Source organism: Dicentrarchus labrax, unplaced genomic scaffold (assembly GCF_905237075.1).
Source record: "Dicentrarchus labrax unplaced genomic scaffold, dlabrax2021, whole genome shotgun sequence".
Classification (NCBI taxonomy): domain Eukaryota; kingdom Metazoa; phylum Chordata; class Actinopteri; family Moronidae; genus Dicentrarchus; species Dicentrarchus labrax.
In genome coordinates, this window is record NW_026136710.1 from 16,520,267 (window position 1) to 16,664,445 (window position 144,179).

The 144,179-nt window shown below is 39.0% G+C and overlaps 6 protein-coding genes across 9 annotated transcripts; 4 read left to right on the top strand and 2 right to left on the bottom strand.

The window, feature by feature from the left end:
• The first annotated feature begins 18,802 nt into the window (after window positions 1-18,802).
• skor2 (SKI family transcriptional corepressor 2) lies at window positions 18,803-31,211 on the top strand. 2 transcript variants are annotated; one of them, XM_051413071.1, is made up of 9 exons: window positions 18,803-19,016; window positions 21,005-23,022; window positions 23,640-23,703; window positions 24,489-24,566; window positions 26,912-26,977; window positions 27,158-27,256; window positions 27,519-27,586; window positions 28,870-28,933; window positions 29,290-31,211. In XM_051413071.1, the coding sequence occupies exons 2-8, from the start codon at window positions 21,034-21,036 to the stop codon at window positions 28,924-28,926; spliced, it is 2,421 nt and encodes an 806-aa protein (XP_051269031.1). In that variant the 5' UTR covers window positions 18,803-19,016; window positions 21,005-21,033; the 3' UTR covers window positions 28,927-28,933; window positions 29,290-31,211. The 2 variants fall into 2 exon arrangements, with proteins under 2 accessions (XP_051269031.1, XP_051269032.1); XM_051413072.1 differs by lacking the exon at window positions 24,489-24,566.
• Window positions 31,212-35,572: 4,361 nt separating this feature from the next.
• Window positions 35,573-37,493, top strand: ier3ip1 (immediate early response 3 interacting protein 1). The gene is made up of 3 exons (XM_051413091.1): window positions 35,573-35,741; window positions 36,141-36,242; window positions 36,720-37,493. Exons 1-3 carry the CDS (start codon window positions 35,651-35,653, stop codon window positions 36,773-36,775), a joined length of 249 nt encoding a protein of 82 aa, XP_051269051.1. The 5' UTR covers window positions 35,573-35,650; the 3' UTR covers window positions 36,776-37,493.
• Window positions 37,494-39,028: 1,535 nt separating this feature from the next.
• On the top strand, window positions 39,029-43,611 carry hdhd2 (haloacid dehalogenase-like hydrolase domain containing 2). Of its 2 annotated transcripts, none has more exons than XM_051413086.1 (9): window positions 39,029-39,108; window positions 40,363-40,472; window positions 40,696-40,819; window positions 41,078-41,183; window positions 41,812-41,896; window positions 42,083-42,248; window positions 42,507-42,557; window positions 42,789-42,852; window positions 43,100-43,611. In XM_051413086.1, exons 2-9 carry the CDS (start codon window positions 40,372-40,374, stop codon window positions 43,201-43,203), a joined length of 801 nt encoding a protein of 266 aa, XP_051269046.1. In that variant the 5' UTR covers window positions 39,029-39,108; window positions 40,363-40,371; the 3' UTR covers window positions 43,204-43,611. The 2 variants fall into 2 exon arrangements, with proteins under 2 accessions (XP_051269046.1, XP_051269047.1); XM_051413087.1 differs by having other exon boundaries at window positions 39,035-39,108; window positions 40,717-40,819.
• katnal2 (katanin p60 subunit A-like 2) lies at window positions 43,525-51,572 on the bottom strand. Of its 2 annotated transcripts, none has more exons than XM_051413074.1 (16): window positions 51,391-51,572; window positions 50,597-50,667; window positions 49,817-49,983; window positions 49,642-49,678; window positions 49,382-49,484; window positions 49,191-49,289; window positions 48,690-48,755; window positions 48,407-48,484; window positions 47,892-47,990; window positions 46,996-47,059; window positions 46,725-46,843; window positions 46,495-46,586; window positions 46,074-46,184; window positions 44,609-44,771; window positions 44,332-44,434; window positions 43,525-44,218 (listed from the first exon to the last, which is right to left on the bottom strand). In XM_051413074.1, exons 1-16 carry the CDS (start codon window positions 51,442-51,444, stop codon window positions 44,079-44,081), a joined length of 1,566 nt encoding a protein of 521 aa, XP_051269034.1. In that variant the 5' UTR covers window positions 51,445-51,572; the 3' UTR covers window positions 43,525-44,078. The 2 variants fall into 2 exon arrangements, with proteins under 2 accessions (XP_051269034.1, XP_051269033.1); XM_051413073.1 differs by having other exon boundaries at window positions 49,382-49,487; window positions 51,391-51,571.
• Window positions 51,573-53,471: 1,899 nt separating this feature from the next.
• On the bottom strand, window positions 53,472-56,912 carry sigmar1 (sigma non-opioid intracellular receptor 1). Its single transcript, XM_051413089.1, has 5 exons — window positions 56,635-56,912; window positions 56,427-56,478; window positions 55,952-56,100; window positions 55,603-55,695; window positions 53,472-55,474 (listed from the first exon to the last, which is right to left on the bottom strand). Exons 1-5 carry the CDS (start codon window positions 56,777-56,779, stop codon window positions 55,245-55,247), a joined length of 669 nt encoding a protein of 222 aa, XP_051269049.1. The 5' UTR covers window positions 56,780-56,912; the 3' UTR covers window positions 53,472-55,244.
• A 101-nt stretch (window positions 56,913-57,013) lies between these two features.
• galt (galactose-1-phosphate uridylyltransferase) lies at window positions 57,014-85,787 on the top strand. The gene is made up of 11 exons (XM_051413081.1): window positions 57,014-57,328; window positions 58,977-59,146; window positions 59,397-59,472; window positions 59,824-59,872; window positions 64,750-64,879; window positions 65,984-66,040; window positions 71,527-71,649; window positions 77,276-77,408; window positions 79,143-79,226; window positions 84,486-84,640; window positions 85,138-85,787. The coding sequence occupies exons 1-11, from the start codon at window positions 57,292-57,294 to the stop codon at window positions 85,225-85,227; spliced, it is 1,104 nt and encodes a 367-aa protein (XP_051269041.1). The 5' UTR covers window positions 57,014-57,291; the 3' UTR covers window positions 85,228-85,787.
• Window positions 85,788-144,179: the final 58,392 nt, after the last annotated feature.

Genomic DNA, 144,179 nt, shown 5'->3' on the forward strand with positions numbered 1-144,179 from the left:
AAGCTGTTCACACACATAATAATGGATACATTTGTGTATCCTTGCATGTATGTATGAGTGGTACATCTCTTGTACTTGCCGGAGTCCATAGTAGATCAGCTATGATAATAATGAATTAAAAAGATTGCCAGATGGCATTCAGTCAAAGGAATAATAACATCTCATAATTTCTTCTTTTTTCCATCCAGGCAACAGACTACCAACCATACGCTGTACTGTCATAACTATTTGCTCTTAACCTGTTTCTAGTACTAGTTTCTAGTAAATTACATTTATGAAATATTTAAGATTTTAATAGCAAAATAAGGTGTTTGCTGAAAATCTCTTTGATAGATTAGTTACATCTCAGAGAGTCAAGGAATCCTTGACCTTAACCCTATGCATGGAAATCCGCTGTTGGCCTAACCTCTGATCCTATTATAACTCTCGATTACTTCAATATACAGATGTCACGCTATGAGTTAAAGCTGCTGTAAATACCAGAAAGTGTTAATGTACAGAGTCAGAAAGAGAGTGGATTTGATATTCTTGGTAAATATGCAGCGATCACAGATTACCGAGTACAGCAGCTAAGTGACTTGATGCCTATTTGACCTATATGAACGATATTACTGTAAAACACCATGTGTCTCCATTTACCTCTTCTCCCTTTTTGAAAACCTCATAACTCCAACATTGACATTTTTCATACTTAAACATTTTAATTATAGACTTGAATTACACATGTCCCTTTTAAGTGTAAAGCACTTCTGAGGGACTTAGGGCTCATGTAGAACACGTTATTCACTTCCACTAGTCACTGATAAACTGTCTTTATCCAACTACGAGGTTTGATGGTGACAACGTACCTATATTTATAACCATATGTCATGTTAGTGTATGTGTATGTCTGTTGGCTGTTTACAATGTTGGGCAAGTTATATGAACTGCCCACAGCTCTCTGACCTCAGCTGCACGGTTCACACACCCTCCATCTCTAATCAAAGGTGCCTCCTGAATGTAGGCGTACCTGTGGCTAACATTAGGAAGCCAGCTAAAAAAGCACAACATTCAGAGATAGAGGCTCAGTATGTGGGCATGTGCAAAGACGAGCCTGTGTGTGTGTTTCGGAACTGGTATTTGTAATTGGGGGCAAAGCATTGAGGGAAACACACACATATCTGTTAATGAGGCAATATTTCACTCTCAGATATATTAATCAACTAAGAAATAATCAGGAATGAAATCTTTGTCATTTAATTAACAGGGTTTTGATTAATGTAGCGATCATCACAATCCAGGAGCAACACATTAACTTGATTCAAGATTTAAGAAGATATTGTGTGATAATACTACATGTCATTTTGCATTTACACACCACACACATATAGTATAGAGTGCATGATGCACAGTATGTCCACCCAGACATATGCAAATGTGAAATAAAGCTTAGCTATTCCTGGAATATGTTTGGCCTTTGGCCGAGAATGAACTTTATGTTTCAAATACATCTCAGAGGCTTATAAAACTGTGACCTGCATCAGCTGGAGAGACAGCAACCATATGTACTAATCCCACATCTATGGAATGTTGAATTTACAGCCTGGCACCCTCTGACATAAGAGTTTGTGTCCTCTACATATCTGATTGGGTGACTTCGCCTTCTTTTTGTTTACAGTGTCCACAATGGAATCTTCATTTGCTGATCAGAGCTAAAGAGTGCTTGTGCTGTAAATGGGCTTTTCAGCCATAACAAGCAGATAATGTTGCTTTCTCAAAAGTTCTGTCCAGATGTTTAGAACTGACTTATGCATTGATTCATCCTTAATTCACTGTAGTAAAGCCAGTAACACACCAGCAGATGTGTCTGCTTGTCTCGTCTGTTACCAGTAATATTTTATTTTCTGTAGGCTGTTAATTGATCTCCTGTACCAACGTCTGCTGAACCAAACCACATCTTTTTCTGTACTTCCTTAGTCAGAACAGCACTACAATAAAATACTCTATCTGCATCCTTAATTGTATAAAAAAAGTTAAGAGCACTTTGTATTTTAAATACAACTCAGTGGTTTGTCACGATTCCACTGTGGTTCAAATGCAAGGATGAGACTAAGTTTAATCCTTGTGCTTCATGTTTTTATATTAAGAACGGCAATGTTCTATGATTCTTATTGGAAATGTTTGATAAAATGTTTTTTAATATATAATAAGAAATCTTTTTAGCTTCCCAGCAACATGTTCTTTTTTATCAATGGATGAGATTTGTTGAAACAACCTGCCATGCTATTGGCAGTGCTTACATAGTCTACATGTCTTGAGTAAGAACATCAGAGAAATGGACAAAGACAGGTATTAAAATTATCTTTGTCTGCTGCTTCCCTTTGCAGCTTCAAATCTATTGGTGTGCATGTTTAAAGATCTACTTTCTCTTAAATATCTTGTTTGTGGCCTCTGGATTTCAAATAAAACTCAGAGGTTTACAAGCAGGTTGGGATCAGAGAGAGTGAGGCAAGAGGGGAGGGAGAGAGGGAGAGAGAGAGAGAGAGAGAGAGAGAGAGAGAGAGAGAGAGAGGAGAGAGGGATTTAAACGTTGGCGTTCATTTAGAGATCAGACACTCCATTTTAAATCGCCTTAAGAATTTTTGCACCACATGACCTTGCATTTCTCTCCTGTACTCATGCTTGTGTGTGTGGCATGTACATGTACGATGTGCAGTCAAGCATCTATAGTGTATAAAAAAACAAATGCTACATGGCCAAAAGTATGTGACTATCCGAACACTGCACCCTTGTGCTATTGAGTGGGGGTATTCTCGATGTGACAAAATAAAACTCAATAATAATCTTCATGTCATGTACAGGCACAGTGGGCCTTAGTTTCACAATGTTCCTCTACAGAAAAACACATGAATCAACCAAACACTTCATGTTTGGTCCATAGTGACTCCTAGAATTCAAAAGATCTGGTTTGACAGGAAAGGAAAGACTTTTCCTCACCTTAGGGACAAGGTCAACTTAAAGTTATAGTCTAGCTCCACCTTCAAATGTGGCTGTTCGGAACATCTATAAACACATTTTACTTCAAACATAGTCGGACAACATGTTTTACAGACTAGTTCTAAACGAGTATGCCCTGGCCTTTAGGCAGGCGAACTTCTGTTTTGTCAGCTATGAGCTATAAGAATTGATCTGCCATCGAGGGTTTTATAGAGAACATGCTGTTATGTATAATGGTCAAGACATTTTGAGGTTTAAACAAGACAATGAATATTATCTACATAATAGTGATAGAACGTATCTTTAAAATGGCTTACTATCTGCCAAAGGGGAAGCATCTACAAGACAAACAGAATAGGACCCAGGACAGAACTTTGGAGGACACCACAATAGTGTCAGATGAGGAGGCATAGTTATCAACAGCAACTGAAAAGAAAAGATGAGAGAATCTCTCCAGGGCTTGGGCCAGAGATACCCTTGTCCGACGTCACCATGCATTGAGATATTTGGAGATTCTAAGAATATCACTTTCAGTGGGGTGCAACCAATGAACGGCAGACTGAAACTTTTTCTTCTTCAAGAATAATGTGCTCATGGAAGGCTTCTAGGCAACTGCTTTTTCTAAGATTTTAGCTATTAGAGTATACAACTTTGGTAATATACCAATATACCATTATTTTGGGGCATAGAAGGACACAACAGCTTGTTTTAAAGCAAGGACATGACCATGCTGTTCATTATAGAGAGCACAAAAGGAGCAATACATACTATGACATTTTTAAATGTAACTGGAATTAAGAGGCCTGGCCCCAACCATGAAAAGAGCCCCAAACCAAACATAAACAAAAATATACTACAGCCCACATACTTTTGGTCATCTCCTGTGTCAACCTCTGACACTTTTTATGGTAATCTGTTTGTTTTTAGTATAGTTTTTGTTTTTTTAACATCTGTATTTGCGTGTCACTTCCTGTTCCCAGCTCACAGAGCACTTTCATTGTTTCTAATGCTCTGCATTAATGTTCTCATGATTAAACTTCTGGGCCAATCAGAATGGCAGAACGCCTGGGATTACTGCCACAACATCTGGGGACTATGCTAATGGCCCGCATATGTTTTTAATGTTTAGATTTAGAAGTCAACATGTTGCTCTTAATTTCATCTCAGAGAGAAAGAGAGGGTGAGTGAGGGTGGCAAGGGGGTGGAGAGGATTTACTCTTAAAATAAGTAAATCACGACTGACGACAAGAGACCCACCCAAAGTGTGTGAGTGTCCCTGAGCACTTAAGGAAACCCAAATAGCCCCATCTGTCAATTTTACACTCTATGGTTCTTACTTAGCGCACAGAGCCCCTGTAAGTGTAATATGCTGTGGGGATTTGATAAAAACCAAATACACACGCCAAAGATACAAACATATTTATGCTCTCAGCTATGATTTTTAATCCATGTTTTAAAGTGAAAGCTGGTGAAGGAAGTGTATTTTAAGAGTCAAATGCGGGGCAGCAGGGCCAGTTGAGGACATCTGGAACTAAAATTAATGTCTTACTGTTTTTCACTCTGTTTCACTGTGTTGTTTGTTGGACAGAAATACCTAGTTCTTCCTTACAATCCACTCAGGTGTGGTTCTGAAGAAATCATCCTTTGGTTTGAATGGTTTGAGCATTCAAACCTTCCTGTTCTGATTTCTTCGGTCTGAGTCTGAGGATTTTTCAATTTGAAAGATGAGGATGAGATATGTTTAAATATAGTTATGAATAGTTCTTTCTTCATCCACCAGGTAAAGTTCACTCGGACTGAACTTTGACCTTCAAAACAGAGATATATCTCTCAGACAAACATACTGTGGGTATCAAAACTAAGAGTCTACAACCATGCGACTGGCTCCTTGACGCTGTGCTTAGGCACAAAAGTGCTTTGAGCTAAATGCTAACATGAGCATGCTAACTTGCTCACAGAGACAGTGGCTGTGTCTCATTCCACATACTTCCGTCAGTACACTGCTAATGTGCACTGACCACTTACTGCCGTTGTGCCCACTTTGGTTAGTATTGTCCCAAAAGGAACACTTATGTTAAAACACTTACCGGAAATGACGAGCGGGATGAGCGATTTTCCAGCCCGCCAAAAATATATGCCGGCTGTTGTTTGCAAACATTTTTCTGAACGTTCATTTACCACTCAGTTCACAGCATGTGGAAACTACGTCGCCTCCGAAGCCAACGCTAATTAACTCGCCAAATAATTATGTCAGCTTCAGTCAGTGAGGAGTCAGTCATGAGTGCATTAGACAACAGTACAATGTCTCGTATTACCACCATTACTTACATTTATATGCTTGAGGTGTCAAACTTGTCGTCGCACCTCCGGCTGCCTCGCCATTATTTCAAATTTTTAAAAACTTGCCGACGTCCATGGTCCCTCCCCTTCCGCTTTGTAGTCAAAATGGCGTCCATTCAGTGCGAGTAGGGCCCATCATTCCACACTGAATTTTTTGACCATTTTTAGGGGGTCATCCAGGTACTTTCAGTGCACTGACTTTTTGTGTTATCTACACTATATACTTAAAACTAAGTGTTTGAAGTGTGCAAGTAGGCGGAATGAGACACAGACTGTGTTAACATGCTGACGTTTAGCAGATTAACCACATTCACGTTAGTTAGGCCCATTAACAACACGGAGTTCAGCTGAGGCTAATGGGAATGTCATTAGTTAGCAGGTATGGTATACCAAAATATATAACAAATTGAAATTAAAAATTAGACCAGATGATTGTGCTAGATCAAAAGTAAAGAGATCCCTAAAATCATTAGAATTTGGCCTCTAGGGACCTTCAATCCAATAGTTGTTGTTGTTCACCTGGAACCAAAAATGCCAAGCTGGTGGCATTAGAGGAAAAGTCAAGGGATCACTAACGTCATCAGGTTACACTGCCATGAATGCCTAATTTGGTCAAAGTTTTCACTTATTATCTCTATAGATAGAGATAATAAGTGAAAACTTTGACCTGCTGGTGACAGTCACAAGGATTTATCCTCTGGGAAACATGAAGGTACACAATTTCATAACAAGACATTAGACAGTTGTTTAGGTATTTCAGTCCGGACCAAAGTGGTGGACCAACCGTCCCTAGGGCCACACCTCTAGATGTTGTACATTTTGTTATAATCTAATAATATATATATATATATATATAATATAATTTTGACTGAATAAATACAACTGACACATTAGGTCAGAGACAGAGTGTCAGTATATTGTGATTCTATGTGTCAACTTGCCAAGTTGACAAGATGTTTTACTGTAGGCCATTGTTAAGGCATTCATAAAAATGTTAATGAAATGCAACACCAATATGCAACACAGGTTTAAAAAAAAAAAATCCTTTTAAAGTTACTGTATAGAAGATATTGAACTGCCCTAATTATTATTCTAAAATGTAATCAAACTTAAAAAAAAAAGTCTTATAATTATATAAGGATAATATACAGTATATGAATGAACCTCAGTAGGTATTAAAAATGTTTTTCTTCTCTACTTTATTCATAACATCTGTCATTAGGTTGTGGAAAAATGGATTACATTAATGTTGACTTAATCCGTCAAAAAAAGACAGAAAAATATCTTGTAGCATCTACTTTTTGTGTATGTATTAAAAAGGCATATTGTGTTTGTGTATGTACTTATGTCAGTGAGCATGCGTTGTATGTGCGTTTGTCAGACTCAAGCTTGTTGTGATATCACCATCAAAACCAGTAACTCACATCTTTGTCATCAGTAGTGCCGTCAGATCAGTGTCACATGTCTCTTTCAACTCTGTTGTTAATCCTTCAGTTCACACACTGTTGTAGAAGGGTATTTATGCATCAGCGGATCAGCAGTAATTCAGTGAGAGATCAGGCAGAATAATAACAACAACAATAATGATAAATAATAATGATAAAAGCTGTTTTGACACAGAGTTTTAATGTGGGGGGGATTAGCACATCAAAAACAATACTGATGTAAAATCCACCCATATGTGCTGTGTATGATCCTGTTTGGAGGGGCAAAAGTTGTTGTTTCAAAGAAACATGTTTTATATGTGAAAAGTCATGACATTTACATTTGGAGAATTGCTTCAGTGGAAAGAATGAAAGGACATTTAATCTGTGTAAATTGTTCTAAAATTGTCAATTGTTTCATAATCAAATCTTTTCCAAACTTTGCCAAGTTTTTCCAATATGTACAAGCACTTTTATACAATAAAATATGACAAACTAATCAGAAAGTAACGAAGAGTAACTAAAATACTCCGTTAAGGATTCATTTGGTCATAAAAATGAATAAATACTTGCTGTATATGTTATTTGTTATCTGCAAAACCTGCTTTGTGGTTTAATCCAGCTGCCTGTGAGTGAGTGAGTGAGTGAGTGAGTGTGTGTGTGTGTGTGTGTGTGTGTGTGTGTGTGTGTGTGTGTGTGTGTGTGTGTGTGTGTGTGTGTGTGTGTGTGTGTGTGTCATTGTGCTTGCCTCTTGTGTGCGCCTATCTGTGTCCTGCATATGTGATCCAATTTAAGCCACCTCATCCTCTCTCTCTCTCTCTCTCTCTCTCTCTCTCTCTCTCTCTCTCTCTCTCTCTCTCTCTCTCTCTCTCTCTCTCTCTCTCACACACACACAGACACATGCACACATACATACACACTGTTGTCTTACAGAAGAAAAAAGAGAGCTAATACTTGTTGTTATTTAAACAGAGCAGATAGGCAGCTGAACAATAATTATTTTCTGGGACAATAATTATTACCATTTAATTCTGTTGTTTACCATTTTGCCCAGTGGCCCCTCTTTAAAAGCCAGCCTCTATCTATAATGGCGAGCCCTTGAGCAGAACTGCATTTAAGACAAATATCAAATAATTAAAAATCAAATAATTGAAAAATAAAAGTGCTGCTTTTTTGTGTTTGAACATTAATTGCCAGTGAAACGTGTGAGCTGGTTCTTCCCAGAAGATTGTTCTTGGTCGGGTTTGGTATCAGATTTCATACTTTTCCATATTTTGTTTTTAAATTCATGTTTTACAATGACAAGGAGTGATTATTGGAGTTCAAACAGAAGCACATTTCTGTTTCCTTCATGATTATTTTTGCCTGTTTGGAGTTATTCCAATTTTGCTCATCATAGCTAAATGAAAAATACAACCATTTGGAACAACCTAATGCAGTGTCATGCATTTTGTTATTTGCTATATTTTCTTTATCAGTGAACTGTTGTTGATCAGTGATATCAGCATATAAACAACCAAGATCAACTCTACACTGTATAATCTGGCAGAGATCTCTGATAGTGTACTGTATGTTTGAGGAGGGATTACAAGCCAGATCACAGGATTACACAATTAATGCTTGTCTGGGGGTGCTGGGAGCCACGCCGCCGTGACACTGACGACACAAACACCAGGTACACACACAGAGACACACACACACACACACACACACACACACACACACACACCCACACACACCCACACACACGCTGGGACTCAAGTCTGTATCCCCTGACCTAGTGAAAAAAACATGCTGATGCAGGATATCACTATTGTTTATACTGAATAATCCCTTACTTGTTATGTTAGAATGATGAATGTTACCTCTAAGGCAGTAGATCATATACTTGGGTCTATATTTGCTTGTTGTCTCTGGCAGTATGGTGGGTTTACAGCCAGAAACGAATCCCACATTGGACTTCAGTGGCCACAGTGTGCACAGGCCTCTGGCCACAGTGTGCACAGGCCTCTAGCCACAACATCTCAAAATCTTTGCCCATCTTCCCCTTCCCTATGGGAAAGGGAATATGTTCTTTCCACTCCATAACTTATACTAAATGATAGTTTCCAGGTTTCATTTACTAACATGAAACTTCCTGTATGAACCTGGGGCACTTTAAACGGGAGAAAACCCATGCACAGATGATATGGGATGATAATGTCATGTTTCAACTAATTGTCACAGGGACGATAACAGAGGTTTCTACACATCCACATTATTGTAGGAACACCCTCTGACTGATATCATCGTTGATAAGGTCTTCCTCATCTCCACTCTCACATTCTCTGTTTGATTTCTGTGGGAAACCAAACTCTTTCCACTCTCTCCTTTGTATTCACCCCCTTCATTCTTGTGTCTCTGCATCACTCTCTATGTAGCCTGGTGATTAAGCGGTAGATTAACCTCCAGTCCTCATTAATAATAGATGAACAGAAAAAGCCCTGGTTGTTCCGCTTCCTGTCTACAGCACTAATAGAGCCCTTAACGTTCACATTAACATAGCTCTTGTTTACTCGGGCAGATGGACAGACAAGTCAGAAACATGGAAAAGTGGAAAGACGAGACACATAGATGCATCACCTGTATAGTGTAATGCATAACATGCATATTAGCTACATGGCCCATATGTGATTGTTGACTTCTCTGTAAAGTCTTACCATAAGATTTTGGTGCCTGGCTGCAAGGGTTTGCTCACATTCAGCCGTAAGAGTGTTGTTGGGCGATAAGGCCCAAATGGCTCGACATTTGAATTTAATGTTGTAGGTGTTGGATGACTTTGAGGTCATAGCTGTGTGCACGCTAGTCAAATTATTTCACACCAAACTGTCATGTTGCACCTTCCCAAAGCTAGAAGTGCAATAAAATGATATTAGATGTTGTAGCTATAAGATAAGATTTTCGGGGGTATATACATATTTTTGGCAATATATAGGTCAGATTCAAGCTGCTGCTCTTGTTGCTTGATTTGCTGACACTGAAACCGAGGCTATCCTGTAACCAACAGGTTGCAAGTTTAGTCCCAGCAAAATCCAGCATGTGACCTGCTGATGTAACATGAGCAGAGGAGGGAAGTAACAAAGTACAAGTACTTCATTACTTAAGTAAACTTTTACTTTTACTCCCTACTTGTTTGCACAAATATCTGTACTTTCTACTCCTTACATTTTTAGTTACAGGCTTGTTACTTTAGTTTTAATGCATTTGAGGGGAATTATCTATGTATTTATTTATTTTCCCAACATCAAGACCAGTGCATATCACACACAACAGACAAAACAATGTAACCAGATGAAATCGACGAGATCAGTTAAGTTATCTGTGCTTCTGCTTGAGTAAAAAAATGTGTGTACTTTTGCCACCGCTGACCATGAGTAACACATTAAGCCTTACCTGTCAGTTGCTGCATATGAGCTCCAGCAAAATGTAAATGTACAAACACAGGAGAAAGACAATTACTTTCATGCCATTAATGCCTTTTCATTTCAGATGTGCTCATATCATTAGCAAGTGCAGCTCTTCACATATGAGTACAAGGTTAATAACAATGAGGAACTGAACTTTTTGTTAAAAAATAAGCTTTTACACACACACACACACACACACACACACACACACACACACACACACACACACAGAGCGAGACAATACTGAGTACAGGCCTTATGGGACGACATTTGTGGTAATTCATTCAGAATCCATTTTAACGCATTTTGCAGGCCTAAGTGCCAATCTTCCTTTTTGGTGAGTCTCCATGATTTTATGTCCCATATAAAACGATGCAGTTTCCTGCACAATGGCCTATTTAAGTTACATTACCGCCGAATATTCCCCAGTAAAGAAAATTAAGCCGTGATACTGTGAGATCATCTCGGTTAGTTATCTTCTCCCCGCCGAGATGTGTCGCTTTGACACCCCGCGGAGAACTGAATGATTCTCTTGGACGAGAGATAATAGTCTTATACAGTGTCACTTGCCTATGATCTCTCTCTCCCTCTCTCTCTCTCTCTCTCTCTCTCTCTCTCTCTCTCTCTCTCTCTCTCCCTCTCTTTACAAACCTGATCCAAAAAATAAGTTTAGTGTTGTATAATGCTGTTAACCATAATTAGGCGTACAAGGGTTGACAGAAGACAGTATTGTATGTGTGGGTGGTACAGTAACTTTTACCAAGTTTGTGTCACAAACACACTCATAAAGCAGTGTAAACATCCCGATGACAGGATTGAGGCTGGGAGAAGTCAGTGTGCTTCCCTGTTGCCTCTTTATTAATTTTCTAGTTTGAAGTTGGTCTGCTTAACAGCATCAGAAAAATCAGGTATTGCATTGCTAAATCCAATTTTTATTGTTCAAGCAGATTATGTTTACAAAAACATACAATACAACACACACAAACAATATAAACATTACCATAACCACCATTAGTACATTACTTACTTGTTACTGCTTCAGAAGCAGCTCGTACCACAGGCTTTCTTGGAACTTCTAGCTTGTCAGATGATAAAATGTTTAAAGAATCAGATAAATGGTTTAACATGTTTTAAGCCATTAACCTCAAATTGTATGGTATGCATTACTGCTGCCAATTTTCAATAGCATAGCAGAAGGTTTTTAATAGATTTCCCGGCTTTGATTGATATCAGAGCTTTCCCACAAGCACTTGTGTCAAAACACTTCATAATGGACACACGACATGTCCATTATGAAGAGATGATAATAAACCTTCCACCACAGCATAAAGCCAGCGAACTACTCGCCATGTCAAGAAACTTTTAAAGTTGGTATGTCTGGTATCTTTGGTGTCAAATGCTGTCAAATCTAACACAGAAATTTAATTTTAAAAATAACCAAGAATTTTTTTTAATTAATTTATTCATCTGTTATGGCCACAGTGTACATTGAGTGATATGTATGGACATGTATTTGGGATAATGTCTGAAGTTTTGGAAATACATTTTTTTTTTTTTTTTTTTCTGTCAAAATGTTGTAATTTTGGCGTTTTTCCAAATAAACATTGATATATGTGATTGTTTGCAATTAAATCAGTATATATTTCTGCCACCCTCTTGCCACTCCATGAATATTTGTCTAGGTCTGTAACATCTGTAATGTTTCTATTGTTCAGTTGTTCATCTTTGTGGTGGAAATTCAGAAACGAATACACTGTCAGTTACCACTCAACGTAAAAATGTGGATCAGTTTGGCAAATGACAAATATGTTCAGCAAAATCGGCAAATTTAAAAGTCCATTGAACAGGATTTAGTGGCATCTAGCAGTGCAGTTGCAGATCACTCCCTTGCTTTACATTCCTCTTCCAAGCGCAAAGGAGAAACTACGGTGGCCACTATGCACAAAAAACACTTTGCCCTTAATGTGCCAGTGGTTGGTTTGTCCCTTCTGGGCTACTCTAGAAATATGGCGGTTCAACATGGAGGACTCTATGCATGGTGACCCACAGCTTCTGTAGATATTCTATTCTATTATTTAATATGTGTTTTCTCATCTGTTGTGCTGTATCTGGAGGTGCTGTAGTGAGTGAATTTCCCCAGTGTGGGATCAATAAAGTCTATCTTATGTTATTGTATATAAAAGGTTTATTCTAAGGTAACAAAAACACAATGATTTTATATTCAGGTGATTATACACTAATGAAAATATACCTATGAATATTATATTCCATTTCTGACAATAGGTCCAGTGTGTAAATGTTACGTTTCATAAGAAATTCAATGAAAAGAAAAAGAAAAGAAAAACACCACAGAAATGAGTGCTTAATGCCAAAGATGGATGGAGAGTCTTATGAATTACTTATTATTACTTATATAACAAAAGTACTTATTATGTTGTTTGTGTTTGCATACTGCAAATGACTTGTGTGCCCTCTCCTTTCTCTCTCTCTCACACACACACACACACACACACACACACATACACACACTCACACACCGTACCCTGCCCCTTCTGACCTTGTAGGCTCTTTAAAGCGCACTGTAGCGCCCAGCAGTCTGTCTGCACTGGAGCTAATTGGCTTCAGCTCAGTGTTCACTGTTAACGTCTCATTACTCATTCCACTTAGAATAACTTCCACAAGTTTGCTTGTGTTCAGGGGTCATTAAAAGTCAAGGAAGCCTTTAATTACGAACCCGGATCGTTCAGTAAGTAAAGCTGCATCTCCCATCAGCTCTGAATGTACAGTGTCCTTACTCAGTCCCATTCAAAATCACTCATGAAATACACCCACAGTGACCCCAGGGTGAACAGGCAAAAGGTCCAAATGTCACACCAAATTAGCAATAAACTCACAAAATCTATCATACACACACTATAACTTCCTATAGCTTTATTTTATGGGTGTATATATATATATATATATTCATTGTAGAACAGGTTTCTTTTGACCTTTCACACCTGCCTTTGCTCCTGTGTCTCTGAAATGCTAAATAATTGAAAATGATGATGAAGAGATTAATTAAAAGAGGGATTTAAATGTTAATTTAAAAAAAGTAAATTTTAGAGTATATTTCACACATTGTGCTTTATTTTGCTGGTCTGCTCTGTTTACAGTGTCAGAGACAGACTAGATCACTAGTTGCTGTCTCAGAGGAAGATTTGTCTGTGCTGAATCACTTTAATTAACTTAAGGTAGAAGTTGTTGTTTTTTCACATTTCAAAACTCTGCAGTGGTATTTTGTTACAGACATGCGTCTATAGCCAAACTGTCAGTGAGAGTCTGACTGACATCTCTGGAGTTACAGATTTGGAGCAAGTGAAACCTACAGTGCTGTTACTCTCACATTAACCTGCAATCAGTCATAATTTCTATATGGAATCAATTAAAAAGTTTCTATAATAACAATGTAAATTCACAGTGAGCTAAATGGTGTTTTTAAACTATACAACTATATGGTCAAACCTATTGTATTGTTCTATATTATTTTTATATTTCTGTGGTGATTTATTGTCTTTCTGAACTGCTCCAGTTTTATTATTCTGTGTTTTCCCCTTTTTGGTTTGCTTTTTTATCTTCAGCGGTTGTCACAACATTACTTATTTATTTCATCTTGTATGGTGTTGTTATGCAACACCTACACCATTTTTGTAGTTGGACAGGAAACAGTGACACACACACACACACTCACACACACACACACACACACACACACACACACACACACACTTACCCTGCACAAACTGCTCACACCAATCAGCCCACAAAGAAAAAATCTGATCTGCTGTTTGGATTTTTTAGTAATTTAAAGGGATTAAAAAGCAAAACACACTTTAATCTTCGACCTCCTTTCATTTTATTCAAATTAATTACTATGCAAAAACCTGAAAACCTAATTACTTTATCTTGAATACAGTAATAAACAATAAAAACAAAACAAAACAAAAAAAACAACAGAATCAAATCCTATGGGGCCTAGACATTCAATTATAAACGATTTAAGGCCTATAGTGCAGTTATGGTTGATAGAAAAACACTCAGCTCCTCTGAACATTGCATCATGTGTTTTCTTTTCTTTTTTTTTAGAATCATTTTTCAATCATTTACTCTGGCTAATGTTCCAGATCTTCGATGAAATACGGGAATCTTTAGTGGTTGGTCTGCCGTGCTAATTGGTACAAGCGCCCTAGGCGAGCTCACGTCTAACAAACTGAGGACAGCAGCGTTCACAGGGTCTGTCTTTGGGATGGGAACATGTAAAAATAGAAACATGACAAATAAAAGCTCAATTTGAACAGATGGCTCTACATGCCACGCCGCATGTGTGCCGTGAATATCACACATGCTGCTTATGCTGGGGAATTTTTAAATATGATCTTAAATAAAACAAAAAATTTACCAAAATGTTATAATACAGGAAAGAAAGAAAAAAACAGCTATAGGATGCAGTATATCAATGTAGCCTGCTGTATGTATAAATGTGTGCATTTCAACTACTGTGAATAATCCAGGAATTTTATTGTTATTTTACTATCATTTGTGCATTAATACTGCAGTGATACAGATATATCAGGAGAGAGTGATGACCGGCATGCATGGGGGCAACGCGCACACGCACACGCACGCGCGCACCGACCCCACTCCCTTCTCCAAATCCACAATAGGTTTTTTTTCCAGTCCAGAACGGGCGGACTTCAGCCAATCGTCAATATTATTTTATCCAGTTTATGTGAGATGTGTGTTAATTGTAATGCACCGCTAAACCTTCGCTGCAGACAAACAGAAGACTGCCATTCAGTAAAAGACGTGCGGCATTAAGTAAGGATTAAAACTGGGGCATGCAGGGCGACTGTGCACCATATTGTAGCCTACATCTGCCTTTAAAATCCACAATAAATTAATAAAAAGCACTAGTGGGTTGTTATAGGATGGGCTGGAACATGTGTCTTGGCACATGGTTAAATACCGACTTGTGGTATAGGCCTATTTTATATTATGTCTCAGTTGTAAATAAAGAAATAATCTGAACAATTTGGAGTGAGGTGTAACATAGTGTTTTATTAAACCAATCGCCTATAAAATGTTGAGATAAAAAATATATATATCTTTTTTTTTTTTTAAATAATTCAATAATAAAAATGAAATGGCTGTGTGGTGATTCGGGCTTGCTCCAGTGCGTTTTGAGAAAAGGAGGTGATGCATTTCAATATGGTAATCACTCACCCGGGGCATGTTTCATTTATTGACAGATTTGATGTTAAATGTCTGAAGCTCACTTAGTGTTGTAGCTCTTCATTTATTATGTTTTGAGCTCTCTCTCTCTCTCTGTCTCTCTCTCTCTCTCTCTCTCTCTCCCTCCTTCTCCCTGGTTTGACCCTTCGAGGTCACACAAGCAATTCTTTTTTTAAACGCATGATTAATTTCTCAGTAGGGCGACTGGCTAATGCATTATGAAAAAAAAAGTGAAACGTATTCCAAAGGGGCTAATAGCGCTATTGTATTCCAATAAGCCCTTTCCTGCTTCACATGGTTTAGACATGCTCCGCTTTTGATAACATGTCAGTGACATCTTTCTCAGGGAGAGAGAAAGTTGTGCATCATCCCAGCTCTTTCCAAAAAGGTTTCACTGTCCTTTAAAAACAGGGGATTTGTCCGTAATTGTTATTATTTATTTTCTTAGATATATCAGTGCCATACACTTAATTCATTTGGGTTTTATTATTATAATGTAAAATTCCACATTGCTCAGCGAGGAAGATTGCAAGAAATGAATAAAAAATAAATAAAACATATAAAACAATATTTTTTTTTACAGAGGATGTAACACAATATAACTCTGCAACAAATTTCCAGATGTTGATAAAAAAAAAAAATAAAAACCTTACTAACCTTTATTACTGACAGCCTTAGACCTAAAAGTACCATAAAAGTCATTAGCCTTTAAACGCAACACATTATAAATAAATATGATATCAGAAGTATTTGCCGGGATGTATTTTTCGTTCTTAAAATGACTGTTTATTAGCTCTTAAAGCTACTCTACCTGCTTTCTGGATCCTATTATCTTTCCCTCTCTTCGCTCTATTGTGACGTCACCCGCCTCGATAGCTGCGGCCCGAGCGTGGCTCGCGCCCGTGCCCCCCCTCCTGTCCCACTGCAGCCAGTGTTCCCGTGGCGTCCGTCCGCGAGACAAAAGCACGCGCTGCGACAGCCTAAATTGGTTTGAAAAGGAGCAGATGGGGCTCGCGCTCTCTGCTGCGTCTCTTCCGCACACACATAAGAGCCACGCGCAGATTTAAAGCTAAAACTGACCCTGTCGTGTTTATCAAGATGCTATTGAGAAGAGATTGGGCGAGAATAAATTACAGCCTGCCTCCATAACTGCGTTTTAACCAGATTCAGAGCTGCTTGATACATTTAGGAGTTTAACAACAAGTTGAAGCAAATACTCCCCCCCCCAACTTTCAGTGTTTTTCTGAGTTTCCGTAGCTTTTATAAATAATCTAGCTGAGATGAGTTTCCTCCTTGAGCGTCTACAACATTTAGAAAAGGAAGTTCTGACACCCTTAAATGAATGGCCGACACTGAAGTATAACTCACTGTCTATAACAGATGTTGATCAGCTCTTTTAAGTCTTACCAAATTACTCACAAAATTGAACAGAAAATTTTAGGCAAATTAGAGTAACAGTGCAGACAGCAGCTTTGTGAAGAAATCCTTGAGTTTTTATGTAGGACTCACAGACTGTGCCACTGAAGTAGAGTTAGATTAGCCATACCAGCTACTTCAATTTATTTCACCTTTAGTCTGAATACACACAGGCCTATACGCCTCAATAACAGCAATGTAGGCATCATGCAAAGTTATTCTAACCTCATCCCTTTGGAGGAAATGCAATTCATGCGTGTGTATTAAAGAACATACAGTTAAAACGTTGAACCAGTGACCATGCAATGGTCCGATCCACTGCTTACCAATTATCCTCATACAGTTCAAACCAAACTCCAAACTACGTCTGAACTACAGGCCCCTACACAAATACACTTTATGTTTGACATGCAGCCGTTGCAGGCGGTACGTGTTTTGTTCCTCCATCCCCAACATGAAACGTGGGCCAAGAAGAATTTGTCCCAACTTCATTAAGTTGTTTTAATTAACAAGGACAAACAGTATTTGGGACACCACTTCACTGCATCCGCTTGCAGAGTTAAATGAGATCCTCTCTCGCATCCTTCAGCCATTTGCTGATGACTATGAGGCAGCTAATATCTGGGTTATAGACTTCATATTTAGGTCTGCGCCTTCATATCTGTAATTTGCCTGCATATTTTTAGTGGAAGAAGTAATTGAGCAGCAGGAGCAACATGCCTGGTTTAAGAGCTTGGAGCAGGGGTGCAGCTAGGAATTCCTGGGCCCCCACTCAAGAGAATACTGATCTGGACCCCCCATTTTGTTGAATGAAACAATCTTACACTGCAGTTTTTGAAGGCCTTCTCCCGTGTTTTATAGCACTGGGTTCTAGCTGGGAGCTCCTCTGACCCTCGATTACAACAGATGATATAGGCTACAGTTAGCTTCCTGCTGCCTTTCATCTCCTGGGAACAACCTGCACATGCATGGAGAGTCGTATTTCCAAAAGCCTTCTCAGAGTTGGATGTGGGAATCAGCTGTACTGACAGACATTATTCTGATCCCCCAGTCTGCCTGCCTGTCTGTCTGCTGTCTCAGCCTTTATTTTTATTTGTTTCTTTCTTTCCCCTATGGTCAGGCTAATGTTTTACTCCACACTGTGTCTGTGTTTAAAAGCCACATTTCCGATGCTCTGTTGGCTGTGTCTGCTGCCAGCATCGCTTTTACCATCAGTTTGTTGGTAATTAATTTGCAACTAAGGGGTTGTTTATCAAAAGTCACACTCATTTGTTGTTTATATGGTTTTCCAAACTGTTAAATGTCAACCCCACCCCCACCCAAGCTCGTGCAGTAGACCAGCAGACACCCACATGTAGTTATGTTGTAGAGCTGTGTGCAGTGTCAAATTCATTTAAAACTGATATTCATTAAGTCACTAATATAGTGAGTAAATTAGCTAAAAATCATGCGAATATTAGTTGTTGGGGTCTGTAGCCAAGCAGGAAGAGTTTCATCCTCTGAGACTTCAGGGGGTTCATTTCATGCACGCGCGAATGTGTATGCGTATTAGTCCACGTTCGTGCGTCCTTCCCTCCGTCCGTCCGTCCGTCCGTGCTGTTAGTTTGACTTTTCCAGCATTTGTGTGGCAGTTAGCAAGACGTCATTTAGGCTGTTCAGTCGGACGGGGCAGCACAGCGCGTGAATTAAAGGAGGAATAAAGTGTGCGCGTGTGGGTGTGTGAAGGTGTCTGTGTGTCCTAGATGGTGGGCTGAGCTCGCGCTACACGCCAATCAAACGCAAGGCAGGTGCGCGGTCGAGAGAGAGAGAGAGAGAGAGAGTTAGTGAGAGAGGGAGGGAGGGAGGGAGGAAGAGAGAGAGAGAGAGAGAGAGAGGGCGGATTACGGCGCGTGGTGTCTCTGAAAAGCGAATAAAGCCGGCGCGAGCGTCGCAGTTTACTCACATCTCACGAGCAGCTCAATAGACAGTTGGAGACAAAGTCGGTACCGGTTCCATGTGTTTCCCGGATATAACTCAGTGAAATCGGTTAGTTTGCGTGATAAAAATGAGTTTTTTAGAGCTGTGCGGGATAAATCGATTTCTCTCGTGACGGGGATATTTGTTGACGCTGTGACCGTTTTGGGATTATTCTCGGAAGTCTGAGGTAAAGACTGCTTGACTATTTGTGCTGTAAAGTTGACTCCAATGTTGGTTAAAAAGAAGGTAGCCTACCTACTGAACGAAAACTGTGTGGGACAGAAACCAAACTTCAAAAATGATTTAAAGAAGAAAATGTGTGAACAAATGTTTGAATGGTTCAAATTCCGTTGCATTGACCGTAATTTAGAATTACTGTAGTAGTGTATTTTTATTATTATTATAATTATTATCATTAAATTGGCTATTAATATTATTATTAATAATAGGCTATGCCTCCTGTATTATTCCGTGTAGAAGTTAAACATGATGCCTGACTAACTGACAAACGTGCTTGTTTAATAAAGGCCTACTGTTACTTTGCAAGAAATTAAATTTGTGCTCAACATAAATAAAAACTGTATCTTTAAGCCAAAGCTCTAAATGCTTGAGTTAGGGTGTTTGTTTAGTTCGTTTTATTACTCTTCTATACTTCTCCTCCTCAGTTGGTTGTTCGGCCCACACAATTGCGCTACGTTATAGTCCTAAATGCGCTGTATTAAGTTGTTTCAATTCAAAACATGTATGTTTAGTATAAACAGCTTGTGAATTCTGTATTATATTTTGCTATTATGTAATGTTTTCTTTAATATAATGTGCACATAATTGTTATACATGTCTTAGGAATTTATTTGTAAAAACAAACACATCTTGTAATTATTGATGTCCTTTTTTGTAATTGTGTTTCTTGTTCTTAAAACATCACAAATGAGTGGTGCACAAAAATACTTTAATATTGGAGTGCTGTAGTTAAATTTTGAATTTCTAAAATATACATTTTAGAAACTATCATTTTAATGAAATATTAAAGCTTATTTTCAAGTAATATAACTTATACACTATTACGCAGACTTTTACTATAAAGTAAAAAACTGTACCTTTTTGTCGTTTGGAACATTATAGTATAATTTCTTGAAATGATAGCATAATACATTTTGCAATCAACCTTCAATTTCTCTCTTCACAGTAAATTTTAATTTCCATTTTCATATGCTTTTAAAACAATATATAAATGAAGACTTTAAAGAACATGAAGGAATACAGTATTTAGAGTAGACAGTGTGGCATAATGTGCCACCACCTCAGGGTGCCACAGCCAACTTTCTTATAGGGAAATGAGGTTTAACAAAAGTGTAGTCTGATTGTTGCCAAAAATTGTCACCTAAACAGTTGTGTTAAATGTATGTCTTTTATTTAACACTGGAGGTCAAGGATGAACTTTGTAGGTTACACCGTTTTCTAGATATAGCTTAGGGATATTTTACACTGTCAAAACACAATAATTAAATATTAATTTGTGCTTTTATGTTTGTGGAGAAATCTGGATAATATTGTACTTTCATTGTATCAATTATTGAAGAAGAGTGTGTTCATCTTCCTCTTTCACAGATAATTCACCGGTCAACTTAAAACTACAGGCAGGCAAACACTCATTACTTTAGAGCTATAAAATGTACAGAGATTATCATCTTTGGGAAAATAAATTAACCGACATTCCTGATTTAATGTTTTTTAAATGCAAAGGACCTACATGAAAAAAAATAAGTATTTGCATTTTTTGTCACAGAAACACTTAATAATTTTGTAAGGGTAATTAAGATGACAACAATCACATGTTGGACTCAAAAAAAAATTTTTTTTGTAGTTCCTTAAAAAAGGAAATACCATTTTATTTCTGTCTATAAATTGTGAATCAGATACATTTAATTTAAATGTATTTAATTTAAAACATATTTAAATATTTACTTTTTTAACAAATTCCTTATATCATCAAAGTATTACTGGTTACAACAATATTATGTGGTAGATTTAGTGTACATAATATGATATAATTACTTGGAATATCTAGCTATTTCATTTGACTCTATGTGTAATACAGAGACAATGTACTTGTGCATGTTTTATGTAAAAAGAAAATCAACACATATGGATCTTTCTTTCTTCCTTTTCATGCAGGTAATTCTGCAAACAGTTTTCCTCCAAGTATGGACAAGACCCATCTTTCGAGCACTAATGACATCATAATGACAAGCTCAACAGGCCCCTACCAGCAGGAACCCCTGACTCCACCCAGACCCAACCATCACCACTCCTCATCCTCTTCCATGTCCTCCCCGTCTCCATCCTCTTCCTCATCACCCCTCAAGCCCAACCAGGTCGGCCAGGTCATCCTGTACGGGGTTCCCATTGTATCTCTGGTCATTGATAACAATGAGAGACTTTGCCTAGCACAGATTTCCAACACACTCCTCAAGAACTACAGTTATAATGAGATCCATAATCGTCGCGTGGCGCTGGGCATCACCTGCGTCCAGTGCACTCCGGTTCAGCTGGAGATTCTTCGTCGGGCCGGAGCCATGCCCATCTCGTCACGCCGCTGTGGCATGATCACCAAGCGAGAAGCCGAGCGCCTCTGCAAGTCCTTTCTGGGAGAGAATGCACCGCCCAAACTGCCCGACAACTTCGCCTTTGACGTGACACATGAGTGCGCTTGGGGTTGCCGTGGTAACTTCATCCCGGCACGCTACAACAGCTCCAGGGCCAAATGCATCAAGTGCTCCTTCTGCAACATGTACTTCTCCCCAAATAAGTTCATTTTCCATTCCCACCGCACACCAGATGCCAAGTACACCCAGCCCGATGCTGCCAACTTTAATTCCTGGCGACGACACCTCAAACTCAGTGACAAAATCCCAGCTGATGAGTTAGTTTACGCGTGGGAAGACGTCAAAGCTATGTTCAATGGAGGCAGCCGGAAGAGAGCGCTGCCCTCCTCAGCCCACTGTTCCTCCATGGGTGCTATGAAGTCTCTCCCAGGTTCAGTGGTGCCTCACATGATGGGACCCGACATGGGTGCTCAGAAAAGAGGCCGCTATGAAGACGAGGATGATCTGGATGGAGGAAGTCTGTCTCCCCGTAAGACACCTCGTAGCTACCCTGTCATCCCAGTCCCAAGCAAAGGCTTTGGCATGCTGCAGAAGTTCCCTCCCACTTCGCTCTTCCCCTCACCTTACCCCTTCCCAGCATTTGGCCTCTGCCAGCAAAAAAAAGATGACAGTGATGTTTCAGTTGCGCAGAAAGCAGCAGGGTTGTCGGGTCTTTTATGGCCTGGCCGCAAAGACACTTTTTATCCTCCTTTCTGCATGTTCTGGCCACCAAGAGCGGCAGGAGGAATCCCTGTCCCCACCTACCTCCAGCCTCAGCCCGGCGCCCTCTCCTCCCTGGCAGACAACCCCTCTCTCAGGCAGGCCTTTTTGGATCTCTCAGACCCCAGCGAGCCTGGAGCTGTAGCTGGCAATGGAAATAGTGTCAGCGCCAACATGGCCCCAAGCAGTGGGACTACCACACCCAGATCTGGGCTGTTTGACCCAGAGTGCTCGACAGTAACCCCTGAACTTCGACCTGTGACGTCAGAGGGCTGGCTCAAACTCCTGGACACCCCAAACCTCCAAACCAGAAAGCCGAGCTATGGCTCGGCCTTCCGCCCCGTCATTAAAGATGCAGAGAGTATCGCCAAGCTCCACAGCAACAGTGGAGGAGTCACTGGGGCAACAGATGAGGACTTTGGGGTCGTGGTCACCAGGTCAGACCGCCACCAGCGGCTATCGCCCAGCAGCAGCTGTAGTTACGGAAGTGAAAGCGGAGGTGATGGGGAGGCGGACGGAGTGGAGAGTGAGGAGGAGGGGGAGGTGGATGTGGAGTCGTCGAAGCAGGAGGATGAGGAGGAGGAGGGGGGCTTCACAAACAGGCTGCCACAGACTCAAACCAACCTGTACATCCCTGCGCTGAGCGACAATTCGGGTGACGAGAGGGGGAAGGAGAGAGGGAGTGGCACAGTGTATCCCAGCACCTCCCCTCCCTCCTCCTCAGACCCCATCCAGCAGGAGTCCCCCAGTTTGCCTGCCTCCCCTCCTGCCAGCCTGCCTCTCTCCAGCTCCACCCCGCCTCACCGAGAGGACCCAGCTTACAAAAACGTAAATATCCCCCCAGGCCACTTTAGCTAATTATTATTTAAATGGCTCTGCAGTCGGGCAGTGATGTGATCTGCATAAGCAGATTGATAGGCTGGTTTCTCCCTGTAGAAATTGAAACAGTCACCCCACTCTGATCCTGGCTAATAGGCCCAGGTGTGGATTGTTTAATGGCTACGGTGTGTTTGTTCTCCCTCTGTCACCCCAGCCTGTTAGGGCAACTCTAATCTTTAACCTGTCGGCTCCCACATTAACCAGGCCTCCGAGAGAGAGAAAGGAGGAGGAGGAGGAGGAGGGAAGTAGAGTCATGAGGAGCATTTTTAAACCAGAACAAGTTAAAACATCACTTGAGTAACATACTACCAACACATCTCAGGGGAGTAAAAGGCTTTAACCATATACTCCCAATTATATCATAACAAATTAATTCTACTATTGGATGATAAGAAGCAGGGTCACCAATCAGGGAGATTACACTTGTAATGAGTTAAATTATACACAAAAGAATCAAAAAATCAAACAGCTGTTGCTCTGCCTTGTGTTCTGCTCTGTTGTAATTCAACTATACAATGCATAACAGGTATATGATATCCTAACCACTGACCATGTGTTGTTTACAGGTTCACAAAAATAGAGACGAAGGACTACCTGCATACGCAACCAAAGACAACTCCAGCATTTCTGGTGAGCGCAGACATTTTAATATTTGGTTTTTAAACTTTTATTTGTTCATATTTTCTGATGCACAGGTAGAAACGTCTATATATGTCTATAGATTACAAACCAGATAAAATAACAAATAATTATTGGAAAAATTGTTTTACCAGATACCTGATACCTGATCCGAAGTATATGCAATTTACCTTTTTGTAAACTGTAAAATGCTTTTCTCTTTAAAAGTAAAATATATCAGACACTATTAAGTACTTGCAAAACCAAAATCCAGTTTCTCTTTCATACACAGTATAAGCTACAGAAATCATTTTGCTCGCTCTACTGTTTGCGTGGGTTGCTTGACACTACATAAATCACCCTGCAGTTGTTTTACTATGTCTTGGTTTCATCAAATGTTTGAACAGGTTTTTACACTATTTCATGAAAAAGCATTACACAATCTATTTCAGCAAACTGTTACACACTATCTGTTTCATCAGACGTCTGAGTCAGTTGTATTATAGCATCGTTGTTTCATTTAGTGTCTGAGTGAGTGGTTTTATAGTGTCTCTGTGTCCCTGCGAGGCTCATATTCCTGTGACGTTTCATTTGCTCCTCTCATCTCCCACTCTGACCCTTTGACTGAAGAAAATGTCTTGTGTGTTTTGTGGTGGTGTTGCAAACACACACATACACACAAAGGACACACACCATGCGCACACTTAGTTATCTCCATGTGTCCGGATAACCAGCTCAACCAATGGGCCTTACTGAAACTCTCTTCCTGTCTGTCTCTCCGTCTCATTTTCTCTCAGATGAAAACAAAGAGCAGAATAGTTTCTTTGTACCAGAGAGTGAGACGTCAGCACCCGACTACTGGAGGGAAAGCTCAGGTACAAATACTCACTTATGTGTTTGTGGCTGTAGAGCAGCTGCCAATGGTAAACAACTTAATGAAGATAAGACTGCAAAATTTAAAAATGGCATGTCAGGTACTACCAAAAGTATAATTATAAGGATGGAAAGGTTCATTTAATTTCTGCATTTGGTTTCACTCTTGTGTAATTTGAATCTCATGTCGCAGAGCAACTCTGAGGTCTTTATGAAACTTTAGATTTAATCATGATCAAACATTTACATCAGGAAATAAACTAAAAGCACGATACTTGCAAAGGCAGCTTTTGACTGTAAATGAAAGTTAGCAAATTGGAGCTACAATCTGTAATAATTTATCTAGTGCAGGAATATAATTTATTTGCTGTCTGACATTAAAATAATTCTTAATATTGAAAAGTAAATCAAAGATTTACATTTTATTTTATAAAATTTGCATTACAGAAGCTACAGTTGGCCTTCACACAATGCAGATTAATATATGCCGTGTAAGAATTTCCATACATAAAACAAACAATGCTAATTAAAAAAACACCTAATAATATGGCTTTACATACTTAAGTTACAATGGCATTTCTTTCTTATTACACAAAAGACACTCAGAATACTTAAAGCTCCTCAATCTTCAGCTTCATCCAACTCAATCTCCTCCTCCTCTCAGACGGCGAATTAAGGGATTCATATAAATACACAGAGAGATGAAACGGCGGTGGAAAGCTGCTTCTGCCGCCGCTCTGCCACGGCTGCTCTCTTTAGCGCCGTTGTCGCCAGGGCTGTTACTCTTAGGGGGGCCATTATAGTTCAACAAGAAAACATCAGCTCAGAGATAAGCAGCCACGCTAGCAATCTCCATCCTAGACACATATCGCCGCCGACATAATTGCCTTTTTTTCCCCTTCCTCAGCGCAAAAAACCCTTTCCCGTTTGAAAAAGATCACAGCTTATTGCCTTTTTATATCTGTCAGGAAGACATTAAAAGTGCTTTATGACATCTGTGCCAACATTTATATCTACCCCCCCACTCCCTCAACCCCTACACACACATATCGTAATGATCCCTGCGCATAATGTATAATGTATTTCGAAAAATTACACGAAACAAATTAAATGAGACCACCTTTCCCCTGATTGCCAAACGTCTCCCTGGGCGGTGGGAAGCTCTACGTGATTAGAAGGCCTGATTCCTCTGAGTCCCACCACCACCACCACCCCCCCTCCACTGTCTTTAAACTCTCCCTCTGTTTCTAGGGAGAAAAAATAATCTAATTTTCCATTTATGTAATGCAAACCGCCTTGGCTTTGACTATTCACGGTTAATTGACTGTCAAACGAGGTTGTTATCCTCGGGCACTGTCTGCAAATTTGCTTGTCAAATGAGACAGAGAGAGGAGAGGAAAGGAGAGAGAGGAGAGGAGGAGGAGGAGGAGGAGCGAGGAGAGGAGAGGAGAGCTCACTCTCTGCTCTAAATGAGAGAGAGAGAAGCATAGGGAGGCTTAAGGAGCCAGGATGTGAAATGACTGGAGGAGAATATACATATCGAGTTTGCTGGATCGCTTCATTTAAGGCGTACAATGCCTCATTGTCACAATTCAGACGTTAGTGCAAACACGTTCATACACGCAGAACACAACTTTCAACACTGGTAAATTTGAAAACAGCATGTGAGGAAGATGTTAAAGCAACAAGTATATTCCAGATTTCTCCATCAGTGACAAAGCTTAAAAAAGTACACGGACAAAACATCCATCATATGAAATGTTGCGGAACTATGATAAAGCTGTTATACATGAAAGTATGGTTGTTATTTCCTTATGCAGCCACTGGTATTGGTCAAAATATAACATAGCTGACATTACAATGCTAATAGTTTGTAAGCATAACCTCTGCTCAAACTGGCCATTTTTGAAGCATAATTGGTGGAATTTCCCTTTTTTTGTTTAATGAGCTACAAAATCAATTTACTTTAATTTCTGAACACCAGAAGCGTTCTTTTGTTTTCTTAATAGATAACATAGCAATATGATCTGACAGCAAGAAGAGACTGAACGTGTTAGTGAGTGCAGTAAACATCTCCATCGTCAGTGCCATCAAATTGTTACCACAAACTTACACTGACACCTAGAGGCCAAATAGTGGATTACAGTGCTGCACTAGAGAATGACGGGGCAGTAAGAGGACGAGGGGATGGGGAAAGGTTTAGACTACACAAATAAAGAGAGAACACATAAAGATCCAAATAAGACTGATGGGAAAACAAATAAAGATTATGATTATGTGTTGAATATGAAATAAACTGATACACTGTGTCTGACATTAAGTATGGTATATCTCTTTATGTTTTCAGGTGATCAGAGCCAAGGTGCTGCCTCTCCTGTGCCACTAAAGAAGGATGTTGAGAACATGGAGAAAGGTAAAGATTGTTAATTTGAGGAACACAGGTTGTATGTAAATATTCTCACTCCTCTCAGGTGGATTGACCATAAAAAACCTGTTATAGATGTATATTGACCTGAGGAATTAAAGCATACCACCAGATATATATTTTACTGTCTAACAGACAATCATTTCTTTATCTGTCTTCATCTTGCAGAGGAGCTCCAGAAGGTTCTGCTGGAGCAGATCGACTTCAGGAGGAGACTGGAGCAAGAGTTTCACGCTCTGAAGGGCACCTCACCGTTTCCCGTCTTCCGTAAGTCTTTTTTTTCCTCCCTTCGCTTTCCTTTTTCATAGTCTGAAGGGCAACTTCTCCTTCTCTGTCTTTCTTAAGTTCTTTTCTATTTTCTCCTCTGTACCTGTCTCACTGTCTCACCTTCCCCCCCGTCACTTTTACCTTTCTCTGTTTTTCCAAGTCTCCTTCATCCTTCACCAACTGTCTTTTATAATTATACTTGATCAGTTACTCAAATGATAATACTGCTGAATCTAATCATAGATTTTTACGCTAATTTCAGATAATTTTCAAGACCAGATGAAACGAGAGCTCGCCTACAGAGAAGAGATGGTCCAACAGTTACAGATGGTAAGACTACTAATGATACAATCAGTGCTGAACACTGATGCAAAGTAAATATCATTGCTATGCCTTTAAATGACAAATAAAACATCCTTTTATTGATACAAGAATTAAAAAAGCCTCACTGATTGCTTTGAAAAAGTCGTGGTAATGATTTTGAGAAGAAATATAATTAAGACTAATCATGAGGCACTATTCAATAAAATATAGTTACTCAGAAACGTATGAGGAAATGTGACAATAACAACTCTATTAACACTACAACCACGGTAGACTGCAGACATAAGTGTGAAGTCCTAAGCCATGGCTTAAAAGTAAGAAATTAAATAAATGAAGAATGAATAAAGCTTTCAATAGGACTCAACAGGATACTTCTGCTATTGCTTATTTGTCCATCAAAAGACAGAGCCAATCATCTAGTTTGTCTTTCATGGGTGAGGAGTTCCTCTGCAGCCGTCTGAGTGTTTCCGTCCACATCAATCACCCGAGCAGCTGGCAGACAGGCTGACAGACGGTGTTTGTCTTTGCTTTCTGACACATGCAACAACTGTACACGCTTGCATGCACATGGTCGCAAACCCTGCACATACACCAAAACGCACGCGAAAGTATGCTGCATTCATGTAACCACAAAGGCAGATGCCTGAACAGGCATTCAAGCTCATTTATGAGCACGTACGTGCACCATGAAGTGCACATGCACGCATAAAATTTTCAAAATTGACAAATGCATCTAGAACTGGCAGATGGATATGTCTGAGAGTAATGACACATTAATTTTACGCAGACAATCAAATGAACGACCAACAAAATTTTTGATTTATGTTGCTGCATCATATTTTAGAATTTCAAACTTTCCACATATTGCTTGGAATTTTTAATTTCCATATTTTAACGTAGAGCTGTGATGAAATCATGATTCTGTGTTTTTCTTCACAAACATTAATGTGTGACAGTGAGACATTCATTTTTGAGACAAAACAATTTACTAACCTTCACATAATACATGATCAAGGCTAAAATGAAACGCTAGAAGTAGTAGAAAAAGGCTGATAATGTTTGGCTCTGGTTTTTTGGCAGGTTACCAAACGTTATATACATTTGTATCCTAAAATTGTAAAACCCAAAAAAGGACTATTTGCAGCATTTAATAGGCCAAATATTCCAGAATTTTATAACACATGTTATAACTCTGTTTATAAAAAAACTATATATATAAAAAACTCTACTATGTACACATATGTGTCAACATTAATCTAACTGTTGTCTCTAACCTGTGTTTCTTTCAGATTCCCTACGCAAACATCATCAGAAAAGAAAAGATCAGCTCCCATCTCAACAAGTAGCTAAAAGGTGACTGTTTTTATTTTATTTATAATATCGCTCTTCATCAGGACCTTTTGTGGTAGACAGCATTTTGCCTGGATAGCCACACCAGAGATAAACATGCAGAAATTAAACAGATTCTTCTTAATGGCAAATGGTCAAATTCAAATTTGTTTTTGACAGTTAATACAGTATAAAGTTGCTACAGTATAAAGCATCTTAAATTTGACTTCACAGTGGCTTTCACAAGCTAAGAACTTAACACCAGTCTCTTCACACACTGACGCACAGACTGTAAGCATCAAGAACTATCAGTCGTTGAAAAACACCAAAGCAGAAAATGACACTAATGTTGGGTTATTATTTATTTATTGTCTTCACAGCCAGAGTCAACAAAATCCCACATGAGCAGAAGAAGCTGCCTGGATTTCTGTGAATGTCCCGAGAATAAAAAAACAAACAAAAAACAGTCACATGAAAACTAGGAAATGTTGGAGAGAGAGACACAAACAGAAAGGAATATGACTCTATATAGTATATATAATACGTTTCTTACATTTCCTTGGGACAGCGTTTTTTCCTGCCTCTGCAGTACAACCTCTGTTAATAGCCCCTGCACTTAAACTCTGTCTGATAAGAACACATTCGGACCAGTTTGTACTGCCGTCGGGTAGCAGCGCGCTGATAAAAGTTTCATCGCTGTTTCCTTTCCCCTGGGTTCAGTGTGCTTCCCTATCTGACTGAAATGGAAGGGGCACAAACTTTGGACATTGGGGGAAACAGAACAACTCTGCTCTTTCTTCATTACTGCGCTGGCAGTCAGACTCAAAGCTTTACCCAAACCAGGACCAAAGCAACCACGACCGTTCTTGTCTTTTGTGAGTTTTAGGGCTGTTGACGACTACCAGGAATTCAGTTATAGACATTGTCAGAAAACTCTAAACTTTTCTAAGCTCTTAAAAGATGAAGAGGAACAGGAGAGAGTCATAGATAAAGTAAGACTGTATGTTATTGTCCATGACTCTGACTGCTGCTGGCCCAACTGTACATACACCAAACTGTGGATAAGGACGGACTTCACGCTAAGATTGTTGCTGTTGTTATTATTGTTGTTGCCGTGGTATCACCAAAAAGGGGCCCTAAAGAGAAACAAACATTTAAAACCTTTATTTATTCACAACATTTTATCACAAAGGGATTCTCTTCATCATGTCCAGTTGTGTTTATTGACCAAACTTCCCGGTGAACACAAATAATCGACATGATCCGGGGTCAGTCATCACTGAAGAGGTCAGATGCTTTTGGTGACGTGATTCACCCAAGTTTGGTCTGTTACATGTCCCATACTTGAATATGCCAGATGAAGAACAAAATAAAGGGGGAAATGATGGAGGATTGGTGTTTCGAGTTTTAAACCTAATGATGCAGTTAGAGGAGTATTAATAAAGGGTGGTACCACAGAAAGGGTTCACACTTCATGCAAACTGTACACTGGCAGAACAGTTTGTTTTTAGTTTTAGTATTTTGGTAGTGATTTCTCTGAATGTGCAAAAAACCTACAGTATTTTGCTCAATGCAGTTGTTGCTGCATCAGATTATACATTCTTTCACCTCTTCTACTGTTAATTTTTGAGCATATCAAACAGCTGGAGAATCCTTTTCCTCAAATGCACCCACAAGGTACTATTTACCCTCCACCCAAATGTTCTAACCATCAACCTACAGGCCTCACCTCCACCTCGAGGTGAAGCATTGCCACCATCAGCTAAATGTGTTTGGGGTGTCATAAGATGAAGGTGAATACACATTTAAAGGCCAATTCAGTGTATGTGTTTGTTCTCCAAATGAGTGTCCGGGCCACGAGGAACAAAAGACTGAACTTTGTCAGTGTTGTATATCTACCTGTAAATTATTTCACCTGACTGTATAACATGTCATATGTGAGAATACTGAACTTCACCGTCAGTCTATCTATGTGTTTGTTTGTTCGTTTGTTTATTTATTTATTATTTATTTGAGTATCAAGGTCTAAGACCCTGATTGTGAAAATATTATTTATTCTAATGTTAAAAGAAAAAGAACAAGACATGAGGATGATGCTGATGGTGCAGTCAAGGATGTCAGAAAGAATAAAAAAGAGAACTCATCCACCTTGTTTATAGAATGAAATGAATGAATGAATAAAGTTGTCATTTACTGAGAGAAATGTTATCATTATAAACTGTTAATGCAGATGTATTTAAATATGTTCTTGTAGTTTCTCTACTATTTATGTGTAAATTAAAAGTCTATACAATAACCAGAATGTGGTTTCATGTTTAGACCTGCCATTTTTTTTCATTTAAATCCTTGATTTGGATTTCATGACATAGCTTAGTTTTTTTTTTTATGCTCTTGAATCCAAAGGAGTCTTGTTTTCAGCTATCCTATTTGCGGTACATGTAAAAACTGAGGTGCAAAAAAAACACAGCTTAATATGTACATTTTAGGATTATACAGACTTGTTTGTATTCAGGTTTAAGTTGCATCTCAAACCTTTGTAACATCCGCTGAAAATTGTACCTAAACCTCGCCACTGATTGTGAACGAGTTACCAACAGTTAGTTGAGCAACTGGATAATTGTTAACACAAAATATTGCTAATTAATGATTTAATTTTTGCTCTTAAACAGGATCAAAAATGAAAAAAAACTAAAATGAAACAGCTGTGATAGGAGAGTTCAAGGTTTATCTCCTCTTAAGTTAAAGGACCGGTGTGTTGCAGTTAGTGGCGTCTAGCAGCGTAGGTGCAACTCCCTCGCTTCACTCTACCCTTCCAAATGCAAAGGAGAAATTACAGTGGACATTAAACATGCAAATAGCCCTATCTAGAGCCATTTTTGGTTTATCCGTTCTGGGCTGATTCAACATGACGGACTCCATGGAATGTGAACCATGGCATCTGTAAAAATGCTCATTCTAAATGAACAAAAACAGTGATTACTATATCATAATAATAAACTAATGAAAACACCTATGAATATTATATTTCATTTTTACCAATAGATCCTCTTAAACGTTACACCCTAGATCTTTAAAATATGATGTTGCAGCAGCGAAAAAATTCAAAGGGGTAATATTTTAAACAAGCACAATTGCAACAATAATATTGATAAGCAGAAATTAAAATTTGAACACTTTTATTGACTTGTTACAAATTTTTTATCAAGAAATCAATTATCTTTTGAGGGAAATTTAGTGCCCAATAGCTCAGGAAAGTGGAAGAAAACCAGAGTGCCCGGATTAAACCCACACCACCGTAGCAGTCAACAAATGCTCAGGACCAGGAATATCTTGCCTTCTGGTTGTGAGGTCACACAGCTGAGGTGGCCCTATAGAGCTCAAATCCTGCTCCCCTGGTCTGTTGAGCAACAAAAACCTGTGGTGGAGAAGATAACCTGGAGAGCAAGGTAATCACTACGGTCTAAATAGAATTATAACCTTCATTCCACCTACTCCTGTGGCCTTATGTAAAATATGTCATACCCATAACCCCTAGGGGTGGAACGTCTCACAGTATAAAAGTGGGGATAACTTCCAGCTTGTCCTCTTACCTTGAACGCCTAAGAGAGCTCCGAGCGACAAGGATTAATGACATTATCCTTTGGTCTCACAGATCTATAGTTACATTCATAACTTATCGGTTTCAACCAGTCTAAATATGATGACTCATACCAAAAGGGATGCGAGGAACATGACATCACCATAGCAGTGCTTACAGGTATTGAAGAGGTCACATCAACTCTGTACATTTTGCAAATGTACATAATGTAGAGTAGACCATGATGCTGCACAAATGTCTCCTTAGGAACCCCTTTCTGTGCAAACCATAAAGTAGCTATACTTCTGGTTGAGTGAGCTTGAATCCCTGTAGGAACTGGAAACTCCTGTTACTCGGTCCACATTCATGCCTAAACACCAGCCTGAAAGCATTTTCCACCTTAGGGAGCAATTAGCTCAAGTAGATAGAGTTCTAGCATTCCTCAGTGAGTCTCGGACAGTCTGGTCTAACTGTTGAGTGACGGACTCCGGAGAGGCCAGACCCACAAGCGGTTGGATTTGTATGCTCATGTGAGTAGCTCGCTTACTACCTGGAAATAGCATACCGACTTTGTTCCACTTTGTTGATTTATGGTACATGACTGAGGAGCTATCCGTTCTCAGAGTTTCCCAGCCAATCAATGATGTGTCTGTTGTAATCATTGGTCTTGTGTGAGGAAGGTTTCTTGGGTTTCCTCTGAGAAGGAAGCCCCTGTTCCTCCAAGGGAGCAAGGCCAGCATACAGGACTGGGGCACAAGAAGACTCATCTTCCTGTCCTGTTTTGGATGGAGATGAAAGGAGTTCAGCCAACACTGAATGTGATGCACCATTAGAAGGCCCAAAGGTATCACCACTCATGGTGCCATCAGTCCAAACTGTTTCTGAACCGTGTGAGCAATCACAATCGTCTCTCAAATCTTCACTTTGAAACTTGGCCCTGGAAAACAAACTACTATTACTATTACTATTTTTGTATTATTTATACTATTTTGAATCATTTTGGGATTAGCTTCAGGTATTGGTTAGGACACCTAAGGCCCATTCATTACCTCCATCTGTCTGCTGTGCGCTGGGAGGCACCTTTGAAATGGTTCCTTTTTGCATTTGACGTGTCCATCCTGTTGCATTAGACTCTGACTTGACATCATGGCATTCAGCTAAGAGGTCTGTGCCAGCCATATTTACCTATAACCTTAGACAGCAGACGACAAAGCCTCCCCTACATAACGTGTTCCAACAAGGGTTTAGAGCATAGACCTAAACGTGGTTGGGGGCCCTGCTGGGTTTTAGGAACAGAGCTTTCATTCCTGCAGTCAGAGTTCTTCCATAAGGGTCAAGGGCCCTCCATTGAGTGTTCCTCCCAACTTTCTTGGGACAGTTGACAGTGACAGGAACCATGGGTCGCACATGGGTGCAGTCTGTGTATCTGAATGGGGATCCCCCAGTGACTTTTACCCTATGATTGATGCCCTCTATCAACAGTTGCACATGGGTACAGGTTGTAGCTTGCTCATACACTGATTGGATTGATGGCAGAAGCATCCTTGATGATTGCCATGTGCCTGGTGAGGGTGTGTCCTATACAGCAATGGCTGAACTCCATAGGATGATGGAGCTTCTCGTGCCACAGTCCTGCATGCTGGCCCTGCTCCCCTTGAGGGACAGGGGCTTTCTTCTTAGAGGAACCCCACTAAGGAACCTTCCTCACAGAAGACCAGTAATCCCAAAAAATTGAAAGACCACACTGTGGAATAAAGATAAGAAAAAAAGGTTACTGGTGTATAACCTGAAAGAAACAGAAATTACCACAAACCGTGTGGAGCCACAGCTGGCATGCTCGTAGACTAGCTTTAAATAAAGAAAACAATGCAAAGGTTGACTTACACTACCATGTGGCAATATATATATAAATGCAATAAGAGCATCACAAGGACAGGGACACAAGACGTCTACAACGCATGGGTGATAAACTGAAAGTGGATTTACAAGAGTATCAGTTTCCTACCTGTAGGCTACCTGGTCTCTGAGGCGAGAAAGGCAGAGAGGACGATACAGAGGTTAACCCTGCTTTCATAGTGCAGGAAGTTCTGCCTCCGGGGGTCATGGACATGACTGAGATTAGATGGAATGAAGGTTATCATTCTATTTGACTATAGTGAAGGTCATAGTGAGGTCGAAACAGATCCTCCTGCTCCACTGGTGTCGGTCCCAAGACAGAGGCCGGTGGAGGAGAAGGTAACCTGGACATAAAATCTAAATGAAAAAAATAAAAATAAAAAACTGAACAAGGGGCGATTAAAGCACAATACACAAGTCTACACATCATTTTCTGGAAGGTTTTTTTTTTTATTGATTTCAGAGAAATCATTTTTAAGTGCCTGCCACAGAAGGGGAGATTTAGAAAAGTGACATAATAATGTGTTATAATAATTATTTATTATAAATTAAATATGTTCGTTATTCAAAATCACTCCTGAATGGACTGGAAAGAAAATAAATCTACATTTATGGATTTGGTACGTATACAGGTTCTCTGTTGCTCGGAAATTTGAATTGCATAGTGTCATCTGAGGGATACATTTCATTTACGGTTTTAAAATGTACTTTATAATGTCTACGGGGATTGGAAATTTTATGAATTTTGATACACCCAATATTTCAGTTTTCCCATTGTTTGTGAGAGTCCTCCTCGTTAAACCAGGATACATCTATATATCAGATATTGCCTCTGAAGTGTATTATTGCATTAAGTCTAAATTAATATTTTGTAATTTAGGTATTGACGTGTTATCTAGATTTTTAAGTAACCGAATAAGTACTGTTGGAATGTTTTGTGTCACCGTCGTATTTTTCAAGGAGCAATCCAAATTATATTTATTGTTAAGCTCCTCCAGTTTAAGTATATTTCCATTTCCATCCAACAGATGAACAATTGACCATATGTGTGTATATAATATTATTCCACCGTCTTCAACATTTTTGGTCTCCTTTTTTGGCGTAATGACGCAGATTTGTCCAAGTGTGCGGTGGTCTTCTCGGAGTGGGGTTAACCCGTAGCGCAGGGATGTCTTTTACTCCTGTTGCACGACCTCCGCTGTCGGTTTACGGCATCTGCATCTCCGGGAGTGGTGAGGTGAAGAAGGGCGGAGGAAGAAGTTGCCAGCATGGCGTTTACTCTGTACTCTCTCATCCAGACCGCTATTCTCTGCACTAATGCCGTCGCGGTGTTGCATGAGGAGAGGTTTCTCAGCAAGAGTGAGTACTCTGACATTGTTTCTACGACGAACATCAAACATTTTACCGAAATAACGACGAGCTAAAAGCGGCTAGCTAGGTGTGCAACGTCGGTACACTATTAGCTGCCTGTGGACTACACTGAATACATCATGTGGACAGTTTTTGGGTGGACAGTTGGGGTTAGTTCATGAGATTGAAATGTGCATGTGTGGAATAAAACGATAGATCCAATCTTAAAGGGAAAATGAAGCAGAAAACTGGACGTTAAGGGATCAGAAATACAAACACACAGGCGCTATCATGTTTTCCTTTCTCCTCTATCTAATAACCCCCCGTCTGCTTTCTCTTCTCGATGTCTTTCATCGTCCTGTACATTTTCCTCCTCCTGTCTCTTTCTCTCTGTCTCTCTGTCTCCAGTCGGCTGGGGTGTTGACCAGGGAGTTGGAGGTTTTGGGGATGATCCAGGAGTCAAAGCCCAGATCCTCAATCTCATCCGCTCAGTCCGGACTGTCATGAGAGGTTGGGAAGGTTTCCTTATGTCCTAAAGAAACAGATTCAGTCGTCTAAAATAATAGAAAATGTTGAGTGAGTGTCAGATTTACTAGGGCTGGGTATCCCTTAAACCGGTCTCTCACTGATGCCAATGGATTTTTGGTACATATAACAAAACAGTACTTGTCTCTGTACCCTAAAGTTCTCACATGGATCAGTTTTTAATTTTGTTTTAGCATAAGAGAGCAATAATTTTTTCATCAGGAAACAGTATAAACTCAGTCTGTGAACTCATCAGACTTTAGGTACTGTTTATTGAATATTTGTGCCACAGATTTTTTGCTTAGTACCCAAAAAGTTTGAGGCCCAGCTCTAATATTTGAGGTTGACGATTTAGCAATTAACTTGTGTGTGTAATGTTGTGTGTGTGTGTGTGTGTGTGTGTGTGTGTGTGTGTGTGTGTGTGTGTGTGTGTGTTTCTTTCCTTTTCTTTTGTTTTCACAGTGCCTTTGATAATAGTGAATTCGGCCTCCATTGTCCTGCTGTTACTGTTTGGTTGACAGCGGTACACGAGAGCCAAAATGAAGCCGGACCACCAGACATTTGCCAAGGAACAACCATACACACACACACACACACATATGCACACATGCAGAAATATCTGTCATTCAGAGACTTATATCTTTGCCAGTCATCAGCAGGGTGGGAAGGTTGTCCCTTGGGGCTGGTATGTGAATATGAAATCATGAAAATCAACCTGCAGATGTTCACATTGAAAGAGAAGAAGAATTGACCTTTCACCCAAAACCGTGGCTGGTGTGGACTTCCTAACCTGCTTGTGTGTTTTTGTATGGCTTCTTCCAATTTGTATTTTAGACTAAACTACCATTGTGTAGTTTTTTTGGCCTGAAATGTAAAATATTTTTGTATTTTCCCACCAGAGCGAGGGATACTCACTGACAGTATCGCCACAATTAGATGGAGAAATGAAAGTGACTGAAATATATCAAACTGTTAACATGCTGCAGTTTGAGTTAACAATGCAGTGTAATGTAATTGGCAGCGTCTCCTCTTTTGTACCAAATTCTGAACCTTAATCCTTATTTGAACATTATTTTAAGCCGTATACACCTGTAACACTGGGAACTGACAGGATTCGGGATTTGCAGTATTGATATGTATTGTTTACACAGCAACGCCCTCTCGGTGCCACAAACATCACTGGGAATTGAGATGTTTTTCTGTCTTGAAATAAATGTATTAGTCATTTTAATACAATTATTTGTTTTGTTTTATCTTCTCACAAGTGTGGCAGCAGAGGAATAGAGAAAAAAACTCATTTTGAAGAGGCTCTGTAGTTCTCCATTTAAATCGGTCTCTAAAACCACTTTGTTTCAGTTCAGTGAGCATCCAGCCTGATTCAGGGTCACTATTGACCTCTGAGCTGCATATATTTAGTTTACACAATTGTACAGTTTTTTTTTTATGCTCCCAACCAAATCAACAAGTTATAGCATTGAGGGGTCAGACCTGCAATTAAGTAACTTTTACTAGAGAACATTTCAAGCAAGCAAATGCATTTTACCGCAGTATTCTTACTGCCACTTGAGTAAAACTTGGCTAAATAACCGCTTTTACTTGGGTGTGATGCTGCAGTATCTTTCCACTTCTGCTCTGTGTAAATATTGACATATCTGTCTGGACTGTTTGTCCCTCTATCCCTGCTCCACTTCATTAATAATCCCCATATGCTGTGAATTATCACTATTTCCTCCACCGCTAAGCTCCACAAGCATTTTATTAACGCTACTGTAGTTTCGATTGTAAATACGCGGGAGGGGGGAGTGAGAGGGAAAAGTGGATCTGCTGGAATTATAAGCATATGTTTATCGGGGAGATTTGCACAGTAAAGCCACTTTGATCTGTGATTAGTCTGAGTTTAGCTGTGGGTTCACAGTAAAATATGTCAGCGATCACAGGCGACTGTACATAACATCTATGTTTTATATAAATATATATGAAATTTAGTGTTAATATTGAAAAGAACACATTTTTCCAATGCATTTTATTGTTATTTATTAACACAAATGTGAAAAGGAGACAAATATAAGGGCAATAACTAACTAAAAATCACAGGTTTAATCCTGAGAATAGCAAGGACCACTGGAAGTACTAAAAGAGAGGAACACCCACAAATAAAAGGTTTAGTGAAAGAAAAAACAAATAAAATCAGAAACAAAACATTACAATGTTTCAATAGGGATTCAAAAGATGGTACTGATTTTGATATTTTGTCTGGACAAATATATTTACTGTGCGAGATTAGTTCTCCAACATGTTTTTCACAGTTATGAGTTAATAATATTTATGCGTAAACAAAAACAAAATTCTGAAAAACAACTTTGGGAAACTGTTATTCAATGGAGGTACAATATATAAAAAGAGGATTTGATCAGTGTCGTCTGGCATCATGCAGAGAAGGTTTTTATCGTTCTGATAATACCTTCCACCATATTAAATCTATCTGAATGCCCTAAAAGACCCACTAATGCGATACATCTGTTGGCTGTTAGTGAGATGGTACACATATGTTTTTTTTTATTATTGTAATGAGTGATTAAGTGGTTAAGGATAACCCTCTTATCTGATTATAACATATACATTTGAACAGAAATAATAGGGAGGATAGAGTTGATATCAAAAAGAGAGAGCAGTATTAAAAATATATATTTTTTTAAATAAATAAATAAAAAATACTATGGGATAAATATAGGATTTTAAAGAGTAGAAGAAGTTGCGCCGATTAAGCTGCAGGGGACAGCACTGAGCTCATAGAGAATAAAACCCATTTTCAACCAGCGAAGAAGAAAACCAGGAGGTGCTGTTGGTAAAGGTTAGCTGTGCAGTTTGTAGACTTTCTAAACATATAAACATTTTACAGTTATTGTGCCGTTTTAGCGATTAAAACCGCAACGTGTTTTATTAGCAGTGAAGTTGTGCAGTGTACGGAAATGAAGAGTAACCCGCTAAATGAATGCTACTAGCTAACGTTACCATTAATGCAGCTCCAACAGTTTGAACACAACAGAGAGCTAAAAACATTAGCCATACATGTTTTGTTATTTTGCATATATTGCTGTATAGTATTTGTATAATTAATTGTATGAGTATAATTTCCCTCTGTAATTAGTTTGAGAGACGTTAGCTGTAAAACAGGAGTAGGTGCAAGGCCATTGTGGCTAACTGGGGCACTTAAATACAATGTAGTCAGTGGGTAATGTAGTTTATTATTATTGGTTATTAATTACTCTGTTCATGCTTCTGCAGTAATGATGGTTTCTGTGTCCATGGCTTCACCAGTACATCAAATAGAAATAAATGTATCCTTCCACACACATTTCACTTCAAATCTGCCTGACAGTTCAATGTGTGTGTGTGTGTGTGTGTGTGTGTGTGCTTTTTGGATTGGTATTAAGAGCATTAATTGTACCTTCGCATTGATAACTACATGACAGAAATCCAAGCATGTCTAAATAATAGGGGATCACTCATTCACAGAGCAATAAAATACAATCCCCAAATCTGTATTCTAGGCAGGAAGTCATAAAGTATGGGTCCAAACGGGTCAATAATCCTCTCAGTTTGTCCTGATACAGGTTTGAACAACGCAGTAATCTGATAAATTCTGCCACTACCGATGTGAATTATGATTATGAACGTATAAGCTCTACAATAATACATTATTATAGCAGAATAAGCTTTTTTAAACCGAGCAAAGCTCCATTTACAGCGGACCTCAGTAATATTTGGCAGTTTAGAAAAACATAATCAGACACTGCACTCCAAGCAGCTCTTATCTAACAGCGTACTTGGTGGCTGCCGGTTTTAGTGAGGACTGAAACCTGTTGAAAATATCTTGTGTTGATTATTTGCCTGTTTTCATTCAGAGTAAGAGAAAGTAGAATTTCACTAACCAAAAGGCAATGAGCATTATTGTTGTGTAAAAATATATTCCTATAAACAATGTCGAAAAATGTTGAGTGTAAGGAGGCCAAAGGAGGCCAAAGCAGGGCATCTGTGTCATTATGACCATATGTGTCTCTACAAGCTATAAAGCATTTTCTAAACCATCCATCCTCCTCTGCAGCTCTCCAGCATGGCGGGCAGACGTGCTCTGAAGGCGGTGCTCATTGACCTGAGTGGAACTCTACATATAGAAGACATGGCAGTGCCCGGGGCACAGGATGCCCTAAACAGGTAGGAAACACCCATCAGACTAGGGACAGGCATAAAATTGAGGGTCTGAACGTTTCTGTGTGAATGAAACATTGTCATGTAGTCAAGTGGGAGCTAAAGGAGTTTCAAAAACAATATTGCTGCCAGTCCTTTGAAGCACAGATATCTTCTAGGACTAGTGCATCATTCATTTTCTTATTATAGATTCACATGAATTATAAATGTGTTTTTAACTGGCTTAAAGTTTGAGCTTTGGTGCTGTCAGGTTACGGCAGGCGTCTGTAGCTGTGAAGTTTGTGACCAACACAACAAAGGAGAGCAAGAGGAACTTACTGGAACGCCTGCAACGTCTCAACTTTGACGTTAAGGTAAAAACAGCCAAAGCCCTATTTCATTTAGTCCAGATTATTTATAATTAATTATTATTGTAATGTTGGAAATAAACTACACAGAGAAAAGGGGTGTGCTCCTCCTGCACTGATGTTCTCCTAAACAAGCAGCTATATCTGTATTCCCCGAAAAGTTAGGAAAAAAGGCGGCACTGCAGAGGTAAAAATCTGTTTTTGACCTCTAGAGTGGCACCTTTTTTCCTGACTTTATTTTCTAAAATAAACTCCATTCTGCAGGAAAAAGAGATCTTCACTTCACTGAGTGCAGCGAGGAGTTTGTTAGAGCAGAAACAACACAGACCGCTGCTGCTGGTGGAGGACAGCGCACTGGAAGACTTCACTGGTACGGAGCTGTGAGTATGTGTGTGTGTGTGTGTCTCTCTCTCAGAGAGAGAGAGTCAGAGACTGTGCATCAGTTGTTTAACTGTTGTAATTTTTATTTCCATTTTTATTGCTTTTGAAACTCATTTGTTTCAGCAATCAAATCAAATAACCTGAAAACAGCCTGAAAAGGAAAAATCACTCGTTAGATATGGTTATTATTGTTCATCACACACTCATTTTCACCACCTTGGTTTATCTTAACCACCATTTTTTAAAAGGGTTTGTCAATGTTACCTAAACCCAAACAGTGACAATATTCAATGTTGAGCATATCCCTCAGTTAGAATAGTAAACTGACAAAATAAATATTACATAATTATTATCACTATTTGCCTTACTGAACAATGTATTGTATATATATCATTACATTCTATATATTAATTAAATTTAAAACATTTAGAGCCCATATAGTTTACTGTGACCAACAATGGAAATGCATCAGTTTAAAATTAAACGAAGAAATACAACAATTTGTGAATCTTTAGGTGTTTGTAAGTAAGTTACTTGCTAAATGAATAATCATATCAAGATTAAAACTGATTAACCACTACTACTGTATATAATAGTAATGGTCTTTCCATCTCCAGGTATTGACACATCAGCGCCAAATGCTGTTGTCGTTGGACTCGCTCCTGATCACTTCAACTACCAAACACTCAACAAGGCTTTCAGGTGGTAAACTCATTCCAAAGACACATTCTTCGGTCAGTCACAGAACATTTGAGTTGCACTAATTGAAAAGTTTTCCTGGCAGGTTAGATAATCTAGTCTATCTAGTCTTATAATAATAACTCCTTCTTTTTCTTGATTATTGTCTTTTCTAAATACAGCCTGTTAATCATGTATATTTCTCCTCAGAATGATTCTGGATGGAGCTCCTCTCATCGCCATCCATAAGGCTCGGTACTACAAACGTAAGGATGGTCTGGCCCTCGGTCCCGGGCCCTTTGTGACGGGGCTTGAGTATGCCACGGACTGTAAAGCTACCGTTGTGGGGAAGCCGGAGAAGACTTTTTTCACACAGGTCAGAAAGTGATAGTTTTACATGTTTTCGCCTTTTTACTCTAGTAGGAAGAGGCTTTTGTATTTAATGTATTTTTTAAAGGGCTGTAATACACCTCATGATGCTGTCATCATACATTTCTGACTGTAGAGTCCATTTTTAGTCAGATCTATGTATTCCTTGAGTGGTTTTGTTTCATTTTATTGGTATTGTCTGAATGTATTTTATGCTGTTTGTTATGAGGCCTCTGATTTTCTTTTGGTTGTTTCCTTAAACTAGGCTCTGACTGATTTAGGATGTAGCCCAAATGAAGCTGTCATGATAGGAGATGTAAGTATATCATGTCAAGTACATTTTCAATATTTAGTGGAGGCACATTTCTATACACAACGGCACGGGGAGTGTGGGCTGTTATTGGGAGTCAATACACTACAAAAAGAACTTTATTTTTAAATATCATACAATATTCATTGAATGTTTTTTTTTTTTGAACACCGAAAAATATGAGTCAGCTTTCCTTCTGTTGGAACTTCCAGTTTTTTTGCTGATGTTTTCCCACAGGACGCCAGAGACGATGTGGGCGGGGCTCAGAACGCAGGAATGTTGGGAATTCTGGTCAAAACAGGTAAGAACAAACTTCTCCCTCCAGTTAATTCTCATCTCTCCACCAGTTTCATTTATCCACTTTTCCTTCTCTACACAAATTGTGGTGCTTTTACTCTTCCTCATCTCTCCATCTTCTTCTGTAATGTCATCATTATAACCTACATATCATGGTATTTTCCCTTGGATCTTAGCTACAGCATATACTAATCCAGTTGTGATGTTTATTGTTGTTTTTGTGGTTGACATTCTCTCCTGTCATCTCTCAGGTAAATACAGAGAAGGAGATGAGAATAAAATCAACCCTCCTCCCCACGTAACATGTGACAGTTTCCCAGAGGCTGTCGAACACATTCTGAAGAACCTGCTATAAGCTACAAGTAACAATAGAATCTTTCATTTGCACAAGAAAACACTTGAATTTATAATTGTTGAAGACTGTTGGTGTGGTAAGAAGGCAGAACGTTATTAAATGACTCCCCCTCATCCCCCAAGATTAAGATAAACTAACCATTCTGTAATCATTGTCTGATTGTCCCAAAATCAAAGATATACTTTTACAAAAAAAATGTCCATTTGAGTGTGGGACTACTTATTCCCCCGCATTTCGGAATCACCCACCACCTGTTGCCATAGTAAGAAAATGTTTTGTCATTATATTACAATGTATAAATATAAGTTTGAATGAAAAATATTCAGCTGGTAACTATTGTTTATTATTCCATTGTGCTTATGATCATTGTACAGATAAACAAAATAAAGAAAGACTCCATCAAAATTATTAACACTGGCTCAGAATATAAAGTTTTCAGGTTCTTGTTCAGGAGGTTTGTATTTGCACATTATTTCACTATTTTGGTTTTCAGTGTTTGTCTTTTTCCTTTCACCCATGTCACTAGAATGAGGCTAAAAAAATCATTTAGGAGGCAAAAACGATGCCTAATAAATGTGCAGTTTGGGGACATTTTTAATTGACTGATTTCAAATGACATCGACCAGAAGTTGTATGATGGGGACACAAAGAGTTAATTATGTTAAACTCACTAAAGGTAATGATGCAGGCTTTTGGCAGGCATGTTTTTGTAAGACTGTTTAAATGTCAGGGAGTGTATTGTGTTATTTAAGAAAGCCTTAATAAAGAGCACAATCTGTAACAGCAATAGGTCAATTTGTATACATCAAGACAAACACTTCAGATGTACTGTAGTGTTAGTATAAAAGTCATTTTTTCTTATATTAAAATGTGTGTCAGACAGACTCATACTCCTTCTCCCAGGCTGCGTATCTATCCATCAGGTTTCGGGCCGAGGGTTTGGTGTGCGCGATAACTTCCAGGAAGTCAGCTGTTGTCACAGTTTCCAGCTGGATGGCAGGCATGTTAGTGTCTCCTGTAACACAGAGTCTTAGTGAGGCTATGATGCTTTTACTCAGGAGCACTGGACAGAAAACATGGTTGCTTTAGGGGGGTTAAAACTTTATGCCTGTGTGTGTGTTTTCCTACCGTCCTGATGTGACTCCAGTGCATCAAAGATCTTGCGGACTGGTCTCATGGCAGCCTCCTTACACACCAGTCGTATATCAGAGCCCGAGTAACCCTCCATCCTCTAATATACACACACACACACACACACACACACACACACACAAACAGGCAGATGAGGCCTAGCTAGAGATTTTTATTCAATCCCAAATCTTAAACATGGAAATTATTAATATAAACATGACAAAGAAAATGTGAAATAAATATGATAAAAACACAGGGTTTTTTTTTTTAACACCTTCGCCAGAGTTTCATAGTCCAGCTCAGTTTGTAGCTCCACCCCTCCTGTGGAGCTTAGAGGTGGCAGCCAATGAGAGATCATGGCTTGGCGAGCTGGCGAGGAGGGAAGACTAACAAGAATCCTCTTCTCCAACCTCCTCAGCATGGCATGGTCCAGTTCCCTGAGAGAAAAGCAGAAACAGTAGAAAGCATTCAGGTCACTTCTAGTTCAGATATCCTGAATTATATGTATTTTTCATCCATACTATTTCATTTTTGACAAAAAATGCACCCCGTTTGAAGAATTCAGTAAGATAAAACATTTTGTTCAACTCTATGTATTTTGGGCTGCAAAATAACTAAATGTATGTTTGTTTGTTTAGTTCATTAAATATTAAATATTGAAATCATCTCAAGCCAACACAAACTGAGTTGAGCCAATAAAACACAAAGAAAGATACAGCATAAGGGAGTGTCTGCAATTTACGTCTGTCTTTCATCTCTATTTGCAGATATGATGGCAACACAAATGCACCGATCAGTTGTGGAATGTAACTAAGTACATTTACTCAAATCTGAGTTACTTGTACTTTAAGTATTTCCATTTTACGCAACTTTATACTCTACTCCACAACATCTCAGTGGTAAATATTGTACTTTTTACTCCACTTTGTTTTTGATAAATAATAAAGATAAAGTGTTACTGTATTGATTGAGGAAATTCTCCTACTTCTTAAAATATATAAACTATTTAAAACTTGTCCTGGATTATCAGAAAAATGCATTGTGACAAAGCTGAAAACGGCTGTTTGTATTGTTGTTTATAAGTTGACTTTTTAGGGATAAATGGTTCTCACAGGATAGCAACGCTACAAACAAATGAAATTAAAGAATATGACGCATTGCTATAGATTAAACTACCCAACAGTAAAATGTGAGTAGCTCCTTCAGCAGCAGACTGTTACACCCACGGTGTAAGAAGGAGAGGTTCCGCAGGTCTTTCATCCCTGCCGCTGTCAGACTCTACAAAACCTGATCAATGTTGTAGTTTCTGTTTTTCCAGTTACCACCATACCATAGCTATACCACTTAACCAGAGTTTTTTTTTTCTATCTGTATTTATTTATTTCACTTACAATGCTGCTGTGACAAGGGAATTTCCCCGTTGTGGGATTAATAAAGTAATACAACTACAACAACTTAATGCAGCAGTAGTAATACAGAAACATACAATAGTAAAACCCTCAGAGGGACCAATTATCTGCATTATGAATACTTTTTCTTTTGATACTTTACTTACTGAAATTTGCTGATAATACTTCTACTTGAGTAAGGTTTTGAATGCAGGACTTTTACTTTTTTCAGTGTGGTATTGCTAGTTAAGTAAAGGATATGAAAGCTTCTTCCATTACTGATTGTCATTATCACTACGAAAGATAAAATACTTTCTACATATGTGTTGTGTTTTTAAATTAAAGTGTTACCAAGGCAGGTTGGAGGCAGCCAGTACAAACACCAGGTCCTCTGATTTCGCCAGTCCATCCATCTGAACCAGCAGCTCAGTCTTCATCCTGCGACTCCCCTCGTGTTCTCCTCTGAAAAGAGACATCCGTTTGCTGTTGCACCAATTTCTATTACCACCTCATCAGTCAATCACTGCTCGTGAGTTAATAGTAACTATTATGGTAGTAAAACTATCTTAGTGCAGAATTACTCATTTAAAAAAAAAAAAATTGTAAATGTAAAATGTACAAATGTCTGATGTAAAAACATCCAGAAACAACCAATCTGCTCAAGCACACTCTAGGTAAACAGAGACATTGCGCTGTTTCAGGGAGTGAACCACTAACCTCCAGCACTGGGGAGAAAACATTCCCATTTACCACACTTTCTGGTTGAGCTCACCCTATGCTGTTTCCTCTCTGGCTCATCACTGACTCCAGCTCGTCCAGAAAGATGGTGGATGGAGCGTGGTACCTGGCCAGCTCAAACAGAACCTGCAGACATGTAGATACATAGATTTACAATAAATCCAAACACAATGTGAGTAATATATGTAAGGTCGTTTTTTTCTCCTGATTTGTTGCATTTGGTATGTGTGTGTGTGTGTGTGTGTGTGTTGAAGAATAGCCTACCCGGACCAGTTTCTCAGAGTCTCCTCTCCACTTGCTGACGATGCTGGAGGCTGAGATGTTGAAGAAGGTCGTCTTACACTCTGTAGCCACGGCCTTGGCCAGCAGCGTCTTACCCGTACCTGTGTGTATGTGAGTCAGATGGTTTTGAGACATGCATGTCAGGAAGAATTCCAAAATGTAAGACTTAATAAGATTCTTTCAAATAGGCCTCTGATTAAGTTTTTCGTTAATCAGCAAACCTGACAAAGATTTACAGCACTGGAGGTCTTACCTGGGGGGCCATAGAGCAGCAAGCCCTTCCACGGAGACAGGATGCCTGTAAACAGCTGGGGGTACTGTCAAGAGAGGGAGAGAGAAGTCAAATATGAAAACTACAATACAGACAAAGCTTAAGTAGATCACATTATAACTCAATATAAGAATAATTTATGGCTGCAAACATATTCTATTCAGCAAAAAACATGCAATACTATTCTTTGCAGACCAATCAGAAGATGAGCTGTGTGCAAAGAAAACAGATTTGCTTGATGTATGGCTGACTCAGTGCTGGAAATACCACATACCACGAATTAGTCAGAACTTCAGGTGGCAAACAAGAGGTTGAGTGCAATCACCAAACTGACCTTATACCCCAGAGAATGAATAATAATGGAGACAGAAGTTAGGGATTGTGGGAAGGTGGAGGTAGGGTGTTATTCAATAAAACAGGCCAGCGGAATAGAGGATAGACACATCAGTCCTCATCTCCGTCTGTAAATGTCAAGAGGATGCAGACAACCTGATTTGTTGTCATCATATCCATGAGAGAGGCCCAGGTGATGATGATAGAAGCGTGTATGTATTTTCCGTGTGTGTGTGCCCTACGGATGTGTTTATATGATTTTGTTTTGTATGGGCAATCTCTGTATGCTGTAGCAACGTGTATGTGTGTGTGCGTGTGTGTGTGTGTATCTTTGTGTGTGTGTATATTCCTGCCATCCTACCTATCTATCCATCTGTGTATGTGTGTGTTACCATATTATCCCAGATATAGATTTAATGTCAGCCTAACAGACTGGCCTGACCCTGCTGCCCTCCTTCTCTTTAAGCCCTTTAAAGGAGATGTATTCAGAATCGAAGACGGGCGACCGGAGCTGAAATACCAGCGTGCCCAGGCAGCGGCCGTACCTTAATGGGATAGACGACGGCCTCTTTGACTAATCGCTTTGCGTCCTCCAGGCCGATGATGTCCTCCCACCGCACATTGGGGCTGTGCAAATAGATGTCCTTTAGGGGTGAACACACACACAAACACACAGAGTGAGGGATGCATGCGGAAGATATCAGCTAGAAATGTACACACACACACACACACACACACACACACACACACACACACACACACACACACACACACACACACACACACACACATTAAGCTTGTGTAAATAGGTGTCCTTTAGAATGAAACATCAGATAAGGAAAATAGATAGAACCTGGGCCTTCATTAATACAACAGATCAATTCATTCACAACAAAGCTCTGCACTGCTCTCTAATGGACATATTCGGTATCGCATAAATCACTGACAGCATACTTTCACATTCTGTCAAAAATCAGCTCCTCTATGTGTTTGTTTTGAAGCATGCATGCTTCTTGTTTGTCAGCGTTTGCAATATAGTATTTAAGTGTGTGTGTAGTACCCTGCTGATGATTGCAGCCAGTTCTCTCATTTCACCGCTCATTCCAGAAAAGCCACTGAGGGGCTTCAGCAGCCGTTCCTGCAACACAGCATAAAAATCTGCATTATTGGTGGCCTTGTACTATAACTAGTTTTACTAATGTTTGACTTGTTTGTATCTCATGTATTTTATGCCATTAAAATGTCTTAACAAGTACTCAATTTACACTTGTGCCTGATTTACATGAGGCTCATCATGAGTTTTTTTTTCTTCCTGTTTTGCTCAGAGGCTCCAGTGTAATTACCATGTGGTCTGAGTCAGTGCCAGATCCTTTTACAGCTTCATAGATTGAGCCCTTGCCGTCAGTCGTCTAAGCAACACAAGAATTTGACACATTTAGGTGAACATAACCATAGTAAGTACAAAACTGACAGCAATGATTCAGTTTCCAATTTCGTTGAAGAGGTGTTTTACATGTTTATTTGTTTATGTGCATGCTTTGGATTCATGCTATTTATGTCTACCCCAGCATATACAGGGCTGGTTTAGGTAGTAATGGTTTCTTTTTTTATGACATAAGAAGAAATGTCTCCATAAAAGTGACAAAATACACAAAAACTGCTTCTATCATCATTGAAAATGTGAGAGATCATTTCTATGTAAACATCAACAATGACAAAATTCTTATTTGATTATGTAATTTGTTGATCATTTCTAGTTTTACTGGATGGGGGTAGTGTAATTAAAATAAAAGTAGTCCATAAAAATCTATCACTTCGTCTATAAATAAATCACTCCCCAGTACCTTTCTGTTCATGGCTGACTCCCCTGCTAGTCCATTTCTGATGGAGGAAACGTTGAGACCAAACTCTGATGACTCTGGAGGAACAGAAGAGCCATTCTCCTGGAAGAAACACAGTCATCAGGACGTCAGAATAATCCCTTTTAATTTGAATATCCTGATCATTTTTGTATCTTCTGTGTTTAGTGCTATACATTAGTATGTGAACTGGCAGCTGTCCTCTTGGCTGCGTTTCCAGACTGCGGGCTCTGGGATGGGTTGATTTTGGGAAGAGGCTTCACAGCTGGACAGGGACTCCTGCTGGACATAGAGAGACACAGAAGACATCTTTCAGTGGAAGAGGTTAGGAATCCACCATCACTGGTAAAATTTTGTATAATATTGTCAGCATGTACAGAAATTGTATGACTATTACATCCTAAACATGAAATAAAAAGAAAGGTGTGAGACTCACTTCTTTACTCCACCACTTCTTGCAAATTTGTTTTCACCTTGACATAAAAAAGCAACAGAAAATATTGACCATAATTGAATTTGACACATCCCACTCATTCAGAATTTAGCAGCAAATATATCCCATTGAGCAGGAGAACTGATTTCAATGTAATGTTTTAGCAGTGGTTATATACCTAGTTCTGCTGTTCTCCGGATGAGTTTGGGATATCTCTGGAACTTGACGTAGTGATAGCTCTCGTACTCCATCAACACCATCTCCAGATCGATGTTATCACAAACCTCGAACCTCCTCACACCTCCATTAGTCTCCTGGTCCAAGGCCAGTGCTGCAGCCACGTAGCTGGCGAATGGACACAAGCGAAGAACTCACACACATGCACGCACATTGGAAAAGGTCAAAAAGTAACAGAAACGAGGTCAACTATGTCTGCTGTGAGAGCCAGAGGAATCCAACGTGATTTAGTTTTGATGCGTTTTGTTGATGAATTGCATGTAGCCTATAAAGTCCAACACTTTCCATACAGGCACACACACACACACACACACACACACACACACACACACACACACACACACACACACACACACACACACACACACACACATATTGCCTTCTGCAGGCTTGTTACTATAAACCCAATATAAACTGACACAGTCTTTATATTACAGTTACACAAATACCTGCTTCTTCAGTAACATGTATTATAGTCATTGTAAATTAATCCTTAAATGTAAGTATTTCATACTGTTACATCTCTGTTCTTCTACTTGCCACTGTGGCCTAGGTTGCAACATCACGACTCATCAATAGCTGTCCTGTTCAAAAATGTCTTTGTGTACAGCAAACAAACCCAACCTGCGCTTTTTTAAGAAACTCTAGGCGAGATGACCATCTGACTGCTGAAGAATGTACAAACACCATACAACATCCAAATGTTAAATTTCATACTGACCCTTGCCCCAGCAGGTGTTGGTAAATGAGGATGAGGAGGCTCTTCCTCCTCATCTCAGTCCTCAGCTCATCCTGTTGGACAGCAAACACAGAACACTGTCAGAACTGAGACTCAGTAGCACTAATGTTTCCAATCATCCAAAGTTTGGTTCAGTCCTTGTGTGGCACTATCTGTGGTTGAATTGTAATTTTTCTTTACTTGAAATAGCAGTAAATGGATAAGTGGAATAACTTATAATAACTGATAATGATAACTTATATGCTAAATACCATGCAGCCATTATAATAATAACACCTGTGTTTTAGTATTAGTTATATTCTAGTTGCCTCTCCTCTCCTGGTGGTTTACACATGTGGAGAGTATCATAGTGTGGAGTACTGGGATGGGATGGGGAGAGAGAAAACATACCAGCAGGGGGAGACAGATTGCCACCACCAATGAGCCACCCGACTCGGTAACTAGGCAACCAGCAGACGCCGATTAATTGTGGCTCTGATGCGTGCAGTGCTAGCCTGATTAGCCCAACGGCTACAACTGAATTGTGAAAGTTTGGCTGCTGTTTGCTTCATAACGTAACGTTATACGTAAAATACAATAGCCTGGCCCTGGATACACTTTATGGTAACTATAACGTTAGTGCCATCTGTTAATGTGGCCAACCAGAGGTAACGTTATCTTTACGCCCCTCTCCCAACTAACGTTACCACTGCTAGTTAGCTAAAAGTTGTTAGCTTGCCGACAGCTGTGCGTCAAACCTGCTCTCAAACACAAGCAACCAAAACTCCCTCACTCACCGCCTCCCGGGCTTGATGGGCGATTTTCATAGATTGATATGAGAGCTCCATCATGATACTGAAAGGTCAGTGAGTCTGTCTGTCTGTCGGTTTTCTGAGGTTGGTCAGTTGTTTCTGAAGCCGAGTTTTTGTGAGGCTCTAGTTTTCCCCTCGGGGCTACCGTACATCCAGGTGTAATGTTACTCTATCCGGTCTCTCCCCTGTGTGTGTGTGTGTGTGTGTGTGTGTGTGTGTGTGTGTGTGTGTGTGTGTGTGTGTGTGTGTGTGTGTGTGTGTGTGTGTGTGTGTGTGTGTGTGTGTGTGTGTGTGTGTGTGTGTGTGTGTGTGTGTGCACACTACTACACATGATGCCTAAATTATGAACCAGGGAGCTTGTATTTATTAGCAAAATAAGGGTAAAGTACTTCTATTTGGAAATGTAACGTTACATAATTTATTCTAAAGTATCCAATAAAATAGCTTTTCAAATTCTTCATTACAAAGCCAAGTTAAAGGGGGAAATGCATGAGATAAGGTGTGGTTGAGAGTTGTGAAAAAGAGGACCTCTGCCTCTGGTTAAGATTTTTTTAATTTAAATTATTAATTTAAATAAATATAGTGTTCCCAATAATTAAAACTGGCAAGTCTAAATAAACTATATTTAAAGAACAATAACCTATCTGATTGTCTTGTAGTTCTACAGCACATCACAAAGGCATGCATGTTGATATTAAATACAGAACTCCAGCATTAGCAGGTAAATAGCACTGCTGTTGTGATATTCAAGCTCTAGTTGTTTTACACACATTTAAAATATAACCGCAGCCACATTATGTTGTGATGTAAACAGATTTAAATATCAAGTGGCTCGATACTGCATATGTCCACTAGAGGGCAGGGACGAGCTTTGTTGTGAGTAAATGAAGCTATGTATTAATGAAGGCCCAGGTTCTTTTCATTTCCCTTATCGGATGTTTCATTCAGAAGGACACCTATTTATGCAGGCCTAATCGCACTAGGATGCATGTTAGTGTATGTGTATACACAGACTGCCTTTCTGCTAGTGTGACTGGGGATCTTGTTCTGTATTATTTTATTGTTTGTATCCATCTTTTGTATATATTTTTTTCCACTTGCATCCATAACTCTGTGTTTGTGTTCACTCCTAAGACATCCATTTTCACAGGAGGACATCATCGGCCTGGAAGACACCGAGCTATTAGTCAAAGAGGCCGTCGTCTATCCCATTAAAGTACGGCCTCTGCCTGGGCACGCTGGTATTTCAGCTCCGGTCGCCCGTCTTCGATTCTGAATACATCTCCTTTAAAGGGCTTAAAGAGAAGGAGGGCAGCAGGGTCAGGCCAGTCTGTTAGGCTGACATTAAATCTATATCTGGGATAATATGGTAACACACACATACACAGATGGATAGAGGGAGGACGGGACATCAGAGTGGATATACAGTATATAATATAAACACACACACATACAGGCTATGATATGTAGAACATGTATAAAAAGTATGCACTTCCACACACTCTCACACACATTTGAAGTAAAACAAGCAAACACACACCCACCTGAAATACATACACGCTTCTATCATCATCACCTGGGCCTTTCTCATGGATATGATGACAACAAATCAGGTTGTCTGCATCCTCTTGACATTTACAGACGGAGATGAGGACTGATGTGTCTATCCCCTATTCCGCTGGCCTGTTTTATTGAATAACACCATCTGTTCATGCAGCATCCCTCCACCTACCCACAATCCCTAACCTCATCTCTATTTTTATTAACTCTCTGGAGTATATAAGGTCAGTTTTGTGATTTCACTCAGCTTGTGTTTACCACCATAAATAACCCATATTGTTTATTTGTTTGTATGATTTGTTTTTCAGAACGACAACATCTGTGATGGAGCACATACTGCCATTAGAAGTCACTGAGATGTAATACACACTGGGATTATAGCCTTCTGGGTTGAGTGGTGCTGAAAACCACTGTATGACTTTTAAGGCCCAGTACAGGTGAGTTCTTTGCAATTGATCTTGATTAAGTGTGCATGTAGAAACAGGTAATAAACCAGGCTTGTATCATTTTCCTTCAAAAACATTTATTTCCTCTGGCACTGTCAGTTTTCAGCTTTACCTTACAGTAAATTGCACATTTCGAGCTTTTAAGGGTTTTTTTTGCCATCCATCCATGAGACCATGCTGTTACTGATGCATTTAAACCAATTACCTCCAGTGTAGGGTAGTAGAGTATAATACAGTATAATTAAATCCCATATAAACACTATATGTTACTCTGCTGGTTCAGGCATCAGTCTGAAAATAAGGCTTTTTCATCTGAAAAAGGTTGAAACTAGGAGTTGGTGGATTCAGCAGCAGTTTACTTGTGCAGTACAATTCCAAGTAAAATACACAAATGATAACTCTCAATGACAATGTTTTTTCTGCTCAATGTTATTCTACAATGTAGAGGCAGAAGCATGTAGATAGTGTTTTGTTTTTGCCCTGTTGGGCTAGTGCAAAGTTCCAGACAATGAACGCAGGCTGAGACCACTGTAGCCAAGTAGTCTCACTTACTCAGAGCACAAAATGATTCAAGTTTCTCTCTGCAGTTACATTTTCAAAATGATTGTACCAACTCTATTTAAGCTCTTAAAGCTCTCTGAAATATTTCAGATGCAGTTTACAAATTCAGTCCATCCCATTAAATGAATTAATGAGATGTGTACATTACAGTATAACACGTCAGAGGTCTAAAGTACAGAACAGCAGTGCTTTCCTTCCATCTACTTAGCCACATAGAATTACATTTCAAAAGGCCCCCCTAAATTTCTCCAAAGACATATCTGTGGATGTTTACCAGCACCACAGTGTGTACAGTATGCGGTGTACATTTTGTACTTTATAGTTTGAAAATAATTTGTATGGCTACAAATGTGATTAGATTTAATGAATAAACCTCTGCCAAAAATGACTGAACCCTTACACATTAAGCCTGTACTTCTTGATGTTGGTTTCTGTGAATGGTTTAAGTTAGATCTTCGTTAAGAACCTCGTTTACTTAGAGTCCACATGCATATAAATATGGAATAGGTATTTACTAAGAAAATAGTGCTTTTGGCTTTGCTTTATATAATTCAATCTTTTTTTCTAAAGCCAAATTGCATTGCATATTTGTTTTTAATGTAATTCCTTGATCCCTACAATTGACGGTCAACACCAAGTTTTCATATCACAGCTTCAGCATTTTAATAGTCAGTATTTATTTTTATAAGTGGTTGGTTGCTAAAAGAGTCAATACTCAAAAGCCTGGTAACAAATTATTTCCAGAAGAATCTCAGATTTGGCAAGACTGTAAACTACCTGTGAAAACCGCCGATGAGGCTCAATTCCTTAAGCCAGATCCTATAAAAATACGGACGCCATGTTTTATGGGTACTTAAGACCTCACTAACTGTGTCGGCAGTTTGAGCTCTCACTGTGTAGAGGGCGGCGGGCTACGTCTTGATTCAGAATGACATTTTCTTGGGTGTTAGTATTTTAGTGAGCGGTACAGCCTTTAAGTCAGTGGTAAATGTTGCACTGCTGTTGATGCAGTTTCATGTCACAGGGTAAAAGTGAAAGAGACTCAAACACTTTCTTTTGGACTGTGTTAATGAGGGACTGATCAACTATAACTGATGCAAATTTGAAGTGTCTACAAGTCCAGGTACAAATATGTGAACTTTAAGTGATCTAGCACAGGTGTTTACCCAAATGCTAGATTTTTGTGGTCCGGGGTAAAATGGCTTGCGGTGACAGGGAGAACTTTTGATGTTTACTGTCCTTGCACGGGGGATCCGAGGCCTCGACCGTGCCTCAGAAAACTCCGGCCTCTGTGAGTAGTGTACCAGCCTCGAGCAGCAGACCCTTGACGTAGACGCGTACGGTGTAGAACATTGTGAGGAAGTCCTGTGTGCTGAACAGTGTGTCTGCCAGAGCGAACCCCAGCGTGGAGGGGATAAAACCTTGGCCGTACTCCACCATCCACGTCCCGGCGCTCCACTGGACCGACGTGGCCTCGCCTACACTGTGTACGATGGTGTCACCTGTGGGGAAAGATGATTTGTTGGTCAAAACCCCCACTAGTTCATTCAAGTACGTTTACCTCATTCATTTAAGATATACAGAAAACCATTCCTATAACAGCATAAATTTGCAGATTCAAATGTGTTACCGGGGTAGTATATTTCACTCTTTGTTGTCCCCTCCTTCCACTGTCTGAAGGTGCCGGATATGATGGTGTCAGAAATCTCAGCCCAGTAACGACCTGACAGAACAAGAGAGCAGAGATGGAGTCAAATTTATTTTGTTTCCTACACAGATTGATCACCAAATGCTAAGTTATCACAAGGAACACAAAAACGGCTCCCAAGTATTTATGTGACATGTAGAATACGTAATCACGTACTTCATATTTTGTGTTATTTAGATGGTTCTTTTCTTTCATCAAACGTCTCTAACAACTCAAATATTAACACTGTTGGGACTGATCTTTTCCCATATTGCAGGCCGTTATTCCTCACCTGAGTGTCCTCCTGTGTCCACTGCAGTACCAAACAGCAACAGGTACTCTGTGAGCGAGGCATGGAGGAGACACATGGAGCCCATCCAACCTCCGGCGTTCACAAACACCCACTGCAGGTCCTCGTCTGGCAGGATGTGGCCAGGATACCTACAGTTACACTTTATTAGCTGTTTTTTTAAGAAACACACACCACAACGTAAAACCCTGACCTCATAAAACACACATACATCAGACAAGTTACTGAAAAAAAAAACTGTCTGAACATGGGTCAATCACAATTCTAAAAGTTGATTTGTCACTTTTTTTTTTCCCCTTTATTGGATATAGGACAGCCAGAGATTGACAGGAAAGGGGGGGGGGAGAGGGGGGTGACACGGTGCACAGGGCCACAGGTCGGATTCAAACCCATGGCCGCTGCAGTAAGGTACAGCCTTGGTACATGTGTCCCTGATACAAAATAATGTAATCATTACCTCTTCCTGAGCTCCACCACCACTTTGGAGAAGGCCTGCTCATGGTCCTGTCCTGAGATTGGAGACATTTACAGTATTTAAGGAAGGCAGGGAGGAGGACTACTTGGGCCACGAACAACCGTGTAGATTTACTTCAAACTGCATTTGAGTGAAGTGCAGGTTGGTCTCCACTCGATTTAGACGTAAAACTCTTCATCACCAAACTCACCTGCGTACTGTTTGGCCAATTTGGCGATGTCTTCTTTGTTGAAAACGTACTGCTTGGTGGCCATCCACTGCCGCAGCAGCAGCACGGCCAGGACGGAGACTGCGCTGAACACAAACACTTTAAAAAAGCTTTTGGCTACAGACATGGTTAACACTAAACTAAACAGACAGAGACACAGCAGCGGGTTTGGACTACACGTGGAAAAAGAGGCAGACAGGTTGCTCCAAACACGCCATCAGCAGAGGAGGCGTGGGGTCCAAACGACAGCTTCTTCCTGGTCAGGTGGGGGGGCGGGGAAGGGCTGCTCAGCCAATCAGAGGACGAGGCACTCGCATAAGGCGACAGCAATTTCAGGGTTGCCAGCATAGTGTAAAACCCCCCTTTAGGTTGTTTTTGTTTATTTTGCATAGTTTATATAAAAATAGTTACTCACAAAGATACATTTTGAGAAGCTCTGTTAACTGTGATCATAGTATTATTATTCGGTCGTTTACGCTCTTATTTTCTTACTTTCAGAGCTTTGTTATCACATGCTGATTTATCCGTGAGAGCAAGTTTGTGCTCTGTTGTAAAAAAAAAACAGGAAGTAGGTTGTCTGTGGAGGAGCTGATGGTTCAGTGACTTTACACCAGAGGTTCCCAAACAAGACTGACCGACATGAGCGGCACAAAGGAAGTCACTTTTGATCCGAAAGGTACGGAGCGTTGTGAACTTCATAAAGTTTACAGCTGGTTCCATTCATCCGGGAACTGTAGCTGTGTTGTTGACGTCTTTGCAGAGAAATAATTCCAAGTTAAAAACCACTTACCTTTTCTTGCTAAACGGACAGTATTTACAAGTGTCCAAATAGGATACACTATTGAACTTCCCCTGGATTTAGCACACTATTGCTATCGTCAGCTAACTGTGTCCATTATGTCACCTGCTACTGTAAACGCTTGCAATGAACGTTGATCGATTTATCAAACCAACGTGACCCTTCGTGGATTATTTACCAGCCGAATTTACTTGTAGGTTCTAGAAATCTATGAAATGTCGTAAAAAATGTATTCTACGTCGAAGCGGGCTTTTCCGATATTAGAAAGACCTTAAATTAACACATTTTTCAATGGAGTTTGTTCACATTGAATTTCCCTGTAAAATAAAACCTATAGGTTAGCTGAAATCAATATGTTAATGTGAAATCAGTAAACCCAGGACAGTGATGATGATGATAATGATGAAGCTTATTTGTCAGGCCTGTATTGGCAGTGTGCTTATTGCTCTACAGTCTCGTGACATGAGTTCCTTCTGTTTTTACTGCTGCTGGTTGCAGCACCATCCCCTAGAATCCACAGCTATACCTTCATCCTCTGTGCCCGAGTGCTTTTGGGTGGGTTTAGGTGTTTGTTGCTCATGTGTAGTAACTATAGCATTATATTTTTAGCCATTTTTTTAATAGACTAAAGTATGTATTCTTTAAAAAAGGGAGCATTAGCTGCATCCTTGCTTAGTAACATCCAATAAGACACATCAACACTGACCTCTACTTCAGTGGTTCCCAAACTTTTACATTAAGGGACCCCTTTTCTATCATTGAGTAAACTGCAGACCAGCATATTTTTGGGATATTTCATATTATATTTAATACAATAACAGTAGAGAACAACTGGTGAACTGTACAATGAACCCAAATGGTGAACACAATAACTGCAGGAAGTTTGTGTAAATCATGAGATTGGATGAATTTTGAGTAGATTATTTATTTCCTGTGAATATGGGTTTTCCTGATATTTTTAAGAACTTTTTATACAATCCTCTGTCTGTGTTATGTATTCTTTTTTGGACAAATTTAGTGTTTTCTTGACGCCAAGTCACTGTTCCATTATCTCTTTGGTAGTTTGATAAACATTAGAAAAGTATGCAGTTCAGAGAGTGAAGGCTCTGTGAATGCAGCTTTTGTTCAGGTCTTTAAAGTTTAGATCTTAAATAATACTCTTAACTTTAGTATTTTAGTATTAGTTATAGTTTTCTTCACAGAAATTAACAAAATGCTGAAATGTAGGCCTACTGTGTATACTTTTTAAATTTGCTTACACCCCTTAAAATCAAGAGTGTCTTGTGACCCCCCCCTGTCAAGCTTTGACCCCTAGTGGTGGTCCCTACCTCCAGGTTGGGAACCACTGCACTAGTTGTTAACGCTACAGATAAAGGGGATAAAGTAACCAGTTCATCAGTATGACTTATGTGCACATTCACATGATTAGATTGGTCACTTTTTGGCTCTCACGAGAACCAGCCCTGTCTGTAAGTGTGGGTTTGTATAATACGTCGCCTTGTCTTTTGTCTCCGAAACCCCTCAGAACATCAGCATCTGCGTTACAATCCTCTGAGGGACACCTGGGTCCTTGTGTCGGCCCACCGCATGAAGAGACCCTGGGCAGGTCAAGTAGAAAAACCTCCTGAGGAACACATACCCAGATATGACCCCCGCAACCCACTCTGTCCCGGGAACACGCGTGCAAATGGCGAGGTAAGAACAGGTAAATACATTAATTGAACAGATGCAGGCATGGGCCTACATAACAATGACAGCAAATGGGAGCTTGTTTGTTCATGGTGTCTTTTGAACTCTGGAACATTTAAATTGGTCTCCCAGCCTTTCAGACATAGTATTTACTACTTTTCTCAATGTAACAACTAAAGAGATACCAAAGCTACCAAACAACATAGGTCAAAATACATTCTCTTTTATACCTCTGTGTCTGTATGCTTCTCTCCAGGTAAATTCAGACTATGACAGCACTTTTATTTTTGAAAATGACTTCCCCGCTCTGCAGCCAGATGCTCCAGATCCTGGTGAGTACCATACTGTAACAATACTGTATGAAGTCATTACATTCAGGGGTTAAATTGTGATTTATTATGTGTGTGTGTGTGTGTGTGTGTGTGTGTGTGTGTGTGTGTGTGTGTGTGTGTGTGTGTTTTGTTTGAATTATTAAGACAGAAAAGATTAATAATTTTCCATGGCACAAAATATTTTATTTTAGAGATACTGTCTTGGCACAATAAACTCTTCAATCGTGACTAATAGTGGATCAATGTACTTGTGCCTAAAATGACAAAGAAAATTAATTGTTGAAAGTGTAACACATATTATACAACATATTGAATTTTAAAACAACTTACATTTGCTGTTTTGTTCTTCAGGTTCAGATCAACATCCATTGTTCCAGTCTAAAGCTGCCAGGGGCATCTGGTAAGAACAATGCTTTATGTCACATATTACAGGCAAAATCAATATGTGCCTTCTTACTGTGTGAAGGTTTTACCGTTATGTGTAAAGTATGTGTAATTATTATTATTTGGATTGATGGACCCCCCTATGTGTAATATATTGGAACATGCCAAGGGACTGAAGATTTAATGCTAAACTAAATCTGCTCCAATACATCAAATAGCAACATTTATGTTCGATATTGTACCTGCTCCTTTACCCGTAAAATACAATACTACAATGAGATCAATATTAAACACATAATATAAATGAACATGTGGTTGGAAGGTTAGAATTTGTTCAGGGATGCATCTTAATCAGTGTTCCTTTTTAAAAATGATGATGCATTCAAATTTATGACTAATTAAATCTGAACTGATGAGTGCAATCAGAGCAGTCATGCTGAGGCAACTCTCATTCATTGTTATGATCATCATCATCCTAATCAGCTATTAGGGGAAGCTAATTTTGTTAATCAACGCGCTGCATGCCACCTGTTTTCAGGACATCTTGAACTATGGAAAACAAAATCACAAATCCACACCACACACACACACACACACACACACACACACACACACACACACACACACACACACAGACTAAGATGTGTGTATCTTCTGTGACGCCAACAGATGAGGATGTTTCTCACCACTCCTTTTTATAGGAACTGGATGCTTGAACGTTATGATGACATGGATTTCAGTCCAGTGTTATTCATCCCAGTCCCTTTGTGATAGTAAATAGGGGATGAGAGCTTTCCCTGTGGCCAAAGCTTGCTTATTTTTGGAAGTATCTTCTATTCAGACATAAAATGTGAACCAGTTTTCCGATCTGTAGGCATTGACTGTTGGATTTATTTCCTGTCAAAGTCAGTGGATGGGCTGAAGAGCCAAACACGAGAGCTAATCCTTGTTAGCGCGCACTTACATACAAAGTAGCGTAGTATTTACGGCGTCCACTGAAACCTAAGATGCACACAACCTTTGCTTATAACGTTTTCTTTTTCTTGAAGCTTACATGACTCCTTTCTGTGCCGTGGATCAATAAGTGAAGCTTCATGACATGTGCAACCCACTCACATTTCATATTATATCAAAGATATATGGTTTGTCAGTCTATAGATAACAGTTGTTTTGTTTTTTTTGTATCTTGAAAGACGCTCATCAACAATCCCACATTTCGCGAATCCTTGGATGATTCTGCCTGGCAGCAGAGTTACACAACAACTGAATAATAGATTAAATCAAAACACTGCTGTATGTGCTGGTTGAGAACCGAGCTCAGAGTTTAAATCCCATGTGTTGGCAGATGTTGAGGCTGTCAGTTTTTTCTTTCCAGAGACACTCATAAAGTAATGAAGCAGAGAAACAGCACTGATTGGCGTGTTGCTTTATCTTTGTGTTGATTGTTAAATTTCACTCTATTTTTCTTCCACACAGATTCAGTCTGTGAGTGTTTTTCTTTTTATGTTGTAGTGGTTGTATGCACGTTCGATCAGTGCAATTTTTATTGTTTGTGGTCAACACAGTCTCATGGTCATGTCAGAGAAAGTGCTTACCCTGAAGCACAATTCAGAGATCCAATTAGAGGAAAAACTAAATGGGAAGTGAGATTTTGGGGATTCGGGTCATGGGAGACAAAAATGGGGAGAAATGGGGTGAGGGAAGAGTTGATAAAATTCCTAATGACTTATTATTGTATCACCCTTTCTCATACATTCCCTCTCAGCAGAATGGTCCTAAATTCTGTTGCAAAAGATTTGACAACACTTTATTGTACAGCCCTGATATAATTACCTTGAAAGGAACTGTTCCGAAGATTTGCCCTGGATATGACTGACAAACAAAAATTGAATGAATGTTTGTCTTTCTGAATTTTAACAACGTGAAATCATGCAATTCACAAAAACAATAATTTATTCTTTTAATGGATCCGTAATGTTTTTCCAGTCATTCAAATTTAAGTAGTTTAAAGGAAATTTTCTCTGGAACTCAACAACTGCTTCTAATTTGTAATTCACTGTGTAAGCTAGCTCTTATATAATTCCTGCTTCTTTGAAATTCTTCTTAAATAAATGAATAGGTTCTCTGTGTACTGCTCATAACACTACTTAGTACACTCCATTTGTCTTATTGTTAGGGAGGCACGATATGGATTTATTTTCAGCCGATATGATAACCCATAATTCCCTGCTTCTCATGGCCGATATGATAAGATAACCAATTATTTTGCTCCTCTGTATTTTAAAAAGAAGTTAATAACCTGTAGTTTTTACACAATTTAATGTTTTATATCTCTGTTCTAACCAAATCTAACTGACATCACATTTGATAACACAACAGTAAACAAAAAGTTCTGACTTCAAATGGTAATTTATTTTTCTAGTAATGTTCATCATAAAACATCACAAACATACTTTGTCTGTCATAGAACATAAAGTCTATCAATTGTTTTCGAATTCCAAATAAATTATTATTAATATCAACCAACGATTTATCGGCTGGCATTTAATTATCCAGCTCATTTATAAGAAGGAATATATATATAATTTATATGTCCTGATAATTATTGTGCATCCCTACTTATTGTCACACCAAAATACATACTTCTTTTTAAAAAAAAACTTAGTTTACAAGAAGCTCAGTTAGTATGAAATTAGTCTTTAAGACATTTTTCAACCCACACTGATAAAACTAATACAACAAGGCATTTTTAGTGCGTGTTGGAGGTCTGCTTGCACGCACACACACAACACACACACACACACACACACACACACACACACACACACACACACACACACACACACACACACACACACACACACACACTGGAGTGCCGGGAGCTCATAATACTCATGAACAATTCATAAATACGACCACTGGTTTTGCTCAGAGCATAAACACCAAAGTCTTGTTCAATTATTGATCAGGTACTAGCTGCTCAGGCCCTAAGAAGAGTGTCTGTCAATACAAGTTTCATTTTTCTGATTCTGACTGTCGCGCTGGTATCCCCTGGGTACGATAGGTAAGGCTGAGAGAAAACCTATACATGGACATGGTATCCTCTTAAACACATACACAAACACAGACTGAGGACTTAGACTAACTACACACACTTCTAAACTCTGTATAAAGTGGTTAAAACATAATGACATGGTCATGTTTTTATTTTAGTTTTTTTTTTTCTAGCACAAAATGTTCAGATACCATGATGGATATCTTGAGTAGAAGCTCTGTCCTCAAAAACTGGATGTTCTGACCCCGGATATGTGTCACATGTTCTCAAATCAGTCAGTCAATCCCAGCCTGTCATCTTTCCAATTAATGTAAAAAATATCAGAAGTCTTCTTTTTGCCCATTAAACCCCCCTTTTGGAATGTAAAGCACTATATTGTATTGTTGTTTTTGTTGCACTAACGAGGATGAACTTTTTAACTAACCACTCCATTGATATTTAAAATGATTTAAGGGAAGGCAATAATATAACTGAATTAAATACATTTCACAGGATCAGAATAATGAATTTCAGCCCATGAAAGTAATTTAGGTTAATACTGAAGTTTGGTCAAAATTGTCTGTGATAGTATTTGAGAGCAAAAACATGAATCCGAATCTGCAAGTTGTTACGCTTGCAACCATTTTTCAATTTAAAAAGCCCCACTAAGAAGATCCTCAACCAAAGGTTCAAAGAAAAGATGTCAAAGAATACATGGAGCTATTTTTGATAAGTAGTCTCTAGGAACCTTACAGAGCATCACTTTTACTTTATTAACCAGGCCAGTCCTAAGTACAGTAGACCACGGCCATTTTTTTAATGTATTTTATGGAAAACCCAGGCAAGACAGCAGCTGCAAATTCATGACTTATTAATGACATCCAGAACAACCACATGAAACGTCATAATAAATAATAAAGAAATATAGAAAGAACAAAGACAACGTGAGAAGTGGAGAATTAACTTCTTTTGAAAAGAGTTTTTTTTTTTTTGGATCAGTGCAAGACTAAAACGTTTCACACTTACAGATGCTACTGTCAAAGTGCCAAGAAGCACTGAACCCCCAATTTTACTTTTTTGGGGGGTTTAGCAACACAGGAACAGCAATGCTAGTAGCATGACTCTAGGTATGTTGATCTCCTGCAGACTAAAATACTATAACTATTGACCATTAGATATGGTAAAGACATTCATGTTCCCTGTGAGATGAATTGTAAAAGCTTTGCATTGATTCTGTGACTTGTCATCTAGCACCACTATTTGATCAAAATTTTATTTTAATTGTATTGAATTTTACTCATTACATATTATATATTATAAAACATTACATAACAGTTTTTGAATAAAGTGCATCAGAAAACATTTATACAGTGGATACAGCCGGGGAGTCCAAAGGAGTTCAATGTCTATAAAGTGCTGTATTATAAGTCCAGAATGTTCCATGGGAGGTGGTGATTTTTGTCCAGGGTTTTCCTCCTCCAGAGTTCAGAGATTATTTGTTTAGTTTGGCTTTAGTGCTAATCAGTATGCTAACACACTTAACTAAGATGGTGATTGTGGTTGTCATATAAAGCATGCAGTTTTTTTTAATCCAGTGTTGCTAACTCTCTTTCAAAAATACTATAGTGGAATATCAGACAAAAGCTTGCTAAATACACTGCTACTGTCAGTGCTTTCAACCCTTTTGAACTCTCAAGAAGGAGATATTTCAATTCAGTTCTGACACGCTCAACATATTTTGACCAGTACATGGGAATTCTTTGATTCACTGTGTATCTCAAATGATATGGTGGTATTATTACACATCTAACATCTCTCCTGCCACCCTCTCTGTCTCTTTCATCATCTCTTTTTTTCAGTAAGGTCATGTGTTTCCATCCTTGGTCTGACGTCACGCTCCCTCTTATGAAAAAACATGAGGTTCTCAAGGTAATTGACAAGTGGGCAGGGCTTGTTGAAGAACTAGGAACCAAATACCCCTGGGTTCAGGTATGGGATGTGCATGCACACACACATGCACACGCACACACACACACACACACACACACACACACACACACACACACACACACACACACACACACACACACACACGCTCCTCTCACATTCACACACACACACACACATTATCGATGTAATTTCTCCCAGGGCTGGATACCTGTAAAATTGTAACAGGTAATCTTTCCACCCTGCGCTCCGGCGTCACTGATCATTTCGTTTTCTGCTCTTTCCAATTTTTCATTTTAATGTGTCTTGTATTGGATTGGATAAAACTTTAATGATGCCTCTGGGCAAACTCGCAAATTCAAACAGCAGCAGCAGCAGCAGAGAGAGAAGGATATGAATAAGATAAGATGTCAAAGCAATTAAATTCTTCCTATATCACTTGCTGAATATTACAGCAAATAAAGACACTGTGTTTTTGTTGATAGATTCACAGGTTAGAAGATGATGTACATCTTTACTGGTTATGGTACATCATTAGATAATATAGCTGGAAAGACATTCTCACTGCATCTGGAAAAAAAAAGTCACTGCTTTTTTTATTTGTTCAGTGTGTCAACTGGCACCCACATAAGCTATTGCTATGACTACTAGACACCTCATGTTCTGCACTTCTGACCCATCCCCACCCTGTTACCCTAGTGGGTTGATAGATGTTGGATAGCTTATGGCATTGCATCTTTTGAAGTGTCCTAGAAGAAGGCACTGAATCACCTGGGATCCCTAAAAATGAACTATGAATAGACCAGTGTATTAACTACCAAATATCAGCACCAAGGACAGCGCCATTGTCCCAGATTAGTCCGCTCATCGGTTCCTCCTGAGACAATCTTGTTTTAGTCACCTGCATCAACAATGGTTTGCTGTGTTCAGTCCTTGAAAGAGACCTGTCCTCTTTGACCTTTGACTTCTTAAGGAAAACAGACTTTCCTTTAGGTCACAGCCCAGTGCTGACATCAATGTACCACCAAAAGGTTCTTCCTTTCTTCTGTTCTTATCACTGTGGTCATTTTTGCTTTGCCCGTGTTTGCTGTCTGTACAAGTGAAAGTACAGGCAAATTCACTTTTCCTATTATTTTCTGTTTTTAGATCTTTGAGAATAAAGGAGCTATGATGGGTTGTTCAAATCCACATCCTCATTGCCAGGTAGGACATGCACACATGTACACGTATATATGAAAAAGGTATTCATTTGACTGACCTTCTGTGAACAAATGTGTAAACATTGAGGGATTTCCACTACATCTATAAATGAAATGTCCTTGAAGAAAGAATATGAAGTTCAGTACTACATAAATTGACACACATACACAAGCCACTTCTTTCAATACAGCTACTTTCAAGGTGCAGCATTAACATCAAATAACAAATGCTTTTATCACACGGACACAATACAATTTGTGTCAGTTGTCCAATTTGCACGTCTTAGATGCTGGCTTTTCAGATCCAGACAAGTCTCAGCATAGAAGCTGTTAATTGACTCTTCATTTAGAAATTACCAATGACTGTGTGCCTTTGCCATATTTTATGTAAAGTGCACATTTGTCTATCATTTATTTCCTTTTCTGATTAAAAAAAAAAACACATTAAACATTTTTTTTTTGTTTGTGTGTGTGTGTGTGTGCAAAAAGACATTATCACGTCTATATTACTGTTTGGGCATTTTCTTGTCTTTTCATGTTTGCCTATTCAGTTGAGTCAGGCAATATTAACCACTCAGAGCGAGAGCTAGAGACAGTCAAACTGTCACTTCGCAGTGTGATGTTGAGAAAGAGAACAATCAGAAGGGAGAATGACAAAAACTGAAGGGACGGTTAGCTTTGGTAGAAATATTACCTGTAAACATTATCAGTATTAATGTGTACAGGTAATATCCCTTCATTCACGCTCCCAGTGGGGAATTCTGTGTAATAAACTATGAGAATATTAAGGACTTAAATCAGTAGTCACATTGAAATGTACATAAAGATTCCTTTAAGAATAGTGAATTATTCACTGCTGTTCAGTACAGCAGCAGTTTCCTCACCTTCTGTGCGTATTATGTGTGTAAAGGAGACTAAACCACTATCAGTAAAAGGCAGAACAAGATGGTCTTAATGACAGTAGAATATCATATTGCTACAAACAATATGTGACATTTGAAATGGGGAAAGTTGCAAATGTTTACTGCCTCTGAGGTGAGGAGAGAATCTCATTAAAGGTGTTATTGAAACTTAAGGGTCCTGCAGCTGATTGCATTAATAAGTTCCTCCTCTCTGGTTTGTCAGTTACATTTTAAATCCTCAGGCTTTTGGAGTAAAATTAATATTTGACTTCCAACAGGCAAGGTAAAAACAAGGGCCTTCTTCAATCTGTGCTGTAATATACAAAATAACAGCAGATGGCAGTGTGTGACCTCAGAATGACATGGTTTTAACACGCTGTAGATGTTCCATGACCAATCTGTCTCCTTGTTGAGGAGTGTTATTTGTTTGTTACTTTAGAAAGTTGCTTTAAAAAACAAAGTCAGATACAACCACTGTGAAAGGAGAAACTTTTTTGATTGAGATGGTTTAAAACCTCTTAATACGTGTATTCAGCTGTTGTCAAAGTCCTGTTTGTAGTTGCTGCCAGATCACAAAAAATATGTGTTTTGTTTTCATATGGTCCAGTATAAAAGAAAGTCAAACCTGGATCCAGGCTTTGATAGAGCTTTTTAAAAGTTTTAGCAGTTTTGTTCCCTTTTCCTACAGTCCAGATTTCCCTTTCTTAAGACATCAAAGTCCAAGAAAAGAGTGTGTGTGTGTGTGTGTGTGTGTGTGTGTGTGTGTGTGTGTGTGTGTGTGTGTGTGTGTGTGTGTGTGTGTGTGTGTGTGTGTGTGTGTGTGTGTGTGTGTGTGTGTGTGTGTGTGTGTGTGTGTGTGTGTGTGTACAGCCAGACAACCCCTCCAGGCCAAAACGTAAGAAGCGAAGATCTAAAACTTTGAAGAATAACGAACAGAAAATGTTAATCATGTTCTGGAGGCAGCGTTGCTTCTGATAACTTTGGTCTCATAGGAGCAGAGCTGTATGTATTTTTATGTAAGTGGAGGAAGGAAAACGTATGCCTCCAGAATAGTAATATCCTTTTTTTTTACGTAAGTAGCACAAACTATATACAGTATGAATTCTGTGAAGTGCTCAGGACATTTCTGACAACATTTGCCTCTCGGGCGCAGATGGGTATTGAGTTCATATTTGCTCCCTAAGTATGTATTTCACTCTTGAAGAGAAACACTTGGAAGATGAAGTTCAAAGGACCAATGGTATCATAATAGCTAATAAGAGTGATACTTTGTGGGAATAGAGCAAATGCTTTCATATATTTACTTTTGTACTTCTCAGAGACCAGGAGAGAAAAGTAAAGATAATACATGAGAGAACAACAATCTGCTGCTGGATAGATGATAGGTCCGTGTATACAAACCACAGGTATACAAATAGACCCACAGCTACAGATGTTGGCAGGCATGCAAATATATCCACACACACTATTATACAGCCTGTAGGCATGCAGATGTACATTATTTACACATATAGTTCACACGTCTGTCTCTTTCTGTATTTCAAGGATCATGATCATAAACATTGTACTCCCTTTAGCCAATACTCAAAGCCATTCATATTAATATTACGCTAAGCTGCTTTTCGCTTGCATTGCAGTAATCTTACCAAGGCCTAAGGCAAAAATGCCAGAAAACATTGATCATTTCCAGCTTTAAAAAAATATTATTTTACGACATTTGCTTTAGCATATTAAGTTTTATTCATTAATCTAAACCCAGGACCATACAGCTATATGACATGTGCCCTAGAGGAAAAGGCCAGCAGGAGGACATTAATAAACTGCCTCAGAATAAAAAAAACAACAATGAATTTCCTGATCAAGAGGAGCCTTTGTACATTTCCTTCATGCAAGTTAATGCAGCTTTTTTCCCCTGTTGCAAAGATGAAAAAACAAAACAAAAGAATTTGTAGGAGCCTATGTCAGTGTGATTCCTGCAGTGCATTCTGGGTGAAAAAATGGAGGAGTGTTTAATCAGAAAACAATTTGCTATGCAGCCTGAAGCAGTGCTGCTTAAAGCAGCAGAGAATGCCTCTGATTATTACTCTGTTCACGTGATGGAATATTATAATTGTAAAAACTGACTCCTGGTGACACAAATATGTAACTCCAGTAAAGCTCTACTGTAATAGGCCTAAAAACTTTCTAAAAATTAGGACAAATAGGCAAAAAATACTCCTTGAAACCAGTTTGCTGACATTCCTAGCCAGGACAATATGCACAAGTAATGAAAAGAAACCAAGAAACTGACTACTGTCAATTATAAACACACAAACAGCTTTGCTCCCCAGTACAGCAACTAATCAATATTCTGGTAAAGGTCTCACTCATCAGAGAATTAATATATATATTGCACACGTTTACACTGTTGAGTTTTGCATTCCTGCCTATGCTTGTGTCCATGTCCTTGTGTTTGGAATGCTACTTATGACAAACCCATTATGTAAATACTACATATTTAAAACCCTAGTAACTTGTTATCTCAGGTAGTGATTTATCATGCAACAGTGAGTCACAAGTCACATGTTCCAGTCATTTAGCGCTGCTTTTACATCCATTAAAATACCATAAAGTGCAAGCATAAAATATCCAAATGTCTGTTGTGACGTTCACTGTTATCCATAAAAAGCTTTCTGAAATGCGGTAGAAGTACATTATGAAGCTACTGTAATTCTACTGCCTAAAAGTGTTTCCCCCAAAGCGTGATTGAAAATTAACTGTAGGGCTATTTGTGGAGGTGTAGTGATGCAGACGAATGTTTTCCACAAATGAAATGACCCGAAGTATCTCGTCTGTTTTAGAGCATCAAATTGCCTGTTATCTCCAGGGATGTTTACTTTTCACTCACAGTTAATACCAACGTCTCATATAGAGTAAATACTGTTTGTAACAAGAAGGACAGTTGGTGGCTGATGAGAGGAAAGTTTCAACAATGTGTTGTCTCAGTCAAAACAGCAGCTTTAAACTTGCAAATCTTCATTTTGAGATGTTATTAATCGTAATCAGGAAGCATCAGCATTATCAGTGAGTGTGTGTATCCGTCTCTGTGAGCACACAGATCACTAAAATGTTTTACAATTGCCACAGCTGAAATTGAACATGACTTTAACTTTATGCATGGCAGTATTTGTATTTGTTTGTATTTGTTGTGTAATGTATTTGTGTAGTTCATTTTTTTCCCCATGTATTTTACGTATCTGGGGCAGTGTAAAACCCCAGTAGCTACATATGAATGTAGCTTTGTAAATGATACCAGTGTTTTTGCATATTTTAGCCTATTTACAACACATTTTATATTCTTAAGATGACTTCTCACTATATCCAAATCACACTATATATTTAAAAAAATACTTTTGTATTTAAAAAAAGAAAGAAAAAATCTATATATTAAATGTGTATGTGTATATTAAATCTATCATTGTAGTTGTATAGTGCACTCATTTGAATGAATTCACACTTTCTGCAGCATTATTACTCAACAGTACCATGATATTGGGAAGCCAGGATAAAGGCACTGTAGTAAGACAGAGGTCAAATATCAGGCCCACCCAGTTCAGCAATGAGTGGGCAGGCAGTAAGTACGGGCCAAAGAGCAGGTCACAGACGGGCAACAGGTCATGACATGAACTGGCCAGCAGGGACAGGAACAGCTGGACCGCTACAGCAAAGTGAGCTGCATAGATGATCTGGCTGAGGGGAGAAGTGGGGGGGGGGCTGATATATATGCTGGGGATTAATGAGAGAAAGTTGTGCAAAGGGAGGCTATATGGCAACAGAGAGGTTGTGAGGCTATTGAGGGAGAGGGTAAGACATGGCAGGTGTCACTGTGGCTGACATGGCTGACTATTTTTAATATGCATCTCTGGACTTTCTGCATGTCATGTACTGACAGTGGCCTTGCAATATAAACAAACAACCCCACAGCTGTCATCAGTGTTTGATTCAAAAGTTGCTCAATCATGATCAAGGAAATACATGACATCACCTCTTTCCAACGGAGCCCCATCCTCTTCAGACCAGGGACCCAAGCACAGACGATACATTTCTAATGTGAAATAACCACAGCTGTCCCACAAATTGTTTTGCTTTTGTGATTTAGAATCCTAATGCTAAGAACTTGATTGAGAAAATACTTTTCCACAGGCTTTAATGCCTGTACATGGAACAAGGCTGATGTGGTTTACTGTGATGAAGTAGCTGTCTCAATTATATTTTCGTCTCTGCAAGTTGATTTTTACACAGTACTGAAATAAATGTAAGCCAGTGGCTGCCTGGGGAAACCCTATTTATCAATCTAAACAGCCTGGATGGAAAAAGGTTAGTTTTGAAACCTAAATAATCTGCACTTGTGAAACATTTATTGATCGAGTGGTATTGATAAATAACCCCATGAAATGATATATTTAATTAGGTCATTTGGAATAAGTGCACAGTTGCCTCTTTAATTTTCTAAACAGAGTTGTACACACATACTGCACACAACTTTTCTAAGGTTTTCGTCTCATCATCATCTTCCTCCATCTTCCTTCTGCTTCCTGTTACATCATAGGTGTGGGCCAGCAACTTCCTGCCTAATGAGCCGGCTCTGTCAGACCGCTGTCAGAGAGCATACTACAAGAAACATGGAGAGCCGCTGCTGCTGCAATACGCCAGACAAGAGGCTGAGAAAAAGGTACAGCTATACACAGTGGTAAACATTCTTGGAATTCATATTGAATAGCACAGAAACTCTCTAATGTATGCATTGGGTGAAGATGTGCAACAATTCTGGGATCGCAGGCTATAGAGGTCATACGCAGTTTGTGGGATTCATTGGCATCTAACAGTGAAGTTGCAGATTACAACTAACGGAACACTGTTTACACACACTATATTTGACGACCTGGGAATGAGAACGGACTGTGAAGTGTGTAGGAGAAACTACGATGGCTGCAAAGAAAGGCCCTGTCTACAGCCAGTGTTTAGTTTGTCCGTTCTGTGCTACTGTACAAACATGGTGTTTCAACATGGCGGACTCCATGGAAGGTGACCCATGGTGTCTAGATAAAAAGGTGATTATATACTAATAAAAATATTATATTCCATTTTGCCAATAGAACCTCCTAAATGTGACACATTGGACATTTAAAATGCATGTTTGACTGAATGGACTGCTTATAATAAACTTCAGAGGAAATCGTTTAATAATGTCTCTAAATACGGGGTGAACAGTGACATCATATTTTTCTCACCACGGCTGCCCTCATCGCCTCTTCCTTCGTCCATCTACTTCCACCTTTTCCCTCTCTTTCTTTTACTTAATCTTTTTCTTTTTTCCCCCCCCATCAGCATCCTCTGCCTGTCTGTCAGTCAGTGAAGCGTGTGATTGGACAGGAGAGACGCTCATTAGCATAATGCTGTGGCATCCATCTTCAACCTGCGTGAAGATTAGGGAAACAGACTCTGTGCGTATGTGTGTGTGTTTAAAAAGAGATTTTAAATGTGTGTTGAACATCAGCAGCAGTAACCATGGAAGACAGGTTCTAACAGAGCACTGAGCACATTAAGCGTGTTGGCAAATGTCTTATTAGTAAGCAGACATTTAGTGGAAACCCTGAATGAACTCTCTACTGGAGAATCAAACTTGACAGAGCCATGACTTTTTTTGTTTTGCTCCCTTAAGCTGTAGAGATAGGGCTCACTTATGATAAAAAAGATTGAATACACTTAATATCATATCCACAGCTAGAACCCTTCTTAAGACTGGTTTCAGTTATGTTTATCCAGTGAAATCAAATGTGCCACCTGTTTAGCTCGTCCTATAATGATTTGAAGTCACCTTGTTTCACCTTTCTCCCCATGTTTTCTTGTGCTGGTGTGATCCAGTGTTGTGCAAGTTTCTGTTTTAGTCCAAATGGGGGGAAAAAGCCTTCATGCCAGTATTTTTTAGCATTTAATTGTAATTTTGTACAAGAGAAAGCCTTGAAAAACAAACTTGCAAAACTATTAAGCCCATTTTCTTTGTTTATTGCATCCAGATTACTTAGTGTTTGTTCAAATGTGTTGACAGTTGTGTCACCAAATTAAAAGTATGAAGTCAGAGATATTTTTTTTCCCAGAAATTAAGACTACAAGCCATAGAAAATGCAGATAGAAACTTTAATTTGTATTTGTTATTTTTTGGTTTGGATAGAATTACTATTTTAACACCATCTCAGAAGTTTGGGCAAAGTAGAGCTGCAACTTATTTTCAGTTTTTCACTTAAGTGGGTCTAATTTCTGCAACTTGTTCATGTTCCCGGGAACAAATCATAGCCATTATTTGTGTTGATTAGCCACTTCACACACAAAACTAAAATCCACTTGGGGTCTATCTTAAGTGGAGGGCATTTCTACTCTTTTCCTACTATTCAATCAAAACTGATTCTTTTGAGTGACTAAAGGAAAATTATTTCATTCATCTTCAAGAGTAGTTGGAGAGGGACAATGGGCTTGATGATAGAGTATAAAATTGACCAAAGGAGTTTGAGCATGAAATAGGACAAGGCGGAAGAAAGAAGTTGAAGAGAGAGGGAGAGGGAACAAAAGGAGCTAGAAGAGTGGACGGAGAGAAGTAAGAAAAGAGACTCAGAGTCCCAGAGAGAGAAATGTTCAGGTAAGAAGGAAAAGAGAAATCAGACAGCCACTGATTCATTCAGGGAATGAGCTGATAGCTGTTCTGCTGGGAGAGTGTGTGTTTGTGTGTGCGTGTCTACGAGAGAGAGACAGAGAGAGGGGGGATAGCATTAAGGTTTCGAGAAGAGCCGAGTAGACACTAGACAGCTGCTCATGGGGACTGACCTTTATAAAATCAGAGTGGAAGCAGAAGTGTGTGTGTGTGTGTGTGTGTGTGTGTGTGTGTGTGTGTGTGTGTGTGTGTGTGTGTGTGTGTGTGTGTGTGTGTGTGTGTGTGTGTGTGTGTGTGTTTTCACGATTGCCTTAAACTACTTGTTCTTGTCTACTAGTGTGTGTGTGTGTGTGTGTAGGTGTGTGTGTGTGTGTATATGTGTGTGTCTTTTTTGCGCCTGTCTCTCTGAGCCGGGGTTAGGACCGTAAATTGGCACACTGCAGTGTTTGGAGGAGTTTGAATTGGGGTTCGGCTCCTTGGCGACACTCTTGACTTTGAAACAAAAACTTTCTAAGCTAATTGAATAATGCTCGCTGGGATTTGCAGTGTGTGAGGTGTCTGTTTTAGGACATCCTCAATGTACCCTCTCTCTCTCTCCCCCCCGCCTTTCTCTCTCTTCACTCCGCTCCTCCTCTCCAAATCCCTCGGTTCTCTCTTATTTTTCTATCTTCATTACGCACCTTTGTAACCATGTCAAAGGAAGCAAACAGTGGAAAACAACAGTGTGAGGAGGGTTGCGAAGGAAGATTTAAGCAGAAAAATTGACAAAAATAGTTTTAGACAAGTATATAGGTAAGAATATAATATGTAAAGTTATTGTTTTTCTATATAATATAAAGTGTTATTGCACCAGGTCGTCGAATCCGATACTGCAAGTACAGTTCATTAAGAGGACTGAACACTTTGGGATCTTGTTATATTAGTCTGTGTTGTCCTCCACAGTTATTAAACACCATGGCATCCCCTGCAGATCCCTTAATTATGCATTAATGCCTGGACAAGTTTGTTCAAACCTTGGGGAGATTTACGGCCTAGGATGCCCTTACACTTTCTGTTTGCTTTGGCGTCTGGTAACTGATAATCAGTTTTAGTTGTTTTTTGTTTTTGTTTTTTTTAATCAGTTTCCATACTATTCATACAGAACAGCAAAACATATACATACTGTATAAATGCAATAAATAACGACTACCTTACCGTATGGCAATTGGAATGACACACTGCACAAATGCTGTTACATATGTAGGGTCTTAAGCTATGACTCAGATGTAGCTGCAGTGAAAAACAGAGAAGTATTGAGTAACTCTGTAGCTTTATGGAGCTTTAGCCTCTTTTAGCTCATTGTTTTGGTTTTATGGCACATATTCTGTATAGTTGTTTTCAGCAAAATAGCTTTGCTAAATCCACTGTACACTACCTGCCCAGCACCGAACAGCAGATAAAGAAAGTTAGCAAATAGCTGATGAATATAATGGAGCATTTAGCTTCGAAAGATATATACATTTATATATATATATATATATATATATTTTTTTTTTTTATCCAAACCAGAGACCAGACCAGAGCTAAAAGAAAAGTAAATATTTGAAACATGAATGCCGATGTTGCTTTCTGTCTGCTGTCTGTGTTAACAGGCTGTTGTTTGCCAACGTCTTGGCCATAGCTACTTTATATGTCTTTCAGGGCTGTGTGTTTTTCAGCTTGCTGTGATGTTCTTCTGCCCCCAAGTGGCCAAAAATCAATTAGTACAGCTTTAAGAACTACCCTGTCCTGACCATCGACCCTGCTGCAAATGGTTGTTTATGCTGAGGTCTTTACACATCGGCATTTCCATTTCAGTTTGTGATCAGACTGAGTTGTGTTAAGAAATATATGTTAACATGCCGTTACTGAAAATCCAATGCAAAGAAAAACATCAGAGTGAGAGATTGTCTGTGTTGTTTTGTGATTAATGTGAAGCTGACTTCCACCAGATTCTTACTGCTGCTGTTTAGCACACACACACACACACACACACACACACACACACACACACACACACACACCTGCACACACACGCTGAGCTAATCTATTTCTGATGGATTGTAATACCAAGGTCAGGTTGTGTTTGTGCCCACTCATCAGCTTGTTAAATCTCAGCTTCTGACACATTCTGCATTTAAACACTTTATGATAATTGGGCTTCTCGCTGCAAACAGCCAATCCTGGCTGACTTGTTTTATCACCATTTTGAACTCAGTTTGTTATGTGAAGGTAAGAGCGTACTCAGTCAAGCTTTTCTCTGTATTTTCTGTAGTATTCCCTGTTTTTATTCATGTCCTTCTGGTCTGAATGCATGGTGTGAGGTGACTTAACGAGCCCAAGCAGTTTGATCAATTTCATGAATTTGTTACTGTCTATTATTTATTTATATAAGTGTGTTCATTATTCACATCATTAAGTATGTGGGTAAATGGCCATTTCATCAGTATGTTAAATCAACATTCAGCTTTAAAACAGCACAGTTCGCAGCACCATACGATAATTACCTGCAACAAACAGCTCGCTCTGTCTATTTTAGGATATCTATCACTAACACGCACATATTAATACCAGAACAAACAAGCAGAGACACATTCATAGCATAGGAAGTGTGAGAGATCTTTGCTGAAAGGATGTCAGAAAAAATAGCAGGTATAAAGAGAGAGAAAAACACACAAAACAACCGAAAAGGAAGAACAAAATAATAAAATGAGAAAAGATGAAATAAGAAGTCACGTAGTAGCAGTTGGTTCTGAGACCAGCAGTCCTTTCTGATTTTTGAGTGAGGTTCACAAGCTCCCATTGATTGTACCAAATTCTGTTTAATTACAAATATGATACGTCTTAATTATATCAGGGGAATATCTGGTTCGCCTTCGCCATCGTAGTTCTTGAGTCATACGGTTGCTCCACAGAAATCTTTTCTCATATCAGTTCAACTTAACACCTGATGTGCATTCATTGCTCCTACTGGGTAATGTACTGCCATGTTAGCCAAGAACCTAATCTACCTTTTAGTGCAGCATAGACCAGGGAAATGATGGTCTGCTACACCTCCTTGAAAAGTACATTTTTACTGGCATTAGATAAAAAAGTTATTGGATATTTCCAACAATATTATTATTATTTTTTTTTAAATGTATGGGGCGGCTGTGGCTCAGAGGTACAGCGTGTCGGCGGCTCGATCCCCACATCCTCTCGCTCCATGTCGAAGTGTCCTTGAGCAAGATACTGAACCCCAAATTGCTCCTGATGATGTGCATCGGTGTATGAATGTATATGGATTATTACTTTTCCTTTCAGTTGGCACCTTGCATGGCAGCCCTGCCATCAGTGTATGAATGTGTGTCGCATTGAGAGGTCGAAAGACTAGAAAGGCGCTATATACAAGTACAGTCCATTTACTATACCTGTTGAAACAAATAGAATGAACCCCAACAGTTGCACCAGGTTAAGTTATGAGGCTGGATTTGTAATTTGCAATATTTTGTTCTTCCACTTTTTCCTACTTTCCTTTCAGCTTTCTGTTAGTGTTTTTGACGGGAAAAACAAATCCTAGTTAAGACTGAAACCTACATACATAATATTGCTTCCCTGCACATTCAACAACTTTTATATTTTGTCTCTTCTCCAGGAGCGTGTGGTGGTGGAGAATTCTGATTGGCTGGCAGTGGTTCCATATTGGGCAACGTGGCCCTATCAGACACTGTTGTTGCCACGACGACATGTCCTTAGAATCACTGACCTGACAACAGGGGAGAGGGAGGGTGAGTCTGTTTGTGTGTGTGTGCGTGCGTGCGTGTGTGTGCGCGCGTGTGTGTGTGCGTGTGTGCGTGTGTGTGTGTGTGTGTGTGTGTGTGTGAGAGAGAAAGTGATAGAAGATACTGACAGAGTGAGTGACTGAGAGAGTGTTAAGGCAATTAAGACTAGTTTTAGGTGACTCGGCGGCTCAGTGGGGCACCTGTAGGTTTGATTCCCTGCCAAGGTGCCTCCTGCGTGCGTGCGTGCGTGTGTGTCATCATCTTCCATGTTCATTCACAGCACATTCAAGCCGAGGGGGGAAACTTTTAATTTTACACCCTCCATGAACCTTGCATGGTGCATGGACTGGTGTTATGGTGATTCCAGATCAACTCTCTGACGCTATTTAAATTAAGAATTAATTACATCCAAGAACGACTCAAAAAAATCCAAAACGGAATCTAACTTATCTATTATTAAATCACATTATTGCCTATAAATGAATATTGTGGAGATTTGCCTCTTTAATTTTCTGTCACCTGCTTCCAATATAGGCCAGTGTTTGAATTATTGGATGTTAATTATAAATTGATGATGAAGCCTGTCTTCATAGCTAACTAATGCTAATTAAAGGTGCTACATTCAAGTTTATAGTGGTTGCATGTATTATCTTCTTGTCAACCCTCCCAATATTTATATAAAACAATGAAATGCTTCAGTGATAGTCGAATAAAATGGTCATTTAAAGTTGTTTACGTTCTTTTTTTCCTAACATTATGGTGTTTAAATGACTCTAGCAGATGTTGTTGTCAGGGAATGAATTTTCTTAAGATCGAGTTGATCTGGTGAGATTACCTACCATTCCCTCTCAAGGATAAACACCGCTGCATCTGCAAATCAACCGAGGGCTCTTCCGGACGACTTTGGTTGACAGTTGAGAGTCTGTTCAGCTGATTGAGCTTGTGTGTGATGAAGGTGTGAAGCCAAAGGCACATAGATAAAAAGGATCAGTGGGATAGGTGTCTGCTGAGACACAGCCCATTACCACTGCTCACACTGAATATAGGAGCCAGAATAACAAACCAAATTTAGCTCCCGCAGTCGGTAGATGCAATGAAAAGGATGAAGGTTACGTCTATACAAACTTCTGATTCGGTGCTTCCAGTCAACTCAACAGGTGGATTTTTTGAGGCTAGCATCTAACGTTGGGATGTTAATAATTATTCCGTTTAGAACAATCAAGTGTGTATTAACCGAATATGGGTAAAATTGCTTATGTATCACTGGGACATATATAAAAAAAACACAGGTATCTTCTGAAAACTATCTGTGCCAGTTTTATGTTTTATTGTGTGTGTGTGTGTGTGTGTGTGTGTGTGTGTGTGTGTGTGTGTGTGTGTGTGTGTGTGTGTGTGTGTGTGTGTGTGTGTGTGTGTTTATGTAACTATGCGCTTTGTTTTTCTGTCTCTGGTTTGTCTGACTTATTCCTCATGTCAGACATTTCTTTTATATTTAATTTTCCCTCAAGATAATAAAACTTTTATCTTCTTTTCAATTTACAGCCAAAAGTTGTACATCCCCCTCTCAGTTTTCTGTTACTTTTTTTTTTGTTTTTAGTCTTACATGCCCTCGATTCAAATCCCCTTCCTCGTGTCATTCATTATTAACAATACTCACTAACAAATGTCTTGTTTCTCCCCCCTGCCCACCTTGCTCCCTGTTTTCTCAGTGTATCTTCCTCTCTTCTGTCTGTCTATCAGGTTTGGCTGACATTATGAAGCGCCTGCTGACCAAGTATGACAATCTGTTTGAAATCTCTTTCCCCTACTCCATGGGCTGGCACGGTAAGACAAAAACTGGGAGAGTTAAAAGAAAAAGTTTTGGTTAGGGGTAACTTTACTGTGATAACCTTTTTAAAGTGTCTTTTGCAGAGTGACAGAAGGAAAAAGGGACAGATGGCGGGAAAGATTAAAGATAATTTTAATCTAAATACATGAACATCTGTGGATGGATTGGTGGATTATGACACAAATACTGCTACAAACTGGAGGCTGTTCACATATGAGGCAGGCTGTAAACTTCTTCATGTAGTCAGTTTGATATGTGAACAGGCTCCTCTCGCAGTAGTCTGAAGGCAGCGGCCTCAACTGTGTCATTATCTGCAAAAGCCAGTCGTGAAATATGTGAAGTGGAGTCTTTTCACAGTCAGACTTCTAATGTACCACAACAGGCGATAAAGAAGAGATGCATTAAAATGCTTTCACACCTTACTTCAAGTTTTTCTTTTCACCCTTCTCACTCTCTTTCTACATTTTCTTTATCCTCCCTCTTCTCCTCCCTTCCCTTGCTCCTTGAAGTCAGCAGTCACTCTGTGTTGTACTGCCAATGTGTGCTGTTGTGCTGTGTCAGATCGATATAATTTTTCCATGAAAGGGTGTTCTCTGCACCCCTTCCAACATCATCTTGTTTTCACGATTGGATGCTAAATCAGTTTCCTTTCGAATATAATTTCACATTAGCTCATGCCCTGCCACCCTCCTACCAAGATGTATGCAAGTGAAGGTGCATTGCGCTTTCCCTACAGGTTAGATAACTCTTGCTGCATTTTAAGTCATCTCAGCTGTAACGAGAAACTCTCAGCTTTGATGTTATCCACTTATTTACCACTTCTATGCACACTCAAGACACATCAGCATGATGTGTTGTCTCTTACATCTCCACCAAGTAAAGCAGGAGTTCTCATAGGTAAAGAGCACTCATGCTTTTACCATCAGTTAAAGCAGCTTGGGGAGACAGAAACACTGTATTGTCTTGTGTTGTGTTGAAAAGCATGGTAGCGGGGGCCCTCCATACTTAAAAGAGAAAGCAACATTTCTTATGCATTCACTGATTTTCTTTTGGCCACTTGGGGCAATGTAACAAGCTGTAAACACAAGATTTGCATATTATCACCTCATAAGGTTGGTTAACAAGTTGTCAGTAGTGTTTAATGGCTTATTTACACATTAGCATCCTTTTGGAATCTCTCCACATGTTCAATATTAATCCAGTATTTACTCTTCGTTAAGCTTTGTTTTTAGTCTCTACCAGTTGGGCGAACTATCTGGCTCTTTAACTGGTAAATGCTCCACTATGCTCAGTAGCTAGTTGTTAACTTTGTCTAGCATTCTGATGCCGGCAACAGCTGTCAAAACAGTTGTTCCTCTTGAGACTCTAGAGCTGAGGGAAATACCTATTATTGTGAGCAATATCAGAGAAACACCTTGCTGTGGGTTCAAACTGGAAGAAAGGTTAGCAGAACGCAGTGATGCGATGAGTGATGTGTGACAGGGGAGAGCAGTGTCATCACGGCTGAGTGGTCAGAGTGATCCTTGTAAAAGCTAAAGGTTTCAGGTTCAATCCCTGCAGCAGTTGTGTCCTGCTGAGAAAAAAAAAAAACTTCACTGCTCACTGACTGGACAGCATTCTGAATAACAATGCATTAACCTGTGAATATCAACACCACAGTGTGGATCTAGATGCACTACCAAGACAACTTGTAAGCATATAGGAAAGTTTTCTCTGACTGACATCTGGTTTAAAATTCTACTTGAGCACAGAAATTGGACAGATTTTTTTAGCCAGACTTTGGCTCTTTTGTTAGTAAAGATGGCCGACTCCTCATCTAGCACCATCATCGGGTAAACATTTTAATTTGCTGTTAATGACCAAATACCTGCAAAACAAATTTCCATCACCTCCAGTTAGCAGATTTTAGCATGCTATTGTCTGAACTGAGATGGGGAACATAGTATAGGCCTACATTATACCTGTTAAACATAATCTTGTTAGCATTGACATTTTGAGCATGTAAGCAAGCTAGAGTTCACTTTTAGCTCAAAGCACAGCTGTCCCTATGTACAGCCTCACAGAGCTGCTAGCATGGTGGTAGACTCTGTCTTGTTCAGACTTAGAATAGCAGGGTTTGCCTGGTTTTTGATTAATTTAGAGAACTTAAATAAATCAAACTAATTATAACTATTTCAACATAGGCCAACAAAAATGAAATATTAATGGGGAAACCTAATCAATAGTCTTGTGGAATTACTTCATCAGGCTGTAAACCTCTTTCACCCCAAGAGCTGATCATTTTAATATCTTTGATTTGATTTACTTCTGTTGTTTTTACCTTTTATTTTTCTTCCTCCAATTCCAAATGATGGGCTTTTTGTGACTCTTTCATCTACCATAAATGAGGTGTATAGTCTGACTAATGAAAACTAACGACGAGGTCGAAACGAATCTCGTTGAATTTAGTCTACAGCTCCATTGTCAGGAAGTAACTAATCAAATTTAATATATTGAAGAGACCATTTTTAAGCCATAATTATATTGTCTTAGATCCATTTCAGAGAATGGAGCACTACAGCTTTGTGAACACTTATCACCTCCACATGTCTGGGGGGGTTTTTTGTTTTGTTTTTTTAGGTTTTTTAGGTTCAAAGCAAGGCAGTCCACATGAAAGATGGTTTATAAAAAGAGAGAGATGATACACTCAAACGTGTGGAGAAAAGGACAGAGGGCACGAGAGGACACAGCTATCGACTCACTTTCTTCTTATTTTATCTGATATCAAATCTTTGAAGTAAAATCTCAGTCCAAAGTTGCCTGTGGTGCAGGCTCCTACAGATCTTGTGTTAAATTTTGCCTTTAATCTTCGAATCTGTTTTATTTCTTAGATAGTGACTAAAACTCAGAGGTCATGTTACAGCAATATGTTGAAGGTCATTGGCAGGTAGTTAGTAGGTTCGTCTTATTTTCTGTGGCAGAGTGGCAGATGTTTTCCCCCATTTTCCTCCTGCCTTGTTGGAAAAAGATCAAAGAGGTAAACACATTTTGAGAAAGTGAAAATTATCTTAAAACAACCAACTAATACAACAAAATGAAGCCTTCATAGTATCTCCATTAACACACTCCCGAAGATGGGGTAATATTCCTCACATTACCTTTTTCACACAACCTGCCTAAATATCCTGTTTCTCGTTATTTAAAACAGTGAAAAGAGCGAGAGGAAAGTGTCGAGAGTGAAAGATGCTGGGCAGAGATGAAGAAGAGGATGCCATAAGAAGAGAGACAGAAGGAAGGAGACAGAGACCAAGAAAGAGAAGCAGCAATGTTAATATTAGCTTTGATATCAAATGTTAAAAGCAATAAGCTGCACCGCTCATGAATCAGCTGTGTTTTCCATTGCTCTTCGTGGTGTTGATAGAACACTTCCAACTGTTTTTTAATTGGCAGAAGAACTTTCAGCTCCCAAAATAATGGTGTTATTTTAACTTCATCAAGGGGGATTAAGGGAAAAGAGACTGCTGAGATTATAATTGATCTGCTGTAGCGCGGTAACACTCATTGTGTGTCTCACACACACACACACACACACACACACACACACACACACACACACACACACACACACACCTGACCACCTAATTTTGGAAACTCTTTTGGAAACGCTGTCATCCACGTGCACGCGCACACAGACCTGTCCCACATAATGAGCTGCATTATCTCCCCATCTGTGTTTGTGCTTTATTTGAGCTCATTTGGAATCAGCCAGCTTTTTATTTAGGGCTTGGCTTATTAGTGGCAGTGTCGAGATAGAAGTGGTTGGATGGTATTTGAGTCACCTGGGAAATTATGGATAAGATAAAGCTACCTGCTTATTCCTTCGGGGGGAAAACACACAACACATTACAGACTGTATTAACTGGCTGGATGACGGACTAGGACGCAGAGAAAGGCAGACAGGAAAAGATACAGATGTAGTAGTAGGGCTACACATTAAAGCATTAATTACACTACACAACATAAAAACTTATAATTGGTAGTCCCCTATCCAGGAATATCTGTGAGTCTATGTTAATATGCTCTCTCTTATATGCTCACACACATGCAGCAGAACAAACACACCCAAAAACAGTTTAAAATTGGGTAATTGTCTACTAATAGGAGCTTCCGTCTCTATTCATTTCTTATCTGGACTGTTTTCTTTGTTCTTCCTTTTTTCTTTTACCACCCATTAGTTCCCTTTATGTCAACCTCCTGTCGTCTCTATCTGTGTCTGATCAACCCCCATTGTCAGGGGACTGACTCTAAAGGAAAAGCTCTTATTGTGAATACAATGTCTCCAGGGATCGATTTGTTTTAATTCCTTTTCTGTTTTTTAAGAGAGATATGTTTCTGCTTCTACTTCTAATCACCTCATTACATTCTGCTAAGATCAGAAAGCAACAGAGGCAACAAAGAAGGTATTTAATGTTAAGTACAGTCACAAACCACTGAAAATGTATCTTTGGTACAGTAATCATCCTCTTTAGAGGATTTAAAGACTTGAATAATAATGGATTTTTTTATGCAGTAATTGGCATTGTAATTATGGAGTAGTTTTGTCAAGTTAGAAAAAAAACTGAATAACCAACCCAGTTGAATACCTCAAGGGGGATTTTGGCACATTTCAACTCACTTTTGCCCTGTTGGTGCTAGTCTAAAATCAGACATTCTCTATCCTCAGATCCTTGAGTTAGAAACTCTGTGTTAGTTGATTTGTGCATCCAGTTGAACCCTATTTAACAGATAATACACAACAAGGTGTATACAAACTGAACTACGCATTGGTAAGTCCTCCACCAAATCCTTTCTTTTATGTATCAGAACACCTCAAAGTATTTCATTTAGTTTTTACCATGGCCACTTACCACAAGCTTTTTGTTTTTCCCTGGTTCGTTGTCAGGCAGTTCAACTTTTGTTTTGGTTCACTTCACCAGTGAGACTTTAACATCACAGCATAACATTGCACGAAGGAGATTTATTGCTTCCATGGTTACCTGCAGTTTATTAAACAGTTGACCAGAAACATACCTGGTGTCCTGTCAGCTGTAACCTGGAAGTATCAAACATGTATGATGTGACGATGGAGCAGCTCAGATCACCCCGGAGGTTGAGAGGCGTGGTTAAGGGTTAGAAAACCCATAACCCATCTGAATAATCTTTGCCAGCCAGCCACCGGTGTGAACAAAGCCTCTGGTTCTGTGTCTCCAGTCTAATGTCTTCCTCTTTTTATTCAGGAGCCCCGACCGGCACCCACTTAAAGGAAGACAACTCTCACTGGCACCTGCACGCTCACTACTACCCTCCTCTGCTGCGTTCAGCTACGGTTAAGAAGTTCATGGTGGGGTATGAGATGCTCGCTCAGGAGCAAAGGGACCTGACCCCTGAACAGGTGAGTAAGGTAACATACACATGTGACTGACTCTGCAATATACAGTACATATTATAAATAAATACATACTTATATCAAGTTTAATTTACTGTTTCTTCCATACGTTCCGTCTCAATTGAGCATGTTAACACTTAAGTCACATATCATGCATCAAGTTGTGTGTTTATCCAGTGCTTTATGCAGGAAGGGAGCAGGTGAAATGTAAGTCATACCTTAAATACCAGCTTTAGCAATTAAACTTGTGACCTTGAGTATGGGGTTCTCTCTTAATTTTGTGTTATTCATGTCTTAATTCCACTGATTTAAATTTTAGATATGATGTTAGGGGAATTTGTTTTCATCCCAAGCCATCAAATGCCCATCATTAAAAGCTGACCCTTTTACCCTCTTACAAATTATAATGGAAAACCAGAATTGCAGTGGATCCGCTCTCTGTCCCTGCATTTGTCTGTAAAACTGTATAAAAGCTTGGCCCTGCTGTGTTCTTTAAATTTTAGGCTGCTGAGAAGCTAAGGAACCTCCCAGAAGAGCACTATAAAACCAGAGAGAACCAGGAAAAAGAAGGAGGAAATGAGAAAGAAGGTTGAGGAAAACAGAAGTCAGAGTGAAATGACCTGTGTGATGATTAGAGGAGAGGTTGAAAATTGAAGGGTTTTGGAACAAAACAACTTCTCTGAACTGGTGCAACATGTAAAAGTGCCTTTCTGAACACAGGGCTCTGAGATATTTTTACTTGCACAATATAAATTATATGTATATATTTTGAATACATTTCTGTATACACAAAGCTGGTACTGGGTTTCTTTCTGCAAATTATAAAATGGACTTCAAACAAAATGTGCTATGAAACCCATCCTCCATGTTTTAGGGAGATAATGAGAGAACATTATTCTTTTCTTCTCTGCTGTCCCTTCTGCTTGAATTTAAACAAACTTTGTTTGTTGTTTGGTTATGTTGGAAACCTTTCAACCACGAAGCTTTCTCTTCCAACAACACAACAAATTATTTGTGATTCAAATGAATGCTTTTGTTTCTTGTAAATGTTTTTACATGGAAAGTAATTCTTGAATTAGTTTGACAGCTCTCAGCCTCAAACATGTGACAGTGTAATTCTTAATTTTATATAGAAAATAAATGATTTAACAGATGCGATGTCTTCTCTTTATGTTAACAGTCAGTATTATTCTGAATTAACATCAACTTTACTTAATGGCATTCTCATTCAGCCCTCCAGCAGTGCTTTTGGACATGAGGATCACCATATTCAGTGTTTTAAATGTTTAAAACATATTGATAATAAAGTTGAATTAAATACGGAATATAACTGTATAATGTTTGGTATACTTTGGTACACAACTGCACTGACAGATGTGTTTATTACACTTATTAGACTCTACACCTACCAATGCTGATGCAAATGTTTTCCAAATAAGATGAGGGGTAGGGAATAGCTAATTAATAAATGAGGGAGTGATTTGGGACAAAGAATGGTTTTGAATATTTCAGCACCACGGAGAGAGACACAGAGCCTGGGTTTCAGTGTTTCAGCACCACAAAGAGAGACTGAAAGAGACCTGAGGTGAATGTTCACATTTATTTCAAGTGTATCTTAATATAATAATGGTAGGTTCATGCTCATACGAGCACTAAAAGGGTTATTGGTTGCTGTAATTGTTTTCTTTGTCAATGCTAGCCATGTTTTGGGACAAAATCTGCAGTCCTCGTCCTTCAGTTGAACAGACATTGTTGCTTAATGGACCACAGCAGAGGAACAGTAACACAAACACAAACAAGAATCAAAACTTTGAAAGACATCAACTAGGTTTTGCTGAACTGTATTTTTACAAAGAACAGGGATTTTATCCCACACCTCTAACATCATAATAGCTTTAAGAAAGGACACATTTGTTACCAATATGAGCAATAATTTATTATTTACAATAAACAACAAAATATTTCAGTGTACATATGGGTATGTGAGTAGTTTGACTCCTTTAATAACACTACCAATGAAGAATTGCTTGAGGTCAGGAAGCATGGATAGGCAACATCACAAGGTTGTAAACCAGCTGAAGAGTTAGTTTCCACTGGTGGGAGGATGTTTTCAGTTCACATAGCCAACAGCTGGAAGACAAGCAATGATGGAGTCTGGTTTAGACTTACTGTCTCAGTAACAGGACTGTACCTGTCACCCTCATGGAGTGCTTTAGTGTGTCAGATTCATCAAGTATTAAACAGAGAAATATGGATTCCACATATGTTGTCTTTACATTTGTTCTACATGGTTGTGTACATTCAATGTTCATTCTCATTATGTTATGATAATTAACTACGAAATATAAAATTAGAATATGAAATTTTTTTTAAATATAAATACAGTGGTAACAAATACAAAGCTTAAAGGGATCACTGAGAGCCCTTATCCTGACCTGCTGGTGAGGCTGTGGGCAGTGAGCAAGAGGATTCATGTAGATTACTGAATGTGCACTTTAGGCGATTATAAACCATGCAAATTAACATGGCAAGTTCATTCTTGACAATAAATGAAATAAGATGTGCTCTCACTATGATGACAGCAGATGGTAGTGTTGCTTAAAAAGTGAGAAAGATGACCTGGATTTATACTGAGAAGCTGACTGCTTTAGCCTCTACCTGTACCACTGAATTCTCTTTTTCTTTCATCAGCTGAAGTAAAAGCTTCTCTACAGACTTGTAAACTTTTCACCCTCAGTACAGAGATCAGGGTCAATAATGCCCCTAAAGCAAATAGGTGGTTAGTATTGTGCTTAAGGACACTTCGCCTTCACTATTATGAGGCACTAGTTTGTGTCCTGGAGCGTACAAATGGGCTTTATAGCTATAAAAAAACCACACTGCTGCGCCCATTAATTGTCAGTGTCAACGTTCAGAGTTCAACTTCATAAACACATGGTTATGGTGTCACTACATGACCTGCTCCTCCTTACTTCCTGAACATTATTGCCTTTTTTATAGAGATAATAGTCCATGTTGTGTTACAGCAGTGCCTGATAATGGGTAATTAATAAATTAAAAACACTCAAATGGATACACGGAGTGCTGTTAGAAAACTGTAATTCCATGATCAGGTTGCAGAAAGCGAGTATGTGTGTGCCTTAGTAAGCAGACATGAGACTGGGTGATTACAAAAGCAGCAGGGGAAAATAATTGGTTCAGCCAGGGCATGAGAAGCCAGTGATTCATTCAGTTTATCAGCAAATTCTTATTTCATTAGACTGAAATGTGTTTGATGTATGACATTCAAAGAAATAGGGGCACACAAAGTTAACAGGTCATTTTAGAGTAAGGTTTGGGGTTAGGCATGTAGTAATAGCTGCGGGTAGTTTTGGGGCAAAAAAAATTATCAACGAGTGACACATACAAGTACAAACTTGTATGTGTCTTACTCAAACTATCCCAGTTTTAGCTCATACTTCCAGCCAAAATCAGTTTGTAGAAGCTCTTTGTGTTGACTCAGGGCACGGAAAGGTGTCGGATCAGTGAACTGGTCCTGAAACTAAAAACAGTTCACACAGTCCCATGTAAAATTATCAATTACAACTTATCTCTCCTATTAACCTCCTCAGCTCTGTCTGTTACCAGTCCATCCAAAGCACTGAGTAACCGGTAGGCGAGGCTACTGTAAACACTGTGGATTTGGAGTAGATGAGAGAGAATGCCTGTACGTTCAATGCACATAAGCACATAGATTAATACACTCCATCTTGACCAGTATATATCTTTTTTGTTAGAGTTTATTAAAAGCCAATGCTGATTTGACAGTGGAGAGGTTTTTAGTGAATAGGTGGATACTGCTATACAAACTGCTATTGTTAGCCATGCTGGATACTGCAGGTCATGTTTTCAACTCTTCCCATAGTAGCAGATTGTCATCTACAGAACAATTGTGCCCACGTGATGGTGGCCAGTCACTTATTTCTCAATTTCAAGTCAAGTCAGGAGGTAGGGTTTCTGCTGTTGTCAGTTTTCTATAAATACTGGGTTATGTTTATCCCCTCTTGACAGATGAATATGAAACTAAAGCGCTTCTGCCTTCTTGTTTCTTAGAGTTGCATCATGTAGTTTAACCATTGACTCAATTCTGGCCCCCCCAACCCATTTTCATATTTAATCAAGGTGGATTTTACTTTTATCACACAACTAATTGGCCAGATCTGACTCTTCTCAGCTGATTTAAATGTCTCAGACCGCGCCCTGTATGTGCAGTGCTCGACCTGAACTGCGATTTCGTCTACATCCTTCATCCATCACTCAACTCTGTCTTAAATTTAGAAGGGAGTACATCATCTACATAACCAACAATTGTTTAGTGGATTTGGGATATTTGTGTACTGTTACTTGGATGCTCTCAAAAGTACGACGGAGTATTAGGGTTGGACTAAGAGAAAAAAATATAATTATTTTTTTTGGGGGGGAAATTACGAGAATAAAGTCATAATATTAGGTCTACGAAAATAAAGTTGTAACATTCCGACTTTTTTCTCATAAGTCGTAATAATACGAGAATAATGTAATAATAATACAAGAAAAAAAAGTATTTTTAATGAGAAAAAAGCTTTGATAGAGTTATCAAGATCTGACGTGACCAGTTCAACCAATCAGCAGCCTCAGCCTGAGCCCAGCAGCCGCTGTTTGTCTCAGTCAAAAGAAGGAAAATAAAATATTTATATTTTTTTTTCGTTAAACAGTTTTGCTGGTGAGCCAACAGGGTGACAGTTCTCATAAACACTTTATCAAATATATTACTTTTTCTTGTAATATAGCTTTTTTTTTTTTTATTTTTTTTTTTTTTCTTGTAATGTTACGACTTTATTCTCTTAGGCCTAGTATTATGACTTTATTAAAAAAAAAAACATAACAAAAGGACATAACAAGAATAGAAAAAGAAAACCAGCAAGTCTTGTTTTTTATAACTGCATTTTACTTTGCTGCTTTGAATGAACACATTTATTTAATTTTACACATGCTGTGTAGCGTTTTTGTCAGCCTCCTTTTTGTTATCCATTAGGGTTTCCACTTGGGTTTCTAGTGGGCTACAGACTAACTGTAAGTTGCCACCAACATAACACTGTTGCATTTACAGAAGAGAAAGCAGAATCAGATCTGGCAATATCATTGTTTATTAGAAAGAATTTCCCTCAGACATTACCATATGTCTTTTTTATTCATACCAAGCTATTCCCTCTCAGGTAAAAACTTTTTTTGCAGTATTTCAGCATTGTTTGGGGGGTGAGGGGGCCCTGAATTTCCAACATACACATAGAAAAGAAGAAGTGCACTTAATTCATTATTTAGGCTATACTTCTTCCAGTGAAGCTCAATCTCAGTTTCTCCATGAATATTAATATTGATTCCAGGATTTGTTAAAATATACGGCTCAACAGTGACAATGTGCAGGCATAGTTTACAGACCGGGAGGGCATGGATGTTGGTGAGACAGTATGTGTGAGTGTATAACCCTTTTTATGTACTGTGACAGACCTCATTCATTCAGGTCAATATTTATCCAGTCCTCCAGGCTCACCGTGGATCCTCTTCTCATCTATTTCATCACTCCTTCGAGACTCTGCGTTTGTGTGTGTATTCAAGATATATCTCCACATAGATAGCGGGGAATGTGTGTATGTTTGTGAGTGTGTTTGTGTGTAACCCCTGTGTATCTCCTCCCTAGCAGAGGAAGGAAGATAGTTTGGCTCCTTTGCCAAATTCTTGTTGCTTGTCTTTTCCAGCACTGTTTTGGTAGAGAATTGTTCTCCCAGTGCAGCTGATGATGCCAAATGTGCTTTATGAAATCTGATTAGTATAAAATTTGCATGTCCTCATTGTGATAACATGTTGTGCAGTTTAAAAAAAAGCTATGGAAGGCAAGTTATTTTAACATTCAACAAATGATCACAGAGGGAGGACACGATATCATGAACACCTGTATGAATGCCTACAATACAATACACCACAACACAACAACTTGTGGAGTATAATATGGTGTGTATAGTGATAATTATGGTTTGAATGAAAGACAAAGTCATGAGACAGATATGGTTTGCGTTATATTATAATTTGAAGATGTTTTCGGAAAAATTATTTTGTCATTTTGTTCCTTTTATGGTGGGTTGTTCAAACTTACTATACACCTGCACACACATGCCTGATGTCTTTTTAATGGATTTTACAATTTAACAAGTATCCTGAACCCCCTAAATTACTCAAATATGTGATTTAAAAGTATTTTTCCATGAAATGTGATATTTGTCATTAAACACATAACATGATAAAGACTACAGCCGTGCTAGTCGCTCTGAGAGGCTATGTTTAGGCACAGCGATGCTATGACATAATATGCTGACTTAAGAATGCTAATGACAGTGTTTACATGCTGCTGTTTAACAGGTATAATGTTTATCATTATCACCATCATTGTTTAGCATGTTTGCATTTTGACAAGTAAAATTTAGGCTGGTGGGAATTTAATTTCATAATTAGAATACTGGCCCACTCGGGCTAATGAATCACCAAAGTTATTATAATTCATCCTGTGGTCATGAACATGTGTACCAAACTTCTGCTGCAATCAATCCAATAACTGCTGAGACATTTCACAAGAAAAAGAAAATTCAACCTGCTGGTGGTGCTAGAGGAAGTCAGAGCATCACCAAAATCACCAGGCTCCATCCACTGGGGAACATGAATGTTTGTAAGATAAGATAGATAAGAAACCTACATTATAAGATGGCAAAACAGTGTAAAACAGACAGTAAAGGGAAGATAAAATAAATACATTTTCAGCAGCAGCACATATTTTATTATGTCTCTTTTCAGAATGGTCACAGAAGAGGGCACAGATTACTTCTTGTACCCATTTTTCATGGCTAGTGGGACCTTGAGTCTTCTGCCAGATGGCATCAGCTGGAATGTTCAGCAAAGGGGGAGGGTGGGGTCATTATAGACCTGGGTTGCCTATTTGGTTATGGACCAGTTGTAGAGGTTCTGGATTTGCAATTGTTCATTTTCACTGATCTTGCTGGCTGGTTGTCTATCTGGTACAGATTTCTCCTGTGTCTAACTGAGAGGGCACCATGAGACAATGTTATATGACATATGACACTCTCAATGAGTGACCTGTGGACTATGGTCAGAGTGTATATGCTACCACTGAAGCTTTTCTTGAGGGAATACAAAATAACATGGAATTCTAGTTTCTCTAGTTATTGAGGTGTACTTTAATGCTCACAATGTCTTGATGAATTTTAGTTTAGAAAACCATCAAAATTTGCAAGAAAAAGAAAAAAACGATGACAATGACAAATATGTATTGTAGACTTTAATCTAAGCTGATGTTTTGGCAACAGTAAGCATTATTTAAAGTTTAGGTAGGAAACTAGTATGATAACTTGAAAAGCATTACAAGATTGTATTGAAAGTGATAACTTACAAGAGTTTAACATTCAGCTAGCTAATCAGCTTCATCAGGACTGTGTGGTTGTGCACTACGTTGTGTAACATAACCAGTACAGTATGCTATTGCTAAAAATAAAACCAAAAAAACTATCTTTCACACAGGCATAATACTGTCAATCACTCTGGTCTGATTTGCACCTCTGAAATGCTGACCTTTTCAGTTCACTGAGGTTGTGACAGTCAAGATGACATTACATTTTTTTAAAGAATTTTGAACCAGAACTTCTCTTTTCCTTTCCCCTGAGATAGATGCAGGCAGAGCAGCTCAGTAGACTCCAATTAGAAGAAGGCGTGAGCGAGCCTCTCTCCTACTAATCTATCACCTCACTTGGTGCTAGAGATCCTAAAATGAGAAAGAGGGAAGAAAGGGATAGAAAAGGAGGCAAGAGAGCAGGGAGAAACTTAAGAGGAAGGAGGGTGTGGCATCGGGATGTGAGGACACCACAGGGTGACTTCATTTGAATTTGAAAGAAAATAATTTCAAACATCCATCCTCTGCAAACTGCAGCCTCAGAAATATATCATATCATGACCTGTCTGGCACAATCTCAGTAGGAATTTAATGTTATATAAGGTTGTTTATTTCAGGACCATTGTATTGGATTGCATTATATTGTAGGATGTTCCTGCAATTTGTTCCAGTTTATAGCTTCAGTGCCTCTTTTTATGAGGCTCTGACACATCCCCACACTCCATCTATGCACTCTGATCCGCCATGCTCCATTTGCACTTTGCTCACCACTTCAACTTAAAGGTCCAGTGTGTAGGATTTGGTGGCATCTAGTGATGTAATTACAGATCGCCACTCCATCGCTTCACTCTACCCTTCCAAGCGCGAAGGAGAACTATATCTTCCTAAATGTTACACACTGGACCTTTAAACCACAGATCTGACATATCAAGTTATAAAGTTGCAATAGCAACTTGGGAAAAACATGAAAGTTCCCCAGGATAAAAATCCCCCTGTAGAGCCTTCATCCTATTTTGTCCATAATTGTTCTCTTTCTTTATTATTATAAATTAATAAAACAACAAATGTTGAATATTTTATTTTACCTAAAATTCAATTCGATTAAGATTAAAAAATTGTGTTATGTTATTATTTTTAAGTTACATAACATAGGAAGGATAGGAATTTGGCATAGTATTATTATAACAGTATTACTAATCTTACTAATCACTAACCTTTTTTTGACCTATTCCAGATCAGACTTCACAGACTGAATGTTACTGAATGTAGCTTTGTTATCTCCTCTTTAATGTCCATAGTCCATAAGCGAGCTAGCTAACTCACTAGCAAGCTTGCTCACTGAGGTTACATGACTGAACAAAAAACATAACGCACACAAGACAACAACCCTCAATGACAATGTTAGTGCAGACCTATTTGATGGTGACATTTTCCCAGTAATAGAACTTTTGCTCCATTGATTTTCTGGCCCAGTCAGACAGACTGAGGGGAAATTACACAAACTTGAAGTTATATTAAAGCCTAAAATATTGGGGCTATTGAGAAAACATTCAGGGCTGAAGACCAAAAAGCCTGAGGTTGGTAATATTTATCTGTGTCACAACCTGTTTTAAATGCAACTACTATGAATATATGGATAAGTAGAGCTTTGACTTAATTTAAAGTATCATAATTGTATATTATTTGCATGTTGTTGCTGCAGTTTTATTGCTCTGTATAGGCTAGCGTGACCTTAATGCAAATACAGTCTGTTCAAAGCAGAGATGTCACACAGGAAGTGATATATGTTCTGATGTAGCACATTGAAATCAATAGGAAAATGATCATTTTAGATTAACTTTTTCACTTTTGCAAAATCTTTTTGGAGATGTACAGTAAGGCTTAGAAAAGGCCAAGCTCACCAGCTATCAGACCTTATCAGACACCATCCAGTCAGATCACCTTACTGTACTCAAATTTGGAGAGACGGTACCAGGGATTTCTCTTTCTATCTGAGAAGGCAACTTAACAGCCGTGAACTTAAAATCAAACTTTCCCATGTGTGTATCATTTGTACATGTTTTTTGTTGTTCCCAGACCAACCACGAGTTATTTCTGCCTTGGAGCGTTATTTCAATTCAGATTGGCAGCGGAGCTCAAATGAAGCTGAAAACTTGCACAGTTGGCCCCTGCAACCACGCAGCAGTGGTGTAATGGAAGTAAACAGAAAATAGTTTTTTTCTTGACATTGGGAGGCTCTTTAGTGAGTAAAAACTATGATTAAAATGCAACCAAAACATGATTAGAACACCACCACAGCAGTTTGACATAAACTTTCTAAAAAGTCAGCAACAATTCAGCTTGTGTATTATGTATCTATTTAAATAAACTTTGTGAAATCAAACTTTCTTGAATGCATCATTCTCTTCTGTTAAAGATTTTCAGGCCAACCATGACTTCATTCTGCCTTGGAGCTCCATTTTAAATCAGACCAGCAGCAGACTTCAAACAAGGCTTAAAACTTTCACAGTTGCGCATGGCTGGTGTTATGAAAATGAACAAAGAACGACAGTTTTCATGGCATAGGGAGACTCTCTAGTATGACAAGGAATACAAAAAAACAAGAAAAGAAAACAAGACACACCCCAGAGGCAGTGGTATTACTTAAACTGTGCAGAAACCATGGAAAACCCCATGTTGTGGACCTACTTCATTATTCTATATAGTGATGTCTCCTTGGTGTGGAGCAATAGAGGGGCAGTAAGAGACTTTTAACAAGCAACCATGATGCACAAAACACATTACAGGTAACATTAATAAATAAATGAATAATAAATCTGTGCATTACTGATGTGTATACCACGGTCTGGCTGAATACTATAATATATATTGACAGAAAACAAAGTCTGAATATCTCAAAAATACAGTGTGTAGTCCTTTGGTGCCTCATCCTCTAAACACCATAGGATGGCAACTAACACACAAGCCCCTACAAAACCCCTCTGAACTTACTGATAGTCACATCCCATTTGCTTTTCAACTCACTACTTCAGGCTGTGGCCATCAGAACACAAACTCTTTCATTTTCCTAAAAATGTTTTATATTGATTTGGGGACAATGGCAAGTCTGTAGAGCTAGCTAGTTGTTAAACATGCTGTCAAATTATATGAACTGTTTGTTGACAAAAGTTGCTCCACTTGCGCAAGTTGAAAATATTCAACTTTGAGTGAAAGATTTGTGCATATCATGGGGCTTTGCAGTATTGTGTGGTAAGGACCTGAGAGACAGAGCTGCTGCTTGCCGCTAGATTGCTCTGCTGAAGAGAGACGGGGGCAGAGCCGGAGCTTCTGGAGCAATAAGCACCCGTAGTCACACCGGATTCTGCTCTGATCTGGAGCTGTTTACTGGCAAAAAGTGGGTTTATCACTCTAACTTCTCAACCTGTGTGCTGAGCCACGGAGGTGCCACGCCCACTGGTAGCTGTCTCTCTATGATTCTACTTCACATTAATACAGAGATTGGACAAAAAAGGACATTGCTTGGAGAAAAGTAAGAGAAGAAGTTGGGCTGAAATATATGTTATTTGTTTCTTGCTATCGGTTTTACTTTACTATGACCTAAGTTGGCATAGCCCTGTTTGATGCAAACTCCATTCACAAAACAAGAATTTCAATTTTAAGTTGTTTGCTTGTCTTGTGTACAGACCTGATGAAGTATGAAGCTAGGGCTTTTAAAGATTTGCATCGTGATGCAGTCATTTCTGCATCCTTTTGATCCATTTATAGCAATTAAATCACATCAAAAGATCTTTATTTTGGGCTCATACTGCCATAGTAAGCCATATTAAAGGGTGAGTATGTACACAAAAGATTATAGAGAATACAACTTCTAGTTAATCAGGCTACATTTAAAGATTCCTTCAACACTTTGAAATGTCTGTATTGCAGTTTTTTTTTTCAAATTCTTTAATGTGTTTTTCTGTTGCCGGACATCAACTCTGCATTGGTTGACAAGATGACATTGCTATAAATATACAACACGTGATTTTCAGTAAATCCGTTACTACAGAAATGTACAGATGGCTGACAATTTAAAAGGAAAAATCCACACAAACCTAGTCTCTCAAACCCTCTCCATTCTTTCATAGGTCTTAATTAATTCACATTAATTTCATTCTCATCTAACCATTCAATGACCCCTTGAATCCTGTATGAAAGCCTCTGCATTTGTTGTGTTTCTCTGCTCATTCATTCAGGTTTTTCACCTATCTATTATATATTGTGTGTGTGTGTGTGTGTGTGTGTGTGTGTGTGTGTGTGTGTGTTGTTTGAAAGATGCAAGAGGCTAGGAGGCTGGGAGGCTCTTACTGTAAATGAATCGCTACAAATATGTAATACATTAAAATGAAATATTAAATATTTATTGTACTTATCTGCCGTGGCTGCAAAGTTAACATTGGGGGAAAACATCTTCAAATGTTGTGTGAATGCTCTCAAGTCATAATAACTGCAAGATTCCCTGTTCTGTTCTTTTCATTTTGCCGATATTGCATGAATGCCGTGTAAGGAATGACACCAATGAGTTGCATCATGGGAAGTAAAGGATCCAGTGTTTTTGAAACTTTTCCCATACAAGGGACTAAAGTCAGGACATTGACAAAACAAATCTTTTTCCAATCTGTTTCTCATGCCCCCCAACTTTATGGATGTGTAATGATAAGTTATTAGAGTACGCCTTTAAGGACACTTTAATAGACTAGCTACTCTAAATGTCACATGGCATATCTTCTAAAGAATTATATAGACAGACTTTATTCTCCCTCCATCTTCATTCTGCCCTTCTGTCTCCCTCTTCATCCCTGATTGTATCCTGCGCTTTCTTACGTTCAATTATCTTCATCCCTTTATCCTCATCTTTCTTATTCTACATCACCCCCTCATTTCATTTTCCATTTCCCCTCGTCTATCTCTGCTTCCTTATTCTCCCCTTTATGCTCTCCTCCTCCTCCTCCTCCAACCCCAGGATAATTTATCTGTACAAGAGCTGACGAAGCAGGTGTTGGTATTATCGTGTATTTTTTTTTTTTTAACATTGACAAGAGAAACAGATACAATCGATAGCCCCACAGGGCCACGTAGGAGTTTCATAGCTACCAAGAGAATTAGCAAACAGATGGATTTCAGAGGCTGAATATTAGCTGCCGTAGCTCAGCACAGACCCACACTCCCTTAACTCCACTTCATAAAACAGTAGAAGGCTGTTGGATTATAATATTTATTGGTGTCTGTGAGATAAATAGGATAAACATGTAGCTTTATCCCAAAATCTCAACACTCACTTTGAGAGGAAGATAAATGGTTAGATCTGGAAAGGAAACAGATATGTCTTCTTCCACCATCAGATATTTGAAAAAAATATGACACAGTGGTCAGTACTACAGTACTAATGAAATATAAACACACACTGAGGTAGTGCAAGTAATAACCTCAATGCAGGTCAACTCAAGATAGGAAAGATTGAACGCCGTAGGACTTCTGGAATTACCCTTGAGGTCTCTGGGCTACATGTAAAAACAACAAACAAACAGTCTTTTATCCTGTTTGCCATATAGCGCTGTTAAACAAACACTTGTTAACCTGTGCTGTCCACACACTGCTGTTATGTGGATGCTATCTCGCTGGCCACTCTCTGTTGTTTATTGTACCATTTATTGTCTTGTAGAATTTGTTTTATCAATGCGGTTCTCCACAGCGAGCAGGAAAAACCCAATTTTACCCCATGGGGACAATCTGATTACAATTTTAATTCCCAAAATGTAAATCTGTCTTCGCTATCTAGAATGGAAAGGCTTTGAGCTCCTTTTTTGTCTCACATAAAAGGAGGGATGTATTGTCCACTGACTCTGAGCTGCTCACAGATTTATTTGTAATGCGCGGTAACGCATATGTTTCAACCTACCCTGTGGTCTTCACCATGTGTGACAAATAAAATCACACTCGGGATACAATGAGCTGATATTTTTTGTCTGTCTTTGAATGTGTTTAACCCCCTATTTTGTTTGTCAAACACCCTGTAGGGACAAAACAAACACACCAACAAAATAACAAGTAATGTGGGTGTATTGTTCGATTCATTTAAATGTAAAATCAGTTTCATTGGAATCCTTATGCAGCGAGAGAAATGTGCAACTGATCACATTAATTCACATTAAAAGTTGAAAAGTGAAGTTTGATCATAAATCTGTCAAAATCCTTTTAAAGGAAAAAAAGGAATGAGAAATGGTCCTGGTGTTTCTGCTGTAATTAACAAAGTGATAAACATGCAGGAGTAGGAGGCAAACTGTTTATCAATCTTAATGCAGCAACAAAGACAAAGGCAGCCTTCAGAAACGCATTATCCTTCTGTGCTCCGCCAAGGCCAGCAAGTCTATTTCATACTCTGCTGCTGTGACAGCATGCCAAACACATAATTTGACTTTTCTCTTCCTGCATCCCTCACACAGCCAGAAATGTCCGAGGTGATAGAGAGAAAAAACACACCTGTGCATCGGGTGACCTTCAACCTGCTGCAATTTCTGCTGTGGACTCTCATTACCTCATCAATATGTGAATGGTTCCCAACGTAGAGTGAGAATGGAGCAGAGATGTCTTCAGGGAAGAAGATTCACCTTAAAAATATTTTGTTGTTTATTGTTGGCATTTTCATGTCCCTGTGAATAAGATAGCAGGACATATTTCTTCTTCCTACAACAGCAGCTGTAAATGTCAGGTTTTTTGGTGTCAGATGCAATCAAATAAGACCTGCTTCTTTATAGGCCGACCATTTTGCACCAACATCCAACAATAATACGAGGAGAAATGTGTTATACATGAGGCATAGGTACTATTATCTCTTTACGGCATTTTGTTTCTTATATAGTTGACAGCAGAGAGCAACGGCAAATGTGGAGTGTCAGACAAAGGTCAAAGCCAGAACAAAACCTTTCTAGATTGTTTTAACAGTTAAACAACAGCAGCGGACAGCGTTACATCACTCCACCTGCAGTCTTTATTAAAGATATATCATGCCTTTGGCATTGCATCTTTTTTAACAAGTGGGCAGACAAGATAACCAAAGAAATAAAGAAGCAAAGAAGGTGAGAATCAGCCAAAACAGACATGGCTAATAATATTTTTGATTGGTATGAAAGGATAATGTGACGGATGTTTTCATTACACAAATGACACAATAATAATTAGTTGAAGAAAGTAAAATAAACAAATAAAACTACAATTTCCAAATGGGATTTCAAAAGTCAAGAAGCAGATATAACTAGTCATTTGGGCTTATTTGAAATGTTGACGCTGATGCTGCTTGCCAAACTCTGTATATCAGGGTTTTAAGATTATAGACTAACAGAGAGGGAAGCAAGGGCAAAAAGAGGAAGGGAATGACAACAATGACGGTTGCTTTGCCTGTCAAGAAAACAAGAGCTTTATGTCATATGCTTCAGAGAGTGTAGAGGAGAACAGACAGAGGAACAAAGGAATTAAAACAAAAATGAGAAAACTAAAGAGAAGATGATTAGGAAGCCAACCAAGAAAAGGCTGGAGGGATGAAACCAAAAAACACAAAAGAGGTGACAAAGCAAAAGAAGGAAGAGGGAGAGAAAGGGAACTGTTGTGTAACCCAGAGAACAAAAACAGTTACTGGACATTAGTGATTAGTACAGGGCAGAGAGCAGCAGGCTCAGTAGACTCAGTGAGTACAGTACGTGTTAAACATTAATTCCCGCTGTTTATGCCGGCTCCCAATTTAAATACATCTCATTACACACACAAGTCGATATTTCATACCATCATATTTTCCTGAACTCTTGAACATCTGTTATGGGCCCCATCATCGACAATACTGGTTATGTCACCATAAGACATAAAAAAAACATGTGCAAACAACTCCTTATAATTGTGAAAGTTATTTCCAATGAGAGTGCCTCAGGAAAAGGTAATTAACCTAACCTGTTTGTGACTAATGGGGACAAAGATTGGTCCAGTATTGAAGGAGAGCACAGCCACGAGAGATTATATTCTGGGCTGCAATGTAATCCTTTGGGGCAATAGCGCACTGTCAATGTAAATCCACTAAAAGTGCTTGTTTTTGTTACTGTAAGGCTCAGATTGTTATTATAAGTGTCTGACAACATAATGGAAAAAAACCCTACAGATATTGGTATTGATATAATACCAATATCAGTGACTTATACATGATTGTCTCTCAGTTTTTCTCACAGCAAAATAATCAACCCTGGCATCATCTAGCTTGGTATTGACAAAGGCCCTTCTTAGTTTAGGCAGAATTCACTGACAGACTGCTGCAGGGAACCCAGATGTTTCTTGGCCTGCATGCTTCATATCACTGACTGCTGGCTATTTTTATGAGTGCGTACCTGCCTTACTACTGTAAGACTGCTCTGGGCGGGCAGATTATCCTTAGTCATACAATGACTTCAAATGGCAGAAAACAAGGTTAGTAGCCTGGCAGACTGAAGCCTCATCTTCCAGTGAATCAGCCAGCCGCTGCTCTTTAGCTGCTTGCGCTGGTTTAGCTGGCTCATGTCCCATCTCTCTGGCTCATCACATTTCTCTCGTTTGTTTTCTTATTCATTGTCAAAGCCCACGTCATTGTTCCTTTTACTGTTTTGTCTCAGGATCTACTGCAGACTCAGCTGTACAGAGGATCCCTCTATTAACAGCCTAGTTGCTCTTCTTTTCTTTTCACACTTCAGTCTGACAAAAAATTGCAATGTTTACGATAGGCTTAGCCTGGGTTTAATCTTAGCTGGTGTGGTTTCGGTTAGATGAGGTGAGATGTCCTTACAGTGATTATTTCATGTGTATCAGACAAAGCCCTCAATTTCATTTTGCTTTTTTAGTTTATTTTTTGTGTCATTTTCAGGCATTTTTGATGATTTGTCTTGTTTAACCTGCAAGTACTGGTTGCCTGCACAGACACATTTGTTTTACCATATTCCCTTACAAGTTCAATAACAGTAGTTTACATACAGAGGCACAGGTCAGTTAGTGCTTAGTCAGTCAGTTGACAAGTGATGGCCACTCAGTCTATACTGAATCAATGTAAGCTACTCAGAGGACAGAAGAAAGACAGAACCAGACAGGGCAGTATTGACAGCGAGAGACAGAGTGATCACTCTCTTGAACACCACAGAGTGAAAAAAACGTTCACACACCATTTATTTTCAACCCGAAATCTCAAAGCTTGCATTGCTTGATTTGGCAAGAGATGTGACAAACTATGACGAAATGTGTTTGATGATGACTATTTTCCATGACAAATATGAGACAAAACGACACCGACATCATTAAACTCTAACTGTGACAACTGTGGCAATATTGATGATAAAAAAGAATTTTGAATTGAAGAAAAGTTTCAAAATAAACTAAATCTCTCAATCTCTCAATTTTTATTGACAAAAAAAAAGGACACATAATATTACAGACTGTTTCAATGCAGCAGTTCCTGTGCTGTGAGTGTGTCACAGATCAAAAAACATAATAGAAAACCAAACGCATGACTTATGAGGCAAAGGTAAAAGTTAAAGAGTCCAACATTTTAGGCAGGCAAACAAGGTCCAAAAAGGGCTAAGCTGAAGTAATAATACAGGTTTGGAACAAAAATTAAAAACAGGATCAGGATCAGGATGGCACAAACACAATAACCAGTATATATAATTGGGAACTAATGAGGAAATGACAAACAAGTGAGTGGGGAGGGTGAGCAGGTGAGGTGACTTTATAATCAGAAGACTGACTGGAGGGAGTGGCTGGGTCTGAAATTAGCCACATTAAGATCAGCAGCGACAGAACACAGTTAGGATTTAATTTGCATCAACAGTTTTACAGAAAGCAAGTTAAACTTAACAATTACAACGGTGTTTGGGAGAAAAAAACAAGGTGATACTTGGGCCCATTTTGTTCTGGCGGTAGTCGCTGTGAATACAGATGTGAACGTCAGCTATGATGGAGGTATTCAATGAAAGGGACAGTGAGGTGTTAGACCTCATAATTACTATTATCTTATGATGCGTTATTGTTCTTTTGTGTATGTGGGTCAGTTCAGGACTGTGACCTGTTCACACTGGAATCTGATATGATATAATGTAACAGCTAAACAAAAAACTCTTTTAAGTTATTTTTAACCAACTCAAATGTGGTGGTGTTTCATTATGTGAGCTTGTTGTGGATCATTCAACCTGTGTTTTTCATCAGATAGTGATGAGATAAAATCGTATGTGAAATAAGCTTGACTAAAATGGCAGAAAAACAAAATTGGTTTTGGCTATTATATTGACTGAAATGTTCAATATCATCTGACGACTAAACGACTAAAATGACAGTTTTCATTGACTAAAACTATACTAAAATAATGAAATTTTTCTACTAAGTTGACTAAGTTGTTTTTATGACTTATTGTCAACTAAAACTTGACAAAAACACAACAACAACTAAATATGATAAACCTCTGGCTATGTATGATGAAAACTATCAAGGACATTTGACACAGGGTGAAGATTAAGACAAAATGAACACAACAATACATGAGCACCTTGCGCGTGTGTATAGCAGGACTAATTGCTTGGTGTTGTTTTCGTGGCCAAGCCCCCAGTTATATCACATAACTCTTAACTTATATCACTTTGTAATCTTGCTTAGATAAGAGTCTTGTGTAACACAAGTTCAAGGCAGACACTGACAGTAAAAATGAAAGCCACCACATAGAGAGGCAATTACACAGTGCAAATACATTGAATGGATACTGCTGAAAAACTGCTGGCCATAAATACATGGGTGGAGTGGAGGGTGTCTTCTGGGGCTCCAGCACTGGATGTTTTCTCAAATGCCCCAGTTCTTTTCATTTCAGTTTTTAAAATAATTTAAACTTTGTGTGTCATTTCCCCTCAGTCTCTCTGACTGAGCAAAAATAAATTGAACAAAAGTTGTACTGGGGAAATATCACCATCTGTTATAGGTCTGCCTGTGTCATGGGGGGTTGTTTCCTTGTGTGTTTCATGTTTAATTCAGTTGTCACCTCAGTGAGCAAGCTAGCTATCTAGCTAAATATTTTATGGACTATGGACAAAAAGTTTTTCATGAGGAGTCGGCCTCTTTTGGCTCTTTTTAGGTGGCAGGAGTAGCAAGATCCTCAACATAATTCTCAAAATTTGTTCTGTTATGTTTTCAGAATCATGAAGACAGTTGGAGAACAATTAGATACAAAATAGGATGTAGGCTCAACAGGGTGTTTATTTTTCTCCTGGACTATTTTGTTTTCCCAAATGATGCACAGAACTTGGGCATTCAATTCTGTCAAACAGCTTAAAAAACTTTGCATATAGCTGCTTTAAATCGGAGAAAATTCTCCCTGAACCCCCCCTTGGCTAAGGCCTTAATGTTTACAACGTCTGGCTCTGCCCCCTGCATAGACAGTATCAAAAAGGGGTTTTATATTTAATTAAAATCTTCAGAATTATTGGGGTGGAACCTATCTTCTCTAAAACACAGGTAACACATTTGGAAAGGGACATGGTTGAAAGTATGGTCATGGAATTATGGGAACTACATCTACATATGACAAGTGTTTATGTTAAACCTCAGGCTTTAGGATGGCTGTGCTGCATGGCCCAATAAGGTGAAAGTCATGTTTTTCAAATCTCTACATTGGAGGAGGCAATTGCAAAGTTACAGCAGCTGTAACTCTGTGGCTACTATTATAAGAATTAGACCCATGTTAAATGTTAAATACTGGAATGTCCCTTTAATTCAAAACTACATATAAATATACAGCACCCCACAGATTTGTATGCAACATGTTTGTCATATATATATTTGCTAAAAGAGGTGGTCATAAGATGCCTCACACATGCAGCCATAGACTTTTCTAGTTGTTTTTCAGGGTCAGATGCTCTGATTTCATTTTACCCAGCGATTCAATCCCTAAAGGTGAGAACAAGCCAATCAGTGTACCAGCAGCCAGTCTCCATCCCACAGCCTGGCAGCAGCAGGTAACCGACCACACAGCCAGCCAGCAGCTGATAGCCATTGAGACGGCTAGCCAACAGCCAGTTAGCAGCCACCTGGCCAGCCAGCAGCTGGTGACCAGACCCTGAAGCAGCCAGACACCATCAGATAGCTACCAATCTGTCAGCCAGGAAGCCAACAGGGAGCCAGCCGTAACACAGAAGGTTTAGAAGGACGACCGGATGAAGGGCGAGGTGTGGAAAAGTGAGTAACTACAGTGGTGAGTTGATTGAAGTCACAGCATGTGTATCCAGGCTGAGGACAGGGAAAGTCAGGGGTCTTCGTGATCTTCATCCGGGTCTTTCTTTAGGCACACGTATGGTTGTGTTGTGATATTTCGAAGGAGGAACCTTCCGGGCATGGCTTTTTTAACATTGTGTCTGCGATGTGGTTTGGCTCTTCAAATTCCACCGAGAGTGTTTCAGAGCATGTTGCCTGCCATATGTTGTTTGCTTGTGTATTTTGTCCTTTAAAAGGATACAAACGATGTGTTTCTCTACTTAAAATCTCCTCTAACCTGCCTCTGACTGATTGGCCTGGTGCAACAGTGTTGATGTAGCATGAAATTCAATCTGGAGTCTGCACGTGGTATTTTATTTAGAAAACTGACCGGATTCCCTTTGCCGTTTCTGTGTCTGACTTCCTGCCTGTGCGATCTGCTCTGTGCTTCTTGACATGAGTAGGTTGTGGCTTCCAGAGCCAGAACACATCCGGTAAAATGTGGGGGTAACGGGCACAAATAAATGTGTTGTCAGTTAAAGAGATCAGAGTCAGTTTCACTTGTAGACAGTTTGGAAGGGAATGATTAAATAATTAATATAAAATAGATTTTATATCTTCTCAAACAGAAATGGTTAAAAAGACGACAAATATTTATTGTGAAAATGAAAATGTGAATTTCTAATTATTAAATAATACAGAGAATCAAATACTGGCTGTCAGAATCATAGAAAGAGACAGACAAATGTAACAGCTGGTAGTCTTAATCCTTTGTAGCAAAACTATCAATCAACTGTTGGTTTGGAACAGTGTTTTTGATGTTGGTCTCTCTATGGCACCTCACACTTCTGACTCCCCGGACTGACCTATTTAATAGATGATCCCATGCCATGATGACTTTTTTCAGAAAATTTGCTTAATTCATTCCCTCTACAGGCTATGTTTTTAAGAAATGATTTTAATAATGACCATTTCTGTAATATCCCAGTAGTATACAACAAAAAATGTCAATTGAATTCTCCCTTCATTCAGGTAGAATCTGAGAATAAAATTTATGTAGGCTTCAGAGTATGAAATGAGTTTTGATAGAAGCATCTAGCATTTCCTTGTATACCTTGAATGCAACATGTGTATTGTATGGATAACACTTTCTAAACATCAGATATGCATGCATACAGACAAACAATGGTGGAGCAGGGTATTAATGGTGTGGACGGCCCTTTAGTCCTGTTTTACTCAGAAAAAGTCTTGACACATAATAATGAGTTGTCTCCCCAGTTTTCACTTCATATTTATGTTCACTGTCTATTACCAAGGCAGTTTCTGAGGTGTAAACATTGCAAGAGAACCTTGTTTACTTTAAACTGCAGGGATCTATGTCCTCCTTACAAGAGAGAAAAATACTGTATCTCTAACAAATCTCAATTCACATTGCATCATTGTGAACTATATAAAACACGGACCGCCAGCATTCTTTGATTGTTTCGGACAGCTAAACAACAATGTTGGCAGCTATATCTTTTTCCCATGTTGGCGGCACACAGTGCTCTAACCATCAGTTCGCATCTGCTGATGTTTTATTGGGCAGGTACGATAACAAGACGGCTCCACAGAGGAAGATGTCCACAGATCAGAGACACACACACTCCAATCTTGTTGGTAATTTTCTCGCACAGTGTAATATTGATACATGACAAAGAGCACAGTAAAATGGGGAAATATCGCCTGCCCACAGCACTGAAGTAGCTCTCTACATCTCTTCTCATGATTTTTCTCTTTGACAATAAAATCCAATCACAAACCAGCCATCTGCTGACATCGCTGATAAAGTGGGCACTTAACAAAGTTTAAATTTCATTTCACCTCTTGCAGTTAGACTTAATGTCTCAGCAATGATAAGAGGAGAGGTTAACTTGGCTGGCTGGTTAAAGTCAAGAATACAGATGCCATTAGGTAAAGAAGAAATCACTTTGTGAAGTGTTTCAGACTTCAGGAATCATATGCACTATATTATTGCATCCCATAGATTGATGTAAACCATTTACTCTACATGTTATGGCTTTCTGCAACAACTACGATAAGAAAAACAAAAGAGAAATGTCAATTTTCAGGTAGCAGCATTATTTTGTTTTTGATAACTTCACCATAGAGAATATTTGTGAATCACCAGCTTTTTCTTCTTTTGTTGACAGACCTACTGCAGTGGTGTAACTTTATCAGTGAGTAGTTAGGTCACTAATTTCTACCCACCTTTTTCACTAATTTTACCATTCCGACAAGGCCATTTTTTCATCGTTATAGAATGGAAATCTTCAAACATGGAGCTTTTCAGATGTAGCTTCCATTTCGTGCAGCCAGATAACAGGATTTTTCATATCAGTCATATTCTAACCCTTTCTTCATTCCTTAAAGCCAATTTCATTCTTTGGTCCTTAATACCTGTCATACCTGTCTTTACTCAAAGTGATACTACACCTGAATCTTTTGAGTATCAAGCCCAGACTTAAATCTGGCTGTAACGACTGTAACAAGCACTTTTATCCTTCTCAGAGCGCAGCTAATGTGACCACCTGAAATATGTCAGTTGTAATGGATTATTTTAATGAGAAGTTTACATGGTGGGGAAAAAAGAGGGGTACAAGGACAATATAATAAGTTATAAATGTAAAAAAATAACAGTTGTCTACAGTAGGAATCCAGATCAACAAATTACTTGTGAGTTTCAAATTCTCTTAACTTGCATGTCTTTGGGCTGTATGAGGGAAAACCAAGCACCTGAAAGCAACCCACTCAAACAAAGTGAAAACTAAAATCAGACAGTAGGGACCTAGCAGGCTAGGTCAGTTATATATTGCGTACAAGAGTACAACTCCCAGTGGATAACAGTCGAAAGTTAGCCTACAAACTTACCATTAAAGTGCCCAGCACTATTCTAGTTTAGCACTGCAGCACAGGTCATCCTAGTCTGCTGTACAAGGAGTGCTTGTTTTGTAAAATGCATGTACAGGATAAAGCAGATGTTCTGTGATGCCCCTCTTCATGGCACACTACCTCAGGGTGGCTGGAGACACTAACCTCAGTGGTAACAACTAGTTATGCAAGAACAAAAGGCTTTCCACATACAGACTTGGCACAACCTTATCTGCTTGTGCATTTTATCTGCATATTTGCCCACATGACAGAAGTAGTTGTTAATCACCTCCCCCTGTCTCTAGTATAGATTATAACCATTAGGCTGACAGCACCAAACCACTAACTCTCCACAGCAGCTGTTGGTGCTGCTCAGAGCTGAAAGGCTACCACCTTGCTGTCCAGGTTAATCAACCACTAACTGTTGGAAACCACAATCTCTGCCAGAATGCTGAAAGGGGTATTGGGTACAGCAAGGCAATGACACACGATGGAAGCTACAAATTGAGACAGTCAATTTACTGTTCTTCATTGATGTCCTCACAGTGAGAGAGTACTGACATTAACAACTGTCTGCACTTGTACCTTCACTGAATGACTAAGCAACAGGCATGTGTTGAAAGGTGTTAAACTGACGCTGTAACAAATTTGTGAGAGAGCCAAATTACATCATGGCATTTATTTACTCTTACCTGCCTAATTATTTCCTAAGGCTATCTTGAAAGATGTAAGCAACATCTATACTGTATTTTAAAACTGGGTTAGAATGAATGAACTGCATAGACAAATACATAATAGGTAGGGCTGCCCCCTCATAGTTGCTTTAAATGTGCTGATGCAAGAGTCTTAGTTCTTGTTTTTCTGTGACTATCCGACCAATGAGAAGTCGACTATGTCAAACTCAGTTTGGGAGCTGCGCCTTGTCACAGAGAAGACAGTATCAGGGGATTGTTGCAGCATGGACATTTTCTCTTGCAACACAGGGAGTCACTTACCGGTGCACTGTTGCATATGCTAAGTGTACTAGCTGCTTAAGGGCAGCTTGAAACCCAGGGGGAATTTAAACACTACTAGCGTAGGAGTGGGCAGCAGGGAATACTGCCAAGGAGCAGAGCCGGAATGAGCTACAACTGGAACAGGGCAAGTGCACAACGGAACCAGGCTCACAACCGCAAGTTATGAAATGCTATATGTTATGCATGTCAGCTTTAGCTTAGTAATTAGCATTAGTGCTTAACAAAAGTGACCTGGCTCTCTTTGGTTCAGTACTGACTTTTTGACTATTCAAACCCATGATTAAATTAGATTATAACTCATAAATTAAGCTGAATCAAATCCCATGTCTTTTGAGATAAATAAAATGGGGACATGATCCACAGTAATGTCCACAGTAATATTACTTTTTATTTCTTATTTTATTTTTGTTGTAAATATATATATTCAAGAATCTCAATTTACTTAGAACGGTCTTTGTCAGTTTAGTTTTCAAAAGTCTGAACCTCTGGAACACAAATATTAGGATCTGTTTGGGACTGTATAAAGAGTACTTAGTCTACTATCTGTTTTTAAAATTCAAGTTCAAATATTTAAGTATTATACTGTATTTGGACCCTACCCTTAAGAGAAAATCAACAACACCCTGATATCTTAATATATAGTACTGGGTGGGAACAACTCATTCCACCATTGGCAACAAAAGATGGCAAACCAGAAATAATTTAGTGTAGTCCTATTTAATCTGTAATATGTTTATGGACTGATAGTTTTCATAAATTAAAAGCAGAATTAGCTTTTTCCAATTTTATTGCAACATAATAGACTGAATTAAAATTTGAATATAGGGAGATGTATATAACTTTGAATGACAATTAACTTTTTTTAAGATGCAGAATAGAATGAGGACACCCCTACGACCCACTGTGTGCACTAAAACTTTCATTTGCAATTAGGATTGCCAAAATATACATTTTGGGTGTAAACAAAACAAAACCTAATCCACCCTCTATTCTAACCTCCCCTCACCTCCTAATAATTTGCATACAGTCCCTCAGACAGAAGGACTTAAAGCGTATGCTAGATATGTGGTGCTTTAGTGTGCAAGGTACTGTGCAGCTGAACACAACAAACCCCAAACCCAAAGAAAACACAAGAGTTGCAGCCATCGACCATTGGCTCTGTGGTAAACAAGCCCACAGTTGCTTATAATAAGCAGACATTGGAAACATAAGGACTGCAGAAAAACAAAACAAAAAGGTAAGCGAGGGAAGCACTGTGAAAGGAAAGGAAAAAAAACACGATGGAGAGGAATGGAGGGGGTAAAAAATGAAGGAGAGAGGAAAACTGACAGAGAGCAGAAGAGTGGTGAGAGGAGAATTATAACCACTGTATGTAATTACTGCAATAACAAGCTATTCACCCTGTGTGACCAATTTTTATTGGGCAATGTGACAAGGGGGAAGGATGGTAATTGCTGCCCTAAGAACAATGCAGATTAAAAAATTGATGAGCCCATCAACTTAGATGACTGCAAAAGTGTGTGTTTGTGTGTGCAAACAAAGCAAGAGAGTGTATACAGAGTGTCAGCAGAAAGGGTGTGTGTGTTTGTATTCATAACGAGTTGTATGGCTGTGTGTCGGAAAGTTCAATGTGTGTGTGTGTTTAAAATGACAGTGTGTGGGTGTGTATTTTGTATTTGAGTGCTTGTTTGGTAGATGACAGTAAACGACAGCTGCTGAGTTGTCCAGGGTCTCAGAGCTTGTTAAAGAGTGACCGGGGATGATGGAGGGGGTCTGCTGACTGTTCACTCTGTGCACACACAAACACACACACTTTCTAAACAGTCAGTTTCTGTTATAAACTTGTAGTGACTTCTTGTTCAGTTATTTTCAGGTTTCTTTCCAAAGTTGTTTTATTGTGAATGATCTTCACAGGTTAAAACCTAATTATGGTGTGTGTGTGTGTGTGTGTGTGTGTGTGTGTGTGTGTGTGTGTGTGAGTGAGAGAGAGAGAGTGAGTGAATGTGTGACTGCAGTTCTGTCTTTGTGAGGACAATTGTTTTAAACATTTCAATATTTAAAGTGAGGACATTTTTGCTGGTTCTCACTTCTCCAAAGGCTGGTTAGGGGAAAGACTTGGTTTAAGATTAAGGATTTTAAAGGACCTTTACACTTTTAGGTTTTAATAAAACATAATGAGATACATAAGCTATACTATCAAACAAAATTAAAGCAGCTCTAATCAATATGCCTATTTATATCATAACAGTAGATCAAATGACTACATGTAATGAAAGGGGTCTGTAAGCGCTCAGCGTCACTTCCAGACACTGTTTTCAGTTAAAAAGAGCTCTGATAAACCCCACTGTATGGTACCTTTAAGCGAAGATAGACACTACCAGTTCAGCATTTATCATAGCTGCAAACAGGAGTGTGTGGAGACCAGGCCAGAGCTAAAAGGAGAGTGGATATTAAATACTTACAATGACCCAGTACTACTTCAATGACATTTATCATAACAACTTAATAAGGTGATATTATGTCAGTATCGTGTTTCTGCCGTCCCCAAGTGGCCAATACATATTTTTTCTCTTACTTCTTCTTCAAGAGGGTTTACTGGATGCACAATTGTATTTTATCCAATCACGTCAGAGAATCTACCTAGTTTACATTTCTACCTTTTTTAGCTGTGCTAGCACTGTGACTCCAGTTCACCACTTTAGTCCAGACTGTAATATCTCTACAGGATGGATTGCCACAATATTTTCTGTAGACATTCATGGTGCCCAGAGATTGACTTCTAATACATTTGGTGATCCCCTGACTTTACCTCTAGTACCACCAGAAGATTGACATTTGAGGTTTTGAAAGAAATACCTTGATTGCCATTAAATTATGTACACACATTCATATCCCCGATCAGGTTGAATAGTAATAATTTTGGTGATCTCTGAACTTTTCATTTAGTGCCACCGTCAGATGGCTTTTTGTTCAATGATTTGGTTTATGACAAGATATCTGCCAAACTAATGACATCCCCATCAGCCTCAGCTATACTTTAAGTCCTGTGATGATTGGCTGATAGCATCCCTTATACCATGTACAGTACATATGTATCTAAATATGTATGTAAGTACACTCATTTATCTTTTGTTCATTTCTGCAGTAATTTTCCCTATGTTTGTCAGTTTGGGCACGTGAACCTGTTTCTGTCTATATGTTTGCCCCCTCTACACATATGTGGGCATGTTAGGGTTATGTGTGTGTGTGTGTGTGTGTGTGTGTGTTTGTGTGTGTGTGTGTGTGCAAAAGAGCGGTAGTGAGTAAATTTAATTTTTGAATAAACAGACCATGAAATAGTTTCTGAAAATCTGATGACTCTCCAGCTGTCGCGGATGTTATGTGTGGATAAATTTCAAGCTTTTAAGTATGTGTAGGAGTACTTCAATGTGTGTGGGTGTATGTGTGTAAAATACTTTGTGATTACTGCTTTGGGACTCATTCCTGTCACATTGAACAGAGTGATTTCACATTTCTGCATGCATCTATAAAAGCAGTTTGTCTTTGCTTTATAATATTTGCATTGAGAATGTGTTTGTGTGTGTGTGTGTGTGTGTGTGTGTGTGTGTGTGTGTGTGTGTGCGTGTGTGCGTGCGTGCGTGCGAGCGAGCGAGCGAGCGAGCGAGTGAGTGTGCATGCGGGCATTGAACAGTATTCCATTTGCTGGCTCATTTACCACAGGTGTGGTCAGGTGGGCTGTAAATTTAGCAGCGTCTGTGTGTGTGCGTTGGCTTGTTGTGTGCAGTTCTTCCCCCCTAAGAGCATTAACTGCAGGTGGTTAGACTCAAAGACAAATCAAGGTTGAACTTAAGACAAGACAATAACTCTTCAACAGACCAGACAGTGCGGAAAAGGTATTTTAAATCTGTTCATCCTGAGACGTAAAGTGAATAAATGTAAATGCACCAAGAAAATAAACCAGTGAAAATACACCTGTGTCGTGTAGGGACACAACAGCAGTTGCTCAACATCCACCAAAAGTAAAAAAAATATAGCTAAAAGAAAGGAAAAATTTAAACCGCCCTAACATATATCGATTTTCGAGTGTTATTTCTGTTTCAGTGTTCTTATTCTTTTTTGTTGTTCTTGCTTTTATTTGCAATGTACTTCAATCTGTGTTAACCTTTACCCAAGGTGCTCTATAAATAAACAACTGATGGATTGTTTGATGGCAGGTTTCAGAGGTTACTGCAGGATGTTGGCAGCCATACCCAGTGTGTCTCCATCATGGCAGAAACAACCTACAATAGTTTTGTCAGGCTGCACTTTATGAATATAGGCTACAATCTATTTTTATGTTCCAGCTGTCCCAAAACAGGTTGGCTCCATAAAGACCATTAGCTTTCCCAAAATGGGTTTTCAGGTTATAGTGACTGTTAAAGACCTTCAATACTGTAAAAAAACAAAAACAAGCTTACTGACTGTTGTTCTGTCGCAAAGGAGACAGTAAAATCTTTCCATAAGTTTCCATTAACACTTTCTGAACTGTACAGAACACAATAACAGGAAGACCTGAATAATACACGTTCTGAACCACAATTGCATTTTGAATACTGATACATATGCAATGCCATACAGCTTAGTTTTACCACAGACCTTACTTCATACACAAATCAATGAACCCAGTGGGGAAGAAATACAGGGAATCTAGTTCAAAATGCTGAATTACTTCTTGGAGTTTGGATTTGAGAAAGTACAAATCAAAAAGGGTGGGGCTGTATTGTTTTCATGGATTTGATTCAAAATACTACAGGCCACTATACAAATTATTGTAGGAAATAATTAAAGAGTAGGTTAACACTAAATCTACTTTGTTGAGTCAGTAAGTTACACACTTTGTTACACAATCTATTGATTTCACAAGAGTGAAATGTGAGCTGTTACCGGCTGTTGTGGACATTAAAACAAAAGTTACACAGAGTAACTAATTTCTATAAATTCTACAAATTTTATTGTAGACTATTGTGGACCGTGCAAGTCTTAAAGATATGAATTGAACTCTGTATAGGCAGATACACACCAGTAAAAAGTAACTTAATACCATAATGTGGTTGAAGTTCTTACCTAGATGCAAAGGTTCATTGTAGTGTACTCATGGTGTGTTCATTGCAAACTGAAATTACTGTTGATTGCGCTCAGTGAGATGTGATAGAACAAATCTTTATCTCTAATTTGACCTCTCACTTTATTGCCCTCCCACATCTTTCCCTGTCATATCACCCCCACTCCACAAACCTCAGCTTCACTTTTGCTTTCTCTCTGACTTGATTCTCTGCCTGTCTGCCCCTTCCATCTCTTCATCTTGGCAGCATGCCTCTCTGGTATCTGGGATTGTCCCGTGGTTCTCCTCTGCCAACTTTCTGTCCTGGCTTTGACAGATTGTCCCATGGCAGATGTTATCGCTCAACTAGACCCTCTGTCACCAAGGGATCTTGAGCGTGTGTGTGTGTGTGTGTGTGTGTGTGTGTGTGTGTGTGTGTGTGTGTGTGTGTGTGTGTGTGTGTGTGTGTGTGTGTGTGTGTGTGGAGAGAGAGAGAGAAGATGAAACAAGAATGAACAAAATTTCAGTTTCAAAGAAGGAAAGATGTTATTGTAAAAATAAAATGCATGAATGAGGATGTGTGAATGTGAGGGTGTGACAGCACACAGAGAAATTTGTGAAACTTTACTTTTTAACACTAAATTGCTTCAAGGTCAAGGTCAAAATACATCTCAGTAATATTCCAGCTCTACATTGTATGTGTACTTCAGTGGTGGAGCTATCCATGATACTGAACTGCAGCTATTCTGGAAGAGGGATCCAGTGAGGGTTTTTCCCAAACTAATTACAGAACTCAAACTCGAGTTGAAATACCATTCTCAACAAAAGCTAAATACTATACTATACTTTAATTATCACAAGATTATATTAAATTGTGAAGGTGTAACTAATGAACCCACAACTCACTGTCTGTTTTTCCTTCTGAAATAAATATACAGACTGGTGGCAAACTATTGAGTAAGAGAGACTTAATCAGTGCAGATGCTTATACACAGGGCACAAGGAATTCATTTGTTATCTTCCATGCAGTCACAATATGTTAGACAGTTGAAGTCTTACAAATATATATTTAATTTTATTGATATAGAAAATAAGTTATCAAGTACACTTATAAGACAAGAAGAGCAACTGTGGTTAATGTTCTGACAAAGGTCTTTGGATAAAGTCAGAGAGTTCAGGCAGTTTATTAATGCGTAAATTGAAAAATATATTTTTATGTGTTTAAATGCTATGCTTGAAAGGAAAATGTAAATGCTCATCCACACCTGAAACAACTACAACAACCATTCATTTTCGTTTATTTTCAACATAGACAATTTGTTTTACTTGTCCAGCTATCCATTCTCTAATGAACACAGTAAGATGCTGTACATCAACTCTGCTTCTGAAAACAAGCCCAAATTGTTGTCACTGGGTAAAGAAATATGAACACTCTAAGACTTTTCTTCCCTTTTATTCTTCTCTCCTGCCAGCTTTTGTTCTGGCATCAGTTCAGCACTGAAATTAAGCGTGGAAAGATGCGAGACCGCAACCTCCAACGCACAGCAAGGGAGTAATGGCTCAGGACCAAGGACATCATAGGCCATCACCAAATAGTTGCTTATTTCCATAATTCTGAAATATAGAAGCAATTTTGGTAAACGGTGACAAAGCCAAATTCTGTAAAATTATATATATAAAGAATTGCTACTAAAAAAATCTGGAAATGAACAAAACATATGGACGCATGAAGAATGAGTCAAGATTCAAGAAAATATCAGTATCAGCTTTGATACTTTATGATCAGTGCACAATGTTTAAACCTAAGAGTCAGGCCATGACAGTGACAAAATATTTGACAGGGTCCTACAAATACAAGCAATATAAAACTAATACAGCAATTTAATTAAAACATTATCATACCAAACACACTACTGACAAAGTAATATCCGGTTAATTGATTTGTTCTTGGCAACAACAATGTTCAGTTGCAGGGTATCAGAGGTGAATTTTAACAGCTTAACTCACATAAGACCTTTCCTGGACTGGGGCCAAGAGCACAAAATGCTCCATGCATGCTAATGCAAAAAAAAATGTCTTTCTCAAATAGTACAAACAAGTTCATCCCATGCATGTTGATGCAAGTTGAGATATACAGAAGGTGGACAAAATTAGATTAAAACATATGCAATACAATTCAATATACCTGACTTTGGCTTTGTGAATTTTATCATGTTCAATACGTTGTGACAGTGAGTTGTTAAGTTGGATTCTGTTCAATTCCGTTTTATTCTCGCTGTGAATTTTATCACACAGTACTGAAGTGCTAATGTTGTGTTCACCCTCAGCCAATATGCATGAGGGTGAAACAATATTAGTTCTGTCATAAAACAACCAACACATAACAACAATATTAACAGAAACAAACAAACATACAGTAACAACAGAACAAATAACAGATTTAATTCAATATCCATCATGGGCCTGAAAAAACACAAAATTGATTGATTTGGTGGTTCTAGCCTGCTGAAAAACAACAAGAGTGCTGTGCCTATTGAAAGCCATGCAGAAGGGGTATTACTTATTATGCTAATTTTCTAAAACACAAAGTACATTCACCCATTTCTCCCCTTTTCATTTCAAGAAAAAGGAAAAGGATTTGGATTTTAACGTCCCTAAGTTTTGATAGAATTTTGACGGAAATTGATTGGGTTATACCTATGCTGTCTCTGGAATGCTAAAACACCGGTAAGTAGTCTGTCACCTAGTCATTTACAGTAGGCATTTATGACCTGCTGATACACACACACACTGAACACTGTTGTTTAACCAGTTTAGAGGTTTAAAATGTTGCATACTTGAATGGGTTTGTTTGTTGTAAAGTATCATTATATTTTGTACAATGAGTAAGCCGGTCTGTTATTGCTTAGAATGGCCACACTAATAGAAATGACAAGCATAATTAATTATTGTGTTTGTGATGATGTATGCTTACTACAGTTTATTTGACATAATGCAAATATATACATCAGGGACAGATGATGTGTCATCTACTGGTTTCAACAGCAAATATTATAATCCTCGTTGATACAGATATCAAGGAGAATAATATCTGAAATTCTGTGAGAGTCAATCAAAATTATTCTTAACCAGTGTACTTCTTTTTATGATAAAACAAACCATCTACCACCAGTGCATAGGTACAAACAATTTTAATCTAAAGTAACCAAAAGAACAAGCTAATGTTAAGAACTCTGAAATACTGTATCTTTATTGGATATATATACCAACCTCTGTTACATTTAATAATAATCACACAAACAGCCTTTTCAACTGTTACTATTGTAAGTGTTTTCAAACAGAGATACACAAGTTAGTGCCCTTGAGTTTCAAATGACAATACCAAAGCAAACTAACAAAACAGTAAATATGAGAAACTCCAGTGTTTTGTGCCCACCTCCCCCTGTCAAGCAGCAACTGTTGAAATGCTTCATCAGTGTCTGCTTCATTTCAGCCACCCAGTGTGTCACAGATATTGAAAATCAATTACTAAGCAGCAGCCCCGAGGAATTCACACACACAGGCAAACACACAAACACACATGCTGTGCATTGTCCTGCTGGCAGAGACAGAGATTTGGCTGCTGGGAGAAGAAAAGTCTCCATCGACCAGCAGTCAAACTTTTAATAAACACATTAAATCCTTATGGATCCTCCCGCTGAGCTGCCACTAAATGGCACTCATGAGGAATTAGCACAAGGCAAGATTAATTGGCTGCCTGGAGAGGAGAGGAGGGGTTGTGCTGGATGAGAGGGGACAATAGGAGGAATGAGGGAGAGCAGGTGAAAAAGAAAAGGAAACTGGAAAAACTGGTAAAACAAAATTAAAGGAAGAGGGAGAGAATTGAAGAAAAAAAAGATTTCTTGAGATGTGACAAACAAGGATGAAGGAGAGAAGAAAAAGGTGGGAAGTAGGAATAGGAGAGGAAGAGGGGGGAGAGCAAAAGAAGAGCAGATAAAAGTTTTAAGTGGGAGCAAATGCCTGGCAAGATTCAAGGTCACTCCAAGAAAACCTGATGGAAAATTAATAACAAAATGTCCAAATTATCATTAAAGATGGATTAGAACATCTTTATGTTCACTAGCCGGCTATTCATCAGCCCGCTACTGTTTCTTGCAGCTAAAAGTGGCAGGAACTAAAAAAAGTAATTATAAGTGATTCAAAAGTTTCCTTAGAGACATGTCCTGTCAGGTGGAACTTTATAAATAGCTTCAAAAGGAAATAGAGGTTGAAGGTCTTTTATTGATTGCACCTCCATTTCTCCAAATTCATGGGAGTGCCACGTGAATAAGCCTGAATTTCCTTTAAGGTAGAAGGGAAAACACCTTTTCTGTATCAAGTGTGCTCGCAATTTCTTGGTACTCGTGTTGAGGGGTGCAGTAGTTGCTGAGTTCTGGATATTTTTAATGAAAACTGCCATCCACAAGTCACTGTCACAAGGATTGCAGAGCATTTGGGCCTCAGCGAGTGCCTATTTTGTCACTTGGTGGGATGCAATTCTAAGTTCTGTAGTGCTGTTGAATTTTGCTAAAGAAAAATGAACTGTCTGACAGATCCACTTGTTTTTGCAAGTACTGGAAATGGGCAGTACAGGTTAAAAGGTTTTTACAATCAGCATAGTGGATTATTGTGTAGTTCGAACACTGTTGTAGAATATTTGTTTTGGGAACTTTTCTGATGTCAGTTTTCAGGATTTGTAGACTGTACTGATGTCCTACACATGCAAATACAACATGTTGGACATCAATATCTGTATTGTTGTCCTCCATAAATGTAGACACTACAACAGAAAGGCTCATTGTCTTTGAAATCTAGATTTTCACTGAGATACTCCCATATCTTTCAAGCTGTAGAAGGTTTAAAGTGACCTGTCCCCAGGAATCCAAAAATAGTTGTGTTTCCTCCTGCCAATTCCAAAGTTTGACCTAATTTGTCCTGTTTGGGGTCTTAATGTCTGTACCACATTTTATGGCAATCAATCCAATAACTTCAGTTAAAAAAATTCAAATACCAACCTCACTGTGGCGATCATCAAAGTTATTAAGATTCATTGTCTGGAAACCATGAATGTCTGTACCAAGTTTTGTACCACTCTATCCAATCAATGAGATACTTAAGGATACTTAAGGATAAGTGAAAACTATGACCTGTTTGGGGTAACTGCATTGCAACTAATGTACTGCATTATTTATTTAAAGAAAACCTCCCTGAATTACCTGGAGTTTTGTATCATTGATTTATAATTTGATATTTTTATAATTTATAATACTGATATTTTTAACATCATTGCTCAGATTCCTGATGGGCCCACACAGAATGCAAAGAATGAGCCTTGTGCACCCTTGTGGATTTTAGGTCACACCTAGGCATCAATGCACCAACTGGTGGGGGAAATCTTGGCAGGCAAAGTGAATGACCTCTAACTTACAAAGTTAAAGCTGCTAAGTGTCGCTGTACTTGCGCGCAAGCCTTAGTTTGAATTCTGAGTAAAAATGGGAAACATTTTATGTAAGGGAGCATGCATCCTCTGTTGACATGTTGATGATCACTTGATTGAAAAAGCGACTTAAAGTGGGCACACTTGTGAAATGAAGCTTTATTGCACCTCATACTCACTGAACTTAATTTCTACAGTGTTAAATTTAGCCCATAATGTTTATTGTGCCTCTTATGCTCCCCACTAGGCTCTTTAAACATCAAGAAAAATATAGTGATCTTTAATAAATTCCTATTAGGAAACAGAGCAACACATGAAGGTGCAGACGCGAGCAATTCAATGACATTTACTGTTGTCACTGTTAAATACTGTAGTCAGATGGCTTGGTCACAGGTGAGTGAACTGCTCTGTTGAGTCAAGATCATCTTTGTTAAAAACACACGGTGCCCTAAAACTGGGAGAACAGATGGCACTACCTGAGAGAGACAAACACACACACACACACACACACACACACACACACACACACACTTTACAAACTCATGACTTGCTGGGTCAACAATGAAGCACATGGTGAAGCCTCATTTTGAGGTGTAAATTTGCACAAACACACATACACACACACACACACACACTATCTCAGTATAAAACCTTGTCTCTTGGTGACAGCTGTGAGTGTGTATCCTCTGATCTTTGTCAGTGTGTGTGTGTATGGATTACACCAGTCAGCATGTGTTCGGAGATCCGCTTCATCAACAGATGGCTAATTGCTTTATCAATTTACCATGAAAATGTTAATGGACTCTCATTATCAATTATTCAATTTGATATATAACTTATTAATCAAACAGAGTGTAAATTACCACCGAGACGAGGGCAAGTGCAGTCCAGAAATGTGAAGTATTTAAGCAGTTTAAGATGATAATCTCAATGTTGCTGTTGAATTTTATATATATTTACGGCTTGTGTAAGTAATCCAATTTAACCAAATGATTGTTTCCTCCAATATAAGTTGCCTTCATTTTTCACCTCTTTGTTACATTCAGTAGAATGTCTACTACTTGATGTACTTAAGGTTCAGTCAGGAGACGTGATTGTTTTTTATCCTTTATTCCGAACTCCTCTAATGAGCTTCAGAAGATCTTAAAATTGGATGTTGCTACAACACCTTCCTACAAATCTCATTGTTTGACTGTAATTGTGTTGTCTAATTGTCAAGTCAAACTGTGTAACTACCGTTTAATCAGCTTTTACTATACTGTTTGATGACTCTTAATTGCTCTGACTTATTTTGTTTGCAGCCATCATTGCCCTATTACTGCAGTGTTATATTTAACCTCTAAAACGTGATGGTTTTGCTTCAATTCCTTTCTTGATTGTAATTTGGCACCACTGTAAATATGACCCTCTAACAGCACATTAACAACATCAACCCACACATGAGGTTCAGTAGTGAGGATGGTAAGCTGCTGTTTCCAGACGTCTGCATTCATGTGAAAGACCACAGTGTTCATGAAACACACTCACCGGGGAACAATCTTATGTCTCTTCTTTTTTAACTCTTTAACAGCAATTACAAAGTGAAGATCAGTGGTAGTTAGTGAGGAGCACAGGGAGAGGAAGGCGGTGCAGCAGGTCCGGCGGGTTTTTGGGGTCAACAAGCACAAGGAGTGGAAGATAAGAATCCCACCCTGACAGACTCTGCTTTATCATCAGGGACCATTTCATCTCATTAAGACTCTAACATCGAGCCATAACATTTCCAAATATTAGGGAGTCTGGACTTAACCACAGACTGTTCAAAACCGAAAGACCTCTACTGGCACTACTGGACATGTGACTGCTGCAGTAAAAAGACAAGGAACCTCTAACAAAACACTGTCATCATCTGACCATCATCTCTCTGTAAACACTAGAACAAAACTGTCCACAATATTGAACAGGAGATTATTATTATTCTTAGTAATAAATCTGATGCTCTAAACCTCATTGAACCAGAACTCTCCCTCTTTACAAACTCCAATGTTACTCATGCTGACACTGTACTCACAATAATAGCCTAACTCAACTTTTTCAGCACCATGGAGAGTGACATGAATATGGTGTGTCTGAATCACATACACACTCATTCAATTCAATTCAATTCAATTCAATTCAATTAGTATACAAGAAAATAGAAAATAATGAAGTACAGGCACCGTCGGACATCAAAATGTTAATTTTCCATGTTTTTATTTTTATTTAATTATTATTTATTGATTTGTTTGTCTCACCACCGTTTGTATTTTTGAGTACCACCACCAGTGTCCTTGTACAGCACTCTCCAAAATGATTTATTTTAGTCTGTCTTTCTTGAGTATACTTGATTTTTGTAGTTTTTTCACTGTGAACATTCAGTACATACTCAAAACCTGCTTAGTATGGACTTGGGACACAACTCATATCTTCAGGTTCCCAAAAAAATTTGTTGTGGAAGATGTAAAAATAAATTTAAATACATGATATGGAGATAAATGTTCATACTCTAAGAAGTTGTATTTTTTCTTTTACTAATTTAAAGTTTTGCCTGTTGAAAAAAAACAAACTAATTTGAGACTCATCCTCCATCTGAAAACATGAAAACAGAAATGAAGACACAGATTTGAATCTCAAACAAGACATTGTGTTGCCAAGGAAAAGCTTGGTGTTTGGTTAGCAAAGTAAAATAAACATTCAGTTTGCTCACATAGAGGCAGCAGATTGTTTTCTAGCATTATCTCTCCAAAATATGAGGGATTTATACGATTATTGCTTCAAAGGTCCATTCCATAATTACCATATGGAGCCCATTACTGACTTTGCTTACACTGTGATTTATTACCGTCAACATGAAATGATGCCGTACATGTTAGTGAGGGGCCATCCCAAGCTATTACAAGCACTATAATTTTACATACAGAATATAGAATTTACATCTTTGTGTCCTCGGGATAAGAGTAAAATAAAGGATAAAAAGGCCACTGCAGGAAATGGTTTCAATTGCCATCAAAGCAAAAACAGGACTGCACTCAAAAATAAATTAGTCAATAATAAATTAGTTGTTTTGTGCAGATAATATGCGCTGTCAACAGTCAGGCATGTGTATTTTGTTGGATTGGTAATGCCGCTTGCATTATTATTATTTTTATGATGAGTTGACATAAAAAAACTCAATCAATTTACTTCTATCAATGTTTACAGCCTTTCAAATAAAACTTCTAGAAAACTGGGAAGAGTAGAAAGAAAAAAGTCATTAACTATTCATCCATTTAGTACTTACCAGACAGCTATTGTTCACGAAATGAATTCAGACCATTAGACAACAAATCTGGATGTTTGATTCTCTGTTGGCCTTGGCACCATTTTCTCTGCCAACATGCATGTCAATCATCCAAAGATCAGACAATTTCCCTCAGTTGCTGACTTCTTATAGAAATACACAGACCTTCAGTGACTTATTGATCAAGTTGCTTGTTGTGGATCATGGCCTAAGGGGGGAAGGAGGGAGAGAGAGGCCAAAAGCTGGAGGGGAAGATAAAAACCTACAATGAACAAAGCTTAATGATTATATGAGTGTATGTATAGAATTTGCATATGCGGAGGCTCGTTTATATTATGTATTCATACAATACATTTGCCTAACAATGATAGCTGTGTGCGTTTTTTGGGCACTGCAAGGACTCGAAAGGCTTCATCATCCAATTACAGTGAGCCGGCTAAAGGTCTCACTCCCAAGACTTTTGCAGCTGCCAGCAGAAGAAGTGACTGTACTACCAGTGGAGCTAATTTAAAAAGAGCCTTATCATGTGGCCAAAGGGTAATATTTCAACCACAAAGTTCAGCCAAATTCTTCAGCTGTGCTCCAATGAAGTACAGTTTGTTTTATTAATCGTCCTGTGTATGTAGCAGAGTTTATTGATTTGTCCCTTGTGTGGTTCGTTTCAATTTGTAGCTTACTTTCACTTGATCATGAGTACAACCAGTACAAAAGGTTATTTACATAGGAAGCATGCAGAAAGTCATATTTAGTAATTACCCCAAAAACCTTTAGTTATGATTAATGGTAATTAATGTCCCTTATTTGTTCCTTGACTCTTTACTCTTTTGCCATCCTCTTCCACAATGACAGGTGCTTCAGCATGTGGTACACCTTTGACCTCAGCCACGCCTTTATTTAGAACTTTTTTTTATGTTACAAACTTGAGTGAGAGACTAAGTTTGCCACTGTTTGAGTTAACTCGGGTATCTATTATTTAGTGTGCTCTAAGTTTGGAGAAGGACCAGGTAAACCCATTACCCTGCACACAGGTTCGATTTCTGTACTTAATTGTGTTTTGTCAATAGTAGTTCTTCATGGTTTAAGGTCTTTTTTTCCCTCTATAGCCTACAGACTTATGTTCACAACAAGAAAAAATAAACATGCTTTACAACACAAAAAAGCCTTAAGCGTAAGAAACACCAAAATGACTGCTGTTTGCCCAAGACCTGTTCCTTTATTAATGCAACTAGTAACCATCAGCTGGAAGTGTGTTGCTCTCTCATTCCTTTATATAATAGAGCCACAAGGGTTGTAGCAACTGGAATTAGTTTATAGCTGCATCCCAATTCAGGGGCTGCCTCCTTGGAGGGATTTGGCCTATGAAGCTGCATTTTTATAAATGCAGGCTACGAGTTACTTTATTCCAAACACAATAAAATATGTAGGTAAAATATACATTGTATATGTATCACATCTGTACAGTAAATTGATTTATGCACAGGTGAATATGTGCGGCTATTGCACAAACACAACAGTGTGGCAAATTTAGAAAGCCACATTTCCAGCCATGTCTGAAGGAGTTGTATGAATAGGACAGCCTTGTTGGCATGTTCTGACAGATTCAATCTTGAAATGTGGATTTTATGCAAGGCAGGGCCTGAAGTGGGACACCACTTACGTTAGATTGAATGTAGGCTTTGGTTTGAATTGATCATAGGGAGGTAATGGTTGTGCTTGATGTAAAGCAGCTTGGGGTAAAGAAAAAGTGATTATACTAGTATAAAAAATTGAATGTGAACTTGCCTTGGTGATGTATGCATGCATAAGTGTGTGCTATAGTGCAATCAGATTAATACATCTTTTGCAGTCCTGACCCTGGTTATTTTTTTATTTTTTATTTTTGTATGTGTGTGTGAATTTACCTTATTGTTTGTGCATGAGTCATGGACCCTTTACTCAGAGGGAGGAGGAGAGTTTCCATATACTGTATGTTTGTCTGTGACAGATGCAATAAAGAATCAGTAAGAAAAAAAGAAAGAAAAAACATTAGCCAGTGCACGCTCCTGAGTGATGCTCGTGCGGTCCAGTAAATTACTAGCAACATTCAGTTACTATTAATCAATCAATCACACACACACACAACACACACACACACACACACACACACAGTAGACATCAAACAGTTACAGCTAATAAGTGTCTGCCCCAAGGACTACCTATAGTAAATACAAACACACTGACCTGAGGGGTATTATTCACGAGTTTTTAATGCTTGCATTCACACTCTCTCTCTCTCTCTCTCTCTCTCTCTCTCTCTCTCTCTCTCTCACACACACACACACACGGAATGATTGTGCTATCAAACACACTACAAAAGGCTAATTAAGAATATGCATAGCCTGGACTTAACAAGCTCATTTGTCTCTCGCCATCCACACAGTGCTAACAAGGCCCTCTGCTCATTAAGGCCTTTAAGCTGCAGGCCAGACAGCCCCCTGTCAGTTAGCTAACAAGGTAAATGAAGGAGGCAGCCAGTGTTGACTTTGCTTGGAAGGCTGGAGGTGGAGATTAGCCTGCTTGACTCTGCACCAAGACAGCAGGGCAAGGTTGGGCTGACCCGAGAGAAGCGCTGCCCAGCGTTAGCACCCAAAAGACAGCAATCAGGCTGATGTGATGACTCATGCATGCAAGCGTGTGTGTAGGGTTGTGCACCTGAATGTGTGCACGTGGGAGGTTAATAAGCCTCCTTAACTTATTGCTGCGATGGAAAGGATCAGCCAAAAAGAAACAAGGTCAAACAGTATAATGGTAACCGTAAAAAGACATGGATCATACTTGAAAGAAATGGACACATATGTTTTCTTGTTGCTGTAGGCCCTTTAATAATTTATTTTAAACAGTTGCTTGTAAGATTTTTTTTAACAATGGGGAGCCATATTTCTTGTCAAGTCATACTGCCTTGATAAATTATGGCACATTGCTTTGAGAATCACTCATTGACCTCCAAGTCTTAGACATCTGTAGTAAGATGACTATTTTCGTGTGTGTTTTAGAAACAGAATATAAAAAGGCGAAAATTGAGACATATTTATTTTTGAGTCAACTTAATGATACACTTATTTTATAAGAGCCTTGCCGGTTCCTAAACTCCTTGCTCCTGTCTAGGATCTGGACTCAATCATCTTCCCTGATTGCTGAACTCCTCATTTTGTAATGAAGAGCGAAGCCAGACACTGTGTGAGAACCTCTTCCGAGCTCCTCTGTGATCTTATTCTTTTGGTCAAACTCATCATTATACAGTGTATGAAGGCCATACAAAGATGGACCTGCAAATCAACTAGTCCTAGCAGGCATTTTGAAACACTGTTTCTGCTGTTATCTCTTTTCTCCTTCTTTGTGAATCTCTTGATCCATACGTTGATCCTGATATCGACCTCTCAGGGGCTCTTGTCCGAATCCTAGTGTTGCAATATATTTAATATTAAAAGTAAACAACATTTGCTTTTTTCCCTGGCCCATAGAGCAATAATTTGAAAGTTATCTACTAGACTAAACCACACTACTAAGCTAAGCTAAGCTAAGATAAGCTATTACTCTGAGTGATGGTGTAAGATGTGCTTTCAGCCACTGGTCTGACTGCATTTTTTGGACTGACACACTGGAGATAACTTACTGCTACCTGTCAGATTACTAGTGAGGCAGAGGTAAGGCTAATGACAAAAGATACAGACCATTCTCAGACAGACCTTGAATGATATTAGTGTGACTCCCTTGGTCTTATCTCCTGTTGCTACCAGCGACTATTTAACTGAGAAAAAGCTACATTTTGTAATATGAACAGTTGTCTGACAGATGGACAGGAAGCCCTGTGGCTTCCACAAACCCATAATCCCAGGGATATTAAAGCTCCTTCAGTCAGGGACACAAATGAGAAATGCTCTCCCCATGAGCCTGAGATCGCGATTTATTAAAACATATTGCCACTGCTGCCATAAGAACCAAGCCTCAGACACGTTTATTTGCCATGGGCCTATTTTTACTCAGCCCCCCATATGGCAAAAGCTCCAGCATGTCTTAATGAGGCAGGGATCCAAGGCAAGATAAGGTAAGGCAACATAAGATTAACTTTATTGATCCCTGAGGGCCAGGCATGCCAGAGGGGAAATTGAGTCATTACAGCAGCAAAGCATGGAGGTGTAGGAAGGAGGACAGAGTAAATGGGGCAACAAGGTGGTGCATTGTGTTAGGAGAATGCCCTGCAATCAACTTTCAAGTTCAAGCCTTCATTGTGGAGTAGTGGAGTTGGCAGCAAAACACTGTCATGCTCAAGGATACTTCAGGCATCTGCCAACAAAGGAGTTCAAACAGAGCTTCCTCCTGTTGATGGGTACAGTTTTAATGCTGCAACGTTGCTGCCCCAGATATCCTCCGAAAGCCCAAACTTTGAAGGTGTATCAAGCTCAAGTATCGAACTGCATGTTGGGTGGTTTTACGAGCAGCTGAAATCCCCTCCCACATCTTTCCAATGTTGGAATTGGGGGGCTGATCCAACAATGTTTGGAACATTTTGAAACTGAAAATGTGAACTTCATGTCCCCATCACACAATGATTGATCAGGTGTGTGGGGTTGAGAAAGTGGGAGGAATTTTAACTTGTTTTTTATATTCTTATCACACTTTTTTTGTATGCAAAATCAGTGACGGCTTTTAAGTACTATTAAAATGTTTTAAAAGAAAAGTGATTAATTTGCTCATCCCAAATATTTAAGAAATATATATTAAGCTTGCTGACTCTGAATTAAGCTTGAAAACGAGTGCAACGTTATGAATTATTTTGAGGAAAGACTGTCACAAAGTGTGTGCCGTTATTCCCACTTAATTTGATGAATAATTATTACATCTCCCCCTTTTCTATGACAGTACTGTATGCTTTTCACTCTGCCTTCAAGTGTGGCTGTTCAGGAAAGGCTAACTAGTTAATTTCAAGTACACCCCAACTTTCACAAAGAGTGGAAAAAGGCTGCACCATGTTAACCTGGAATGTTTTCTACTGTAATTATTCTACAAACAAAAACTTCAATTTGAATAATGACATGATCTATATTTCATAATCTATAATAACGTACATGGTTAAGATCATTATGTCAGAGGCATACTACATTTGTTTAACTTGAGTGAGCTGCACAATACAATGCTTAAAGGACACTGTTCAACTGTAAATCATCAATCAAATTCATTTTTGTTACATTTAATTGACATCTGTCTGTGCATGTCTTGTATCATTTCCTGTTAGAACATAATAAAGCATATTGATGTTTAGTATAAATATGTTTTTCGTTTTTTTGAGGTGTGTGTTGTTTGAGTATGACTGCATCTCTTAACTCTTAAAATATGTTTCTTAAAGACTCTCTGGTCTGGTACTGAGTGAGTGTGTCTGTCTGTCTGTGTGTGTGTGTGTGTGTGTGTGTGTGTGTGTGTGTGTGTGTGTGTGTGTGTAAGAGAAAGAGAGACAGAGAGAAAAAGAGTGAGTGTATGTTCAAAAGGCTAAAGGCTGCCATGGTTGTCTATTTGCTCTCTCATCCTGTCTTGGCAATAAAGTAATGTATTCATAAACCGTTTCAGAACACAGCATTCTGTGATTGAATTAGCGGAAGGCAAATGCATTTCATTACTGCTGGAGAGCATGGTGAGATTTCCTCTTGTAAAGGACAGAAGTCTGTGTTTGCATGAGGAAGGGGGTGTTGGAGGGAGAGACAAAGGCGAAAAAAGAGGTAAACAGAGAGAGGCTGGGTGAGCAAGGAGAAAAAGGAGGGAGAGCTGATAAGGAGCGCTGTGTGGGGTTTTTGTGGTGATGGGGGGCATGTAGTGGTGGTGGTGTTGATAGCCTCAGGCTCTGGTAAATGAGCTCCGGTCAAAACAGGACAGCTCCTACGATGAAGAGGAGCTGCAGGATGCAACTTGTGTGTGTGTCTGTGAGCGTGTGTATGTACATGCCCCTCCATGAGTCTTTCCGTGTGTTTGTGTGTGCATATCACGACTCCTCTTCTTTCCGGAGCAGCTCCTGGGACGCCCCACGGCTCAGCTGGCTATGGTGTCTGCCGTGTCGTTGCACTGATATGAGCTAAAACCAACTCACCAAACTGATCTCCTGCACTCTTTTAAAAAGAGTACTGAAACATAAGATGTTGGTGGTACCACAAATAACAACAATGCGGCGTACACAAAATACACAACACTTGACAAACAACATGAAATGTTCTCCTCTTGTACAATAGCACAGAGAAGAAACAACCAGTATTAACAGGAGGTAGAAGTGCAGAGGATGAATAAGGTGTGGAGGTGGTAAACAGCAGATTAGAGGAGATACAATAACTGAGGTTCAAGGTTTACAGCAGTAAAATGTTACCTTGTTGAGTTTTCTTGTGAACACAGTTAATTCACATTCATTCAGTTCTCACCAGAACAAGCTGTGTGTATCCTTGAAGCCTAATATGGGTGTAGAATGGATTGTCTTCCTCATGAAATGTTTGCAATCCGAAATTCTCATATTTTCAAACCTGAATTGTTTACATCCATTTTTATGAGCTCGAATTCTTGCCCTTTGGTCTGATGCATTGTGTTGCTAAGTATGTTCCATGCTACAAAGCATCAAAATGAGAAACAATACAGCCTGCCTGCAATAAACATTTGCACCTCTGCAGTGATTTGTATTTTGTCATACACTGATCAGCCATAACATTATGACCACTGACAGGTGAAGGGAATAACGTTAATTATCTTGTTATCATGGCACCTGTCAGTGATGTGTTAGTGATTGATGTGTTAGAAGCAGGAAAAATGGGCAGTGTGAGGATCTGAGCCAAATTGTGATGGCTAGACGACTGTGTAAGAGCATCTCCAAAACTGGTCCAAGGAAGGACAAGGTCATGGGTGGCCACAGCTAACTGATTATGTGGAGAGCAAAGGTTGGCCTATGTTTTCCAATCCAACAGACGAGCTACTGTAGCTCAACCTGCTGAAAAAGTTAAAGGCACACTATGCAAGATTTTTACCTTAATATAACAGCTTCGAAGTCATTTTGATGGTAAACGAACTCGTAGCATAGCGAATCACCCCGATAGCAAAGCTGGAGAGGGACGCCGCTGGCAGAACCAGCAACGCAAGTCTGAAAGATGGCGCCCCGCCAAATCTCGCGAGAATCACAAATTGCTTTACGGCATTCACTCAGACGTTACCTGGTCAGTAGACATCTTCGGAGTCCATCTTTACTTGTTCAATGTCCAAGCTTCCATCCTACTGAACATGTGTGTTTTCAGTGTGTTTTCAGCTATTTTTAACTCTTTTCTTACTTTCTTACTACTTTGTTCTCGTCGCCTAAATACTTTTTTGGCGTTTTTGAGCACTTTTTATTTTTTGTTTGCGCGGGTCTCCATGGCGACGGGGAGTCGCATGGTTTACACCTGCGACCAGATGATCGCCCTGAGGCACTCGACCATCCTGACTGGAGAGAGACCCTCCATATCGGAGGAGCTGAGGAGGAGATGGCAAGGCTGCAGAGCGGGGGTTAAATGGAGGATCCAATCCAATCCAACTTTATTTGTTAAGCACTTTAAAACAACCAAAGTTGACCAAAGTGCTGAAGAGGAGGTTTAAACTCTTCATCCCTGCAGTCATCACTGGAAACAAACATGGCTACACGAGCAGATACTGGACTCCAACGTCGCCATGCCCAGCTTCCAGAAGAAAGGAGGGGGACTTGCCGTGCTCGTAAACAACAGGTGGTGTAACCCTGGGCACGTCTGTGTGAAAGAGCGTGTCTGCAGCCCGGATATCGAGCTTGTCGCCGTCGGATCCATATTATCTGCCATAGGAACTTTCCAGTGTTATCGCCATCACTGTTTATATTCCTCCGTCTGGGAAAGCAGAAGCACCGTGTGACGTCATCCACACTGTGACTGCAGGACTACAAACGAAACACCCGGAGGCCTTCATCATCATCACAGGGGACTTCAACCACGTTTCTCTCTCGTCCACACTCCCAACCTTCCACCAGTTTGTCACATGCACCACCAGAGACAATAAGACCTTGGACCTGCTGTATGCAAATGTTCCTGTTTTTTATATCTGTATTTATTTCACTCAAATGTTGCTGTGACAAGTGAATTTCCCCATTGTGGGATTAATAAAGTTATCTATCTATCTATCTATCTATGTACCGGTATACAGGGGTGAGGGGATCAGGCCGTGAGTGCAGAGACGCAGAGCCGTATATAGACGCCTCTGGTGAGTGGTATTTACAACAGTTAACGTTAAATCCAAGCACTCCGCAGCAACTCTAGGGGTAGCTGTTTGACAAAACCGGAAAACTGCATAGTATGCCTTTAAAGCTGGTTCTGATAGAAAGGTGCCAGAACACACAGTGCATCACAGTTGGTTGTGTATAGGGTTGCATAACATTATGACCATTAGGGTGCCCAGATGGATATAATGTTATGCCTGAACAGTGTATATGAACACTTGTGCATGCACTAGTGGAGCTCAAGGTAAAAATAAAAAGGTTATAAAAAATTCACAGGGCAACTTAAATAATATAAGATCATGGCCACAAATAGTCCCAAACAGGGCTAGATTATGGACAAATATGAAAATCTTACTCACAGTAGACAGAGCATCATTTCCTCCTGCTCATGCGGTCCTAAAGCAGCCATTTATTTAGCTCTAATCGGAAACAGAACCTCTGGTTATTTTATTTGTTGGAAGTCAACCTCCGTGTCTCTGGTCTTTTCTAATCGACTTTACCATTTGAATTTATCCAGACCTCTATACGCTCGCTATGCAGCATGACCATGTGGCATATAATTAACCATTAACTCACCTTTACATATCACCAAGGGATGAAAATTGATTGTCCAATTCATGCTATTATCACATCAGCCTTTCATACTGGAGGAATGCAATTTTCACATTATTAGTATCCATTAAACATGATGTAGTAGTGACGGTGACAAATGAAAGGACAATTTTCAAATCAATTATAATAATCTCACTCAAACCAGGTCACAGTAAATACTGTATTATCCCTTTTGTTTAGTTCATGCATCCTGCAATTATTTGCTTCCCATAATAGATTGGAAAACAATAATTCTAGTATATTACAAATAGGCCTAACTCTGAGTTCCTGATGTCTACACAGACCTTGTTAAATTTACATTCAAGTGAAAGCAGAGCGAACAAACACCAGGAGATTTTGATATGGCAAAGGCTGTGCATCCAGATGCTGCAGCCGGTAGGCTAGCTCCTTCAAACTTGTTTTTGTTTTTAATCTGTTTTTGGCTTTATTACTAAAATACGTATTACCAATGACAGAAATACCCTACCCTTCCTACCCTATTAAAAGGAAAAAGGAAGCGTGGGGTGTAGATTAAAGACCAGCATGCAGACTTTGAGACGATCCATCCAGCCAGCCCAGCTGGACCAGTCCACCACAGTGAGTGCTGTCGCTCAAGGAGGTGAGGGAAGAGAGCCGGATTAGAGGCATGCTGGCCCAGCATGGATTTAAGGCTGCTCCTGGCCATTGTCTGGTCTGGATGAAATGGGACTCAGGCTGGCAATATTAAAGGGAAGTCAGAGATTCTTGTGCCCACAATGGGTAGACCGTGTTCCAACCAATCTGTGTTTACATCGATGATGCTTGGTGCTCAAACACAGTCAAAGTGGATGGACATGGTTTCTTTACTTTTGAAGATGAAACCATATTAGCATCACTGTCTTGTTACTGTTGTTAACCTTCCCCCAGATGCAAATTCAAAAGATGCACTGCAGAATTACTTCCTGGGTGTTTATGCATATAAATAGTAATAATTATTCTTTTATTTTCAATGTTATTCTAAATGTAATTAACATCTTCTACGTGTGTAGCATGTTGAGACTGTAAACTTTAATTTTGTTCTAAAATCTTTGAATTTGATAGCCATGCTAGCGGCTGTGTGAGGCACAGTGATGCTCTGAACAGAAGCCCAATATCAGCAATCTAATGACAATGCCAATATGTTAATGCTGCGCAGGTATGATGTTTAATGTTGTATGTTTGCCATCTTAGTATTAGCATGCCAACATTTGCTAATTAGCACTAAACACAAGCACAGTTAAGGCTGGTGGCTTTTGCAGGTATTGAGTCATAAATCAAAATATGGGCCAAAGTGACAACAGACTTTTCTAATGTTGTTGAGGTATTTCACTGAAAAACAAATGTGAACTACATGGTGAAGTCCAAGATGTTAAAATATTTCACAGGATACGTTTGACCAGCTGACAGTGCTGGATGAATCATCAGGGGATCACCAAAGTTTCATCTTCTGTGGAACATAAATGGTGGACTGACCAAACAATGGACTGACCTTGCCATCGCTAGAGCTATGCTGCTAGCTTAACGGAGGTAAAATACTTTATAATAGTATTACAGTATCACTTACTGAAATACTATCACATCAAGAAAGATGAATTGCATCATGACACTGTATGCTCCACAATGCAAAGTTTCAGAAAACACACAACCTTTGTGTTGAGACAGATTTATGATCAAATCTATCCTGCTGCACCTGCACCTGGGTCACTATATTACAGCTATGATACTCATCTTTGATTCGCCTTTAAGTTTCTGGCACTGTCAAGCTTCTTTTCATCTCTGACAATATTCTGAATGTTAGTAAAAGTTGTGTTGCTCAAAACATGGTGCCGCCACAAGTACAGCGACACATTCGTTAGCTGAGCAGCTAATTAGCTGGCTTGTCAACACAACAGCCTGTGCTCTCCTGTAGCTGAACACACACACACACACATTATGGCTATGCACACTTGCACATGCACACAGAGAGAATGGACAAGCTTGTGAATACAATACAAACACTCATGCAACACAAATGTGTCAGCAGCAGCCTAATTAGAAGTAGAGAGAGGAAAGCAGGTGAGTGAGAGAAAGAAAAAGGAGAGGGGGAACAGGATTCTTTATTGATTGTGACTTTCAGCACTTAGAGCCCAAGACTTTTTGGGACTCTCGCAGAGCGAACGCCTTCCTCAATCCAATTAACACCCCTGCTCTGAGGAGTTGTCAACGACAGAAGATTATATGAGCTCTGAAAACAGTGCAACTGAGAAAGGGAGGGACAAACAGAGAGAGGAGAGAGGCTGATGGCGTCCAGCTGGGAGGAAACAAAGGAGAAAAGGGAGAGAGGCACAGATGGATGAAGGGAGAGTAGGAGATGAGGAGGTTGGTGACAAGACAAAAGGGTGGACGAATGTGCACGGAGGAAGAGGGGAATACAAGGTGGCAGAGGAGAGAGCAGACAAGAGGGAGCTAGGAAGGGAGAAGGCAGTGGGAGGAAGATAAGATAAGTATTCATAATATATCATTACACTATAGTAAACAATGAAGAAAGTCTTGAATCTCTTACCTGCCACTGTTCCTAGCATCTGTCAAAACCACACATGAAGCTCAGCGCAAGTTCATTCAGAGAGATCTCTCTATTTGTTTTCAGTTTAATTGGCTTTATTGGCATGATGTTTTAAATCTAACATGTTGCCAAAGCAAATATAAATACTACGTATACAATACAATGAAGAAATACTAATAATACAATGAAACAAATACTATTAAAACAGTGACATGAAAGAAAGGAGAAGAACGAAACAAAAACAAAAATAAACCCAACAATCTTACATTGAAATAAATCTTGCTGTGTGACATGCAGTAACATTATTGTCCTGCTGGTTCTACTGTCGTGTTATCTTCTCCTGTAAGGGTTTGAATTAGTCTGTGTTTTGGGAGGTTTTGGTCCAATTTAAGGAAGAGGTTTTCAGTTCAATTTGTTTTACTTGTGAGAAGGGGGTTATTTTCATAGCATCACTGTGGCATTTGAATATCATTTTATATATCATTTCAATCTTTATTGGGGGATTTCATTTGAATAAGAATTTTCTTATACTGTAATAAGCTCTACAAGCTTTATCTGCCAGTGCACTTACAGCCTTGGTAAAGTTTTGATTTTTGATAGTGAGGCCTAGGAATGTAACTCCATTGTCTGACTTAGTGTTGTCTGTCTGTGTCTGTCTGTCTCTCTCTCTCTCTCTCTATCAGTATTTACAGTTAGACCAACTAGATTTTGCCATGATCTTTATCAGTCAATCATGCTATTATTTCAGTGCAAGATCATTGTGACCTTCCTCTACACCATTCACCTCCAGTTCATCATATCCAGTGCCCAGGTTGAGCTCATCACAGTCCACTCTTCATCCAGATCTCCATTAAGGGAGTTTTCTATATTGCTCATGGCTTCACCACCCCCTTAAAATACGATGACGTCACAATGTATTTAAATGCCAATGACACATTTCCCGTTTTAATATGCATATGGCAATACAAACTTGTTGTTAGCTCAGATGTAAGAGTCCTCTTCGCTTGGGAACCAAAAGATGCTCTACAGTATACTAGTACCACTGTGCATTGACTGGGTGACTTCTTGTCAATTCAACCAGATTGATGGGAGCGATTCAGATGTTTCCTGTCAGGACACAAACACACTGGGCTGAACTGGGTACCAGCAAGCTATAACAGCGGACCTTTGTAGAAATAAAGTGGCTCTATATTTGGAAGGCCAGAACTAATTAGCATCAAACCAGGGCTCTGGTTGAATAGTATTTCTTGCTTAGAAAGGTTCCTGAGTGAAATGACCCTGAAAGGTGCTTCAGTGCTTCCTTTCCTATCTACTTTAGCATAGGATACACTGGAACATCCTTTACAAAAAGAAAAGAGATAATACCATCCCACAATTCTTCAGCAATATTTAAGGCGACATACCATTCGGTCTGTTCAGGCATTATAAAAAAACATAATTTAATAAAAATAGTGTGATGCAGTTTTGCAGCAGAGAGAGAGAGAGCAAGATAGATCACATGGACAAGTAAGAGAAAGGAAACAAATATCAGTGAAGTGGTTTATCAGTGAAGTGTATGCAGTCTGGAGTCGCTGTTGACAGCGACAGATCTGCAATACGTTGTCTCGTCTCCTCTATGAAATGTTTGTATCCTCACTGCTCTGCATTATAATAAACTATGATAAACTGGTTGTGGGTCACATCTTTGGCTATTCAAATGAATATAAAAACTTTAATATATTGCACACCATTTAGCATGACATCTTTATAGACTGACCTTCTCTCAGCACCTGCAACTGTGACTGACTTCCACCGTCTCTGCAGATCATGATGTGAGTTACTGTGTGAGCTACTGCTTATTGAGCATTTTTCCATCTTTTGCCATAACTTCCTAATACTGTATGCTTTATGAGTGGACAAGAGGGTGAGCATTAGCAACCATTCTCAATGTGACAACCATTTTGTCTCACTTTTGTGACTGTTGAGCCTATATTCTTTTTTTAAATTTATTTCAGTTCCAACCTTGGCCATGAAGTAGTATTTTTCACAGGGTTGTCCACATTTATAGTCTGCATGAAACAACATGGTAAGAACTCATGGGGCAAAGTATAAGATTTGCTTTTAGTATTCCATCTTCATAACATTGTAGTTTCACCATGTAACCCACGTCAGTAACATCCATTGTCACATAATTACGTAGTAAGAGCAATTAAACTCTCCTAGCACTGGGGTTGTCGGAATTCTTTTTCACATCTTCACATCTTTCCTTGATGTCATGATGTCCTCCATTGAGTTCAGGGAAAAGTGATTGGGAAAAGAAATAAGATGTCATTTTGTGTGCAAAACTCTTTCTACTAAGTATCTGAAGTTAACAGTGTCCACCAGCTGTGGCAGGCTAGGCATTCTTAATAAAGAACATGTTCAAGTGAACCACTCTCTTTTAGTGCTCTCCAGGGTCGGCTGGAAGAACCATTGACGTCAAACACTCTTTATGAGCCTCTGCCATTGTTGTATGTCCTTGCTAACAAGCATTGGAAGCAGGGACAATGGGGAATGAATGGGATGAAGGGGAAGGAAAGGAAGAGTGGTACAACAGGGTGATGAGACATATTGGCAAAGGAAGCAAGGGAGGGAAGATGTTGAAGAAGAGTTGGTTTAGGGTCTGAAGAAGAGACAAGGGCAAGTTAGGCAAATTAAAGCCTTCAAAAGTGAAAGTTGACCATCATTATTTATCTCTATTCTGTCAATTAAATTCAGCTGAAATCATGCAGCATCTTGGAATGCATTTACACTGAAGCCGAATATTGTATCTGAAAACTTTACTATGTGCAGACTCATTTTACATCAACATCTGTTCATGTATAATCTTAAATTATTGCCTGACTTAAAGAGGCATCAAATGAAAATAGTCCTGGTCTCCACACCGCTATAGGATTTAAAAAGCACAGTAATTAATTATGTGAATTTTGGCTGCTATAATGCCAGCAAATATAAATTATTTTTCACCAGATTTTTTATAACAAGATAAACAATACACAGATAATAAATGTTTTGAGAAGATAAAGTTATGGCTGCTTGGTATAAAACATTTCATGCTGCTGTCCAGGTCAGTCACAGTATTCCACATCATCTAAATTGGACTGTAGTAGAGCCACACCCTAGAGCACATAATGTGTGCTTAAGCTGAACTGGTTAATGATATGTGATGGCCCTGAAAACCTGCCCCTAATGTCCCTGCCCCTCCAGTCAAAACACAGGATTAGTTCCTGAGTTCCTCAAAAGGTTCTTGGTCCACTGGGAAAGTCTCTGCAGTGGAAAAGTAACTCTAGAAACCACACAAAAGGCATGGTTGATTAAGATTAGTATTTAAATCCTTAAGTAAAAGTACCAATACAACAGTGCAAAAATACTCAATTTGTTGCTGCTTTGAGCCTCTTATTATAACATATTTGATCAGTTTAGAGGAGAAATCTCTCTGGTGGAACTACCCATTGACATCTGAAACATGACAAAGACCTGCAAATAGACACTTTAGTGTAAATCGTCACAAACCAGAAAGGCTGACCATTACCGGTTGAATCTTTTGTGTGTGTTGAATTTTATAAGCTTATAAAATATTTTTCATGTAAAAAAACAACTGAACTCCATATAATGTGTTACATACCGTACAATAAGCTACATGAGCGACTAAAAAAGAGCATCAGTGACATTCATTGATACATATATTAGTCTACTCTATAATTCAGACACTAGTCCTCTTACTTACTCTTACTCTTACTTTTGGATTGAAGGTTCTACTTTGTACACATGGATGACTGTTTTAATAGTCACAGTTGGATAAAACAAGATAAAGACCAACTGCTGACTACCTATTTTGAGTGTGAAGCATGGAAGCACAATGTTTTCTCATGTTTTTCAAACTAGTGCAGAAAGTTCAGAAATATAAGAGATTTGCCAGTGCTGCATAATTTCTTTATGGAAACAGTTTTTAGGCCTAGAAGCTACTTTGTAAATGCACCTGTGAGAGGGAAGCTTGACAGCCCTTATGTAGTATTCAACAGCAAAAATTAACATTCTACTGATCCAAGCCCCTGCTACAGTGTTCTGCTCAGAGTCCTCGGCTTAAGCAGGCACAGTGGAAACTCCCAGTTCTGACTATGCATTGCTTTGCATCTAGTTTAAAGTGTTTTTCTAAACATCAGATACTGTCATATACATTTACAGCAAAATACAGACACAAAATGATAACATCTAGCCACTTTATTTTAAATTTAGCATCATAAATCAAGAGTGTAATTGTATTCCTGTGAATGCTGATTAGACTGGAATAGGAGCGTTGCCACTTGCTGAGTTTGACTGTGTATGATGGTTATTCATTATCCAATGATTCATTTTCCAGTGTAGAGAGACAAAATGATTCAATCACAGATGAATCTTCATGACAGTTCCACAGTTGGCTGACAGTACCACATCATGATAATGTGAAAAATAACAACTATAAAAGCAGTAGGTTGCCAAAAAATCAATTCACAGAGTACCTTATAAGTCTCAAGGTAAACACAGGTAAAGAGAAAGAACAATTTAGGGAGAGTCTCTAAAATCCCGTTAGAAGAAATTTATTACTGAAGAGGAGGTTGAGTGATTTTAATACTGCATGCACTGACCAGTGATTTTAAATGAGCAAACACTGTATATTGCAGATTGCAAGGGATGTCATATTCAGGAGGTTTTCTCAGATGAGCCTCTGTATTACATCCATATTACCCACAATATTATGTATCTGGATAAGAAAACACCATTACCACCACTACCATTATGCTTTCCAATTGACCACATTAAGTCACATTTTCACCTCTTCTCACTAAACACAGCATCAGTAAAGTCTTGCATACACACCTGTTTGTACACAGGTGTATTAGTGAACTTGGAAGAAAGAAAGAAAACTGGAAGAAAAAAAAATATAGTGTGCAACTGTGCGACACATGATCTCTCTTGGGATGCTCATTCCAGAGAGAGAAATGTTAATAAGGGCATGAGCTGATTGCCGAGTCTTCCTACAACACTCCTACACTGATCAATGTAGTTTTCCTCCTTGGAATCCAAACAATGGATTTAATCCTTACAGCCAAACACTCTAGCTGTTAGTTTCACCTTAGCAGCATAGACTAATTGCTAATTGTTACTAATTGTTGCTTTGTCTCAGCTGACGACATCAGCAGGGACTCTGTGGGGAGCTCTGCCTGCTGAGAGCCTGCGGTGGCTCCAGCTGAGACTAACCAACAATTAGACCAACCTCTCTGCATGGACTGGAGTTAAATTAACTGGATGGACTTTGCAACAATGAATTAAACTATGCTCAGACTGGGACCACCATGGACCAGGAAAGACTGAAGAGGAGCCTCAGTCATTTGTCTGTGAAATTACTTAGAGCAAGAGAGAATTGTGACAGGAGTACTCATGCCCCAAAATAGCAAACTCCACATGTAGCAGATCCAACACATGGCAGCCTCCAAGTTTCAGCTTGAATAAAATTATTTCTATCAGTGGTATAAAAGCTGCATCGCATATTTTCATCAAAAAATGAGTGATCAAATGTACAAGCTAGAGTTATAGCCATATAGTACAGGCACACCTTGAGAAGCAAATATCAGGTCTAACACTTTTGAGTGCAATCATACAGTCATAACTGGATAATAAATGGCTTTACTCAATACATTTATTTTTAGAATGGGAGGACTTGAGCTTCACACCGTGCTGTTGTCCTAGTTTTAGCTGTCTGAAAGAAACTACGGCCTCATCTATCAGTCTGGGGCAACTTGCAACACCATGAGAAGTCTTACAGTGGTGACACTTGAAAATGTCACAGTTTTCCACAGTTTGTTTGCTGCAGCTCCTTCCTGGGGATGGGACTTATTTCACATACAGTCCCCCAGCCTCATTAAAGCCCGGAATGGACATCGGGAGTAGAGAATTCCCAGTGGAGAAAAAATGGACAGCGCAGGAGAAAGAATGAGAGAATGAGAAAAGATGGAACTGAGAGGGAGCATTTTAAAATGAGAAAAGCGAAATACAAATGCATGCTAACTCCACCCGCAGCATATAATAATACAGCAGGGGATTCATATGCATGGAAATATTATTGAAAATAACGACTAGTATACTCTTTTATGTCAGGTGGAAGTACCTCAAGAGCGTCATGATGATCATCAGTCAGAGTTCTGAGAGATGCCAGGTTGTTAAACGAAAATTATATAGAAATCTTTATTGTGGCTTAATTTATATCCCAGTATGGTGATATTCCTGTGTGGATTTTTCTTTTTTTCATTTGGCAAATATACAGACATTGGTGTAACCTAAGATTATTAGGGATTGGAGTAAAGTGTGATGTACATGTCACAACTGTGTGGGTCATAAGAAGTTTTGACAGTGATTAGATAGCATTCAGAAGGGGACAAGCACATGTCCACAGTTGTGTATAGTGCAGAAAAAGCCTCATTTGAAAAATTCAATTTCAGCCACTTTGGTGGACTGTTGCCTGGCCGCCCACACAGCCTTTTATATCATAGATTCTTGAGTACATAGACTCCCTCTTCATTGCTTTTACTGTTTTGGATTCAGTGTACCCCTCAATGCATACCCTATACTCTGTGAACCATATGCATTGGGGACTGGAAGTTAGTTGGATATTTGGAAAGCTGAGTTTGCCCTCAGCCTGAAACTCAGTGGATTGCTGCCATATGCCAGTGAGGCCCAAGAGCAGGCAGGATTTCATTCCATCCGACCAAACACAGCAGCAGGTGATTTCAGTGATTACATCCTCCTCTCTAGTTGAAGGTGCTAATCAGTGTAATCAGCTGCTGTAGTATTTGGTTGGAATGAAAGCCTGCAAAATGTTGGCACTTTGTCTAACATTATTGGACACAGTTACTGTAGATGATCCCATCTAGTGATGATGTGTCCATACTTAAACTCACACAGCACAGGTACAATTTCTGACATGAAACAAACACAAACTAATGTTATGGACATAGATATTTTTCCCTTATTCATACTCTTATCCTTGTCTTTTGAAACCAGGGATGGTTGCTGTGTGAATACAGCTGTATGGTGATGAAGACATTTTTTTATTTGACATAATACAGTCGAGTAAAATATACATACCTACACAATCTCTGTTCACACAGACTTGTGTGGCTTGTGACTTGTTAATGACTTGCCAAAAGCACACAATTTTTGCAGTTTGTGTATACATAATAATGTATGCAGAATTCACATCATGCTTTCTATTTTATATTAAAGGACCAGTGTGGGATTTAGCAGCATCTAGTAACTGGACACTGCTGGCATCTGTATTTGTCAACCTAGGAATGAGAACAGTGTGACGACACTCTGAGCAGGTCTCTCCCCCAAAGCCTGGTGGGTGGAGTAGGGTAATCAGCCAGATTAAGTTCACCTGGTCTGGTGGCTAGACTACATAGGCTGCAGGCAATCAGCCGGTCTCTTTCTGAGATGCAGATGACATGCAGCAAAGGGCCAGAAGTTGGATTTGTACCCATGACTGCTGCAACAAGGACTCAGCCTTGGTACATTGGGCACCAGCTGTACCAGATGAGCTGTCAGGAGACCCCCCAAAAAAACCTGCCTAATTTCCAAGTTAACAAAAACAATTTAATTTTCAGGTGATTATAGGCTAATGCAAACATAACTATGAATATTCCATTTCTGCCAATAAACCTTGCTTAATGTTACACACAGAAATTGTGATCAAAAAGGTAGTCTCTAGAATCAGAATTAAGAGCTAATCGGAGGCGACAGGACTTGCTGTCTTCTCACACTTTTATTTCCATGCTTCTTGTATCTTTAACTTTCAATTCACTAACAAAGACCATGCCAACAGCTGTATGGAACAAGAAAAGTTTATTACACATTATAAACAAATGTGGAATACTGTGGGAGGGAACGGGTCAAGGAATTGAGGGGATGGAGGGATGAAGGGGTAAGGGATGATAGATAGATACTTTATTTATCCCGAGGGAAATTCAAGCATCCATTTTAATCCAATTAAAATTAGGGTGAATGAAAGTCACAGCATTTAGCAGAGGTAGTGCAGATGGAGTCAGAGATGACAGTGAATGAAAGGATGTCCAGGAAAACAATGCAAATGGAGGAGGAAATTGTCCATTGTCTATTGTCCTCCATGCCTTGACTAAGAGCTGTTGTACAGTCTGATGGCCAGGGGGACGAAATAGTTTTTAAGACTGTTGGTGGAGCTGGATTGGGACAGCAGTCTGCCACTAAACACACTCCTCTGCCTGGTGAAGGTGTTGTGCAGAGGGTGGTGGGCGTTGTCCAGTATGGACAGCAGTTTGTCCAAGGTCTTTCTTTCTGCCACTGTCACCATAGAGTCCAGCTCTCTGCCCACCACTGAGCCCAGGGGCGGTCCTAGACCATTTGGTGCCCTAGGTGAGATTTACTGATAGCGCCCCATCCCCACGAGAAAATAACTCATGTCCAAAGAATTGCACATTTATTTAAACAATGATAATACAAACAATAGAACAATATGTGCAAAAGAATAAACCTGTTCAATAATAAAGATATAAAAAATAAACTTTTAAACATATAGAATCAAAACAAAAAATTAAACTAACAATAAAACGTGTGCAAAATTAGATACTGTAAAATGTGATTCATATAACCTATTAATCAAAATATAATATACAAAATAAACAAATAAGGTTCAAATTTACCCCAAGTGAATAGAATAAAATATTCTACTTAACACTAATATCACACTTCATTCACAATGCAATCTTTCTGGCCTTCCTTGCCGCAAAGTCATCAATAACCTCCTCGTAGGAAATCTGACCACCAACCAAACAAAGAGGTAAAAATGTCAGTCTTATGACTTATGACAGTCCTATTATGACAATATTGCGGCCGACTGCATGTTAATAACGACCAAACCTAGCCGAACGAAGCGGGACGTCACACACCCTCATTGCTACTTAACGTTAGCTTACTAGTAAGATGACATGATGCTACTGCTAGCTACCATGATTATATCATGAATGCTCGGTGAATTTAATAAATATATAATCAAAATGACGTACCTTTCTCTTTTGCACGTTTCTCCTGCTCTTCTTTTCTGCGCTTTCGAAAGTGTGCCCCAGATGGCTTTTGCCGTTTCATTTTCCATGGACTGTAGCTGTAACCATGGTAACCCGTCGACACACAGCCGATGGATCATGGTCTTCGTGTTTAGCGTGCCACAGTAGTTAACAATGCAACTGCAAGCTGTTTGTGCAGTAAAGAAGTTAACGTTAGTTCAGTTGGCTGACGTTACGTATTAACCGGGAATAACTTTGTGATAATGCTTGAACAAATTGTGTACATACATGCCACGTTGTTATAAGAAAGAAAATAGAAACACTCACTTTACAGTCAGACGTCCGTGCGTCCGTAGGCAACAGGGACAGCACAGGCACAACCAGTCCGCCCCAGCTCGAGCCAGTCCGGGCTCCTCGTCCGCGACAGTCCTCTGCCTTGGCTGCAGAAGCCTCAGCCGCCTCCTGTTCAGCCTCAGCTGCTCTTCGCTATATTGCGTCTCATAAAGGTAACCACGAACATCACACTTTAGAAATCCTCTTCTTCCATATCAGATTGATTACCTTCCGCCATAGTTGTAACCTCTGGCTCGACAGCGCCTCCGCTTAGCTTCCAAACAAAATGGCGGTTATATTTTTTTGTTTCTGCATGCAAGTGAAGTCCCACCCACTGATCTGTAATAGGTCTGTAGCGTGAGTTAAAAAAAAATGAGGAAGTAGTATTTGTAGTCTCACCCCCTCTACAGATACTTCCTGCTTCCAATGACGCAAAATGACAATTTTTACATCATTGGAAGCAGGAACTGCAACGCTGAAATCCGTATTTCTCCCCTCTCAGGGAAAATTAGGGAATGATACACGACCATTCAAAAATATGATGATGGGTTTCTAATGATACAAAGCTTAATGCAAATGCGTTAAGTGTCGCTTTAAATATGTTTTGAGCGGAAATTAGATGAGTTCAGGGCGTGGTCTTTGTTCCTGAACCTAGTTATAAAACTTAATTATGTATACAAAATATTTGGATACAAGCTTGTGTGTAGGCATGAGTGTGCCTGCAGAACAGGTTAATGTAAATATAGCTTTGCTTAGACACCAATTTTAAAACATGCACATACATAGCACTAATCTGCACATAGAAAGTTGGTTTGTATTGGGAACCAGTCAGTGTGTTACTTACAGATAGATGGCGGCAGGTACGCCCCTAGATTAGAGAAGCAGAAAGGAGCAATGCACTGCTCTGGATGGGAACAGCAGCAAAACATCTTTTAGCCACCTAAAAAAAGGCCCACCTAAAATAATCTATATCGGGTTTATGTACATTGTACATAAATGATCTGATCAAGGCAGACCAGGATAAGTACATCATACAGCTCCATTAAAAAAAATCCCAACTAATCCTTTAAGTGTGTAATAGTCTACTAATGAGAGTATATCTCTTTTTACACTAACAAAGTCTTTGTTCCTTCCTTTCTCTTTCCATTATGTTGGCCTCCCATCGAGTCT

Coding starts and splice junctions, on each gene's coding strand:
- katnal2 (XM_051413073.1), bottom strand. CDS start 51,444: ATGATGGAGCTCTCATATCAATCTATGAAAATCGCCCATCAAGCCCGG. Junction 44,435..44,608: donor ACTATGAAACTCTGGCGAAG/GTGTTAAAAAAA, acceptor TGTGTATATTAG/AGGATGGAGGGTTACTCGGG. Junction 44,219..44,331: donor ACTGGAGTCACATCAGGACG/GTAGGAAAACAC, acceptor TCTGTGTTACAG/GAGACACTAACATGCCTGCC.
- sigmar1 (XM_051413089.1), bottom strand. CDS start 56,779: ATGTCTGTAGCCAAAAGCTTTTTTAAAGTGTTTGTGTTCAGCGCAGTC. Junction 56,101..56,426: donor GTGGTGGAGCTCAGGAAGAG/GTAATGATTACA, acceptor GTGTAACTGTAG/GTATCCTGGCCACATCCTGC. Junction 55,696..55,951: donor GGACACAGGAGGACACTCAG/GTGAGGAATAAC, acceptor TTGTTCTGTCAG/GTCGTTACTGGGCTGAGATT.
- ier3ip1 (XM_051413091.1), top strand. CDS start 35,651: ATGGCGTTTACTCTGTACTCTCTCATCCAGACCGCTATTCTCTGCACT. Junction 35,742..36,140: donor GGAGAGGTTTCTCAGCAAGA/GTGAGTACTCTG, acceptor CTCTGTCTCCAG/TCGGCTGGGGTGTTGACCAG. Junction 36,243..36,719: donor AGTCCGGACTGTCATGAGAG/GTTGGGAAGGTT, acceptor TTGTTTTCACAG/TGCCTTTGATAATAGTGAAT.
- skor2 (XM_051413071.1), top strand. CDS start 21,034: ATGGACAAGACCCATCTTTCGAGCACTAATGACATCATAATGACAAGC. Junction 23,023..23,639: donor AGGACCCAGCTTACAAAAAC/GTAAATATCCCC, acceptor TGTTGTTTACAG/GTTCACAAAAATAGAGACGA. Junction 27,257..27,518: donor CTCACCGTTTCCCGTCTTCC/GTAAGTCTTTTT, acceptor CGCTAATTTCAG/ATAATTTTCAAGACCAGATG.
- hdhd2 (XM_051413086.1), top strand. CDS start 40,372: ATGGCGGGCAGACGTGCTCTGAAGGCGGTGCTCATTGACCTGAGTGGA. Junction 40,473..40,695: donor GCACAGGATGCCCTAAACAG/GTAGGAAACACC, acceptor ACTGGCTTAAAG/TTTGAGCTTTGGTGCTGTCA. Junction 42,558..42,788: donor AAGCTGTCATGATAGGAGAT/GTAAGTATATCA, acceptor GTTTTCCCACAG/GACGCCAGAGACGATGTGGG.
- galt (XM_051413081.1), top strand. CDS start 57,292: ATGAGCGGCACAAAGGAAGTCACTTTTGATCCGAAAG. Junction 59,147..59,396: donor ACACGCGTGCAAATGGCGAG/GTAAGAACAGGT, acceptor GCTTCTCTCCAG/GTAAATTCAGACTATGACAG. Junction 64,880..65,983: donor CCAAATACCCCTGGGTTCAG/GTATGGGATGTG, acceptor TTCTGTTTTTAG/ATCTTTGAGAATAAAGGAGC.